This window comes from Peromyscus californicus, unplaced genomic scaffold (assembly GCF_007827085.1).
Source record: "Peromyscus californicus insignis strain IS unplaced genomic scaffold, ASM782708v3 Scaffold_3__1_contigs__length_106647218, whole genome shotgun sequence".
NCBI lineage: Eukaryota > Metazoa > Chordata > Mammalia > Rodentia > Cricetidae > Peromyscus > Peromyscus californicus.
The window spans coordinates 52,628,156-52,770,821 of NW_026294551.1; the positions used below are offsets into that span (position 1 = coordinate 52,628,156).

Below are 142,666 nucleotides of genomic sequence, written 5' to 3' on the forward strand. Positions count from 1 at the left end.
CCGTAGTGCAAATTTCCCATTGTAAACTTCTCAGCAGATCTGTGCGGGATCCCCGCTCCCTTGCGACAACCTCCTCCTGACCCCTTCTACCCTGACACTGTAGTAGAATAGCCAAGGCGCCCTGGGTGGAAACTCTTCTTGTGTTTAGGTCTCAGGAATAGCCCTGTCTGGGGCAGGAGCAGCGGCGGCTCAGCAGTTAAGATCAACCTTGCAGAGAACCAGAGTTCATTCCCTAGCACTCACAGGTGATAGCTCACAACCACCTTATAACCCAGGCCCTAGGGATTCTGATGTTCTCTGCTAGCTCGGTGGGAGTAAACTCATACACAGACACAAACATATACACATACATTTAAAAAGATAGAATTTTATGTTTTAAGTAGCTCAATCTCAAACAATAGGCCCTTCTCTCAAGACGGTGACTGGCCACGGAGAAGACAGTATCACACACACCACCACCACCACCACCACCACCATTTGGTTTAAGGTTTACAGTAATTGCAGGCATCTCCTTCAGCCAGGACTGCCACTCACCATGCTGCTGGCTTACCTTCTGGCTGTGGCCTTGGCTTCCCCTTCCTGCTGGGGGTTGGAACAGTGGGACTGGGTCCTAGTTTTCTGTTTCTTGGTGACTTCCAGCTGTCCTGTCACCTCTTTCTTTTTTTTTTTTTTCTGAGACAGGGTTTCTCTGTGTAGCTTTGCACCTTTCCTGGAACTCACTTGGTAGCCCAGGCTGGCCTCGAACTCACAGAGATCCGCCTGCCTCTGCCTCCCGAGTGCTGGGATTACAGGCGTGCGCCACCACCGCCCGGCTCAAGTCTCTGACTGCAGGACTGAAAGGAGATCCACAGGGGATCGTGAGACCACGTGCTGTGGAATGTTGAACCGTAATTTTGTTTATAGACTCTGGGACAACCATGGGAGCCCAGCATGCAAAGAGCTAATCCTCTGCAGACTGAGGGCGGAACTAATGGACTCACGGGAGAACGCTGCTGGTCCCTCAGACCTGCCACTGGGTGGCCATACGACTAAAGCAAAGGATGAGGAAGCCCAAGGCCAGGGTTTATCAGGATTTTCCCTAAGTGACAGACACCCTATCGGTTGTCCTGGCACACAGATTTCTCATACAACACACAGACTCAACTCTACAGTGTTGCAGGGAAAATTCTTTGAACTGTGTCTTGAAATGTTTGGGTTTTGCTCCGATGTCTATAGCTTTGACTGTTTTTCCTGCACAGACCGCATCTACATGCGGCACATGCTGAAGCTCTTTTGCAAGTCTCATGTACATTGTGTTCACTTTTTCTTACTTTGGGTTTTTTGTTTTGTTTTGCTTTGCTTTGGAGTGTAGATGTGTATATGGTATACATCCATGGTTATATTCATGTTCATATGTTTGTGGGTGTGCGTGCATGTGTACAGGCATGTGGAGGTGTGGAGTAGCATCCGATGTCTTCCTGGATCACTGTCCATTTTATTTACCGAGGCAAGGTCTCTTGCTGAGTCTGGAGCTCACCAATTCAGCTCATCTAGCTCTCCAGCTGGCCTTGGGGATCCCGCCTTTGCCTCCTGGGTGCTGAGATTCTAGGTGGGCCACTATGCCCAACAGCTTTTATGGGCGTACTGGTGATCTGAACGCTAGTCCTGACCCTCGCAAGGCGAGTGCTTTCCCCACGAAGCCGTTTCCCTTGCCGTTCATCCTTTCACAGTGTTGTCCATGGTGTGTATCCTTCACACTTCTTCCAATTCCACTTCAATCTTTCCAGTGTCCGTGACTTTTCCCCATTTCTATCTGAAATTTAGTTCACACGTCATCTGCCTGTGTCCCACAACCTCCTTCATGAGCTCTTAGGTTTCTACTTTGATTTTTTTCCTTCATCAGATAATCCCCTAATTAGTTTTTAAAATTCATACCAAATGTTTAATCACAATTTTAAGTTGCTCCATGACAAGTATGTGTCCTGGCAAACATGCTTCCTCCATTGACAACATCTCCTGCTGTTTGTCACAGCTGCTTTTTCTTTCGAGTATCTTGTCAGCCTAAGTTACTCAGGCTTATCACCAAATGGGGAGATATTCCTGGGCCAACTATTGGCACACTTGCTATCCTGGCATCCTCAAACCAAAGCTTCCCTGTGGAAGGCCAGCTCCCACCTTTTCCAGGGTTCCTATGAGGAGGAGGAAAGAGGGATAAGAAAATATTAGATAGAAAGATAGCAAAGAGGAGAAAGACAGTAACGCAGGATAGCTTCAGGAGGACCTGGATCAAAACCCAACGGCTCCTTCTTCCTCTTCAAAAGGGCTTTTTATAACAATGCCAAGGGGCAGGACAAAAGACCTCCCCTTGCTAGATCAAAGCACACTGTACAGCCAAGAGCAGACCCTTCCAAACACCTGGTAACCATGCCCATGGTCAAACCATCCCTTTATGCAGCCCTCGTCAGCGCCTGTCTGTACAGACCTCCAGGTCTTCTATGGTTGGTATTGAGATTAAAGGCGTGTGTCTCCATGCTGGCTGTATCCTTGAACACACAGAGATCTGCCTAGCTCTGCCTCCCAAGAGCTGGGATTAAAGGCATGCGCCACCAACGCCCTGCTCTGCTATGGCTTGCTATTAGCTCTGACCCCCAGGCAACTTTATTTATTAACATACAAATAAAATCACATTTCAGTACAAATAAAATATCACCATATTTCCCCTTTTCTATTTTAGTAAAAAGGAAAAAGGTTATAACTAACATAAGAAAAACTGTATACAATAGTACAATAACTATATACAATATATACAAGTAATAAATACCTAAACAATGTCTAGTCCATTTGTATTTGACAAATTCAGAGAAAATAATTCCATTATCTATCCTATTTTGATAAGTCCAAAATGTATCTGATTTACTTTCTATCCTAATTAATCTTCAACTATAACTAACTAATCTTCAACTCCCTCAGAGACCCAAGAAGGAAATAATATTACCTAATAAAAAAACACAAACAGGAAGTGCATGCAAGCAGCTTCCAAAAAAATGTGAGTTGACAGAAACAGCCAGCTGCCTGGACAGTCACCTGAGGTTTCTCTGCAATGTTGGGGCATCATCTTCAGCCTATAGGCTTAGTGTATCTGACAGACTCATTTGTGAAGTAGGATGTACACAAGGTCAACAGTTCGACCTCACATTTGGTGAGAGCAGTCTATGTACCAGAAACACCTGAATTCCACTAGTGTCATGTCATGAGTCAGGATTTTAAATTCTGGAAATTGTTGATGGTTTTTGAATTCAGCTGTCCATTCTTCTTGGCTATGTGTGTGTGTGACTTCATCTTAGCATCCCGTTCTTCTCCGTATCCTTCTATTAAATGCCAGTCTACAATTGAGAGGCGTGAGCTTAGTTACTCTTCAAGAATAACTGTTTTAGCTGCTGTTCCATTGCACATCAGCAGCCATCGGCCCACTGCCTGTTCAGCTGCCTTTGAAGAAAAGGGCACTGTACCTTTTCTGGATTGCAAAGGCCACTTCAGGGATGGTGCCATATTGACCTGACCTCAGAAGATGCCTTTTGATAAAGCCATAACCACACTTGTTTTGGCAAGAATCAGTAGTCCTTTGTTTCGTGTCCTGTCTGTCCATTTTGTCAGCAGTTGATTCGAGGATACTTTGTTGTCCAGTGGCTAACTTTTGCCACAATGAAAGTTAACTCCATATGCAGTTTCTTCAATGCCCATATTTTCTCTGAAGTAGATTGGTACTGCCAGGAGCCCACATGTCTCATAGTCATAACAAAAAGAAAAATTTTCTAAGTTATTAAAACATTTTAAATGCCATATTCTGTAGATCTCTGAAGGGTTTGAAGATGACCTATCTAAAATACATCTGCTCAATCTTTTTTTTTTTTTGGTTTTTTTTGAGACAGGGTTTCTCTGTGTAACTTTGTGCCTTTCCTGGAACTCGCTTTGGAGACCAGGCTGGCCTCGAACTCACAGCGATCCGCCTGCCTCTGCCTCCCGAGTGCTGGGATTAAAGGCGTGCGCCACCACCGCCCAGCCCATCTGCTCAATCTTGAAAACATACCTAATATGACTACAAGTTCTATTATAATGTCTAACTACTAACTTTCATTTCTTTATATCCTAATAGTTGGTAATAATAACATTCAAGGATCAGAAAATTGCATTACATTGTTAAATGAACGGTATAAGTACAATTAGAAACATACATATAGCATTTTCTAACAATATCAATTTCAATATATATAATTTGTATATAATATAAAACAATCCAATCCAATGTGAAGTATTTAAAACTAGTAATTATCTTTTTCGTTTTCTTTCTTTCTTTTTTTTTTTTTTTGAACAAGAACCTTAAATCTAATCTCCTTTGCGTAGCCCTTTTCCTAACCCTTGACAACAACTTGTAACCAACAAATACTCCAGAAGGAAGGGGCATTCTGTTGCCATTGTTCCTTGAAGAAACATTGTTTCTAGGAATGACCTGTTTACAGCTGTGAGTCACCATATGGGTGCTGGAATCGAACCTGGGTCCTCTGGACAAGCAACCAGTGCTCTTAACCACTAAGCCATCTCTCTAGCCCCTGTGACTTATCTCTGATGCTGTAGAAGTTGAATCACACTATTTGTCTCACTTTTGAACTTCTTGAAGAAAAAGAATTTCTTCTTTTCTTTATCTCTTAAAAACTTAAACTGGGTTTTTAGCCACATTTTCTGTTAAGACTGATTCTCATTTTGTGTCAGAAATGACCATTCTTCCAATCCCAGGTTTTAAATGTGTGCCTTTCATTTTTCCACAAAGCAGGTATTGTTTACACATTATTTTTTTTTTTTTTTTTTTGGTTTTTCGAGACAGGGTTTCTCTGTGTAGCTTTGCGCCTTTCCTGGAACTCACTTGGTAGTCCAGGCTGGCCTCGAACTCACAGAGATCCGCCTGGCTCTGCCTCCCGAGTGCTGGGATTAAAGGCGTGCGCCACCACCGCCCGGCTACACATTATTATTAACATAGAGGATATGATGGAATAGAACATTTTTTTCCCATGAAAAACTCAAGGTATAGGTCAGTGGGAAATATTTTTGATCAAAGAATATTATATTTTCTTCCCCCACACATCCCACTTTGTATTAGAAAATGGCATTGTGATCCATTTCACTACAAGTCAAATATTATGAAACAGTTACAGAAAAAAAAACATAGCAAAAATAACTCAGACACAAAATCAAGATTATATAAACCAGGGTGGGGTGGGGTGCTTTTTGTTTTCAGAAGTCTCTGCTCGGGTGCCCATAGCACGGAAGAAGAGAATCAAAACAAGTAACAGAGATGCTCTGGTAACTAATTCCAAAGCAGTGGAGAAGGGGGCAAAATGGCGGTAAAAATGGTGATGTCGGAGAGAACGGGTGTTGGCAGCGTTACCAGTCTGCTCTGAGCAAAACACTTTCTCTGTGTGTTGGGGTCCACAGAGGTTTCCTGGTGAGATCTGAGCTTGCTTTACACAGCAGGGCTATATAAGGGGATGGACTGACCACGTGTGTAGTTAACCAGGCGTTTGGAAGGGTCTGCACTTGGCTGTGCCATGTGGTATGTTTTGATCTAGCAAGGGGGAGGTCTTTTGCTCCACCCCTTGCCATTCCTTTAAAAGCCCTTTAGCAGAGCGAGAAGGGGCTGGTGGGTTTTGACCAAGGCCCTCCCAAGGCTATCCTGTGTTTCTGTCTGTCTCTCTCCCCTCTACATTTCTATCTAAATATTTCTCACTTTTTCCTACTCAAGTGTACCCTGGGGGTGGGGGAGTGTGGGAGCAGGTCTCCCACATCTGTGAAGTAAATTCTGAGCAAATCTGAACTCTAGAACATTCCTCAAACTGAAAGAAAATATCCAGACAAACTCAATCCCTATCTCTTGTTCCACAAACCAGCTTGGTTCTGACATCAGAAGCTGCCACAGCAACTCTTCCACATCTCTCATAAACACCATCCTTAGCTTGTACTGAGACAGAAGGGCCGTGTTGGGGGGATGCCTTGGTGAAAGGCATGGTGGAATTGTCTCTTAGCTCTCTTTGGAGAACAGTAGTAACCCCTTTAGTCTTTTGACACACCTTCCACAAGCGGGCACAGATGGACCCATCTCTGTCCCAGAATTGGTGATCCGTGGGTCAGTACTGTTGGTGACTGCATTTATATCGTCTGCCTTGGGTCACTGAGTTAACTTGGTTGGGGCACTTAATGCCCCCAGTTCCCAAGGGAGCTGGTGGGAAAAGCTCAGCGGGGGCGAGTCTGAGTGGAGACACCAAGGGTGGGCACATCATCCCAGAACAAGATGGATGGACACTTGGAGGTACGGAGGGGATATATCCTTGGTGGGGATCTTTGAGGAAGGAGCGCTAAGAAGGAGATGTGGAATGAACCTGGAAGGGGGCCAAGAGGTCAGCGTGATGGTATAAATGTTGTGGTGAGAGCCCTCCATTCCTGGCATTCCCGGTAGTCTCAGGAGTGGAGAGACCTCAGAAGTGATCCAGATGGCCACGAAGGGGGGGCAAGCGGTAGTCCAGGAGAAGCTTTGGGAGGCTGGCATGGGAGGTGTTTCTGTCTGAGGAGGAGGAGGAAGCTGTGGGCACCTGCTGCTGCAAAGGCACAGATGTGCTGTCAGAACCAGCAGCCTCTTCATCCCCTGTGACCACTTTCCTGCTCAGAACCGTCATCTTCATTGGGATCCTCTGAAAAGCCTTCCTCTTCCTCGGCAGTGTTCTGGCCTGACGTTCAAAGCATCGAGGCTTGGCGTCATCTTGGTGTTCTTTTTCTTCCTTGATTCTCCAGGCACATCTGTGAACTATGTGATCAAGCTGGACCTTTTCTCTCCAGGGTCGTCTCACTCACCATCACCACACAGATTCATTCCTTTGCTTTCTCTAACTGGTGTGGCACTGTGACTGTCATCACTACTGTCATTGTGTTTATCTTGTTTTCAATGTGTGTGTGTGTGTCTTAGTTACTGTTGTATTTCTGTGAAGAGACACCATGACCGAGGCAGCTTGTAGAAAGAAGCGTTTAACTGGGGGCTGGCTTACAGTTGCAGAGGGTTAGTCCATGATCATCATGGCGGGGAGCATGGCGCTGAGAGCTTACATCCTGATCCGAAGGCAGGAGGCAGAGAGAGAGAGTGAGACTGGGATTTGGATTTGGATTTTTTTCTTTTTTAGGTTTTTTAAGACATGGTCTTTCTGTGTAGCCCTGGCTGTCCTGGAACTCCCTCTGTAGATTAGGCTGGCCTCAAACTCGCAGAGATTAGGATTCGGACTTTTATACTTCAAAGCCCACTCCTAGTGACACACCTCCTCCAACAAGGCCACACCTCCAAATCCTTCCCAAACAGTTCCACCAACTGGGGACCAAGCATTTAAACATATGGGCCTATGAAAGCCATTCTCATTCAAACCATTACGGAAACCGAGGACCAAAATAAACCCTCCGCCTTTTAAGCTATTCCTGCAGGTATTTTGTTACTGACTAAGGGTGTAGGGGGTTGTCTCTATTCTTTCTCAAACTTTCATGAGTTAAAAACACTTATTCTAACTCATTTCTATGACTACATGCAGCTCCTCCTGAGAACTGCTTTATACCAGTCTACAGTTTCAGTTTGCCGGGCTTTCATTGTTCATACCTAGACTACTGGGGTTTTCTTTTTTATTTCCTCTTAAGCCCAAAATTATTTAGAGAGGTGGTAGAATAATATATATTATGGCAGGTTTCTTAAGGATGAACTTCCATGATCATTTCTGTTTTATCACAGTCAGAGTGTTTTCCTTTTTGTTATTAGCTGAAGTCTTACTTATGGGCAAATACTTTGCCCCATTTGATTAATAATTTCATAAGTATCAGTAGAACCTGGTTGGTTTGCCTTCAGTCCTATCTTTAGGCATTGATTTTGTTACTATTAGTGTTTCTCATCTTTAACAGAAAGAACACAGCTGGATGTGTCAAGTACCTGGTCTCAAAGGATACTCAGATACACAGCTGTGGTCTCCTAATTTTCAACAAAGTTGTCAAAATCATACTAGAAAAAAATCCAGCCTATTTAATAAATGGTGCTGGAAAGATTGGATGGCCACCTTTAGAAGAACAAAGTTATATCTGTACCTCTCACCATGTGCAAGAGTCAATTCAAAGTGGATCAAATTTAAATTAAAATCACAAACAAGGAAATTGCCACAGGAACACAGAGAGAGCACTTCAGGATGCAGGTATAAGCAAATGATTTCCAAACAAGATTCCAAAAGTACAGGAACCAACACCAAGAATTAATAAATGGGGCTGCATAGAACTTAAAATGTTTCTGCATAGCAAAGGAAACTTTTTAGGTAGTAGAGCAAACAGCCAGGCACAGAATGAGAGAAAACCTTAGCCAGTTAGACTTCAGACAGGGCTTAATATTTAGAATAGAACTTTATCTGTTTAATCACAAAATTGAATACTAAAACAAAATAAAATTGCCAATCAATGACAGAGCTAATGAAATGAAAAAAAAAGAAGAAGAAACATAAATAACAAACGGATATTTTTAAATGTTCAGTGTCCTTAGCCATCAGGGAAAGGCAAATTAAAACTACTTTGAGGTTCCATCAGAAGAGTTATTTTCAAGAAAAGAGGTGGCTGGGCATAGTAATACTTTTAATCCCAGAACTTGGGAGGCAGGGGTAGACAGATCTCTGTGAGTTCAAAGCCAGTCTGGCCTACAGAGTGAGTTCCCATGCTACATAGTGAGATCCTGTTTCACAAAAGAAAGAAAAAAAGAAAGGAAGGAAGGAAGGGAGGGAGGGAAGGAGGGAGGGAAGGAGGGAGGGAGGGAGGGAGGGAGGGAGGAAGGGAGGGAGGAAGGGAGGAAGGGAGGGAGGAAGGGAGGAAGGGAGGAAGGAAGGCTTGCAGAGGCCAGAAAAGCGAGTTCGATCTCCTAGAGTTACAGATGGTTGTGAGCTGCCCTGTGGATGCTGGGAATTGAATCTGGGTCCTCTGGAAGAGCAGTAAGTGTTCTGAACTTCTGGGTCAGCTCTCCAACCTCAAGTATTTTTTCTTTTTTTTTTTTTTTTTGTTTTTTTCGAGACAGGGTTTCTCTGTGTAGCTTTGCGCCTTTCCTGGAACTCACTTGATAGTCCAGGCTGGCCTCGAACTCACAGAGATCCGCCTGGCTCTGCCTCCCGAGTGCTGGGATTAAAGGCGTGCACCACCACCGCCCGGCTCAAGTATTTTTTCTTAATTATTACATCTGATACAAATTTTAGAAAAGTAATAGAATGCTAAATCAACATGCAAAAACTAAGTCTTTCCACATGCCAATAGCAGACACACAGAGAAAAAAATCAGAGGAAAATCTATTAATATCTTCAAAAGAAAAAAAATAGGGGCTGGAGAGATGGCTCAGCTCTTAAGAGCACTGGCTGCTCCTGCAGAGGACCAGATTTTGATTTCCAGCACCCACCCGCAACTCATAACTGCTTATAACTCCAATCCTGGGATTCAAAGATGCCATCTTCTGGCCTCTAATGACACTGAATGCACATGATGCATAGACATATATGCAGGCAATGTCCTCCCCCCAGTAATACAATAGCCCATTAGATAACCCCAGGAACTGACACGGGATTACGTGGGGTTAGAAAGCTTCCATAGGAGCTGAAGAGGTAGGAGCAATTAAGAGTGTGAAGTGTAGAAAGCGGTGGGGGAGGGAACAGGAGGAGAGGAGAGAGAGGAAACTGTGGTTGGTATGTAAAATAAATAAAAAAAAAATTTAAGAAAAAAAAGTGTGAAGTGTTCTTTAGAGGACCTGAGTTCATATCCCAGCACCCACAAAAGACAGTTCCATCTCCTAGTGATCCACCCTCTTCTGGCCTTCACGGCCACCAGCACTCACATGCACATACATGATTTAGGAATTTTAAGAATGCATGAAATTAGCCAGGCATGGTGGCACACATCTTTAATCCCAGCATTCAGGAGGCAGAGGCAGGCAGATATTTGTGAGTTCAAGACCCGCTTGGTCTACACAGTGAGTTCCTGGTCATCCAGGGCTACACAGAGGGACCCTGTCTCAAAACAACACAAAATGCCATGAAACCAGAAGTCTGGGAAAATGGGGTTGCAACTATGAATTCTTAACTGTGCCTACAGACCCTTTAGAGATACAGAGAGCTCTTGAGATCCTCAATGAGAATATGATGTGTGTGTGTGTGTGTGTGTGTGTGTGTGTGTGTGTGTGTGTGCGCGTGTGGAGGTCAGAGGACAACCTGCATGAGTCAGTTCTCTCTTTTCACCATGTGGGTACCTGGGTTCATATTCAGGTTGCCAGGTTGGGAGCAGGTGCCTTTACCAGCGGAGCCCTCTCGCCAGCCCAGAACACAGATCTTAAAAGGTGCATTCTTCACCTTCTTCCAGTGACTTGGACACAAAACTGAGATGATTTACAAAGATTCCTCATTTTAGTTTTGAGACAGTGTCTCACTGTGTAGCCCTAGCTGACCTGGAAATTATTGTGGAGTCTAGACTAGTGATGATCCTCCTGCCTCTGCCTCCCACGGGCCAAAATTACAGCCCTGAGACACCATATCAGCTTCATAGTTTTCTTAACAATGTGGTTATAGTCCCGGCACAGTTACTGAACGTGGAGCTCTTGGGAACTCACTCAACCAGAACTTTGATTAATTGTTTTCTATAAGTCTTTTAGGGATACTAGGTTACCCACTCACATTTTGAATTTGCTTTTATTCAGTCAAATGCTAGATTGTGGTCTATATAGTTTTTCATATTGTTATCCAATTTTGATATAAATAAGACAACACAAAAGTCAACGAAAAGTAATTAATTTTTGTTACATTCAAAAGTTTATTATAATAAGCTGCACAATGCACAAAATATCACAGATTTCAATAACCTCATTCTTCCAAACACCACACTACCCATCTCAAACACAATCCTTTCTCCTTGCCTTAAAATTCTCAATAAAAAATCTCCCAGAATGTCGAGACTGGTGTGGGAGACCTGCTCCCACTTTTTCTCCCAGGGTACTCTTGAGGAGGAAGAAGTGAGAAATATTTAGATAGAAATATAGAGGGAGAGGGAAACAGATAGAAACACAGGATAGCCTCGGGAGGGCCTGGATCAAAACCCACCGGCCCCTTCTCTCTCTGCTAAAGGGCTTTTAAAGGAACGCCAAGGGGTGGAGCAAAAGATCTCCCCTCAGCACAGCCAAGTGCAGACCATCTCAAACACCTGGTGACCATGCACATGGGAAGCCATCTCCTAATGCAGTCCAGCTGTGTAAAGCAAGCTCCGCTCTCACTAGAAAACCTTTGTGGGCTCCCACAGCCTGGATAGGAGGATTCCAAATTCCAGGCTTTAGCAGCTAAAAGCACTGAAGAAATAAGTTAAGTGGAGCGGGCTCCTAGCTATCCTTGGCCAGCTTTGTCTCACAGACCCAAGGGAAGGGCCTCTGGCAGACGTTATCATTCCAGTGGCCATCAGTGGTGATGTGGGCACAGTCCTCACCGCCTCCAAGTCCATGTCCATACCAGTTATCTGGCTGCAGTGCGTCCCAGTACCTGTGAACAGACACAGATATGAGTCTCCAGAAACCAGACTCTGAACCACGTCCCCAGACTCTGCCACCTACCCCAGGACCAAAACCTCGGGAGAAGAGGTGATCCCAGGCAAAGGCCACTAGGTGAGGGCAAATATGCAAGACACACTCACGTAAAGCCTTTCTTAAAGTCAGTTCCATCCACCCATTGCCAGGGCCCATTTTGGTCCGTTAGGCCTATCCAGGTGACCATCTTGGCTAATCGATTCTGTAGAAAATTCTGAAGAAGAGGGTGTGTTAACCTCTCCCTTAGACCGGAGAGCCTCCCCCAAAGAGCCCACCAAGACATCACCTGCTCCTCCAGGGAGTTGACCACCACCAGGTGGGCATCCTGCAGCTGGCAGTACTTGTCAGCCTCAGGCCATGACTTCGCAGACTGAGAGAACCAGTAGCAGCTGCCTTCATGCTCTATCCAGCGAAGGGGGCAGCAGGCCGTTTCGGAGTCTATGAAAAGAAAGGGGAGGATGGAGAAGAGAGGCGCTACCTACTGTCCATCTCCCCGTAACTGGAGCAAACTACACCATCATCGTCCTCACCGTTGTTCTTGAGGCTGGCCAGCTCGCAGGACAGGGTCCTCAGGTCCTTGCCCAGCTGTTGGACGCTCTCCGTTATCTCAGACAGACCTGGGACACACAGATGGAAGTGAGAACGGTGCTCTCCTGCAACATCTGCTTGGTGAGTTCCTGGTGCTCAGATGGCCTGCACGGGGCCCAGTCTAGGAACTCCACACACTGCACACACTCACACCTCCTCCCAGGGTGCAGGAAACCCAGGTCTAACCTGTTTTGAATGCCTGTTCCTTTTTCACCATCGTGCTCTCCAGAGAAGAAACATTCTGTCTCAAGCCTCGGCCTGGAAGACGACGGTTCAGCACCAGGAACCCGCTTTCGCCCACACCCTCTGCACACTCTCAGAGACCAGGGCCTCTCACCTGCCAGCAGTTCCTGCCTGTGGTCATCCACCTCCACTTTCAGAGAGCTGATCATCTCTTGCAGGCTGTCACCTGCAGAACAAGGACTGGAGCTCAGGACTCTGTCCTCTGCACCCAGCCCACTCCTGCCCAGAACCCGGTCCCAGCCCAGCTCACCCCTGGAGGTCAGGGCCTGGAGCTCAGCCTTCGTGTTGGAGGTGATGTTGTCTAGACTGGCCCTCAGGGTGCCTAGGTCCCTCCTTAACTGGGAATCTGATGAGAGGGACAGAATGATCAGAACCAAAGTCGCTCAGTCCCCTCTGGGCCAGCACTAAGCTGGGCACTCTGCACACAGAGTAGCACTCTGGGTCACAGAGCCCAGTGGGGCAGGCACCGCTGTTACCCAGTATTACACATGAGTAAACTGAGGCTTAGGAGGTGAGGTAATGTGACTGTGTAACCCAAGCACAATAGTGAGTGACACGGCCAGCAGCCATCCCCATCACGGTCCTCCATGTCCCCACAGTGTCCCCACCATTGTTCCCATCTACTATCCACTCAGGTCGCTGTCCATTATGCTTCTCTGGCTATTAACCTTGTTGTCCCCACGGCCCTCACTGCTGTCCTAAGTGCCCTCTGTGCCCATCACTGCCTCCATTCACCCTGCCCCCCACACAGCCCTGAGACCCCTCACTGCTGTCCTAAGTGCCCTCTGTGCCCATCACTGCCTCCATTCAGCCCCCCACACAGCCCTGAGACTCCTCTCCTCCCTGCCAGCCTGAGGGCACCCACTTTGGGATCCAATCACGGAGATGACCACCAACAGCAGGAAGCCGAGACCCAGGGAGAAGAGGAGGAGGCCGGTCCAAGAGAAGATATTCCACAGGAAGGACTTGGGGGGAGCCACTGAAAGAGAAGAGGGTGTCAAGACTCAGCGGGTCCAGATTGTGAGAGAGAAAGAGAGAGAGAGAGAGAGAGAGAGAGAGAGAGAGAGAGAGAGAGAGAGAGAGAGAGAGAGAAAGGGAGGGAAAGGGTTTCTGGGGTGAGGGAGCCAGTGAAGGCTTGTCACTGGAAGTGTGGGGACATAGCTCTAGAATAATGGGGCTCCGAGTAGCCAGGCATTTGGTACCTCCAAAGCATGGGAAATTTGCAGTTTCTTGGACCTTTCACAGCCCTGAGGACATGTTTAACACCCACCAGGAACTCACGTGCACATAAGCAAAAGGAAGCAAGCATAAGGCTAAGGTCTTGTGAGCTGGGGGATACCGATGGGGCAGCCAGGTCCCTAACAGGTTCACACATGTCTGCATGACCCAATAAACGAGTTCCCCTCCCAACCCAGCTACCTGCATTGCTAAGTCCTGGCTCCACCAGAGTGAGGCCACACAACACTGCCTAAGGTGAATATATACACACAGACTATGACAACGGGAATCCTAGTGGACACGTGAAGAGGACCTGTTAGGAAAGTGTGTCTGCTTTTCTCTCACCTTTTCCAATCTCTGGGCTCTTCTCCTCGATCCCCGAGTTGTGGAAGTTTTCATAGGTAATGGTCATGCTTGGACAAACGCTAGGCTCTGGGGCTGTCTGAAGCTGGGAGACCAGGATCCGGCCTGATCCAGAGCTGGGACCAAGGAGGAAGCCGGAAGCAGTGTAGAGCTGAGAAAGACCAGGGCTGAGATCAAATATGTCGTGTGTTAGAATGAAAAGGGCCCGGGGGAGGGCTGGAGAGATGGTTCGGTAGTTAAGAGCACTTGTTTCTTTCCAGAGGACCCAGGTTCAGTTCCCAGCATCCACATGGCTCACAACCATCCATAACTCTAATTCCAAGAGATCCGATACCCTCTTCTGGTCTCTGTGGCCAACAGGCACATACATGGTACATATATGTACATGCAGGCAAAACTCTCACATACGTTAAATAAATAAATGGAAATTGAAAAATTAAAAAAGGCCTGGCCATGCTTTTGCATTAGAAATGGGGTCAGTATTGGGCTCAGTTGAGTTCGGAATTTGGAGGTCATGTCGAAAGCTAAACTTCCTGCTATTACGAGGTCTAACGGGGCCATCTTGAGAGTGTGCCCCTTCCTGGGATGGGCACCTGCACTCTGACTGAGGCACAGGAGGAACTGGCCCAAGCTCGCAGCGAAACCGGGAACAGAATAGGGTTGAATTTGGTTTTCGATCGGGGCTGATTCAAATGTTCAAACTGGATCTAGGACTGGAACTGAGGGTCGGGTGGGGCTGGGGTTAGGGACGACGACTGGGCTGCTGTTGAGCCACAGCTGGGGCCACAGCTGGGTCTTTGTCTCACTTGATATTGTGGCTTCCACAATCCAATCTAGAATCCAGTAAAGGGAAATTAGGTCCCACACTACCTCTCGTATCTCTTCCCACTTAGTGCCACCAATGCCCAAAGTCCCCCTGGTCTCCCTGGCCACCCAGCCCAGTTACCTGTATCTGGAGACCGTGACTCTCGGCTGCCCTGTGCAGCAATGACCAGAGGTGGGAAGTCAGTCTGAGTGGGGAACTATATCCCTGAGGGCTGATGTGGGAGGGGCCAAATCAGAAGTCACTATGACAGAGTCTTGCTGCTTCCCCCCCCCCCCCCCAAAACACAGTGGTTTATATTTTGGGATATCAATTTCAACTTTTAACAGTAAATACTACTGAGTGGATTGTAATTGGTGCACGTGCAGAGGTGGTGTGGGGTGGGGGTGGGTTTGGGGCTAGCTTTGCACTTATTCTCAAGGGTGTGCCTTCCCCCATTCCTCTTTCTGGGAGCCCTCATGACTTCCTCATTTCTAGAGTGTTGGGGTGGGGGGTTGACCAGAAAGAACAGTCTGTTGTTTTCTCTTATGCCTTACATCTTCATTCATTTCCTGCCTATGTATTTCCAAGAATTGTTGGTGTCTCCATCATTCACCCTCAAGCCCAGAACAGCCCACTCCCTCATCTTGCTCATTCCTATCACGAGTCCACAGCATCTGCCTCGTACCCATTAGCTGGCGAGGGCTCCTTGGCTCTCTTCAGACAAAACCATCACGGGTTGGCAAGTGGCAGACCTAGGCCCCGGGATGCTGCAAGTTCTTTGGCTGAGCTAACACCTTCAGAGGCTCATGTTTCCAGGCTCCAGAGGCCAGACTTAGGGCTTGGGGTGCTCAAATTGGAGGAGACTGTTGCGCTGGGATCCCATCGCTGATGGCCTGGCTCCCGGCAGCTGGTGTAATCCTGACCTCTTAGAAGCAACTACTGACGGCAGCCCAGAGTGCTGGCTAGTGTCACATCTCTCGAGCCTCTTGGCACTTAGGGTTTAGGAGCTCCAGGTAACTCATCCAGTGGCTGCAGCTTGCAGTCCCTGTCTCTGTCATTCCACAGCCTTTCCTATAACACACTGTCCCTTTGTCATCCACACTTCTGCCTCCTGCCACCCTTGTCCCTGGCCACTCTTGGGAATCATTTCCTTGTTCTCTTGCTCCTGCTGTTCACTGTCTCCTCCTCATGGTGCCAGTTCAGAGCCTGCTTTACCTTCAGTGAAAAGCCAAAGAAATCAAAGCAAAGGACGTTTGGCTGAAAGCTTTAGTTGGGCCTACATTAGCAACACCGGGAGCAGCCCTTCAGGGATTCCCTTCACTAACTGGAAGAGTGAGCCGAATCGCCTGCTTCTTTAGCCAGAAAGGGGGTGTAGCAGGGCGCTTCTTCCAGTCATGACATAGGTCCTTCATGCAGACCATGGGCTGTGTTTGCACCAACCTTGCGCCATTTTCTAAGCCATCAGAAGAAGCATTCTCCCTCTGACCACGGTGAAATGGCTGCTGGGGTTCATTGAGGCTTAAGAAGGCAGAAGTGCGGCCTAAGCTGTTTGAGTTCTACCTGCCTCTGAGAGCTGACATTGACCAGCAGCTGTGGTGACAGTGCAGCTTCCTCAAGAAATCTGTGCAGTGCTCAAAGCGGCCAGACCGGCATGCTCGGCCTATGGCCCCCTACTCAAGGTAGCCTGGGTACCAGAGAGAGGCCTAACACCTGTCACTGTCACTTAAGAAGCTAAATTGCCATCCCTGTCAATACCATACCTTGCTGAAAGTGAGAAACAATTACGTCAATCACCCACAAGCAAGTGTTAATATAACACTTCCCTTATTAACAATTCAATTCCTATAAGTAACGTGAGTGGCATTTGGGTGATGGATTTTTGTGGCTTAGAACACTTTGTGACTTATCCTAAGTCAAAAGGCTCGTGTGGGAAACGGACAGAAGTCAACCCCAATGTTGCTGCCACCCTGGCCTGGCTCTCTGAACATGCTCTGTCTTCAGAACATGTTTCCAATTCTGTGAGCCCCGCCAGTGCTACAAGAGACTGTCTTCAATCTGTGCACACATCCTTTTTAAATGCAGGGTAAGTGAGACTATGTTTTGGATCTTGTTCGTTAAATTAAAAAATAGATCAGAGATTTCCCTCTGTATCAGCTCATCAAGGATATTTTAGTCTGCTGTGTCTTATTTAATCATGTGTACAATCATTTAAACATTTTCTTTGTTGTTGTTGTTATTATTGTTTTGTTTTGTTTTCTAAGACAGGGTTTCTATGTGTAACAGCCCTGGCTGTCCTGGATCTCGCTCTGTAGACCAGGCTGAACTCAAACTCACAGAGATCCACCTGCCTCTGCCTCTGCCTCCTAAGTGGCAGGATTAAAGGCTTACGCCACCTTGCCTGGCTCCGTTTTCTTATGGTTAAACATGTGGGTTGTTTCCGGTTTGTTTCTGCTCTTGCTTTTGTTAGTGTTCTGATCAGCATGTTGTTAGTCAAAGATAAACACCATACTTTGGCTCTGTAGTGTCCTGAGGGGGCCCCCGTATTAGAGGCTGGGTCCCCAGCTCGATACTACAGGGAGACAGACAGTGGAGTGTCTAAGAGGGAAGGCCTAGCAAGATGTCTTCTGGACTTGGAGGGCTGGAGGATGGGGTGAGTGGGGAACAGGGTCAGGCCCTCTAAGGGGAATTATAGGAACTCACCCCTTTCCCTTTCACTTCCTGGTCATTAGGTGAGGCATTTTGTCAGCCATACAATCTCGTCATGATAACCTGACTCACCACAGGCCAAAGTCAGTCAAGATCCGAACCCTCTAGAAGTGTAAGTTAAAACACAGTAAGATATGAGCTAAAGTAAGTCCTTTCTCCTTATGAGGTCTCTTTGCCCAGGTATTTGCTTTAGCTCACTAAAGCTGACCAGCGTAGGCTGGCTTTTAGAAGCTAACATCGAAACCGGATCTAGGTTAGGAGCTGTTTCTAATCAAGCGTACCTGAAGGGGTGGAGGGAAGAAAGCTGAGGGAGACCTGACAGTTATAGCCACCCATTCAGAGAGCTCAAGTGGTCCATGCGATATTTCCCCACAAACTGTTCAGCATTAGGCTCACAGGGTAGGTGGGGGTGGGGGTGGGGGGTGTTCTAGAAATAACATTGCCTCTTCTCCAGCGTTCGCTCCTGCTCATGCGGCCACCCCTTTAACTTGGTGGTTTTCCTGACTCAACTCTACAAAATTGGCATTTATTCTCAGGTGTGGCCCTGATGTCTGGTTCCTTAGCTCAGCAGACAGATATGATGAAACACAGAGAAATCTCCCAGTCTTTGCCGAGGAACTCTCCGAGTGTGTGGGGCATGCTGTGGGTACACGAGCGTGGGAAATCCCTGCCGCAGCCTCACATTCTGCTTATGCAGAGCCTCAAGCTTAGACAGCGGTGACAGACAGTCAGGTTCTTGGCATGTAGATAACTGAGGACATGTTCATGGTCTTCTAAAGCCCCCAAATACATTGCAGTTTCCTAACCACCTATCAAAATTGTAATAATCCACATGGGAAAGATACAGACAACCACGCTGATTAAGCCAGTTAAAAGTATATGAGTCCTAAATCAGCCATCAACCAAGAGAAGGCTCATGTCTCAGAGTCTCTTGGTGCCCAGACTCAGGGGTACAGTGTTTTTAAAGGCAAAAAAATCACAAAAATCTCATGTGAAAGAATAACCTTGAAATGTTCATGCCTGGCAAAGTATAGTAATTATTTCAGACACGACAATTATTACCTTTTTCAGTTATTTTAGTTTCCATGAATTATTTTGGTTAATACATGGAGACCATGGTCAAGGCCATGGAAATGTCAAATGTGTTGGCAAAACAGATGTGAGTAGTAGAGAGCTGAGAACTTTCTAAGCAGACAAAGAACGGAAGTAGCACGAGATGGCGCTTCCCTAGTCGCCCCCATTTCTTTTAGTCACTCTTAAATCTTTAGTTTTTATGAAGGGTCAGGTACTGGGTAACAATCAATTAATTAAGCAGAGTCCAATCATTAGACCTTAGAAGAGAAGGACAAGAGGACCCATGGGGCTAGTGAGTAAGGTGGGCAGCCATGGAATCCAATTAAACCAGCTATAAAACGAGCAATTGTTGGCCTTTTTTATTTATTATTTATAAGAGTCAACTGCTATTTGGATGTATAATCAGGTATAACTTATTAAAGAAATTAGATCAGTTTTTGTAAACCTATCATTTAGATACAGCAGAGCCAATAAAATTTTGTGTTAGTGTCCAGTCCTGGGGAACCATCAACATTAGCCCTGTAGGAAGCATTATGGCTAAAATTACCATGAGTCCAAAGGGAGACAGGGGACAATCCCTGTCTCCAATGTCCACAGTTGAGTTTCTTAAGCTTTGCCGTGTGAAGGTCCACAGGCTTTGGGTTTCTAACAGGAGCCAGGGTGGAGAGCTGGTCTCCGCTCATCTCAGAAAGATGACCTGGAGAGGCTTGTCTAGGTGAACTTTCATGGTCCATGTTTCTTCTCCTCAGGCGGTGTTGTTTTTTCCTCAGGCGTGGAGGAGTCACAGGATGGCACCTGTAACTCAGTGTTTAAATGAGTGTCCATATTTGAGCTTGCCATGTCGACTGACAGAGTCTCTGGCTTGCATTATTTAAAACTCTCTTGAGGACTTTTTACAGAATCAAGTCATTACCTCTCAGCCCTGGAATTAGCCTTTGCTAAGAGAGAAGAATTGAAAGCCGTGGTAGAAGGCGTGGTCAATTGAACTAGCATGTAGGTCCCACACCAGTCAGGAGGCAGGCTTAGGTACAAGGTTTCCCTGTTTACAGCATCCTCACATGTCAGTTTGGGAGACAGTGACTGAAGAGTAATTGCTCTTTGCCTCTGTTGTTTGAGACATTTAGGATTCGGACTCTAAGATCCTCTGCCTGGGTAAGAGAATCCCCATCACGTGAGACATGAGGAGAAATTCATCTTCCCTGTAAACAAGGAAGAAGTCTTCCTGATTTGACCCACACGGGTGGAACTGGTCAGGCCTACCCAGCCGGAGGCAGGAGCACAGGAAATCAGGCAAGTCTTATTTCCCTGCATCCTTATCCTGTCATGAGGCCAGCATACAGTTTACTCTGATGGCATCTCAGTGAGTTCTGGAGTCATACCAAATGAAGATGATTGCTCTAAGTAGGGGCTTCTCAACAGGCCAAACGGTGAAACTTCTGCTTATCCAAGAAAAACTTCTGAGATTTGATTTAAAAACAGCGAGTTTTATAGTGTTTTTAACTTCTCTTTCCAAAGTCCAAGGAACCTTTGAAACAAACCTTATACCTTAGCAGGGGAGAGTAGAGGAGGTTCCAGAGAGACATGGAGAGAGACTGTTCCTTTCAAGAAAAGGGGCTATAATAACACCAGATACAGCAGAGGGCTGGGTGAGTTTCAGGTCCATTAGTCCAGAGAGATCTCTACTCTTACAGAAGGAGAGAGGTCTGTACCACGAGGAAGCAGGCTTGAGGAATATGTTACCTCTGCCACATGGCAGTATTCCTATAGACTCTGGAGAGGGGAGTCGGGCTGGGTAGCGTGTGATCGAAGTCAAGCTACCTTGGACCCATGCAGGAGGTTGGATTTTTTTCATGCCCTGCCCACAGTCTTCTGCCTAGGTGTGCTGATAGCCAATGGAAAAGAAGCAGAGAGATGACCACTGAAGAAAAGAAAAGGTTTGGAGTTAAGTCACTCAACTTAAGAGTGGTAGCCTTCTCTTGTGGAAGGATCCCAATGTCCTCCTAGTCCCAGCAGGCCCTGGAGTATGACAGCTAAATGTTGGCTGTCCTCCTGGGTCTCCTACTGTCCTCACCCTTGAACCTCCAGTCTTGGTTGCTGAACATAGAGAAGATCAGGTCCACCAGCTGGAGCTCATAGGTACGCTTGCTCCTACACACCCTATGGATAAGGGCCAGTCTCCAGTTCTTCACCAATTACCAAGTTTCAGGGGAAATGCAATTTAACCACGGAGCAGTCTTGTTTGATCAGAAAGCTGTATTTAAAATAACTTAGGGACATTTTATTTCCTATGAAGTTGAGAACTTCTGAGAAATGTCAGAACTGTTGATGATGGAAGATTCAGAATAGTCGTGGCTAATAGTTTCACAACTAGGTCTGAAGAAAAGCCTTGCCAATTAAGAGCACTGCATATGTGTGAGCTCTCTCTCTCTCTCTCTCTCTCTCTCTCTCTCTCTCTCTCTCTCTCTCACACACACACACACACACACACACACACACAGAAAGACATATACACATACATAAATAATAAATCTTTAAAAGATTTCACAATTAAGCTGTTTTCACAGAACAGGACTTTGGAATGAGTTATGCTGAGACCAGCAGTCCTTTAATGCATTAAAATCCCTAAGGGGCTGGAGAGATGGCTCAGCAGTTAAGAGTATTTGCTGCTGCTCTTGCCCAGGACCTGAGTATAGGGACCAGGACCTCCAGGACCAAGTTCTCAGCACAAAGGAGATTTATTTGCCCCAGAGAGACAAAGGGTAGGAGACAGAGGAAGAGGGAGAAGGGGAAGGGAACAAGGAAAGGGGGAGGGGTATTTGTCCCAGTGGGACAAAGGACCCCCTCTGGATAGAGGGGAGACAGTCGTGGCTCACAGGAAATGGAAGTTTATTAAGGTAAAGGGAGAAATCTCGTGTTAAGGATGAGGTGTTTAATTTTAATTGGGCATGTTAATTATATGAGCCAAAGGGGCTTCTGACTGCTGGACTTCAATACTTTGAAAGCTGGACCTCAGTAGTCAGCCTCAGGAGGAGGAAGTGGCCAAGTAAGGGACTAGACCTTGGTGGCTTTAGGAATGTGATCAAACAGTCTTTAGGAAGGCAGAGGGAATGGGGGAGAAGGGCAAGGCCTGCCAGAGCCGTGTCCACCATGCTCAGGCTGGCTAGAGTCCCTTCGCAGGGTTTGATTCCCAGAACCCACATCAGATGGCTCACAGTCACCTGCTTCAGGGGAATCTGATGCCCTCTTCTGGCCTCTACAGGCACCTACATGGGCGCTGTGCACATACAGACAAGCAGGCACATGCACATATATTCTTTTTAGCTTGTAAGTAATTTTCTCTCTAATTTTTCCAACTTAATTATATCTATCATTTCCTTTCAACAAAATTTACTTTTCAATGGCCTTCTACACTTCATTTGAACCTTATGATTTCTGGCCTTTTTTAGTCAAGGAACAAAACCCTTACTTTTCCAAATCTTTTCAGATTCTGTTGTTGTTTTGAGACAGGGTCTCACTGGCCTGGGACTCAATATGTCCACCAGGCTGGCCTTGCTCACAGAGATCCGCCTGCCTCTGCTTCCCAAGTGCTGGGATTAAAGGCGTGCACCGCCATGCCTGGCCCTTTCGGATTTTCAACACTCTCTCTCTTTTTCACCTTCAAAAAGAAAGCCCCGCACCCTTAACCTTGTTCCCGGCTCTTCCCACCTGCTTCCTCCTTCCCGATTTTTTTCCTTCCTTTAAAATGTGAAAGTCTTTACAAAATCCTTCCTCTTTTCCACAAAATGCTTTTTGCTTCTTCCGAGTCCTTCACCAAGCTTTAGTCTCCTTCCTCTGCCGTTTCAAATTTATAATTACACACACTAATTAAAGTTTTAACGCCTTTGACAGACTCAGATACATCGGGAGGCTTACAGTGTTTCCATTTAGCTTAAGCTTTTACCAAAAATAGATACAGCGACTCAGGAAAGGATACATACTAACAATTCTAATTGACCAACAAATTCAAGTCATTGCAGCTGTCAAAATTGCCTTAGGCACACGAGCCATGATGCATCTGGGCTGACTCAATAGTCTTAATTTTATGTGCATGCTCACATAAAGTGTAGCTGACCAGAACAGAATCTCGTAGTGGACTTTACCTGTCTACCTTGTAGTCATACATATTACGGGAAGTGAGGAGTAACACTAGGAATCTTGTCAGAAGACTTACCAGCCAGAGAGAAAACTGAAACAGAATGATTCAAAAACGATCCGGGCAGCTGCGCCCCCAACGCTCCCACTGCCACTGCCCATAGAGAACTTTGTTCTCATTTGTTTTGTTTTTTTTAGGGGTGTGTGTGTGTGTGTATACACTTGTGTGCATGCATATGTGTTAGCATTCAGACCCGCCCCTTGGGGACCCGCCCAGCGTCCTGACAGCGTCATTTCCGTTATGGTAGCGCGCACCTCCTCTCTTCCTTTCTTTCCCTTTCTCTTTCTCTTCTTCTTCTCTCAGGCCTGCCCGCTTCCCCTCTCTTCCCTTCTCCCTTTCCCCGCCCCACATAAAACTTTTCACGTGAGCTCTATCACATGGTGTGAGTGACCTTCCTCCGTGCCCCTGGGCCCAATCCGCTGAGGCCGCTGTGCCATTTTTAAAATACAGCAGCGTGCATGAAGAGATCAGAAGACAACTTGCAGGAATCTGTTCTCTCCTTCTACCCTGTGAACCCCGGCCTTGAACTCAGGTCATCAGGCTTGGATACAAGTGTCTCTCAGTCAAGCCCAAGGACGCTCATTCACTGTTGGTGAGATTGCAAACTACTGCAGCCACTCTGGAGATCAGGGTAGAGAATTTTCACAAAGCTGAACCGTCCTTGGCCTATGCCCAAAGGACGGGACATCCTGTTTCACAGATTCTCGCTCAGCCATGCTCACTGCCGCTCTGTTCACAACAGCCTAACTGTCCTTCAGCTGAAGAATGGATAGTGAGATGGTGGTGCATGTACACTATGAAATACTATTCAGCTGTAAAGAAAAATGAAACATCAACTTTGCATATAAACCTACGGACCTAGAAAATTTTTGTATTGAGTGAGGAGCCCAGACCCGTAAAGACAAATGTCCCATGTTCTCTCTTATTTATGAATCTTCAGACATGAATATATAACCTGGAATAACCACAGAAGCCAGGAAAGGATAAAGGGCCCCCCATGGTAGCTCTAGAGAGGGAGATAGTAGTCTTCAGGTGCTGTGAAGGGAAAAATGGGAAAAATCAGGGTTGAGAGTTAGTCAGAAAGGAGTGAGAGGGAATACAGAGAGGGAGGGGAGGGGGAGAGATAACGCTGAGGATGGAAACATAAACTTTATGTTTACTTAATATATATACACATATATAAGCAGTTACAATTATACACATATGCTTAACACACACTATATGATGTGTGTGTGTGTATGTGTATATGTATATCTATGTTCTGAGTGAAGTTACACTATTTGGGGTGACAATGCCGCCCCCAAGAGGCAGAGACTGTCTAACAAAAACCCCAGTTCCAGGTCTGAGAAATCCCCCTCTGAGTTATTGATGAAGAATCCAAGAAGCTCCCAAATAATCCAGGCTATTGCTACCGCCCTTGGTTGCCTCCCTAAACTTGGAGGGCAGACCCTATTGCTTCAGACACAGGAGGAAGTGACCTGGAAGCCTCCTCCCTGAGGACTAGCTCCCACAGTATCTGAAGGTACTCTGTGAGCTGCCAAGGGAGACAAGCACACAAGTCACAGCCAGCTATAAAGTCTCTGAATGAATTACTAACATGGCAAGATATTCCCAGGAGTGTAATATCTTGGGAGTAACCAACCTAAGGCCCACTCCGTAGGAGAGAATTCATGCCTGATGCTATAAATCCAGCCCATTACTCACTGCCAGTGAGGTCCTGGACCCTAGAAGAGAACTTCCTATTAACCACTTTCCTAATCTAGTATAATTAATTCCTAACTTCACTCTGAATACCTATCCTTATCCCCACAGATAAGTGTCGCTCTCACTCACCTCAAAGAAGCTTCTTTTTGCACAGACAGAGACCATTACAGAAATTCACAATTTTTCAAAATGTTATGGGGAGCCCACCAGAGATGACTACCCACATTTTATAGTCAACTGAAAGTTTGAAAGTCTTGCCGTGGTGGCGCACGCCTTTAATCCCAGCACTCGGGAGGCAGAGGCATGTGGATCTCTGTGAGTTCGAGGCCAGCCTGTGCTACCAAGTGAGTCCCAGGAAAGGCGCAAAGCTACACAGAGAAACCCTGTCTCGAAAAACCAAAAAAAAAAGAAAAAAGAAAAAAAAAAGAAAGTCTTTATTCCAGCCACCTGGGACTACACTGAGGCATTTGGGTACTCAAGTATATCACTGAGTGTCCAGAACACAGGGTTTTTGAAGGCAGAACCCATGTTCTGGTCTCTGACTCGGTAGCTGCTGCAGGACAGAGGTGGGGGCAGAGACAGGGTTTCATGGCAGCAAGCAGTTTGACAGAAGCTAAGATAAGCAGTTAGCTCAAGGGGAGGTTTGTACAAGCAAGCAGTTTAGCAGAAGCTAAGGTAAGTTAACTAGGGCATCTTGATCTTGGGTTCCCAGCATAAAATTGGGTAATTTTCCACTGGATTCTCCATCAAGGAGATCAAATTCTAGTTAACCCTGAAATGGCCTCAGCAAGAATACAAGATGGAGGAACCTCCACTCTGTCTTGCCCTGTCATAAAAATACAGGAACAACTGACCGTGGAGTGTCAAACTCCAGTTCATATGTCTACAACATGACCCCACACCTAAGGCTCAGAGAACATCACAGAAGAAGGAGACAAAAAGATTGTATGAGCCGGAGGAACAGGATGTCTGCTGCAAGGTAGTGTCACCTATATGTGACACAAGGAAGCTGCACCCACGAAATCTCAACAATATCGTCACCTAAACAGGACTGTCAACACCAACTGACATGCCAACATGTTTGTGGGAAAGCGCACCAAGCTCTATTCCTAGATGAAAAGCCACTGCAATTAGTGGATGCTGGGGGGGGGGGGGACATCAGTCTTTGACAGGGACCAGCCCCTTGATAGGTTATCCAATCCCAAGCTGCCAGTCCTAAACAAATACACATATGGGCAGTACTGTCGACACCACAGGATATCTTTTTATAGAGATGTGTGTGTGTATGTACACATATGTATATGTACATATATACAAAGCAATGATTAAAGAAGAAGAGATCATGAATTTGAGAGGGAGGTGGGGGGCATTGGAAGAGTTAGGGGGGAAAGGAAAGGGAAGAAATGATATATGCAATTCTCAAAATATTTAATGATAAAAGATTACAGTAATCTATTTTCTTAAAAGACATATAATATATAACAGCTAGTATTAAATGATTGTTTTCCATCTTGATATTTCCTTTAACACTGGGCCACATTTTCTTGATAAATGAGTGCTCACTTTTTGTTAGGTCAGGGTGGTGCATGTAAGCATACAATATATTCTGACACACACAGAAAAACAGACTTGAAGATGGATGGTTGGTAGTGTGTGCCTTCGATTCCAACACTTGGAAGACAGAGGCAGAAGGGTCTCTGGGAGTTTGAAGCCAGCCTAAACTACAGAGTGAGTTCCAGGGCAGCCAGAGAAACCATGTGGGTTGAGGGGAGAAAAACAGACATGAGACAAAGGTGTTTTGCTGGTGGCCATGTCAGAGGAGCAGCAGGTATCAACTGAAGTTGGTTCTGCTGGTGCTGCCATGGGGGGACCAGCCTTCAGCAGCTCAGGGACTGAGGGGTATCCATGGAGTCAGCGAACTAATCACTCAACTTGACTTTTCTGTTTGAAGGAGTAAAACTTAATTCTCTGGGACTGATGAAAAAGGGAAACACACACACACACACACACACACACACACACACACCCCTTTAGGATCTCTCTATCATCTTCTCTCTCATTTCTTTATTTCTTTTCTTCTATCCAGATGTATTCCTTCTGTCTCTCTTGATGTCTTCATTCTAACTAACTTTATTTTTCCCTTATTGCATATATATCCCAGCAAAATCTTTCAAGCAAAATATAAATTATGTGGTTACATTCTATTTTTGAGTGAATGATTACAATGAATATAAGTAAAAAACAGCAAGTTTTCCACATCCCTTACGTGATCAAACATTTTATGTATTACCAGTGAAAAACAAGTTGTCCCAAGAACCCATATACCCAAGCAACTTCTCACAGATGAACAGAGTGGAAGCAAGCAAGGTATTTTCTCAGCCAGTTCTTTTGCTGGCAGGCTGCGCTTTGCAGTTACAAAGAAAGGAACAATCATTTTATTATTTACCTCGAAAGGTAATCTTATAAGAAATCTTAAAAGAACCACAAATCTAAACTTTTATATATGAAAAACAATCAGTTTTCTCTACTTTAACTCCTCAGGGTGAATACCCATTCGTCAACAGTGTTTTATATCAGGAAGCCGAGGGCAGAAATGGGTAAAAGGAATCAATCATCACCCTTGATCACCAGCTCATCCTAGCAAGAAAGGTACATGAGCCAGCAGTAGCCAGGCTGCCATTGTTCCTGCTCTCTGATCTCAACAGGTCCCTCATTCAGTTATTAAAAGTATGCCTTTAAATTGTTTTCAAAGTTTTTTTTTTTACCTCAAAGCCATTAACAAAATCATCTTAACCTAACCTCAAGTTATTTTTTAAAGTTTGTTTCAGCTATGATGCACCAAAACTCATGAACACATCTCTCAATATTAAAAGGAGGGCTGGAGAGATGGCTCAGAGGTTAAGGGCACTGGCTGGTCCTCCAAGGGTCCTGTGTTCAATTCCCAGCAACCACATGGTGGCTCACAACCATCTGCAATGAGATCTGATGCCCTCTTCTGGCCTGCAGGGATATGTGCAGGCAGAACACTGTATACAAAATAAATAAATAAATCTTTAAAAAATATATTAAAAGCACTTGAGCTAACGTAGCTTCTGGGACACAATTGTTTTTCTTAATCATTAACCTAAGCCACAGTCATACAGCTCCTCAAGAGAAACTATCTGTGTAATATTTCCTTGTCCTTATTTTCTAGCCTCTGCAGCCCCTGCTTTATCAGAGCAACACCATATTTTGGTTTTACCTATATTAGTTTTCCCACTGGGCTAACTTCTACCATAATCCCTTACTTTATTTATTAAAGACCTGCAATCATCAAAATCCTATTTAAACTAACACTATTATTGTATAAAATCATTGCTTCAGTTAAACAGTACTAGGAGGAAATCATATTAATAATAATAATCCACAGGTAAAAATGCCCAGTAGAATGGGATATTTCCATGAAACAATCACATTGCATGAAAGGCACTGGGGATCTCCCCACACCCATTCACACCGTGATGGGTGAATCTCGTAGTATATTACCCATGAGAACTGAAATATCACAATAACCCTCCACACCAAGAACTACCCTAGACCACACTGAAGTAAACATCTCCTGCCGCCTCATCAGTCCAAAGGCTAATCATCCCCATTAGAAAGCTACCTAGACTTGGACTTGCCCATTCAGCAAAAATTAAAATTCAGAGATCAATACATTCTTAAACTTATTACATGCTGTCTACAAACTTCAATATAAGTCAAGTAAACGTATCAGAAAGTTGGGTGGGCAAACACCAGTAAAAAGAGCCAACGTGGCTATAATAATATCAAAGTATAATTCAGAGTAAATTCAGTTAAGCAAAAGATGGACAATACAGAACAATAAAAATGACCGATTTAGGGCCAGAGAGATGGCTTGGCAGGTAAAAGAACTTGGTGAGCAAGCCTGGCAGCCTGAGTTCTATCCACAGAAGCCACGGTGGAAGGACAGACTTCTAAAAGTTGTCCTCTGACCTCCACACACACACACACATGCACGTTCACATGCACACACATGCACATTATGTACATGCTAATAACAATAATCATTAAATTTAAAATGGTTAATTTAATAAGACAAAACAATCCTTAATGTGGATATTGTGTATACACCTAACAGCAGACCTTCAATACACATGATGCAAAAACCATCAGAACCTAAACCCTTTTAGTGAAAATTTCAACACGTCTTCTAGAGTAATAGATAGACTATGCAGACAATATGTCAGCGAACATAGAGGAATTGACAAGCTCGAGCTGACTGGCGTTGTGAAACAGCCCATTCTACAGCAGCAGAGTGCACACTATTTTCAAGTCTAGATGCAGCTTCGTCAAATCTATATGCCGGCACAGACCAAAACCAAACTTTAAGAAGATGAAACAGACTATAACTGCATTCAGTACGTGCGATGGCTGATCTTGGTTGTCAACCTGACTACATCAGCTGAAACTCAGGCAGTTGGGCATGTCTGTAATGATTGGGTCATTTGGGTTGGGAAGACCCACCCTGAGTCTAGGGCACACCTTCCGGTGTGTAGCCCACATTGAAAGTCATGAACGAAGGGCGATTTTGCTTTTTGCCTGCTTGCCATCACTCTCACTGGTAAGCTCATCTCCGCTGGTGCCGAGCCATTCCTCCACTGGTTTCAGAACCCACCACTTCTTTGGGATTCTGACTGAGACGGAAGACCGACAGCTCTCTAGGATTCCTCCAGGACTCCAGCACTGGATTGAGACTGCTGAGCTCACTAGCCTTGTGTGAACAACTGGATTCTTGGTCTTTCTGGGAGTGGACAGACACTGTTCGACTAACCACGCTAATAAACCCTCTTTTAACATATAGATATTATTTTGTCAGTTCCGTTCCTCTAGAGAACCCTGACTGACACTGTATGGCTTCAGATAACAATGGAATTAAGCTTGAAATCAAGAATAAATGAAATTATACATCTTTTAAAAATCTACAGGCCAAAGAGTCTCAAGAGGAGTGAGAAACTCTTCTACAATGAACTAAGTGAAGGAGTAACACAGCAAAGCTTCTAATATAGGAGTTCTTAGAAAGGGATTCCATTGTTTATAACAAAAAGAAGGGCGTGGGGGCTGGAGAGATGGCTCAGTGGTTAGGAGCGCTGGCTGCTCTTCGGAAGGATGCAGATTCAGTTCCCAGCACCTGCATGGCAGCTTGCTACCATCTGTAACTCCAGTACCAGGGAATCCGCTGTCCTCTTCTGACCTCTGCGGGCATTGAATGAATGTGGTGCCCAGGCACACATGCAGGTAAAACACCCACACACATAAAAACAAAATAAACCTTTAAAAAGTAAATAAATAGAAGTAAAAGAAGTTAACTTGGCTTTAACTACTTTTGTCTGCGTTCTACTACTGTACCAAACGCAAACCCACTTGAGAAGAGGAACGGCTTGTTTTGTCTCCCTGTCACGAAGGTTTCAGTCATGGTTGGTTTTCCTGGTACTTTGGAGCCTATGGTAAGTCGGCAGAAGTATGTGGTAACAGAAGTCCTAGCCTCATAGACAGAAGAAAAAGGGGGAGGACAAGGTTAGGGTCCTCTGTCCGTGTCAAGGAATTGCCTCCAGTGGCTGCAACTTTCCAGGAGACTCCATATCTTAGGTTCAGCCAGCTCCCAGTAACACTACATGCTGGAGACTAAGCCTCTAATGTATTTCCTTCATGTGTTCATCTGTTGGTGGACACCTAAGCTGACGGTATAACTTGGCTGTTGTGAACAGAATCACTGCACTGTGGTACTCTGTACATGTCGACATAGATTCCTTTCAGTATATACCCTGTAGTGCACACCTGCATGTGCACATGGTGTGTCTCAGCTTAGTTGTTTAGAAACCCCATCTGTGGTTTCAGTAGTGACTGAACTAAATCCATTCCCACCAGCAGCAAACAAGGTGTTGCTCCTCATCCTCACAAGCGTTTGCTGTTTGTTTTCTTGACAGCCTTTCTGACTGGGGCGAGTTGGAATCTCAATGCAGCTTCCCTCGGTGTTTCCCTGGTGACTAAGGATGTCAAACAATTTTCTACACATTTATTGGCCATCTGTACTTACTATTTGGGAAACTGTCTGATTTGCCTGCCTGTGTACTGGTTGGGTTGTTTTCCTTTTAATGTTTATTTTTGAGTTCTCTATGTATGTGGGATATTCATCTCCAGGAAGATGAGTCACTGACAACTGATCCCACATTCTGGAGCCCATTTTTCCTTTGATAATAGTTTCCTTTGCTGCACAGAATCCTTTCAATTTCATGAATCCCATTTATCAATTCTTTTTTTTTTAATTTATTTATTTATTATGTATACAGAAGAGGGTGCCAGATCTCATTACAAATGATTGTGAGCCACCATGTGGTTGCTGGGAATTGAACTCAGGACCTCTGGAAGAGCAGTTGGTGCTCTTAACCTCTAAGCCATCTTTCCAGCCCCATTTATCAATTCTTGTTATTATTTCTTGGGCTGTTAGAGTCCTTTTCAGAAAGTTCTTGCCTACCTTGAAGTGTTTCCCTCTAGTACTTACATAGGTTCAGGTCTTATATTAAAGCCTTTGATCTGCTTTGAATAGATTTTTGTACAGATAGAAAAATGGGAGTCTGGTTTTGTTCTCCTACCGATGCCCAGCTTTCTCAACACCGTGTGTTAAGGAAGATCTCTTTCCTTGGGTACCGTAGTAGTTAATCTTGTGGACTTGATGACAACTGGAAACAGCTAAGAGACACACCTCTGAGCGGATCTGTGAGGGAATTTCCAGAAAAAAATTAAGAGAGACGACCCTTCCTTAGAGTGAGTGGCACTTTCCAGCAGGTTGCCCAGATGACGCCTGAGGAAAAAGGAATGATGCCTGCCTTCATTTAAAAAAAAATTGTTTAATTTATTCTTTGACAATTTCAAACATGTATACAATGTGTTTTGATCATATTCAGTCTCTATCTTAGTTTGCTTTCTGCTGTTGTGATAAAGACCATAACCAAAAGCAACTCCACAGTCCATCCTTGAGGGAAATCAGGGCAGGAACTCAAGGCAGGAACCTGAGGGCAGGAAGCATAGGAGGTACTCCTATGGAGGAGTACTGCTCACTGGCCTGCTGCCCATGGTTTGCTCCACCTGTTTGCTTTGCTGCTGCTGCTGCTGCTGCTGCTCCTCCTCCTCCTCCTCCTCCTCCTCCTCCTCCTCCTCCTCCTCCCCCCTTCTTCTTCAATGTTTTTGAGACAGTGACAATCTATTTAGCTCTAGAACTCACTGTGTAGACCAGGCTGGCCTTAAACTCACAGAGACCCTCCTGTCTCTACCTCCAGAATGCTGGTATTAAAGGCGTGTGCCACCATGCCCAGATCAGCCTTCCTTCTTATACAACCCAGGACCACCTGCCCAGGGGTGGCACCAGCCACAGTATGCTGGGTCCTCCCATGTCAATTATTAATCAAGAAAAACGTCTCCACAGACTTGGCCAATCTAACAGAGACATTTTTCTCAGTTGAGATACTGTCTTCCTGGATGATTCTAGCTTGTATCAAGTTGACAAAAAAAAAAAAAAAAAAAAAGCAAAACAAAACAAATGAAATAAAACTAACCCCCTGCCCCAGTGTCCCCCCCCCCATCTCTTTCCCACTGGATACATTCTTCTTCCTCACACCCCTTCCTACTTTCATGATTTTTCTTTTATATTTATTCTTTGAAAATTTATGCTTGTATACAATGTATTTTGATCATAACTATCCCAATATTTTTTTTATACCCCACTGAATTTAACTAGGTTTGCTTGATGTACATGGAGGTAAAGTTATTTACTGGCTCATGGAATGCTCACTGTCAACTACACCCCTGAAGAATGACTCTCCCTCCCCAGCAGCCATCAATCACCAATGGCCCTCAGCTAGGGGTGGAGCCTCATAAGCCCTTCCCCTATCTATGGTGGAGTGCTAACAGGCTCAATCTTGTTCTGTGAGTTTGTGAGTAAAATGGCCATCTCATGCCCAGAAGACAGCATTTTAGAGCACTCTCCCCATCCCCCACTTCTTACATCCTTCCTATTACCTCTTCCATGTTTCCTGAGCCTGTGGGAGGAAACATTATATAGCTGTCCCATTTAGAGCTGGGCACTTAACAATCACTTTTTCTCAGTGCTTTGACAAGCCAAGAGTCTTGTATTACTTGCTGTATTAATTAATGACTGTCCACTCCAAAAAAAAAAAAAAAGGAGCATCTCTGACTGTGGTTATAAACATGAATATTTAGGAGGCAGTTGGACAATATGTCCATTTCACAAAACAGCAGTATCAGCTTTCCTCCTGAGCCCATACCTTCTCTAACAATGGGCTTTTGACCAGGTTTACAATATCAGGCACGAATTCTCTCCTGTGGAGCAGACCTGGAATCCAATAAGAAAGTGACTGGTGCCGGGCGGTGGTGGCGCACGCCTTTAATCCCAGCACTCGGGAGGCAGAGCCAGGTGGATCTCTGTGAGTTCGAGGCCAGCCTGGTCTACAGCGCAAGATCCAGGAAAGGCGCAAAGCTACACAGAGAAACCCTGTTTCGAAAAACCAAAAAAAAAAAAAAAAAAAAAAAAGAAAGTGACTGGTTACTTCCATAACCATCATGCCACTATCACACCTTAGGCACCTCTCATACACCATTACCAGTAGAAGGTTAGTATTGTAGCATGCGGAGCTCAATGCTAGGTAATAGTATTGGGTTTTTTTTTCTCCCTCAGTGGCCTGCATAGCACCTTCCAGCACTATAAAAGCTAACTGACAGGGAAGAAGTTTCCAAATCAGTTTCAGCTTCATTTCTCTATGTCCTGAAACCAAAGTGAGTTGTCTTCAGAAAAAGGATCTCACTATCTAGTGGCAGTGGGCAACCAAGACCAATAGCAATACACTGAATAGTTTGGGGCAGGGTGCTCTGGAGAATTCCTGACCAACAACTCATAGGAAGGCATCCCATGACTGGCCCCAAGATTTTCTTTTGCTTTGTTTTGATTTGATTATGCCATGTCTTCTGAGAATAGCACTGTACCCATTTAGGTATCTTTACTCACTCTTTTGTTTGCTATTATATTACTTAACTAGTTTACGAAGTGGTAGGTTTCCATAAGATTTTTTCATACACCCTTAATTTTGGTTAATCCCCTTTATTCCCATTTCTCTCTCTCTCTCTCTCTCTCTCTCTCTCTCTCTCTCTCTCTCTCTGTGTGTGTGTGTGTGTGTGTGTGTGTGTGTGTGTGTGTGTGCCTACAGAGTCAAAAGAGGGCATTGGATTCCTCAGAGATAGAGTTACAGACAGTTGAGTCACTCAGTGTGGTTACTGGGAACCAAGCTCAGGTCCTCTGAATGTGTAGCCCACTTAAATATTTTTTAAAATATTTCATATGATGTGTGTTTTGTCTGTGTGTATGTGTTTGTAGCATGTGGGTGCCTGGTGCCCACAGAGGGCAAGAGAAGGTGTTAAATTCTCCTGGGACTGGGGCTGCAGATGGTTGTGAGTCACCATGTGGATACTGGGAATTGAACCTGAATCTTCCAGAAGAGCGACAAGCACTCCTAACCACCGATCCAACTCTCCAACCCACTTAAATATTTTTTTAAAACTTTAGATTAATGTATTTTATATGTATGGGTGTTTGCCTGTGTGTATGTCCATGCACCAAATGTATGCTTGGTGCCCATGGAGGTCAAAGAGGGCACTGGATCACGGAACTAGAGCTACAGATGGCTGTGGCCCACCACGTAGGTGCCAGGAACCAAACCTGGCTCCTCTGTAAGAGCAGTGGCATTTTTAACCACTGACCGTCTCTCCAGCTGCCCCACCTGAACTCAACACAGTATTGCCCCCCTCTGCTATCACGTATTCTATTATTCTCCTACCCTCCAAGGCACCTTCCCCTCAGCCCCTCTCATGGGTCCTTCCTAGCCTCCTAACCTCTACAGAGACTCCAAATAAACACACAAACCTAAAAACATGAAGCTAGGATCCACATATGAGAGAGAGAACATCTAGAGCTTGTCTTTCTGGGCCTTGGTTACATCCCTCAGTATATTTTCTAGTTCCATCTATTTTTCTGAAAATTTTATTTTTCTGTCTTTTTTAGTTGGTAGATATTTTATAACTCCTTCCAATCCATTACTTGTTATAAACCTAATGAGTTGTTTATATCCCCTTGTTTTAATTTTGGTAGAGCATGTGTGCCTAGAAATGTATCTATTTCTTCTATACTTCCCAATTTATTGGAATATAGCTCTTCAAGGTACGGCCTGATGATCTTCTTTATTTCATTAGTATCTATTGTAGTGTCTTACCTTTGCCATCTGCTTTTTTCAGTTTGGGTCTTCTCCTTTTCTTAAGCTCTGTGTGTGTGTCTGTGTGTGTGTGTGTGTGTGTGTGTGTGTGTGTGTGTGTGTATTTGCTTATGTGTGCTGGTGTGCTGGTGTGCTGGTGTGCTGGTGTGCTGGTGTGCTGGTGTGCTGGTGTGCTGGTGTGCTGGTGCCTACAGAGTCAGAATAGGACACTGAATTCTTTAGAGCTGTACTTACAGACAGCTGGGAACCACACTCGGGTCCTCTGAATAAGTAGCATGCGCTCTAACCACTGAGCTATCTCTCTAGCCCCTCCCACTTTCTTTTGGTCAGTGTAGCTAAAATTTGTCAATTTTCTCTTGTATTTTATGTTAATTTTTATTAAGAACTTTTTGTTTTGTTTTGTTTTGTTTTTCGAGACAGGGTTTCTCTGTGTAGTTTTGCGCCTTTCCTGGAACTCGCTTTGGAAACCAGGCTGGCCTTGAACTCACAGAGATCCGCCTGGCTCTGCCTCCCAAGTGCTGGGACTAAAGGCGTGCGCCACCACTGCCCAGCAAGAACTTTTAAATTAAAATATAATTATATCACTCCTCCCTTTCCTTACCCCCTCGTCCCATGTGCCCCCCTCCCTCTCAAATTGTTGGCCTCCTTTTCTTTAGTTAATACTATTACATACTTATGTACATAAAATATACCTTCGGAGTCCATTTAGTGTGGCTTGGGTATACATGACCAGTTGGTATTGGATAACCAACTAGGGGCTGATCCCTGAGAGAGGGCTAATCTTCCCTCTCTCAGTAGTCTTCAGTTGCCTGTGGTTCTCTGTCTAGGGGTGGGGCCCATGAGATCTCCTTCTTCTGAGTTAGCACATTTACTGACACTGTCATTGCCCAGGTCTTGTTTAGGCAGCCTTATTGTCGAGGTGTCATGGATGCAGCTTCCCTGTCGTGTATAGGAGACACAATCTCACAGCACTCACAGACTTCCTCATCCTTCGGTTCTTACAATCTTCCCACCCCCTCATCCAAAATATTCCCTAAGCCTTAGGTCTAGGAGTGGTGCTGTAGATGCTTCTGTTAGGGCTGGGCTCTCCGTGATCCACTGGTCTCTGTACTGTGTCCAGTTGTGGTTTTCTGCCATGGTTTCCCTTTGCTATTGCTGTGGCCTTTGGTTGCTTCTCAGAAGTCAACACTATGTACTTTGGACACAAGACCCAGAAGATTTTAGCTGAATCTAGCCTGAAAGCCTCCTTCCTGTGGTTCAGCTTTTATGACACCAGAAAGTATTATGTAAATTGCCAAAGGAGAGACACAGTCAGTGACCCTATCCATCTGTGATGCCTACAAACTGTAACAATGATCAGTGTGGCAAGATATCCCTAAAGGTGTAACAGTGGCACTCATATCGTATTAGTAACCAACGCTGTCTAATTGGACTTAAGGTCCACTCAGTAGGAGGGAAATCGTGCCTAGTACGAGAAACCTAACCAACTACCCAGGATTAGTGAGGATATGGATCTTAGAAGAGAAGCTGCTGCCGCCACTTTACCAGACCAGCATACTTCCTAACTGTCCTTATACCCACAGATAAATGTCTCTGTCACTCATCATCATCAAAGAATCTTCTCTCTGCAGCAAATGGAAACCACTGCAAAAAACTACAACTTGTCCGTTTTCTTTGCCTTTTCAAAGAATCAACTCTATTTCATTAATTCTTTGTATATTTTTTCATTTTATTTATTTCTTCTCTGACCTTTTTTTCTATCTACTGATTTTGAGTTTGGCTTGATTTTGGTTTTCTAGGATCTTGAGACACATCATTAATTTATTTATTGGGATCTTCCTATTTAACTTAGGCATTTATAGCTATACACTTAGAACTGCTTTCATTGCATCCCATAGGTTCTAGTATACGTTTGACATCATTCATTTCTAAGAGTTTTGAAATTTTACTCCTGGTTTCTTCAATGGCCCATTCTTCACTCAACAGTGTGTTGTTCAACCTCCATGAGTTTATATATATATTTTTTGTATTTTCTTTTGATATAGATTTCTAGTTTTAATCCATTGTGATTATATATAAGAAATGAAATTATTTTAATATTTTTGTAATTGCTAAGACTTGCTTTGTGTCCCAAAAAATGTGATCTGGTTTTTTGAGGGTATTTCATGGGCTGTTAGGAAGAATATGTATTCTGTAGCCTTTGGGTAGAATATTTTATAGACGGCTGTTAAGTCCATTTGATCTATAATGTCATACAACTCTGATGTAGGTATGTATGTATTTATTTGTTGCCTGTATGACCTGTCAGAATTGGTCTTAAAGTATTATTGTGTTGAGATCAGTCTGTACCATTACATCCAGCAGTGTCTGTTTTGTGAAAATGCATAGACCCATACTCAGTACATACATCTTCAGAGTTGTTCTGTGCTCATAATGGAGTGTTGTAGTCGGAAGGTTTCTCCGGTCCTGCCTGGCCCCAAAATGGTCCCTCCTGGCCACAGTCCCACAGCTGTTTATAAAATAACTACTCAGAGGCTTATATTAATTACTAATAATGGCCTATGGCAGGCTTTTTGCTAGCTAGCTCTTATAACTTAACCCATTTCTATTTATCTATAAGTTGCCATGTGGCTTATCGGTATTTTCACATCTTGCTTCTCCTGGCAGCAGCTGACAGATCTCCCCTCTCCTCTTCCTCTCTCTCCAGTTAGACTAACCTTATTCTGCCTCACCATTGGCCAGCTTTATTTATCAACCAATCAGAGCAACATATATTCACAACATACAGAAAGACATCCCACAGCACTTCCCCTTTTCTGTCTAATCAAAAAGGAAGGTTTTAATTTTAACATAGTAAAATTACATATAACAAAATAGTTATCAAACAAGAATTACAGTTATAATATCTAGTTTATTTATATTTGGCAAAGTTAAAGAAAATATTCTATCTATCCTGTATTTGCGAGTCTAAAGTTTTATATCTAATTTATCTTTTATCATAACCAAGGAAAATTATAATTATAACTCTCTGGTCTTCAACTCCATCAAAGACCCCAGAAGGATATAATATTACCTAAGTAAACAGGAAGAGCATTGTAAGCAACTTCCAAAAATCTAGAATGGCAGAGACAGCTGGCTGCCTGGACAGTCACCCAAAGTTCCTCTACAATGTTGGGGCATCTGTCTTCAGCCCAGAGGCCTAGAGTCTCTCAGTCATTTTTCCCTGTGTCCTGTAGAATATCTGGCAGTCTCCTCTGTGAAACAGGAAACTGAAGGACCATTTCGCCTTGTTTTGGCAAATTTAGTGGTCATTTTCCCATGGGTCCTACATGTCCAGTTTATACAACACATTATCAGCAGTCCAGGCAAGAGCAGTTTCTTGCCCAAATGTCTATTTTTGCCAAGAAGAAGATAAACTTCATATAGAGTGTCTTCAATGCCCATCTTCCTCTTGGAAGTAAATCAGTGCTGCCAGGAGCAGTCATGTCTTACTGTCCATAAAGTCTAAGTTTTTAAAACATTTTCAATGACATATTTTGTAAGTCTTTGAAGTGTTTGAAGATTACCTACCTAATTGAAATATACCTTTATACACCTAAAAAACTGAAATAACATGATTATAAGTTTGATCATCCTAGATGACTATTAAGCTATATTTCTTGATTATATATTATAATTTCAAATGACCTGCATAGACATAATACCTTTAAAAAAGTAGAAATATACATACAGTATAACAAAATTAACTTTAAATTTCTATCAATAAACTAAAATTCATAGCAATGTAAAACATTTTAAACAAGTTGTTGCTCTTTAAAAGTAATTCAGTAATCTACCTTTTCATCCTATCATATCTATAGCCTACATTTCTATATCATACCCCCCTTGCTTCTTTTAGAAAGAGATTGACTATGGCCAATAACAATTTGCAACCAACAATCTAAACAAAGACAAACATCCAAAATCTAATTTTTGGGAATTCGGGCATAGTGTTCTAGGCTACTTCATGTTGATTGAGGGTGCTGGTAGTCTTATGGGAACATAAAGAAAATTTTAGGATTATGGTCAAGTCCTGACTGGAGTAGTCTGTGATGCTGTATTCTCTGAGCCAGTTGTCTGGATGTTGGATCATCTGGAGACGTCTCAGGGGGTCTTGGCTGATCAAACCATGTTAGCTTAGAAGTAATCCATAGGTTCTCATCTTCTGTGAAAACAAAAGCAGAACCTCTTTTCCAAAGCAACATATCCTTAGACATAAATTTTGAAGTCAAGATACCTTTATATATATATATATATATATATATATATATATATATATATACCTTTATATATATACCTTTATATATATATACCTTTATATATATATATACCTTTATATATATATATAAAACAACACATATTCATAGCATACAGAAAGACATCCCACAGCAGAGTGTTCCCATTATCAATATATATATTGGTTTAATTTGGCAGCCTTTACAACCAAATATCTTTCTGTAGTTAAAAATCCCAAAGATAATATAATCCAGACTCTCTGTGTGATTTCCATCTTTATGTGGCTCATTTTTTATATTACTTTTAACGTTGGCCAAGCAGCTTTATTTATCAACCAATCAGAACAACACATATTCATAGCATACAGAAAGACATCCCACAGCAGAGTGTTCCCATTATCAATATGAAGGGATCTTCTTTCTTTCTTTCTTCTGTGTTTTGAAACAGGGCCTCACTGTGTAGCCCTGGCTGGCCTGGAATTCACCTTGTAGACCAGGTTGACTTTGAACTCATAGGAATCCTCCTGCCTCTGCCTCCTGAGTGCTAGGATTATAGGCATTGTGGGGTCCTGCCCCATCAAGAACTTAGGTCTCTTGAGAAGGGATGACCTGGAACCTAGGAAAGGTAAGTGGGCTGCTCTCCCCAACCCCCCCATCCACCCCCCCAACCGGCCATTCCCCAGCCTCCCTTTCTCCCAGAAGACAATCAGACACAGTGGGGAGCCAAGTCAAGCAAGGACTCATTTATTTAAAAACAACAAGCTCTTTTAAAGCATAAAGAGAACAAGGCTGGGGTTGGGGATAGATGTCCCGTTGGGTCAGTCAGCTTAAGGGTTACCCAATCATGCGCCTAGTCTCCTCCAGTATTTACAGTGTTTTCCACGAGGGAATCATGCACTGACATCATCTTTCTTGACCTGAAGCTCCAATCATATCTTTTTGTGTTCTATCTTCTATGCTTTCCCTCAGGGCCACCTTTACTAGCACCTGGTTCCATACCCCCTCCCCAAATCTGGCCAAAGGTCATTCAGTTCTCATGTTGCCACCACCACCCACCCAAGGCTTCCTAATGCTAGCCAGCTCACCACCAGTTCCTAACCACCAACGACCAGACAACTCAGAGAACATATATTTCTCGTTTTTGACTCTAAAAAAATAACTTGACAGTGACAGGCTGTACACTGTACACAGTGTCAGGGTTCCAATAACCCCACCATTCCAAACACAACACTATACTCCTCAGATACCATCCTTTAGCCCCTCTTAAAATCCTAGAAAAAAAAATGCCCCCACGATGTTGGAGAGACCAAGACAAGGAGATTACCACTACCAGACATCAGAGGCTTATGGCACTAAAGATATAGGTTGGGGGAGGGGACTCTTAGCTGCCTTTGCCCAGTTCTGTTTCACAAATCCAGCGGTACAGCCTCTGGCAGACATCATCATTCCAACGGCCATCATCGTCAGAGAAGTGGGCACAATCCTCACCTCCTCCCAGCCCGTGTCCATGCCAGTTATCTGGCTGCAGTGGCTTCCAGTTCCTGAAAACAAATGGTCTGAGCTCCAGGAGATCAGGCCCTTTGCCATGATACCAGAAGCTCCCCCCCCCCAAATCCCCAGGGTCACCCACTAAAAAGATAGGACAGTCCCAGGTAGAGGGAGCAAGCTGTAGGCAACACTTACTTGAATCCATTGTCATAGTTAGTCCCATCCACCCATCTCCAGGGTCCATTTTGGTCCGTTAGGCCCATCCAGGCGTGCACAGGGCCCTTGTGGTCATGGATAAATTTCTGAGGAGGAAAATAAAAGGGGGGATGACTTCTCCTTCTAACAGACAACCCCCAGGGGCGCCCATCGAGGCCACACCTGCTCCTCCGGGGAGTTGACCACCACCAGGTGGGAATTCTGCAGTTCACAGTGCTTGTCAGCCTCAGGCCATGACTTCCCAGACTGAGAGAACCAGTAGCAGCTGCCTTCATGCTCTATCCAGTGAAGGGGGCAGCAGGCCATTTTGGAGCCTAAGAGGCACCAGAGAGGGTCCAAAGGCTGAGGAGGGGCACAGTGTAACATCAGCTATAAACTACAGAGACCTACACCCATCATCGTCCTCACCGTTGTTCTTGAGGCTGGCCAGCTCGCAGGACAGGGTCTTCAGGTCCTTGCCCAGCTGTTGGACACTCTCTGTTATCTCAGACAGACCTGGGACACACAGATGGAAGTGAGAACGGTGCTCTCCTGCAACATCTGCTTGGTGAGTTCCTGGTGCTCAGATGGCCTGCGCGGGGCCCAGTCTAGGAACTCCACCCACTGCACACACTCACACCTCCTCCCAGGGTGCAGGAAACCCAGGTCTAACCTGTTTTGAATGCCTGTTCCTTCTTCTCCACCATGCTCTCCAGAGAAGAAACATTCTGTCTCAAGCCTCGGCCTGGAAGACGACGGTTCAGCACCAGGAACCCGCTTTCGCCCACACCCTCTGCATACTCTCAGAGACCAGGGCCTCTCACCTGCCAGCAGTTCCTGCCTGTGGTCATCCACCTCCACTTTCAGAGAGCTGATCCTCTCTTGCAGGCTGTCACCTGCAGAACAAGGACTGGAGCTCAGGACTCTGTCCTCTGCACCCAGCCCACTCCTGCCCAGAACCCGGTCCCAGCCCAGCTCACCCCTGGAGGTCAGGGCCTGGAGCTCAGCCTTCGTGTTGGAGGTGATGTTGTCTAGACTGGCCCTCAGGGTGCCTAGGTCCCTCCTTAACTGGGAATCTGATGAGAGGGACAGAATGATCAGAACCAAAGTCGCTCAGTCCCCTCTGGGCCAGCACTAAGCTGGGCACTCTGCACACAGAGTAGCACTCTGGGTCACAGAGCCCAGTGGAGCAGGCACCACTGTTACCCAGTATTACACATGAGTAAACTGAGGCTTAGGAGGTGAGGTAGTGTGACTGTGTAACCCAAGCACAATAGTGAGTGACACGGCCAGCAGCCATCCCCATCACGGTCCTCCATGTCCCCACAGTGTCCCCACCATTGTTCCCATCTACTATCCACGCAGGTCACTGTCCATTACACTTCTCTGGCTGTTAACCTTGTTATCGCCACAGCCCTCACTGCTGTCCTAAGTGCCCTCTATGCCCATCACTGCCTCCATTCACCCTGCCCCCCACACTGTCCTGTGACCCCTCACTGCTGTCCTAAGTGCCCTCTGTGCCCATCACTGCCTCCATTCAGCCCCCCACACAGCCCTGAGACCCCTCACTGCTGTCCTAAGTGCCCTCTGTGCCCATCACTGCCTCCATTCAGCCCCCCACACAGCCCTGAGACTCCTCTCCCCTCTGCCAGCCTGAGGGCACCCACTTTGGGATCCAATCACGGAGATGACCACCAACAGCAGGAAGCCAAGACCCAGGGAGAAGAGGAGGAGGCCGGTCCAAGAGAAGATATTCCTCAGGAAGGACTTGGGGGGAGCCGCTGAAAGAGAAGAAGGTGTCAGGTTAAATGGTCTAGAGCAGCTGCTCTCAACTTGTGGGTCACAACCCCTTTGGGGGTCAAACGACCCTTTCACAGGGGTCCCATATCAGATATCCTGCATATCAGATATCTCCATAATGACTCATAACAGTAGCAAAATTCCAGTTATGAAGTAGCAATGAAATAATTTTATGGTTGGGGGGTCATCACCGTGACATGAAGAACTGTATTAAAAGGTCACAGCATTAGGAAGATTGAGAATCACTGCTCTAGAGTGTGACAGATATAGGAGGTGTGGGCTCCAGGGGCCTTATTTAGGGGTGATTGTTTGGTCCCGGTAATGCTGTAAGAGGGAAAGGCTAAGAAGGATTGGGGTGGGGGTACTCCAGCCTCTCACCTCTCATGACCCAACAGAAGTCTCCCCTACTGTCCGGGCTCAGGTGCACAAGTGTGGGAATGCACAGACGTTAAACACACACAGACAGGGCTCTGTGAGGCCTTACCTCCAAGTTGGAGTAATACAAGGAGACAGAGGTAGCTGGGGACAGCCAGGCCATTATCAGGCCCTTAGCTTTTGCATGACTGTGTGAGCCAAGGGTGAGCTTCTCCCAACCCAACTACCCACCGCCATCCCCTTGGGTACCCACAGTGCACAGCCATGATCCCCTCCCACAAAGCACAAGAAGCCAGAAAACTCCAGGTCACTCTTCCTGTCCCCGTCTCTCCGAGGACCTTGTATGTGCAATGTAACGGCCTTCGGAGTGGGACTGAGCTCACTGGGGCATGGTGAGAAACGACAGCAGAAACTCTGATAGACATACTCAGAGCGCACTCAGGAGACTCGGTTCCTCCTTTCCTCTTACCTGTTCCAGTCTCCTGGGTTTTCTCCTCATTCCCCAAGTTCTGGAAGTTTTCATACGTCATTGTCTTGTTTGGACAAACGCACACTTCTGGGGCTCTCAGGACTGAAATGGAGAGACCAGGGTTCAATTTGGGGTGCAAATGGTTCTAAGAATGAGGCAAGAATTGGGGTGGAGCCGAGGACAAGGCTGGGGCTGCAGTGAGGTATTGCAGTGGAGAATGAGCCTAGGTTGCCACGAGGGTGGAGGTAGGCATGAGTTTGCAGCTGAGTCGAGACATGACGTCAGCATCGCATCAGCCTTTGAGAAGCAGTGGAGCCTGGCGCTGAATTTGGAGGTAGAATTGGAGCTAAGGACGTACAACTCTGTGCTGCCTGTCTTGTGCAGCATCAGACAGAGTGAGAAAGCATTTGAAAGACAACAATGTGCTGGTGGTTTTTGTTTGTTTGATCATTGTTTTTTGGTTTGTTTGTTTGCTTGTTTCTGAAACAGGGTTTCTCTGTGTATCCCTGACTGTCCTGGAACTCACTCTATAAACCAGGCTGGCTCCAACTCAGAGATCCACTTGCCTCTGCCTCCTGAGTACTGGGATTAAAGGGTGTACCACCACTGCCCGGTAACATACTGTTTCTTTAGGGCCAAAGGATGCCTTTCCTGACAGATTCTGAACACACAAATGCCCTCAAACACTCTAACTTCCAAAGGTCATGTGTAGAAAGTCTTTCTTCTCCGTTTACTTTGAGAAACCTGATATACTCTCTCTCTCTCTCTCTCTCTCTCTCATTCATTCATTCATTTTATATCCTGGTGGAAGTTTCCCCTCCCTCCTCTCCTCCCAGTCCCTCCTCCCATTCTCTCTCTGTTTCCAAACCCCAATCCACTCCTCCTCCGTTTCTGTTCAGGAAAAGGCAGGTCTCCCATGGGTATCAACAAAACATGACATATCAAGTTGCAGTAAGACTAAACACCTCCCCATGTGTTAAGGCTGGGCAGGTTGACCCAGTGTGGGGAGTAGGGTCTCCAAAGCCAGTAAATGAGTCGGAGACAGCCCCTGTCCCCTCTATTAGGAATCCTGCAAGAGGACCAAGCTACACAACTGTAACATATATGCAGAGTGCCTAGGTCTGTCCCTGCAGGCTCCCTGGTTGTCGGTTCAGTCTCTGTGACCCCTATGAGCCCAGGTTAATTGATTGTGTGAGTTTTCTTGTGATGTCCTTGACCCTTCTGGCTCCTACACTCCTTTCTCCCCCTCTTCTTCGGGACTCTCCAAACTCTGCCTAATGTCTGACTGTGGGTCTGCATCTGTTTCCATCTGATGACAATTGGGCTAGGCACCAATCTGGTCACAGGAGATTGCCAGTTCAGGCGGCATATCCACTATTGCTAGGAGTCTTAGCTGGGGTCATTCCTGGGAGATTCCCTTTCACCGGGTTTTTACCTGACCCAGAAATGCGCCCCCCGCATCTCCAGTGGCCTCTTTCAGTACTCTCTCCCTCTGTGGTCTCCCCCGTTCCTACCACCAGAACCTGATCGCTCATGTTCCCATCCCCACTCACCCTCAGTCCACTCACAAACTCTCTTCTATTTCCCCTTCCCAGGGAGATCCCAGCATCCCCCCTTGAACCCTCCTTGTTACCTAGTCCCTCTGGGTTTGGGGATTGTAGCCTGCTTATCCTTTACTTACAGCTAATATCCACTTATGAGCGAGTACATACTATGTTTGTCTTTCTGGGTCTGGGTTACCTCACTCAGGATGATTTTTTTCTAGTTCCATCCATCTGCCTTCAAATTTTCTGGCATCCTTGTTTTTAACAGCTGAGTAATACTCCATTGTGTAAATGAACCACATTTTCTTTATTTATTCCTCAGTTGAGGAACATCTAGTTTGTTTCCAGGTTCTGGTTATTACAAATAAAGCTACTATAAACGTAGTTGAGCACATGTCCTTGTAGTATGATTGAACATCCTTTTGTATATTCCCAAGAGCAGCATAGCTAGGTCTTGTGGTAGGTTGATTCTCAGTTTTCTGAGGAACCGCCATACTGACTTCCAAAGTGGCTGTACAAGTTTGCACTCCCACCAGTAATGGAGGAGTGTTCCCCTTACTCCACATCCTCTCCAGCATTAATCATTCTAATAGATGTAAGATAGAATCTCAGAGTCATTTTGATTTGCATTTCCCTGATGGCTAAGGATGTTGAACATCTCCTTAAGTGTTCTTGGCCGTTTGAGATTCTTTGGTTGTGAATTCTCTGTTTAGATCTGTACCCCATTTTTTAAATTGGATGATTTAGTTTGTTGATGTCTAGTTTCTTGAATTCTTTATATATTTTGGAAATCAGCCCTCTGTTGGATGTGGGGTTGGTGAAGATCTTTTCCCATTCTGTAGGCTGCCATTTTGCCCTATTGACAGTGTTCTTTGCCTTACAGAAGCTTTCTCTCTTGAAAGGTTTCATACCACAGTTTCACTCTGAAGGATTTAAGGATACTACAGTCCAAAGAAAACTGATTTTATCTAGCCCATCACTTAAAAATCATAGGAAATCAGGAAGGGGGTTGCTATTGTTTATCATGCATTTACTGTTTGTGCATATATAAGCACACATGTAGCATGGTACACACATGGAAGCCAGAGAATAATTAATAGGAGTTGGTTCTCTCCTTCCACATTGTGGGTTCCAGGAACTGAACTCAAGTCAAGCTTGGCAGCAAGCTCCTTTACCCATAAGCCATCTTACTAGCCCAACAACTTGTTTTTGTTCTTTCAATAATACCTATCAATATCTCAATAATCAATTTGACCATTTGGAATACACTGTCTTCAGAACCTTTCTTAGCATTTTCATGGCCACCTATGAATAATTCTAATTTTTTTTTATGTGTAGAAAGAAATGTGTACAAAGAGCAAATTTTCATGATGGTTTATGATTCAAAGATATAAAATATAAATAACTTAGAACTTAGCACTCCAAAGGAAAATTTTAGCAAAGTCATACTGTTCTTTGAAGAACTTGTTCTTGTATCTCATGTTGAGACACTCCCATTAGTGCCCAGTCAGCAGCCTAGAAGGAATCGAGCCTAAGCTTGCAATAAAACTGGAAGTAAAACAGAGCTGAGTCTGGGTGATTGGGCAGGACTTGCGTGAAGAGTCAAATTGGATCTGGGGTTGAAACAAGTTAGAGTTGAGGTAGGAGCTGGGGTTGGGACTGGGGTAAGGGCCTATGAGTGCACTCAATCAGTCAAGTGATTGCCGTGCACGCGGGCGAACCTAAGTTCAACCTCCGGAACCCAGGGGGAAAGCTGGGCAAAGGCTGGAGAGATGGCATGTAGCATTCTTGCAGGTGACCTGAGTTTGACTCCTCAGCTCCCACACTGGGCAGCTCACAACGGCCCCTGACTCCAGCTCCAGGGAGGTTCAGTTCCTCTGGCCTCAGAGGGGACCTGCACTCACATGCACACACTCACATACCGAGACACACATATACATAGAACTCAAGTAATAAGTACAGTTTAGAAAAGGAAGAAAGAGAAGTCTAGGCACGGTGTCATGCTAGGCACGGCCTCCTGTTTGCAATCCCAGTGCTGGGGACGCAGAGACAGCTGGGTCCCTGAAGCTTGCTGCCAGGTCAGCCCAGCCTAGTCAGCAAGTCCCAGGTCAGTCAGAGACCCTGTCTCAAAAAACAAACAAACAACAACCACAAAAACCCCAATGTGGGACTGGGGACACGGCTCGGAGGATAAAGTGCTTGTTGTACAAGTGTGGGGACCCGAGTTCGGATCCCTAGCACCAGGTAAAGGCTGGTTGTAGTGACACACTTTTGTGACCCCAGAGCTTGTGGGAGTGCAGCAGACACAGATCATAAGAACTCACTGGCAGAGGGACTAGCACAAACAACCAGCTTCAGATTCAGTGAGAGAACATGTCTTAAAATAGGCATGCACCTGTACACACAGTGCACACACACACACACACACACACACACACACACACACACACACACACACAAACAGTATAAATAGCTCCTGAAGAATTCCAGCTATGGTTGTTCTTTGGCCTCCACACACCTGTGCATACATGTATACATACTCCTACACACACATGAGCAAGTGTATTTCAGGTTGGAACTGTAGTTTCAGTCTAGAATATCTCCAAAGTCTGTTAAGCAAAGGTTAGGGCTGAGGCTAGAGTTAGGGTGAAAATCAGGTGGGAAGGGGCCAAGGATGGGCCTGAATTTGAGTCTTCGTCTGACTAGGAATTGTGGGTTCAAACTAGGATCCAGTGAAGGGGGGCAGTCCCAAGTCTCACACAAGCCCTTCCTATGCCTGCACACTTCCTTCCACCCAAGGTCTAGAGTCCGTCCCTCCTTGTATCCCTAACACATTCCCTGTCCCACTGGTCGCCCTGGCGACCCCAGCCCGGTTACCTGTGTGAAGTCTGGAGATGGTGACTCTCGGCTTCCCTGGGCAGCAGTGACCAGGGGTGGGAAGTCGGTCAGAATGGAGAACTATATCCCAGAGGGTTGATGTGGGAGGGGCCAAGCAGAAGTTACAGACGTGTCAGAGCTCATCTAGTCCTTTGTGTCTGAAAGTCCAATGGTCTGTTTGGGGAACACCCAATTTTTCTCAACTTGTAACAGTGAACATTGAATTGGAACTTGAGTGTTTGTTTGTGGAGATTGTGGAAGTGAGGTAAAAGACAAGCTTCAGCAACATCTTCCAGGGTATGCCTTCCTCTGTTTCTCTCTCTTGAAGCTCCTACGGCTTCCTCATTTTTCACTAAGGGAAGAGGGATTACAACCAGGGACAGTCTATTTTTCTTCTCCTAGGTCTCTCATCTTCATTTGCTTCCTGCCCATGCCCAGGACACCATGAATTTTGGTGTCTGTCACTGAACTCCACGGGAGTTCATTCACTATTCACTCCGCAGAGTCAAAACCCGATCTGACTCCCTGGCACCTGAGGACCCCAGGACCACGCTCCATCTCTCCACCCCTCACTCCACTCAGAAGGATGGAGAGGGCAAGAAACCATGTCCTGACCAGAGTGGAGAAGAGAAGTAAAGAGAGAGAGCATCTTGTATTATTAAGCATCAATTCTGGGTGAGGGTGGGGGGGTTAGAATAGGCCACTGATTCCCACTAGCTCAGGAGGCAGTGTGGATGATGGAAGGAAACAGCCCTAAGTCAAACTCCATGGCATCCAACACCAGCCTGGCTCTCTGTCTGCTCAGCCTTCCCACCAGACATCCATTTCCTCACGGGAGCCTTGTCAGCGCGTGGATCTTCGGAACACGTGCCCTGTTTGGATTTCAATCAGGAACCTGAGTGTCGAAAAGCAAAAACCTTTCCAGTTTGTTTTCTTTTCGTCCATTTGACCCTCACTTGCTTTTGCTGAACTGGTACGTGTCAGGATCATCTGTGCACATCCAGTCATAAAACACGCTCCGTTCACCTGCGTCTCATTTTGTGTGTTCGTTTTTGATTTGTCTGTTTGTGTTTGTGCCTTTCCATCGTGGTTTTGTTTTACTTATTCTGTGATATTTTGACTAGTCTCTGTTTCCACTTAGAGCTATAGCTTGGATCTAGACAAAGGTCCCCAGGCAGCTGTTATTGTGAGGTGACCAACCCCTTTAGAGGCAACTGAGTGGGAAGCCTTTTTGTCACCAAGCCGTGCTCTGGAAGGAGGTTGTGGGATCCCAGCCCTTTCCTCTTTCTCTTTTGCTTCCTAGCCAGGAGTTGAGTGGTTTTGCTCCCACACACTCCTGATGTGATGTACAGTCTTGTCGTGGGCACAATGCCATGGAATCAACCATAGCTGAAATCACAGAAAATGTGACTCCAAATAAGGCTGTCCTTTCCACAAGCTGATTGTCTTGGGTAGTTTTTATAGGACGGAATGCCAACAGATTTTGCAAGCTAATGCTGAAACTGAATTGGGGTACAGGGGATAGGCTCCTTAGTAGGAACCCACCCTTAGAAAAGGATGGGGACGAAGACCAGAGGGAGCGCCAACATGATATCAACCAGCCTGAGTGCTACAAGTGTGAACTATGGAGGTGCATGATTTTGATGGTTCCAATCCAGGAAATGATGGAGGTTATACCCAATCTGTAGATCACACTCAAGGAATACAGTCAATTTTCACAGTATTAATTCTGTCAATTTATGTACATGAGAGTACTTAGAAAATTCTTGTCTTCTTCAGTTTTTGTAAAGGGCACAACAAGGTCTTTATGCTCACAGATAAACACTAGAGAAACCAGGAATGTTAAACACCCAGACTTTCTGGGCGGTGATGGCGGCGTTGCTCGCCTTTAATCCCAGCACTCAGGAGGCAGAGGCAGGTGAATCTCTGTGAGTTTGAGGCCACCCTGGCCTACAAAGTGAGTTCCAGGACAGCCAGGACTGTTTCACAGAGAAACCCTGTCTGAAAACAAAACAAAACTACCCAGACTTGCCTTTCAACTTGTTTTCTCCCCGAAGGCCAGAGTGGATGTAGTAAATAGCCTGGTGATCTGTGCTGTCTGTAGAGCTGGGCCTTACTGGGCCTTACTCGAATCCCCCGGACTATTACGTTTGTCCCAGACTTTCTCTCTGGACCTTTGTCTTCAGTATTGTTTCTCAGTCAATAGAACCCATCCCTAGGGGAGATGTCACATGCACTTTGTAGCTTGGTGACCTCTATGATATCTGTATGACCTAGACCATACCTAATCCTCCCCTAGGTCCTTAAGCTTTAGAGCCAGTCTTTATGGAAGAGGTCACATGTACTTTGCAAGAGTTTCAATGTGTCACACCTTAAGCTTTATTGTTCACATGGGATTGAGATCACTGTTACCAAAAAACCCTTTTCCAAAATTTTACTGTACTTAAATACGTCTCAAATAAACTGCCCAGTGTCAGTCTCGAGAAGTTTGAACCAATACTAGCTAACTCATGTTGAAGCTTCTTGCCTCATATGGATCGTTTCTCTGCTGGTGGTGGCGCTTGCAGGGACCTCCACAAGGTTTGTAGTAGAGGTCTTTCACCTCAGATTAGATGTCCTCCTAGGGTCGTGTATGAACAATTGTGAATGGATGGTTCTCGGTTCTCCTGACTTCTATCTAGGCATGTTCACAGTCAGTATACAAAAACACCGTTTTCAGATGCTGGCTTGGGATCCACAACTCTGCTGGGCATAATTATTAGATCTAAGAGTTTCATGATGGAACTTTCAGGGTCTTTTAAGTACAGGATCATATTGTTTGAAAACAGGGATAAGTTGACTTCCTCTTTTACTGTTTCTACCTCTTATGTTTACTTCTATCACTTACTGTCCCAGCTGAAGTTCAAGTACTATATTGATTATGAGTGGAGAAAGGGGTTATTTAGAGGAAATACTCTCAGGTTTTTCCCCATTTAGTAGAATGTTGACTATAGGTTTATGTTAAGTATGTTCCCTCTATTCCTAGGCACTTTGTGACCTTACCATGAAAGGATGTTACGTCAGGTCTAAAGGAAACTCAAATTCCCCAGACCCCAAAAGGCAGTCCAAATATCCAAAAATGAGTGCAATCTGAACTATAGGAGGATTTCTGGTGGTTAGCTAAAAGCCAGAGTTCCTCAGGAACTTGTGAAACTGACTCCCTTCTACCGAAAGGAGTCATCTCCTTTATCTCTGATAGAAGGGACCAACAGCTGCCTGTGGTGCCTATTAGCATATTAAAGCTCATGCTGGCCCCCAGGCCCCCTCAGTACCACAGGTACCTGTTACACATTTCAAAGTCCATCCTAGCATCCCCGTCCTTCTCACCTCCTCCCCTACCCCAAACTCCCTCCAGCTCACAGACTTCCCTCCCCACAGCTACTCATTCTCCTTATAACCCTGCTATTCCAGCTATTCTCTCTCGCTCTCTCTCTCTCTCTGTCTCTGTCTCTCTCTCCCTCTCCCTCTCCCTCTCCCTCTCCCTCTCTCTCTCTCCCTCTCTGCTCCTGTTTCTCTCATTGTGTTTTCTCTATTCTCTATCCTTGCTCTTCTCCCCTCTCTCAAAGATAGCCCTGGCCATGTCCAGTCTGCTAGCCATGTTTAGTCTACTTCTTTCTCTCTCTGCTCTGGACTCTTCCAGATGCTTTGGGCTATTCTCACTCTTATGTAATTCTCTACAATAAAAACCTTCGCCTTAGCCATACCATGGGGTAGTCATGTCATCAGTTTATACATGTTGAAGTTATCAAAGGCCTTTTCTGCATCTGTTGAGGGAATCACATGACTCTGGTCTTTGAGTCTATCTATGTGTTGTCTTGTGTTTATTGATTTGCATATGTTGACCCATCCTTGTATTCTTGGAATGAAACCAATATAATCATGATGTACAATGTACAATGAGCAAACATTTAATATCAGATTAGGTTTTTCCAATATCTCATTGAGAATTTTTGTGTCTATTTTCATCAAGAATATTGTTTTACAATTTTTTGTTGTTGTTGTTTTCTGTTCTGGAGAACACTAGGTTTTCAGTGTGTCTGCATCCAGCCCTTCCCTCTCCCCATCTATAACTGCCTTATGCAGCCATCTTTCACCTAGGACCATGACTGGGTGTCTCCAAGCTCCCTGATTTATGATTATTCCTTGTTTTCAGACCCACGGAGTAGCTCAGTCTCAAGTAATATGCCTCCTTCCAATACAGTGTAGAGCCCTGCAAGGAATGGAGCATGCTAAAACAGACTTCTCCAGTGCTGACTTGTCAGACAAAAGTCATGTGTCCTTCTCTCAGCCATCCCAGTGGTTATCCAACACCAAGTGGTCAGCCCTGGAATCATATACATACAACTAACATCATACAGACTGGGCAGGCTGTATTTCTATGTTTAGGAATACACACACACACATACACACACACACAATTAAAGAAATAGAGGTCATGAATTTGAGAAAGAATTGGGGGAGGTACATGGAAAAAGTTGGAGAGAGGAAAAGGAAGGGGGAAAATGATGTAATTCTGTTTTAATTTCATTTTTTCTTTTTTTTATTTATTCTTTTCTCAAACAATACATCCCAACTGCAGCCTCCCCTCCTCCCAGTTCCTCCCTCATCTCCCCTTTCCCCCAAATCCACAGCTCCTCTGTTTCCCTTCAGAAGAGAGCAGACCTCCCAGGGATATCAACCAAATATGGCATAAAAAAAAACCTTTGTAATAATCCCAATTTTTGCAAAAGTCACTTATCTCAAATCTCCCAACTGGATCTTGGGCCTGTGAGAACCATGCATTTGTCCTTTGGCTATGGTGACTGCCAACTTCTCTTTACATCAGGGCCACCTAGCTTACCTTGTAGAGAACTCTTCAGGCCTCCCTCCTCCTGCAGGGAGCCAGGTAGATTGTTTTCCAATTTTTGCTGCTTAGTCTTGCTATTTCTCCGGGCCCTTCAGCTCTTCTGTGATGTCTTCTGGGATGTGTGTGCATTTCTTCCTTTCTGTCTTCAGTGTAGAATCCACCCTGTTGCCCTGACTTCCTCAGAGCTGATGTTACATGGAGGCTGCTTCTAATCTGCTGTCTTGGCACACCTCCCTCTGACATTTTGTTTTGTTTTATTTTGTTTTGCTTGGTTTGGGGTTTTTTGAGACAGGGTTTCTCTGTGTAGCCCTCGCTGTCCCTGGAACTCATTCTGTAGATCAGGCTGGCCTTGAACTCATAGAGATCCACCTGCCTCTGCCTCCTGAGTGCTGGGATTAAAGGCATGTGCCACCAAGCTCAGCCTCTCTGACTTTTTAATGAGATCATTTACAGGCATCACTTTCCCTCTTGGAACTGCTTTCATTGTATCCCGTGGGTCCTAGTATATTGTATTTTCATTTTTAGTTGATTCTAAGAATTTTTAAATTTCCTTCCTGATTTCCATGAGTGCACATTTTCTGTAGTTCCTCTTGATGATGATTTCTAGTTTCATCCCATTTCAATCAGAATACAAGAAGTTATTTCAAATTCCTTATACGTAATAAGACTTGCTTTATGCCCTAAAACATGATCTACTCTAGAGAACATGCATGGGCCTCTGAGAAGACTCTGCATTCTGCAGCTGAATGTTCTGTAGATGTCTGTCAACCCTTTGAGCTGTGGTGATATATTGTGTACCCTAATAAAATTTGCCTGAAGATCAGAGAGACAAAAGAACAAGCCACTGCCACGCCTCATCTCGCCAACTCCACGAATCCTCTCACTGAACGCCTCTGAGTCCTCAGACGAAAGCTCTCCAGCCAAAAAGCCTTTAGTTCCTGCACTCGGGAGGCAGAGCCAGGCGGATCTCTGTGAGTTCGAGGCCAGCCTGGATTACCAAGTGAGTTCCAGGAAAGGCGCAAAGCTACACAGAGAAACCCTGTCTCGAAAAGCAAAACAAAACAAAACAAAACAAAAAAAACAAAAAAATATATATGTGTGTGTGTGTGTGTGTGTGTGTGTGTGTGTGTATTGGTTTAACTTAGCAATCTTTACAATCAAATGTCTTTCAGCAGTTAAAAATCCCAAAGACAATATAATCTAGACTCTCTGTGTAATTTCCATCTTTACATGGCTTATTTTTTTTATATTATTTTATTCTCCTTTTTAAGGACTTTATTTTATTATTTTAAAACTATGTATTTCTTTTTTTGCCAGGTGGTGGTGGCGGCGCACGCCTTTAATCCCAGCACTCGGGAGGCAGAGCCAGGCAGATCTCTGTGAGTTCAAGGCCAGCCTGGACTACCAAGTGAGTTCCAGGAAAGGCGCAAAGCTACACAGAGAAACCCTGTCTCGAAAAACAAACAAAAAAAAAAAAAAAGAAAAAAGAAAAGAAAACTATGTATTTCTTTTTTATGATTGTCTATACCTTCTGACTATTGTTTTAAACTGCAGCATGGCTAGGACCAAAGTGGCAGCCCCAGCTACTGGCTCCACCCACCCCAACCCGCTCAGCTTTTCAATGGTGGAGTAACATTTACCACCAGCTCTGGGAAGCAGTATTAAATAGCATGGAGTTGTATTAAAGAGCCCTCAGCTGTGCTCTCAAGCCTGCAGGCAGAGGCAGTGGCTGGGAGAAGCCTCTCTGTACCTCAGCCTGTGGGAGAGACTGCGGGAGCCCGCCACACCACTTAGCTCATGGCAGCTGGCAGCCAGCTCCATCTTGTAGGCGGCTGTCGGGAGACATGTCTCTGTGCTGCTGCTGGCGTGAGACTGCAAGACCAGGAAGCCCAGTGAAGCTCTGTTTCTGTGTGTTAAGAATCCTTTTAAAGATTTATCAGGTCTATGTGGATCGATGCTCGATGGTGGGCGCCAATATATTGGTTATAACCTTCTTTTATTATTTTAGACAATAAAGGGGAAATGTGGTGATATATTGTGTACCCTAATAAAATTGCCTGAAGACCAGACAACAGAAGAAGCCACTAGATTAAACATAGAGGCCAGGCAGTGGTGGCACACACCTTTAATCCTAACACTTGGGAGGCAGAAATCCATCTGGATCTCTGTGAGTTCAAAGCCACCCTGGACTACATGAGATTGACTCAGTCTAGGAGAGAAACAGCCAGGCAGTGGTGGCACACACCTTTAATCCCAGTACTTGGGAGTCACACACCTTTAATCCCAGCACTTGAGATCTCACATTTTTAATCCCAGTATTTGGGAAGCACACAGGCCATTAATCCTAGCACAAGGGAGGAAGTGGTGGCTGGGCAGAGGAAGGTATATAAGGCGTAAGGAGACAGAAACTAAAGGCTTTTTGACTGGAGAGCTTTTGGATGAGGACTCAGAAGCATTCAGTCAGAGGATTCATGGAGTTGGTGAGGTGAGACAAGGCAATGGCTTGTTCCTTTGTCTCTCTGATCTTCAGGCAAATTTTATTAGGATACAACAAAATATCACCACATTGAGCTATGGTGTTGTTTAACTGTAATGGTTGTTGTTGCTTTGTTCAGGTGATTGTCTTGGTTAAAGTTGAGTGTTGACACCACCCCCTGTTACTGTGCTGAGGTTGTCCTGTGACGTAAAGTCCAGTAGTATTTGTTTTGTGAAATCAAGTAGGCTAATGTTTGGTGCAGGTGTGTTTAGAATTGCTATATACTCTTGGCGGATTGTTCCCTTAATCAATATGAAGTGGTCTGCTCTTCTGGCTAATTTTGAAGTCTGTTTTTGTCAGATGTGAGTGTAGCTACTCCTGCTCAGTTTTGAGTTCTATTTGCTTAGAGGATTTTTGTTCTTCCATTCTTTCGCTCGAAGTCTTTATGAGATTTATTTCTTTACAGACAGCTCCTGTTGTGTCATGATTTCTGTATGTGCATGTGTGGGTGTGAGTGTTCAGTGGGGGTGGTGCATGTGTGCACACGTGTAGGTCAAAGAAACCATCAGGGTTTCATTGCTCAGGAGTCAACTACTTCGCTCTTTGAGACACGGTTTCTCACTGAGACCTGGAGCTAATTGGTTAAGCTAGAATGGTTGTCCAGGGAGACCAAGGGGTCCTCCTGTCTCCAGTTCCCCAGAGCTAGGGTCATAAGCGTTCCTCACCATGCCCAGCTTTTTTTTTACATGGATGCTGGGGATTGGACTTACGCCCTTATGAAACGGGCCCCTGAGAATGACTGTGGGGGTGTCTTAATTCTATTAAGTGAAGTGGGAGGAACTGCCCAGTGTGGGTGGCACCATTCCCCACGCCTTCAGTAAGTAGGAAAGGGAACTGAGGCACAGCAGACCTTCCATTCAATGTGACCTCCTGCTGCCTCGACTTCCCCACCTTACAGACTGCACTCTGACGTGTAAGCCAAACAAACCCTTCCTGCCTTAAGTTGCTTCTGTCAGGATGTTTTACCACAGCAGCAGGAGAGGAAACTAAGGTAATCTACTTGTCTTCAAGTCCTCATATTCCATCTTCCTCTTGAAGCTTTCCACTGGGTAGAGTAACGGCTGTCTTAGTCAGGGTTTCTACTGCTTGATGAAACGCCATGACCAAAAGCAAGTTGGGGAGGAAAGGGTTTATTTGGCTTACACTTCCATATCACTGTTCATCACTGAAGGAAGTCAGGACAGGAACTCACACAGGGCAGGAACCTGGAAACAGGAGCTGATGCAGAGGCCATGAAGGGGTGCTGCTTACTGTCTTGTTCCCCTGGCCTGCTCAGTCTGCTTTCTTATAGAACCCAAGACCACCAGCCCAGGGATGGCACCATCCACAATGGGCCGGGCCCATGCCAACAATCACTAAGAAAATGCCTTTCAGGCTTGCCTACAGCCTGATCTCACTGAGCATCTTCTAAATTGGGGTTCCCTCCTCTCCGATGACTTTAACTTGTGTCAAGTTGACATAAAACTATCCAGCACAGGGCATGCTGAGTTGTTTCACTTCCACAAATTCTTTTATTTTAGTATTTCTGTCTTTTTATTTAATTCCTCTTTTGTATCCTGTTTTATTTTCCTTATCTCACTCAGCTACTTATTTGTAGGAACTTTGAATTTGGTTTACTCACATCTTCAATTTCACTGAACAGTCTTTTTTTTTTTTTTTTTTTTTTTTTTTGGTTTTTCAAGACAAGGTTTCTCTGTAGCTTTGCGCCTTTCCTAGAACTCACTTCGTAGCCCAGGCTGGCCTCGAACTCACAGAGATCCACCTGCCTCTGCCTCCCGAGTGCTGGGATTAAAGGCGTGCACCACAACTGCCCAGCTCACTGAACATTCTTATAATCATTTTTTTAATAGTTTGCTTGGTATGCCCTGAACTTCAGCCCCAACTGAACACTCCAACTGCAGAATGGGGAGCTTTAGGGGAGCCGTGAAGTGTCAGTTTTTCTTTTACATTTCTTGTGTTTCTGCCCTGGGACTGGGTCTTTAATTGGGCTTTTAAGTCTCCAGTATGCTTTCAGCTGGAGTGTTTACAATGTTCCAGTGGCAGAAGGATGGCTGTGGGCAGGTGTAGTCTACACACACACACACACACACACACACACACACACACACACACTGTGCTGGGGGTCTGTGTGGACAGGTGTAGTCTACACACACACACACACACACACACACACACACACACTGTGCTGGGGGTCTATGTGGACAGGTGTAGTCTACACACACACACACACACACACACACACACACACACACTATGCTGGAGGTCTATGTGGACAGGTGTTGTACACACACACACACACACACACTGTGCTGGGGGTCTATGTGGACAGGTGTTGTACACACACACACACACACACACTGTGCTGGGGGTCTATGTGGACAGGTGTAGTCTACACACACACACACTGTGCTGGGGGTCTATGTGGACAGGTGTAGTCTACACACACACACACACACACACACACACACACACACACTGTGTTGGGAGTCTAGGTGAACAGGTGTTGTCCCCACACCCCCCCACACACACCCCACCCCCTCCACACACACACTATGCTGGAGCTCTATGTGGACAGGTGTACACACACACACACACACTGTGCTGGGGGTCTATGTGGACAGGTGTACACACACACACACACACACACACACACTGTGCTGGGGGTCTATGTGGACAGGTGTAGTCTACACACACACACACACACACACACACAAACACTGTGTTGGGAGTTTAGGTGAACAGGTGTTGTCCCCATCCCACCCCACCCCACCCACCCCACCCACACACACACACACACTATGCTGGAGGTCTATGTGAACAGGTGTACACACACACACACACACTGTGCTGGAGGTCTATGTGAACAGGTGTACACACACACACACACACTGTGCTGGGGGTCTATGTGGACAGGTGTAGTCTACACACACACACACACACACACTGTGCTGAGGGTCTAACTCAGAGGCTGAACTCCTGGCAATGTGCCTCTGGAGACACCAGGCCCAACCCCCAACACGACTCCACGGCAGAAGACCAGCTGCAGAAACGACCATAACTGAAGAGAAGCCCCGTATGAAAATGCAGTAGTGGTGGACTGAACGGCACGACTCAGTGATGGCAGGGGATAAAGGGGAGGCTAAACCACCGTTCGGACCAGAAGCGTATCAGACTGAGGGTAGCAATGAAAAAATAAATAAATAAGAGGAGGCAGACCCGTGACGGTGTTAGAGCAATGGGGAATAATGAGTTAAAAGTAGCGAGGAAAGAGAGGGGTACAGCAGACCCAACTCAGGGTGAGTGAGGAAAAAAGGAGAAAAACACAGATAAGACACTGGAGATAAAGAAGAATTGTAGTTGGAGAAAGACAGTAAAGGGGGAGAACAGAAAGAGAAAAACGGTGATTTAACCGAAGAGCTAAAGAGAGCTGAAGAGGAGGGTGGGGGGGAGAGGATCAAAATTAAATATTCAACGCTGCAATCCCAGCACCCTGAGGCTGGGGCAAAGAGCCCATGAGCCCTAGGCCAGAGCTTGTCTCAAAAAGGAGGACCTAATTCACGAAATTAAATAGGAACTGCATAAAAGAGAACAGGAAACTGTTTAAGAGAACCAAGCAGAAGTTTACACATAAATAGTTATCCTTATTTTGCTGGAGGAGTGCATAGGCCAGCTCTCGGTGTCTAAAACTTGACCCTCGACCCCGCCCTGGTCCTCATGGGTGCAGCAGGAGCTTTGCCACTCAGGACTGTCTTGGGGTCTTTTCAGAATGATTTCCCACCACTGTGCTCGTCAAAGGCGGGAAGGAAAGGATTTTCCTAGCGTCTATGTTAGGAAGCTCCCGGACACACACACATACACACACACACACAGACACACACACACGCTTTGGTGAGCAATAAATCTGCTAAGTGATGAGTCCACTCTTGATTGTGTTTCCTGAGTTCTTGATCTGGTTTCCACCCCTACCTCCTCTGTGCACCTCTGTCCCTGCTCTGTCCCTGTCTGTACCAAATAGCGCCCCCTCTCCCTCTCTCTCCCCCTCTCCACCACACACACCGCACTCTTCTCCAGAAAGTCTCGGCTGCTGGAAGTGCAGCCTGCCTTTGCTGAGGTGGCAGCCTCTGAGGTTGCCATCACAGGCACTCAGAGCTCAGCCGCCTGCTGCTGAAGCGGACTCTCACTGCTGAGCTTTCTAAACGTTCTTCTTTTCTTTTCTTTTGTTGTTTGTTTGTTGCCTTTGCCCCTGGAATTCCCACCCCTCAGTCACCCACTTGGTAGGACAGCTACTCTCCAACTCCTCCCAGTTTATTCTCCCAAGGTTCTAGCAGTTGGTGCAAGGGCCTCACCTACCACCTTCCAAAACGCCAGAGTGACCTGGGTGGTGGTGGCGCACACCTTTAATCCCAGCACTCGGGAGGCAGAGCCAGGCGGATCTCTGTGAGTTCGAGGCCAGCCTGGTCTCCAAAGAGAGTTCCAGGACAGGCGCAAAGCTACACAGAGAAACCCCGTCTCAGAAAAAAAAAAAAAAAAAAAAACCCCGCCGGAGTGTGATTTTCATATGCTGTGGAGAACAAGGCTCCATCACTAGACAGTGCAGTTTAAAGTAGCCTTTCCGTTCCCGTCCTTCATTACAAGCACTAGGGACGTTGGGCAGGAGGATTGAAAGTTCAAGGCCATCCTGGATTACATGATAAAATCCTGCCTCGAAATAATAATAATAATGTTCCAAGAAAATCTTTACTGGGATGATGAAATCAAAATAAAATTTGTGGGAGGCAAGGGAGTAAGTCCTGGGGAATGCAGAAGGAACTGCGTTCCAGGCAGAAAGTAAAACAAGAGGGGAAGGCCCTGAGGTAGGATAATGTCTTCTGTGTACAAGGTCATCCATCCACTTGCAGATAGTTCATGAAAAAAGAGCTCCAGAGGAAATAGATCGGTGAGCCTCCGGGAAATCTGAAGTGCCAGTTCTTGAGGGGCGTCATCCCTCCGAGTCACATGGAGATTTTGAAGAAGTTAGAACAGAAGGATGACTTACCGTGACTTCCATGTGACTCAGTGGTTGTCAGTGCCGCGTGCTGAGCCTCCAGAGAAGAAACAAGCAAGGAGCCTCTGGAAACGTGCAGGAGGGAGATGATGGCGGGTGTGCATAGAGGTGGTGAACGGTGTTCTGCGTCTGGATTCACTATAAGTGTAACTGCACCCAGTTTTGCTGATAAACTATGTGGGGATTCCAGAGAACAATTCTTTTTCTAGTCCCTCAAATAAATGAGCTTTGAACTTTCCCCTAAACTTCTGACTCTATGAAAAGCAATTCTACCTCAGACTTCTGTAATGCTGATGCTTAAAAGCCATGTTAGGACTCTTTATAAATGTAGAAATCATGTGGGGGGGGGGGGAGGCTGAATTTTGCCAGGGGGAACATTCTGAATTCAACTTTTTCATGTACAAGGTGGTACTGGCACTTTTTTACTGGAATACTCATTTCTCCACTGAGTAAACTGTTGGCCTTTCTTAGACATTTTCTAGAACTCATCAGAGAAGTCATGTGGACATTTTCCTTCGTGGAAGTTGTGGTGGCTGAACAAGAATGTCCCCCACAGGCTCATGTATTTGAATGCTTAGTCATCAGGGAGTGGAACTATTTGAGAAGGATGAGGAGGTGTGGACTTGAAGAAGGATGAAGAAGTGTGTCACTGGGGGTGGGCTTTGAGTTTTCAAAAGCCCACACCAGCCCAGTCTCTCTCTCTCTCTCTCTCTCTCTCTCTCTCTCTCTCTCTCTCTCTCTCTCTCTCTCTGTTTCTCTCTGTCTGTCTCTCTGTCTGTCTCTCTGTCTGTCTCTCTCTCTATCTCTGTCTCTCTGTCTCTGTCTCTGTCTCTGTCTCTCTCTCTCTCTCTCTCTCTCTCTCTCTCTCTCTGCCTACAGATCCGGATGTAGCTCTCAACTACTGTTCCAGCACCTGCCTGCATGCCTCCATGTTCTCTGCCACGATAATGGACTAAGCCTTTGACACCGTAAGCAAGCAGTTAAATGCTTTCTTGGATAAGAGTTGTTTTAGTCATTGTGTCTCTTCACAGCAGTAGAAATATGACTAAGACAGAAGGTTTTCAATTATGAATTCATTTTAAGTTCATTTACATCATATTTTGGGAGTTTCACTGTTTCAGTCAGGCTGGTCTCCAGCTCACAGTCCTGCCGTGGTTTGGACTGCCAGGCCACTTTGCCCACTCACACATCCCATTTTGTGTTTTTTTCGTGAGGCTGAAAACAGAAGCAAAGCCTTATATGTACTGGGCAAGTGCTCTACCCCAGCGCTACATGTTGAGCCCATTTCCTTTTTAGTTAGTTTTGGTAATCTCTATCTTTGAGGTATAGAAAAATCTGGGAGGAGATGGGGAGGAGAAAGAATATGATCAAAATATATTGTATAAAAACTTAATAAAAATTTAAAAAGCAAATGTGTCTGCTTTGGCAAATGTTCATATTATGCTTTCACTGTATATAGGATCAATAGTCCTGTCCTCTCTTTGGTTATTATCCTTGAAATTCAATCTTCATATTATCTCTTCATCAATCTATCAATTCTACAGATCTTTTCAACAACTGTTGAAGCAGGGCGTGATGACACACCTGCAATCTCAGCACTTACAAGCTGAGGCAGGAGGATCATTGTGAGTTTGATGCCAGCCTGGGCTGTATAACAAGTTCTCCATCATCCTGAACCACAAAGAGAAATTTTCTTACTTTCCGTTATTTTTAATGTTACAAATATCTGTGCTTCATCCTGTTCTTCACTTTCCAACTTTACAAACTGCTTATCTCCTTCCTTTCAAGTCTTTGATTTTTGGTATTTCTATTTTGATTACAGTGGGTATCCTCCATCTGTGGATTTTACAGCTGGGATTCGACCAACAACTCTTTGAAAATGTTAGGGGAAAAATTTGCATCAACACTGAATGTGCCAATCATTTTCATATCATTCCCTAAAATTAAGATAACAGCTAGCCGGGCGGTGGTGGCGCATGCCTTTAATCCCAACACTCGGGAGGCAGAGCCAGGCGGATCTCTGTGAGTTCGAGGCCAGCCTGGGCTACCAAGTGAGTCCCAGGAAAGGCACAAAGCTACACAGAGAAACCCTGTCTCAAAAATCCAAAAAAAAAAAAGATAACAGCTATGTACAGTGTATTAGTCAGGGTCTCTAGAGTCACAGAACTTATGGAATGTGTGCATATGTGTGTGTATGTATGTGTGTGTGTATATACATATATTTGGGGATTTATTGGAATGACTTACAGTCTGCAGTCCAACAATGGCTAGCTGTGAATGGAAAGTCCAAGAATCTAGTAGTTGCTCTGTCGCACGAGGCTGGGTCTGTATATGCTGGAATCCTGAAGAAGTAAGCTTCAATGCAGTGAAGGAATGGATGTGCCGACTAGGTGAGGGCAAGCAGGCGAAAAGTGAATGAACCTTCCTTCTCCCATTGTCCTTCCAGCAAAAGGGGTGGCCCAGATTAAAGGTGTGCCTTCCTCCTCAAGAGCTGGATTAAAGGCTTGTGTCATCCTGCTTTAAGACCCGGATCAGAGGCATGTTGTCTTCTTGCCTCAAGATCAGATCACAGGCGTTCCCTCTGAATCTGGATTGCAGTTCATTCCAGATACAGTCAAGTTGACAACCAAGAATAGCCATCACATACAAGTTCTCACTTTATAATAGGTACTAAAGTAATTAGAGTAGTGGCTTTAGGTAAATCAGAAGGTTTTTACTGTCATAGAATTTTTCAATTATGTGTACTTAGGGGTGGGCAGTATGTGTATGTGAGTACAGGTACCTGAGGAGGCCAGAGGCAATGGGCCCCCTGGAGCTAGAATTTTCCCTGAGGCCTGCCCTGAGGAAATTCCTCCCAGAGTCCTGGGGAAGATTATGTCTGGCAGGGGGATATCTGAGAGAAAAGAATCTACGTATACCATGTTTTTGTCCGTTATCCATGACAGAATTCTATCTATACAGGCCCGGTTCTGCCCTGAGTCTCAGTTCCTCTCTGTACCTACTTTTCCTGTCCCCTCACTGCCTGGTAATAACTAAGTCCTTATGCTTTTGGTCTCAACTTTGTCCTCTGTTCCTCTGTCTTCCATCTCTCCTTCCTCTTCCTCTCCTGATCTGATTCACCTACAATCTACAAGAAGCCTTTCCTTGCTCCTCACTCCTCAGGCTGAGCTGTTCTGTCTTGTCATCTGCAGAAACTCTCCTTGTTCTCTTCTCCTCAGGCCACACAGCTCTGCCTCAGCCGGAAACCTGCCTCACTCTTCACTCCACCTGGATATGCAAAGACCTCCTTTGTTCTGAGTCAGTTGCTCTGGAATACCACTTTCCTGTCGGGGGAAGGGAGGTCTGAGCTTCATCTGCACAAGAAGCAAAGCTATGCACCTACAGCCTGCTTGTCTCCTAGGCCCTGTGGGGGGGTGTTAGTTACCTAGTGGCTCAGCGTCTGAGAAGCTTATGCTGTTTGCCAATACGGTCTAGTAGTATATGGGCTCACAAGAATTTCATAGCAGAAGACAGCTGAAGTATTAAAAACAGAATAACACCAAATATTCCTTGATAAATGGCTTTCCTCTAGAAAAATGCCTTGAAATTTCTAGGTACAGCTTTAATATACAGCTGAATCTCTATAATATACTCTTGTGGCCCGCAAGAGTTGTGAGCTGCCTGATATGGACGCTGGGAACTGAACTCAGGTCCTCATGCCCTTCACCTCTGAGCCTTCTCTCCAACTCCAGGATTTCATTCCCAACAGCCAGCGTCCATGCCTCTTCACCAGAGAACTGACCATCCTCCTGCCTCATCTGGGCACACAGAGAGCAGAAGTTACCTTAGAATTTATGTTCTTGCTAACCACAGCTGCTAACCAAAAGCTAGTGGGTGTGGTGCCAAGATGAAATACTCCAACTGCCTTCTTCCTACCAGGGAGAACTCGGGCACGTGACCTGTGCTGTCTTCATTGAGCCCTGTCCGGTTGAGACGAAGTTACAGGATCACCCCTCTCATCAGCACCTGAGGTTTGGTTTGAAATTGCTTACTTACAACCCTCTGTAATGAATCATTTTCCTCAGAATCCTCATCTTACAGTCAGCACCCACTGACCTTTCTTGACCTCCGTCCGTTCCTTATTCTGCCTCCCCGGACTCCTGACTTCCACTCCACAGAACACATTGTAATGAATCACGTTCAAGGATCCTTCCTCATCTCCAGTCTGTTCCAAAGAGCAGGGGCTACAGATACGTTCCTCCACCCTCCATCTCCTCCTTTTCTTCTTGCCAATCCTCAAGAGCAAAGGAGACATGACTTCAAGGACATGGCTGGTGCTCTTCACAGTAAGCATCCAGCACCAGACCTTCAGGAGGCTTGGTGGGAGTTCCTCAGAGCCCATGGGCTCCTCTGCCCCACGCCAGTGCTGTGTGACAGTGATGGTCCCTGAATCACTTGGCTCCTGCTCTGATTGCAACCATTTCTAACAGTCTTCCTAGATGTCAATCATTGGGGATCTGGCTTCCAGCCTCACAAGTTCTTATTCTCTGACATCCTTGTCCTGCAAGGCCAGCCGAATGCAGCCTGATCAACCAAAGAGAGAGGCAGGAGTTTGCCCAGGCATTTGCTTTCAGAGTTTCAACAACAAAAAACCTCAAAGGCATAGCCACAGCCTCCTCTAAAACCTATCTTAAGAGACAGGGCTGGTGGCATGTGCCTGTAACCTCAGCACTGGAGAGGCTGAGGCATGAATATTGTTGCAAGTTCAAAGCCATCCTAGGCCACATAGTGAGGCCCTGTCTCAAAACAAAACAACATTTCTTGATGTGTTAATATCTGCAACTTGGCTCCCATTGAGCCTTCTGGGGAGAGGTTTGTCCTACTTCATGCAGACAGCCCTCTCTGCACAGATGTGCCCTCGGGACCCCATCGTCTAACTAGGGAAGGTGTGAAGAAGCATTCCCCTTTCCTGGGGGGCGGGAGGCGGGCGGTGATTCTCCCACTATGTATAAGAATTCTCTAGAAATCGCCGGGCGGTGGTGGCGCACGCCTTTAATCCCAGCACTCGGGAGGCAGAGCCAGGCGGATCTCTGTGAGTTCGAGGCCAGCCTGGGCTACCAAGTGAGTTCCAGGAGAGGCGCAAAGCTACACAGAGAAACCCTGTCTCGAAAAACCAAAAAAAAAAAAAAAAAAAAAAGAATTCTCTAGAAATCATCTCCATTAGTAGGTGCTTGTTTTTGTCTCTTCCTAGGACACCCCCTCCCCATGCTTCCGGCTCCCCAGGCTTTGGAACACGTGGGTACTTTGCTGAGGAGATCTAACCAAATTTCTATGAAAACAGGAAAAGCGTTTCACCTCCTGTTTTGTGTGACTATATCACTTTTCTCTGTTCCTTAAACGGGCTTGTCAAGATTTTACTAACAATGCTGTATTCTTTTGGGGAAATGGGTTCTGTTACAAGAATGACAAGTCATGAGATTGGAGAAAATATTTGCAGGCTACAAACCATACAAGAGATCAGTGTCTAGAAGAGATAAAGATTCTGGGCTGGAAATGGCTCAGTGGTTAGGAGTGTTTCTATGCAAGCTCGAGAACCTAAGTTGGAATCTCAAGCCTCCATGTTACAGGAATGGCTGTGTGCCTGCCACCTCCAGAATTTGGGGGCAGACAGGCAAAGAAATCTCCAGAGCTCCCTGGCCATACAAACTAAACAACAGCAAGCTTCAGGTTCAGTGGGAAAGCCCATCTCAAGGTGCCAAGCGGAGAGTAATAGAGAGACACTGGATTTCTTCTCCAGTGTGACCTGGACACTCATGTGCATGCACCACAAATGTATCCCAATGCACACACCCACACATACACATATTACACACACACATATACATATTATATACACACACGTATTACACACACACACACACACACACACACACACACACCAATTTTTTTAAAAATTCTGAAAACTCAACAATAAAAAAAAGGGAAAAAACCCTAGAAGTGGGTCTAGGAAACATTTTGCTGAATAGGATTTGCTAGTAGAAAAGAAGCTGATGTGGCCAGTGAGGTGCCTCAGCTGGTGGAAGTTCTGCCTGCCAAGCCTGCCACAGGCACCTCCGCACACATGAGTAAATAGATGACAAAATTAAGCTGCACAGCGGGCTGGAGAGATGGCTCAGCGGTTAAGAGCACTGGCCGCTCCCCCAGAGGCCCTGAGTTCAATTCCCAGCAACCACGTGGTGGCTCACAACCATCCATAATGAGATCTGGTGCCCTCTTCTGACATAAAGGTGTACATGCAGATAGAGCACTCAGACACAAAATAAATAAGCCCTTTTCTTTAAAGCTGCACAGCATTAGCCATCAGAGAAATGCAAATTAAAATATAGCAATATTCCACTACACATGTTTCAGAACAGTTAAAATTTAAAAAAATAAATAATGTAACAAACCAAATGCAGCTGAGACGCAGTCCCACACCGGGTAGTGTGTGCATGGTTGTAGAGAACGTCAAAGGGTTTGCTAACTTCTCCTCTAAACAAACATGTTATAACTATGTGGCTGAGCAACTGCACTCGTAAAGTGCGATGACATGCAAGGCTTTGTCCTTGACCTGACCTGGACAATTAGGACTTGAAGAAAGGACAAACACACAGACACATGTATAGAAAACCTGGCATCGGGTGGGCTGTGCGTGCTGACGGAGACACACCAGCAAGACCCAGAAAGCCAGCGGTTACTTTATACACCTGAATTGAGGAGGCAGGTTTATTGGCTACAGCTGAACAAGGCAGCCTGCTTCCACTCATCTCAGTAGGTGGTGTCTGTAGGGAGTAGTCTCAGGCTGTAAACATCCAGGAGGAAGCTGCAGTCCATACTTCCTGCACACACTGTTAACCACCCCACCAGGACCAGCAGAAGGCTTTGCCATTCCCCTGGGTCTGAGGCATTAGGGTCCTTAGCATGGCCGTGCTCATGACAACAATACACATTTACTCAAGACTTCATCTACTCCCCACAACAATGGGGTATTTATCACAAAGAAATGAAAATTTGTGTTCGCACAGAACCTTGTCCAAGAATATTCATGACAGAGACGATGAGACAACCCAGCAGGTAAGGGCGCTTGCTGCCAAGCCTGATGACATGAGTTCAAACCCCAGAACCCACATGGTGAGGGAGAAACGTGACTGCAGCAAGTCTCCAGATGACCTCCACACATGCACCATGGCACTCAGGTGGCGCCCAACGTGGTGGCAAGAGTTTCCACCTAAAACCTGAGAAAAAAGATTCTAAAATGGAGCTAAAAACAGTTCCTAGTTGTCTCTTTCAAGTTAGCGGCAGCCTGCCGGTTTGAGCTACTGGCGGGTTCCTAGCGTGCGTGCATGCTCGACCTGCAGTATGGTGGGAATGAGGTCTCTGCAAGTGGCACATTAAGCTGTGTGGTGGATTTAGCCTTTGCTAGTACAAAACAAAACAAAAAAAAGAGGTTTCTGGGCTACACGCTGCTTTGATAGAAGCATAGACCCACTATTTCTGAGAGTTGATGGCTCCCAGAGCTGGCGGAAAACGTATCACCGCCATGTTGGGAAGCTGAAGTGGGCGGAGCCAGCAGCGCCAGCGCTGTTTCAGGCTTAGAAGGCTGCAGTTTAAAGCAATAGGCTCAAGCTAATATAAAAAAATAAGCCACGTAAAGATGGCTACCACACAGAGAATCTGGATTATGTTCTCTTTGATATTTGTAACTGAAGAAAAACATTTGATTACAAAAGCTGTTGAGTTATGCCAAAATGTATATTTTAAAGGTACCTTGACTTCAAAATTTGGATGTAAGGATACGTTGCTCTGGAAAGGAGGCTCTGCTTTTGTTCCCACAGAAAGCCAGAGGCTATGGATTTGTTCCAGATTAAGATACATCAGGTTTGACCAGCCAAGACCACCTGAAAGGTCTCCGATGACACCATGGCCCAGATGATCCAACATCCAGAACCGTTTCAAGGCAACTGGCTCAGACGATACACCCTCATGGACTACTCCATAATCCTAAAATGTTCTTTGTGTCCCCATAAGATACAGCGCCCCCCTCCAGCAGGAAGTAGTAAGAGAAGCTACGCCCAAATTCCCAAATATACCAAGCTGACTTTGGAGATGTGTAAAAGTTAAAACCTTCCTTTTTTAAGAAAAGAAAAGGGGAAGTGCTGTGGGATGGTCTGTATGTCAAATGTGTTGCTGATTGGTCAATAAATAAATCACTGATTGGCCAGTGGCCAGACAGGAAGTACAGGCGGGACTAACAGAGAGGAGAATTGAGAGAACAGGAAGCTGGGTGGGAAAGACACTGCCAGCCGCCACCAGGACAAGGAAGATGTAAAGTACCAGTAAGCCACAAGCCATGTGGCAAGGTATAGATTAATAGAAATGGATTAATTTAAGCTGCAAGAACAGTTAGCAAGAAGCCTGCCACGGCCATACAGTTTGTAACCAATATAAGTCTCTATGTTTACTTGGTTGGGTCTGAATGGCTGTGGGACTGGCGGGTGAGAGAGATTTGTCCTGACTGTGGGCCAGGCAGGAAAACTCTAGCTATACTCAGGTGCCTATGCATACACACACCAAGTAAACATAACTTTTTAAACTTTCGAAAAATGGTTTTTATGTGTACGAGTGTTCTGCCTGTATGTGTCCATGCACCATGTGCATGCAGTGCCTCTGGAGGCCAGGAGAGGGCGTCAGAGCCTCCAGAACTCGCGGTGCAGAGGGTTGTGAGTGATGTGGTTGCTGGAAATCAAACCCAGGTCCTCTGCAAGAACAGCCAGTGCTCTTAACCACTGAGCCATCACTCCAGCTCCAAAAAAATTTTTAAAAAAAGTTCATAACAGATTTATTTGCAGCAGCCAATATTTTGCCAAAATGCAAAAAACAAGCCCAATATCCTTTAATGAGAAAATGTTTAAATACAGGGAGTTATGTTGGGGGAAACTAAGTCAGTCCAAAAGGATTTTGTACATTCTCATATAATATGTAGCCTGCTGGAAGTTACAAAATTAGAGAAATTAACAACAGATTTGTAACTATCATCACAGGAACTGGGGAGGGATGTAGAGCTGGCAGATGTGATACAAAAGCCAACAGGAAGGATCCTGGGGGCCACAGACATGTTCTACGTTGTGACTGTGTCAATGTCGATGCCCTAGTCATGGTGTGTTAGGAAATGCAATAAAGATCAGGTGGGATCTTGGTCTACCTTCCTACAAGTGTATGTGAATTTCTAAGTTTAAATGGTCTACTTCTTGCTTTGGTTTGTTTGTTTGTTTATGTCTCTCTGTGGAGCCCTGGCTGGCCTCAAACTCATAGAGATCTACCTTCCTCTGCTGCCCAAGTGCTGGGATTAAAAGCATGTGCCCCCACACCCATTTTAAAACATCTACTTCTTAAAGTGAGTTGTAATTTTATCCATTCTACTTATTTTGAGACTATTCTACTATTCTAACACATTTTTTCTAATTTTTTATTAAAAAAGTTTTGTTCCTTATCAATCTCATCCAAGTATATAATGCTTTCTGGTTGCGCGCGCTCTCACACACACACACACACACACACACACACACACACACACACTTATTTCCCTCCCATCCTTCCTTCCTTCCAGACCCCCTTCTTCCTTACAGCTCTATTTTTAATGTTTACTAATTTTTGTTTTGTTTAGTGCCCCACAGAGTTTAACTGGGGCTGTCTGTGTGGCCCTAAATTCGGCACCAGCCATCAGGAGCCTAGCGGGCTCAGCAGCGGGTGTAGAGCCACATGCTACGCCTGCCCATCTCACAGTCTGCTTGTTGACAACACATTGGCAGTGAGTTAGACAGATCCCCGCTCCCACCAGAGCTGCCTGTGAGGAGGACATGACTTGTGTGGGCCCAGGGCCAGGAGATGCAGCTCCTGTGAATTCATGACCGCCATGACTGTGTCTTGCTTGGAAGACATCCCCCTTCACAGCTCTTCTCTGTATCTGTGGCTCTTAACATTTTTCTGCCCTCTAAGCCTTAAGGGGTCGTGGGAATGTCTTGCTTAGTACTGATCGCTCAACTGTCCTTTATTCTCAGCATCGCGTGTGGCTTCTCTGTCTAAGGTGGAGAGTAGCCCTCGTTTGGGAGCACTAACACAGATATTTCAGAGGTGGCTTTGTGGTGTATCGGTTCAGCTCAACAGCAACCTTAAATTCCCTACTAGGACCCAAGACTTCTACAGTCACGGGGCTTGGACTGGATTCAGAGTAGGAAGTCTGGGTTAAACTCTATCCCTTTGAATTTGCCCCTGCTACAGTTCCATTTTACAATTGGTTTTCTAATTTCTAAGTTGGATACTTGTATTTTTCAGTCTTCAGTTTTCACTTCTTAAAAACCTTGAGGGTGTGCATTTTCCTCTGAGGCTAGTGTCAGTCTATAGACAATTTCCTGTTGGATCGTGTAATATGAGAAAGCATTTATTCGTTTACAAATAGCTAATCCCCTTTTCTTATTTCTTTTTTTTTTTTTTTTTGGTTTTTCGAGACAGGGTTTCTCTGCGTAGCTTTACACCTTTTCCTGGAACTCACTCTGTAGACAAGGCTGGCCTTGAACTTACAGAGATCCGCCTGGCTCTGCCTCCCAAGTGCTGGGATTAAAGGCATGTGCCACCACCGCCCGGTCCCTTTTCTTATTTCTATGGACAATTTTAATATACTTGCATTGTAACAGGAGAATGTAACCTTAAAATCCTTCCCTCTGGCAATTAGTAAGATTTTGCTGGACTGGAAATGTGGCTCAGTGGTTAAGAGCATTTTCTACTTTTGTAGAGAACAGAGTTCAGTTCCCAACACCCGTATCAGGCACCTCCCAACTGCCAGTAACTCCAGCTCCAAGGGATATAACACCCTCTTCTGGCCTCTGCTAATATCTACATTCTCATAAACAAAACTTACACACACACACATACACACATATACACACACAAATAAGAACTAAATATATTTTTTAAAGAATTTGTTTTGCTTCCTTCCAATAGCATATGCAAATGACTTTGTTGATGATAATGCTACAAGACATTGGCTCCCACAGACTGTTCATCTTTTAGGAAAATTTGTGTGTGAATGTGTGTGTGTGTGTGTGTGTGTGTGTGTGTGTGTGTGTGTGTGTTGGTTTTTTGTTTTGTTTTGTTTTGTTTGTTTGTTTGTTTGTTTGTTTTGAGACAATCTCACTTTATAGTCCAGACCTGACCAAAACTCACTATGTAGCCCAAGGTGGTCTTGAACTCAAGCAATCTTTCTACGTCAGCATCCCAAGAGAGGGGATTACTGGCCTGAGGCACCATTCCCAGCTGATGAAAGCAGTTTTACCTGGTCAAGTGTCCTGTTGCTAACCTCGGAATATGCTTGTGCTTACGTTCTCATAAAACTCCTAAGGGAGAGGATGGAGAGTTGGCTCAGTGGTTAAATGAACTGGTTGCTCTTCCAGTTGACTGGGGTTTGGGTCCCAGCACCCACGTGGTACCTAACAATGTTCTGTAACTCCAGTTCTAGGGGATCTGGCGCCCTCTCTTGTTGTCCTCAGGCATTGCATACATGTTGTGTACATGCCAGCTAAACACCCACCCACATAAAAAATTAAAACTCCAACGAATGGGAAACTGTATGTGTGTGGCAGGATATTTGATCACACTGTGAACCCCAAGATTGTATTATTTACTGGAAAAGCCTGTTTCTAATTGTGGTATGGCTCAACCCTAGCCACATACCTTTAATCCAAGAGCTTTCTGCTTGAGTATTGTAAATAGGATTAAATAAAGTCAACCATAGGTTAAGAGTGGAGCAAGCAACCAGTTGACAGGAAAAAACAGAGTAAGAAGGAGTTGGGAAGACGGATAGAGAGACGCACAGGAAGCAGAAGGGAGGGCCACTCAGTTTGAGGAGTCTTGTTTGAGATGGCATAGGAAATGGCTCTCTTTCTGGGATGTTGGTGGAGGAGGAAGGCCAGCTAGGTGCTTTCTCTGCCTCTCTGAGCTAGCAGGTTTTCACCCCAGCATCTGGCTCCCGAGTCTTTATTGGTGAAATTGAACAATTGAAAATCCATGCATGGATTATAGTTTTCCTTTTACTCTTCTGCTTTTTTAAATCCTACATTAGCAGTTCTTTGTTACAATGGATAAGCCAATACTGATACACTATAACTGACTGACTCCATAATTTATGTTAGATTTTACTCTTTCTATTGTGGGTGTTGACAAATATATATGGACACAAAGTCACTACCTCCATAGTTTTGCCTCTTGGAATGGCATACAATTAGCATTATGGTTATAAAATATTTCCTGGAGGAATGTGTGACTATTTCCCTAGAAACTGAAGAATTCTCACCTGTAGGGAGAAGGGAGTCTCATAAGACTCAGGAAGTCTGCGTGACTTTCACAACTCACTAGGCCACTTCTCCAAGGTAATAAGATTGGCAACAACAGCTGGAGGAGAGAAGGCAGAACTCTCTGAAAGGTGTGTGGGGAGCCCAGGGATGCGGCTTGTGTGGGTCACCATTCATGCTGGGGTGGAGATTTTGGTGACTTAGGTGCCTATGAGTCAACCATGCCCTGCAAGGAACCCCTGTAAACCCGACGGTTCCCTAAACTAGACTTGTGTGGAATGCCTCCTTTGGTCTGTCATCAGTGGCCTGTCTAGGATCGATAGACACGTGCTCACTTCTCCCCAAGGTAAGTCTCGTAATACCCCCACAGACATATGCTAAACATGGTCTCTAACAAGTGGCACTGTTCCGGGAGGTTCCTGGGAAACTGTCAGAGGTAGGGCCTAGCTGGAGGAAAAGGTCACTGGGGTGTAGCCTCAGGCCATATTTTATCTCAGTGCCTGCCTCTCTGCCACATGTTCCTGCCACCATGGTCCCACCTTACCGTGTTCCCAGAGTCAGTGAAGCCAAGGACTATGGTCTGAAATAGTTCCTTTCTTTCCTTCCGGCTTTCTCTTGGGTATTGTGTCAAGGCAAAAAGAGCCAATTGATAAAGAAAATCAGTACCAAAGAAGTGGGGTTGCTACAGCAGCTATGTGCAATGTGCCTCTTAAGCGTTTGGAGCCGGTTTGCAGAAGGAATTTGAAAGCTTTTGGAGAATGTAGGCTGGGAAAAGCTTAGGCTGCAAAACATAATGGGCGATCCTGGGGTCAGAGCTTAGAGTGCGGTAGGAACACAGATTGCTTAGGTAGCAATGAGGACTCTGTTGAGAACTGGACTAGAGGCCACATGGGCTGCAAATGGCAAGGTCACAGGAATGGGACTTTCCATGCTGGTGACCAGAGATGGCTATGTAAATCAAAGTTTCCTGGTTCCCAGTATCTTGTTCAAATTTGATGCAAACTGTGTTAATTAAGGGGAGAGTCGTTGGAAATTCGTAGCCAAGCATTGGAAACTCTTGACTCATCAGAAGTTTCCAACATTAGAGATAAAGACACACAAAGATGCCAACTCTGTTCCTATTGCAGTAAATAATTAAAGCAGAGAACATTCACACGTTAGGTTTCTCTACAGCTGCTACATTCGATGAAGTAAAATCCTTTCAGGTAGTGGCATCTATTAGAAGAATGATCACAGACGCCGCAAAGAGTGTGTTGGGGTGCTATTTGAGTCTATGTAGAATCGCGTGAGTAATAGGAAGCACCCCAACAGCACACCCTGGAAGTGGTGAGTTCTGGGTGGAAGTGGAGGGGAAAGAGGAACCTTAGGGTGTGTGTGTGTGTGTGTGTGTGTGTGTGTGTGTGTGTGTGTGTGTGTATGTGTGTGTGCCTTCCTTCCCCTGGGACTTGGATTAGAGTGAAGGCATTCCCTGCCAACTCAGCTTGGGGAGCCCTTGAGGTCAGAGAACACTCCTCTTCCAGGAGTCTCTGAGGTTCTTGCAGCAGATCCAACCATCCAGATGGCAGCCAGCGAGGTTCCTCCCTCACTCTGAACACCAGTGTATCACGGATGGTCATCGGGGACTCACACCTTGCTTCCTCCAGACCCTCCCGGCTCCCTTTCTTTTGCCTCAGTTCCAAATAACCAGATCACATGACTTTCAAGTATCATTTCTTTCTTTTTTTTTTCCTACTCCATTCCAAGGGCTGAAATTTATAACAGTTGCAGTGAGTGTGGAGAGCTGGAATCTCAGCCTTCCCAAAGTGTGAGACAATAAAGCCGCCCCCTTTCTGTTTCCCCATAACTCCTCCTCATGCTGGGGACTCTGCTTCTCTTCCTTGTTTCAATATCCCCAGTGAAGAAGTTGGGGTGATGTGGGGGGGGGCGACAAGGAAGACATGGTAGAGCAGGCTCCTAGTGGGTGATATTGCGCCCCTTTTCACACGCCCAGCGGTTCACCTGTCGACAGAAGTTGTCATTCCAGCGGCCATCGGAGAACATTTCGACACAATCTTCACTTCCGCCCTCTTCATGACCCTGCCAGTTATCTGGCTGGGTGGAGGCCCAATTCCTAAGAAGGTAAGCCAAAGAAAACTCAGGGTCCAACCTCCCTACAACCCTGCCTCCCACCCCAAAAAAGCACAGCCTTGGAAGGGTTCAAGGGTTGAAGATGTACAAGCTTGGAAATGGGGGTGTTGAGGAGGAGAAGGTTGAGGAAATAGGCCCCTGTGGGACCTGTAGGTGAAAGGCCAGGTGGTCATCCCTGGAGCAGACAGTAGGAGAGAGATGCACGCGGGAGGGAGGTACTGACTTGTAGTTGTCTCTATATTCGGTTCCGTCCACCCATTTCCAGGAGCCGCCCCTGTCAGTGAGACCTATCCAGGTGTGAAACGGGCCCGTGTGCTTCACAACGAATTTCTAGAAAACAAATGTGAGAGCAGATTGCTTCATCCCTCATCCATGAGAGCATCCTTGTGACCCCACCCCACCCTAGCCTGACCTGCCCCATGCTGAAGCCTCAGCTCCCAACAGCTACCCTGGCTTTTCCCTCTGTGAGCACAGCTAGTGCTAAGTGAACCTTTGCTGGGCTTGACTTTGGACCAAGTGCTTTGCAAGAATCATCTCATTTGAGCCTTAGTAGCTCTCCGAGTTGGTTGCCATAGAGACTCTCACTTTGAGAGGTACATTTTAGAACCCAGAAAGCCAATCCAGTATCTAGCTTGTGACAACATCCTGTTCCCAGCCTGGGCCCACTTCCCACTCCATTCCTAGCACCACTGCTGTGGCAACACGACCTTCCCATCTTGTGCACAGAATCTTGGTGGTCCTGCCCTTGCTGCCCCACAAGCCCCAGAACCCATGAAACACCCTGTTCCATTCTTCTCCTCATTGGCCCCTAGCTCTCTTGCAGGGATGTGGATGTCATTTCCTGAGGTTTGCTGGCTCCAGCACTTCCAAGCTTGGCCTCACTTTCCAGAACTGCATTTGGACCTGACTACATGGGGCCTGACAGTCTCTACTGAAAGTAGGAAGATGTCCGGGTAAAAGGCAGCCGGCTCAGTCAGGAAACTGTCGGGGCTTCAGTGCAAAGGTCCCCGCACTTACAGATGGCTCCTGAGGACTAAAACCTTTCCAAGGTTTTACAAATGTGGCTGTTCCCTCCCAGGAATCTAAATCCCATCTTTTTGGATGGTTACAAGGGAACATATGGTCACCTGGTTTTATAAAATAAGCAGAATCAGTTTGACCAGCATACACTCTAATAATCTCATTTGATAGCATGTGAAGAGTCCCCACCTGCATTTGGAGAAAAACTGCCCGATTCCACTCACTCTCCCCAGAGACCAAGGTTGCTCATCCAAGAGCAGACAGGAGCACCCATAAAGTCTAGAATTCTACATGTGTGTCCAGTTCGTGAAGAAGCAACCACCCAGGCTGGTAAGGCTGCTCCACAGATTTAGAAGTGTCAACAGGGATGGAGTGAAGGGACCTGGAGACGGGATATTCTGGTTGTTGCTACCTGATGCTGTAGCCATCTTCCCATCACAAAGAAACTGAATAACTAAGACAAATGTCCACGATCAAAACCCCCAAGCTCAATGCTCAGAGGAGTCAAATAGTGCTAGATGACCAAAAAATAATAATAATAATAATAGTCCAGATTATTGTCTGCTCTTCCCTACATGAACACAGAAGGAACGGCACCCCTTCACAACAGTGACAGGAGGGAAGTCATCATGGAACTCATGCCCCACCCCAAAGAGAAACCTGAGTGTTTACATGACAACCAGCTATGGCCTGTGTACCAACAGTTGAGCACAAAAGTCATTTGTCCCAAAAACCATTGATTGGGTCATTTTTTGAGGACAACGTACTTACTTTGAAAGTAAGAGGCATGGGGTTGACATTTGTTACCCAAGACTGAGAACCACTAATTTAAAACACAGAGACCCCAAAAATGGTTGGAACTGAAATGATGGACAGAGACTTAAAAAAAAAAAAAAAAAGCAAGGACCACACCCTGTATGTCAGCCAAAGATGAGTTCAAGGCCGGAAGGGTTAAGTGGGATGTTCAGAATGATGGTAGCACAGTCCACCACGAAGCTGTAGTCATGAACTCATGAGCCAAATCTGAGGCTGAGTTACATAAAATTGATGTTTTCATATGTCAAAATTAACTAAATACTAGCAACTTCAACCTAATCAGTAAAGCAAAATATGTTTGAAATTACCATGAAAATCACTTCCATAGCCTGACAGACAGCAAATACTCAATAAATACATTCTGACTTCTGTATCAAATGGTTTAATTTCTTTAGCATCATAACACTTCCAAATCCAAACAGAACGAAGCCCCCATAGACCGTTTAGTATTAAGGCGGCAGGCAGTAGTTGAAAACACTGGACAAAGAGGCCACGTGGGTCTCAATCCTGACTCCACGATGAGTTGCTGGCTCTGTGCACATCACTTGACCTCTCTCTTCCCGGGCGTCCTGAACTCCAAGTGGGAACGATAAGGGTGCCCCCCCAATGGGGTGGTGAGGATTAAAGAAATGAACTCATGAACATGTCCAAATTGCAGTGAGCACTGCAGTCAATGCTATCATTACCCTCCTTGTGCAAAACTGTTGCCCCCACCCTACCAGACGGGTCCCCTCCGTGAACTCCGGTGTTCAGGTTACTGTCTGGGGACAGACAGAGTGGGAAAGGAAGACACGAGGCAGCGCTGGTCAGTGAGGACCTAGACCCACGGCAGGAGAGCAGTTGAAGTCTTCCCATTGTGTTCCTTTGGCCACACCCCACACCCCACACAGCAAGAAGGGACTCTCAAACCCTCCATTGGATTGACTTCCAAATCTTCTAGGCTGGCATTCTGTCCTAGGACTGTCTCTGTAACACCTGGTCACCTGGCCCCTGGCCCCTGCCTCTCCTGGCCCCCGACCCCTGCCTCACCTGGCCCCTGGCCCCTGCCTCTCCTGGCCCCTGGCCCCTGCCTCTCCTGGCCCCTGCCTCTCCTGGCCCCTGGCCCCTGCCTCTCCTGGCTCCTGCCTCTCCTGGCCCCTGCCTCTCCTGGCCCCTGCCTCTCCTGGCCCCTGCCTCTCCTGGCTCCTGCCTCTCCTGCCTCTCCTGGCCCCTGGCTCCTGCCTCTCCTGCCTCTCCTGGCTCCTGCCTCTCCTGGCCCCTGCCTCTCCTGGCCCCCGGCTCCTGCCTCTCCTGGCCCCTGCCTCTCCTGGCCCCCGGCTCCTGCCTCTCCTGGCCCCAGGCTCCTGCCTCTCCTGGCCCCTGGCTCCTGCCTCTCCTGGCCCCCGACCCCTGCTTCTCCTGGTCCCTGACCCCTGCCTCACCTGGCCCCTGGCCCCTGCCTCTCCTGGCCCCTGGCCCCTGCCTCTCCTGGCCCCCGGCTCCTGCCTCTCCTGGCCCCTGGCTCCTGCCTCTCCTGGCCCCCGGCTCCTGCCTCTCCTGGCCCCTGGCTCTCCTGGCTCCTGCCTCTCCTGGCCCCTGGCTCTCCTGGCTCCTGCCTCTCCTGGCCCCCGACCCCTGCCTCTCCTGGCCCCTGGCCCCTGGCTCTCCTGGCTCCTGCCTCTCCTGGCCCCCGACCCCTGCCTCTCCTGGCCCCTGGCCCCTGGCTCTCCTGGCTCCTGCCTCTCCTGGCCCCCGACCCCTGCCTCTCCTGGCCCCTGGCCCCGGGCCCCTGCCTCTCCCCGCCCCTGCCTCTCCTGGCCCCTGGCTCCCACTTCTTAGGACCAGTTACTGTTCCACCCTGAGCCGCCCAGAGCCCTATCACACTCTTCTGTGTTCTTCCTTAGGTGAAATAAGAACTGCATGCAGGAAGAAAACTGCTCTACCTCCCTCCGCAGCCAGGAGTCCTTCGGGGAGGGTTGAGGCTTCCATCCATCCTGGGATCTAGGTTAGCTTGATCTAGTGAAGGTCTTGTGCCTGAAACTACTGCACGACTACTGCACATGAGCACACGTGAATACTGCGTGTTCACGTGTGCAATGGCCGTGTTCACGTGTGCAGTGACCCTGTCACGTCCAGAAACACACTGTTTCCCACCAGTCCTCCACAGCCTCTGACTTTCAGCCCGTGATTGGACACTCACGTTCCAGCGGACGGCCCTATACCTACTCACATACTAGAAACACCAGCTGGACTCATTGGGTTTTAAAAAAGAAGAACTCCGGGCAGTGGTGGTGCATGCCTTTAATCCCAGCACTTGGGAGGCCGAGGCAGGCGGATCTCTGTGAGTTCAAGGCCAGCCTGGGCTACAGAGGGAGTTCCAGGACAGGCTCCAAAGCTACGCAGAGAAACCCTGTCTCAAAAAACTAAAAAAAGAAGAAGGAGAAGGAGGAGAGGAAGAAGAGGAGGAGGAAGGAGGAGGAGGAGAAGGTGTGAAATTGGGAGGACATATGATATGTGATACAGTGGTTCTGGTAGAATTTGGAAGGAAGGTCAAAGAGGGAGTAGATTAAATCGGAACACATTGTATAAAAGTAAGAATTTCATACTTTTATACAATGTGTTCCGGCCTATGCAGGATCGCTTGGCTCGGCCTGGGAGGAGGGGACTGGACCTACTTGGACTGAGTCTACCAGGTTGACCTCAGTCTGTGGGGAAGGCTTTGCCCTGGAGGAGGTGGGAATGGGGGGTGGGCTGGGGGGAAGGTGAGGGGGGCCGGAGGGGGGAGAACAAGGGAATCCGTGGCTGATATGTAGAACTGAATTGTATTGCAAAAGAAAAAAAAAAAAGAAAAGAAAAGAAAGTATGAAATTCTAAAAGGATAATGAAAGAAGAAGAAGAAAGCAAACAAATTAAGTAAATAAATAAGAAATACAAGGGCCAGCGAGATGACTCAACAGATGAACATAAGCCTGATGACCTAAGTTCAATCTCCAGAACTCACATAAAGGAAGAAGGAGAAGACCAGTTCCACAAAGTCATCTTCTGACCTCCATGTGCATGCCATGGCACACACACTCAGTAATAATAATAATAATAATAATAATAATAATAATAATAATAATAATAATAAAGTAAATAGTAATAGGTAACTAACAGAAGCTTCACCAGGCTGCTTGGTCAAACCTGTCTTCAAGTTTGCTCACCTGCTCCTCCCAGGAGTTGATGACCAGCAGGTGTGCACTCTCTAGCTGGCAGTACTCAGCAGCCTCAGCCCAGGTCAGTCCATCCTTTGAAAACCAGTAGCAGCTGCCCCCATGCTCCACCCAGTTAACAGGGCAGCATTCTGTGCCTGAGGGGACAGAAGGGCAGAGGGAAATGAGATCCAGCTGGAGGAAACAGACACTAGAATCAGAGCCGTCCCTGTCCCCCGCCCCCATCCCCGTCTCTACCATTGCTCTGGAAGAAGGCCAGCTGACAGCTCAGGGTTCGAAAATCCAGCGGGAAGTGCTTCAGGTGCAGGAGCAAGGTGGAGTGATCTAAGGGACAAACACATGGACAGAGATGCAGCGGACATGCGGCTCCACACCTGCCAAGACCAGGCACAGAACTCCAGCTACTGTCTGGGGAAACACACAGATGCATACTACACCACACATCACCATCACCCAGAAGTGGGGGCTGTGGAAACACACAGATACATACCACACCACACATCACCATCACCCAGAAGTGGGGGCTGTGGAAACACACAGATACATACCACACTACACATCACCATGACCAGAAGTGGGGGCTGTGGAAACACACAGATACATACCACACTACACATCACCATGACCAGAAGTGGAGGTTGGAGAAACACCCAGATACACACACTACACATCACCATGACCCAGAAGTGGGGGTTGGAGAAACACACAGATACATACCACACTACACATCACCATGACCCAGAAGTGGGGGCTGTGGAAACACACAGATACATACCACACTACACATCACCATGACCCAGAAGTGGGGGTTGGAGAAACACACAGATACATACCACACTACACATCACCATGACCCAGAAGTGGGGGCTGTGGAAACACACAGATACATACCACACTACACATCACCATGACCCAGAAGTGGGGGTTGGAGAAACACACAGATACATACCACACTACACATCACCATGACCCAGAAGTGGGGGCTGTGGAAACACCCAGATACATACCACACTACACATCACCATGACCCAGAAGTGGGGCTTGGGGGTGACCTCTGACCTGCTCTCAGGTCCTGCTGCTTTTTCTCCAGTGTGGCTCCCCAGGATGTCAATTTGTCATCTCTGCTACCTCCTGAGAGAAGGAATGGTAAATGGCTTCCCCGTCAGTCTGCCTCCCAAATGCTTTTCCAGACGCACACTCCTGGGTACCCAGAAGGTTCTGTTACATTTCCCCACATGCTGCTTATCTATGCCTAGACTCCCAGCCTCACCCAAGTGAGGCCGCTGTGCTGCTTAAATTCTTTCACTGGCTCCCCACGTTTTCAGGCCAAGCCCGACTCAGTCCACACAGCTTGCCGTGTGACCTGGTCCCTCCATCTCTCTGACCCATCACCGCTGTCCATCAGTCACCACCTCCGGCCACACTGAAAGTGTACTCGGTCCTAAAATGTAGAGTGGTCTTCTTTACCTTTGACCATCATGGCTTCTTGTTTCTATCTGGCACTAACCACCATCATATCACCTCATGCCCAGATTCACCCTCCAAGCCCCTTCAGTCATGAACCACGTCTCCAGAAGCCTTGCCAGTTCCCCTGGCTGGATTGTCTCCCTGGTTTTTATCCCCACAGGCCATGAACACACTCCGACTGCAGACCCAGCACCATGCCCAGCAAGTCTGGATGGATAAACATACGTGGATAAAGCGTTCCTATGGATAAAGTCCCAGTCATCTTGCCCAACTCACCGTGGGAATCCAGAGCCCTGAACTCCATCAGGGTGCTGGAGGAGAAGTTGCTGAAATTTTCTTTCAGGGTCCGAAACTCCTCTTGCAGCCGCATGCCTTGTCAGGGGACATTTGGGACCAGTTAGGTGTGGGGCTGTGTCACAGTGTCATATCACTGTCCTTGTGACTGACCCCATATAACCCATCACTACTACCATCAATGATCCAGTCGTTTCCACACCATTGATTTCCGTCTGCACCCGGACCCTGCTGCCCCAAGCTGCCTCCACCTCTTCTCCTTTTCCTCCCCCCATCTGTGCCCCGCCACTCCCCAGAGCACTTCTCTATCCTGGCCTCATCCCTGCCAGCCATGACCTCACTTTGCGATGAAATCACACAGACGACCACCAGCAGCAGGACATTGAAGGCCAGGGCAAGCAGACTGAGGTAGAGCCTGAAGCTGAGGCACTGTGGAAAGGGCGGGGAAGGAGGCTGCCCTGTGAGAGGAGAGAGAGTGTGTGTCAGAAAACAATTCCAGAGGACGAGAGACAGAGAACAAGACTCAGAAGGAAACATGGGGCACGTGAGTCTGAGGAGGCACAGCCTGGGTAAGGGAAAAAATCAGGTGGGGGCTGAGGGAATTGGATGGATTTTGATTCTACACACACACACACACACACACACACACACACACACACACACACAGTTACACACATGCATCCACATGAACACGTTCAAGCACTCACTTGCACATGCTACAAGATGAACCAGCTGTATACACAGGTGAGATCTTACACCTGGGGACTGGAGACACAGAGAAGACAGAGGTGCAGAACTGGCCTTTCCTAGACACCCTAAAAAAGGAGGTCTACCAATGGTTTTTTCTTCCTGCCCATGAGTCAAAGAGACCTACAGATCACCTCTGTCCTTCCATGGCCCCTGTCCCTTCAGACTGGAGTGTTGACAGGCTAGATCATGTGCTCTTCTTAGACAATGCCCACATCCGTCACACAAGCCCAATACTGGAACAATGCCTTCCTTCACAATTCCACTGGGATTCTCCAGCCCAACTCATCCCGCCATAAAGTATGCCCCAAAAGCCACTTTCCAGGTCCATCCACTTTACCCATCTCCCCGCAACTCCCACCACCCCTGTTCTCATCCCCAAATGTCACTGGCAGAGCTGTCCCTTTGTCCTTCCATCATCTCTCAGTGGCCTCTCCTGCGCCTTTATCCATCTGCCCCACACTCACACCTACTTCTTTTTACTCTAACAAGCACACAGACTCGAAGACTTGTGCACACATCCATACACTTTGCCACACAGTTATTTGCAACCTCACGCACCTGTATCTTCACCTGCATGAACTGGCTTGCCTCTCCAGAGCCAGAGGCGTGACTCCTCTCACCCCTCCCCTTGCTTTTGTACCATCTACCTGTACCCAGACTCCTCTGCATCAGCCTGTGGCTCTGTAGCCTTCTCTGTGTCCATGTCACCATGCCAAAGCAAGCTCACATCCAGGGGATCATCTCAGTCAGGAGCCAGGAATCCTCCTGAGGTCATTTCCCACTGCTATACTGAGTCAGACGTTTGCAGCCATACTTAGGGCCCCAATTTAACCTAGAGTTCTCCCCAACCCCAAACCCCTAAGCACAGCCTCCCCTGCTTCTCACCGCCCCTGACACCCTTCTGAAACCTGCATCCCTCTCTGCTGTGATTGGAATGTGCCCCCAACATTATCCCCACTGCAGCGGTGTTGGGAGGTAGGGCCTAGTGGAAGGTGGGTAGGTCTTGAGAACTCTGCCGTCCTGAGTGGATTGTTGACATCATTGCAAGAGAGCAGCCTTATTAAGAGCTAACGGGGACAATTGGGGTCCAGCCCCCTCGATAGTCCTCTCCCAGGGTCCAGGAAAAATCCACAACCAGCTGATAATCTAATCTTGGACGATATTAAATGAATCTATGTACACGAAACTCTTTTGGCCATATACTTTATTCTTCTCAGTCAGTTCTCTCTCTGCACGGCTTCTATTTTGCTCTTACTTAGCTCCTTTCTTGCCTATTTCTCTCTACATTTAATGCTGTTCCCCCATCTTAATCCCTTCCTCTATTTCTGCCTCATCTTGGTTCTCATCCATCTTGTTCTTCCCGATCTTAGCTCCTCTTCCTCCTTAGTTCCTCTCTCTAATCTTCTAAGTTCTCTCTCATTCTTTCCTTCTCCTTACTTCTTCCCATCTTGTTCTTACCCACCTAGTTCTTCCCCGTCTGGCTCTTCCTTGTCTTCCATTTCATTCCTCTAGTCCTCTCCTCTAGCCCCGTCAATCTAGTTCTCCTGTATCCAGTTCTCCTCTACCTAGTTCTGCTCTATCTAGTTCTCCTGAATCTAGTTCTGCTCTATCTAGTTCTGCTCTATCTAGTTCTCCTCTATCTAGTTCTCCTCTATCTAGTTCTGCTCTATCTAGTTCTCCTCTATCTAGTTCTGCTCTATCTAGTTCTCCTCTATCTAGTTCTCCTGTATCTAGTTCTCCTCTATCTAGTTCTCCTCTATCTAGTTCTCCTCTATCTAGTTCTGCTCTATCTAGTTCTCCTCTATCTAGTTCTGCTCTATCTAGTTCTCCTCTATCTAGTTCTCCTCTATCTAGTTCTGCTCTATCTAGTTCTCCTCTATCTAGTTCTGCTCTATCTAGTTCTCCTCTATCTAGTTCTCCTCTATCTAGTTCTCCTGTATCTAGTTCTCCTCTATCTAGTTCTCCTCTATCTAGTTCTCCTCTATCTAGTTCTGCTCTATCTAGTTCTGCTCTATCTAGTTCTGCTCTATCTAGTTCTCCTCTATCTAGTTCTCCTCTATCTAGTTCTGCTCTATCTAGTTCTCCTCTATCTAGTTCTCCTCTATCTAGTTCTGCTCTATCTAGTTCTCCTCTATCTAGTTCTCCCGTATCTAGTTCTCCTCTATCTAGTTCTGCTCTATCTAGTTCTGCTCTATCTAGTTCTCCTCTATCTAGTTCTCCTCTATCTAGTTCTGCTCTATCTAGTTCTCCTCTATCTAGTTCTGCTCTATCTAGTTCTGCTCTATCTAGTTCTCCTCTATCTAGTTCTGCTCTATCTAGTTCTCCTCTATCTAGTTCTCCTCTATCTAGTTCTCCTCTATCTAGTTCTGCTCTATCTAGTTCTGCTCTATCTAGTTCTGCTCTATCTAGTTCTCCTCTATCTAGTTCTGCTCTATCTAGTTCTCCTCTATCTAGTTCTCCTCTATCTAGTTCTCCTCTATGTAGTTCTGCTCTATCTAGTTCTCCTGTATCTAGTTCTCCTGTATCTAGTTCTCCTCTATCTAGTTCTCCTCTATCTAGTTCTCCTCTATCTAGTTCTCCCGTATCTAGTTCTCCTGTATCTAGTTCTCCTCTATCTAGTTCTGCTCTACCTAGTTCTGCTCTATCTAGTTCTCCTGAATCTAGTTCTGCTCTATCTAGTTCTCCTCTATCTAGTTCTCCTCTATCTAGTTCTGCTCTATCTAGTTCTCCTCTATCTAGTTCTGCTCTATCTAGTTCTCCTCTATCTAGTTCTCCTGTATCTAGTTCTGCTCTATCTAGTTCTGCTCTATCTAGTTCTCCTCTATCTAGTTCTCCTCTATCTAGTTCTCCTCTATCTAGTTCTGCTCTATCTAGTTCTCCTCTATCTAGTTCTCCTGTATCTAGTTCTCCTCTATCTAGTTCTCCTGTATCTAGTTCTCCTCTATCTAGTTCTCCTCTATCTAGTTCTCCTCTATCTAGTTCTCCTGTATCTAGTTCTCCTCTATCTAGTTCTCCTCTATCTAGTTCTCCTCTATCTAGTTCTCCTCTATCTAGTTCTCCTCTATCTAGTTCTTCTCTATCTAGTTCTCCTCTATCTAGTTCTCCTCTATCTAGTTCTCCTGTATCTAGTTCTCCCGTATCTAGTTCTGGTCTATCTAGTTCTGCTCTATCTAGTTCTCCTCTATCTAGTTCTGCTCTATCTAGTTCTCCTCTATCTAGTTCTCCTCTATCTAGTTCTGCTCTATCTAGTTCTCCTCTATCTAGTTCTCCTGTATCTAGTTCTCCTCTATCTAGTTCTCCTCTATCTAGTTCTCCTCTATCTAGTTCTGCTCTATCTAGTTCTCCTCTATCTAGTTCTGCTCTATCTAGTTCTCCTGTATCTAGTTCTTCTCTATCTAGTTCTCCTGTATCTAGTTCTCCTCTATCTAGTTCTCCTCTATCTAGTTCTCCTCTATCTAGTTCTCCTGTATCTAGTTCTCCTCTATCTAGTTCTGCTCTATCTAGTTCTGCTCTATCTAGTTCTCCTCTATCTAGTTCTCCTCTATCTAGTTCTCCCGTATCTAGTTCTGGTCTATCTAGTTCTCCTCTATCTAGTTCTCCTCTATCTAGTTCTGCTCTATCTAGTTCTCCTCTATCTAGTTCTCCTCTATCTAGTTCTGCTCTATCTAGTTCTCCTCTATCTAGTTCTCCTCTATCTAGTTCTCCTCTATCTAGTTCTCCTCTATCTAGTTCTGCTCTATCTAGTTCTCCTGTATCTAGTTCTCTCTATCTAGTTCTCCTCTATCTAGTTCTGCTCTATCTAGTTCTCCTCTATCTAGTTCTGCTCTATCTAGTTCTGCTCTATCTAGTTCTCCTCTATCTAGTTCTCCTGTATCTAGTTCTCCTCTATCTAGTTCTCCTGTATCTAGTTCTCCTCTATCTAGTTCTGCTCTATCTAGTTCTCCTCTATCTAGTTCTCCTCTATCTAGTTCTCCTCTATCTAGTTCTCCTCTCTCTAGTTCTCCTCTATCTAGTTCTCCTGTATCTAGTTCTCCTCTATCTAGTTCTGCTCTATCTAGTTCTCCTCTATCTAGTTCTGCTCTATCTAGTTCTGCTCTATCTAGTTCTCCTCTATCTAGTTCTCCTCTATCTAGTTCTCCTCTATCTAGTTCTCTCTATCTAGTTCTCTCTATCTAGTTCTCCTCTATCTAGTTCTGCTCTATCTAGTTCTCCTCTATCTAGTTCTCCTCTATCTAGTTCTCCTCTATCTAGTTCTCCTCTATCTAGTTCTGCTCTATCTAGTTCTCCTCTATCTAGTTCTCTCTATCTAGTTCTCCTCTATCTAGTTCTGCTCTATCTAGTTCTCCTCTATCTAGTTCTGCTCTATCTAGTTCTGCTCTATCTAGTTCTCCTCTATCTAGTTCTCCTCTATCTAGTTCTCCTCTATCTAGTTCTCTCTATCTAGTTCTCTCTATCTAGTTCTCCTCTATCTAGTTCTGCTCTATCTAGTTCTCCTCTATCTAGTTCTCCTCTATCTAGTTCTCCTCTATCTAGTTCTCCTCTATCTAGTTCTGCTCTATCTAGTTCTCCTCTATCTAGTTCTCCTGTATCTAGTTCTCCTGTATCTAGTTCTGCTCTATCTAGTTCTCCTGTATCTAGTTCTCCTCTATCTAGTTCTCCTCTATCTAGTTCTCCTCTATCTAGTTCTGCTCTATCTAGTTCTCCTCTATCTAGTTCTCCTCTATCTAGTTCTCCTGTATCTAGTTCTCCTCTATCTAGTTCTGCTCTATCTAGTTCTCCTCTATCTAGTTCTCCTCTATCTAGTTCTGCTCTATCTAGTTCTCCTCTATCTAGTTCTCCTCTATCTAGTTCTCCTGTATCTAGTTCTGCTCTATCTAGTTCTCCTCTATCTAGTTCTCCTGTATCTAGTTCTCCTCTATCTAGTTCTCCTCTATCTAGTTCTCCTCTATCTAGTTCTCCTGTATCTAGTTCTGCTCTATCTAGTTCTCCTCTATCTAGTTCTCCTCTATCTAGTTCTCCTCTATCTAGTTCTCCTGTATCTAGTTCTCCTCTATCTAGTTCTCCTGTATCTAGTTCTGCTCTATCTAGTTCTGCTCTATCTAGTTCTCCTCTATCCAGTTCTCCTCTATCTAGTTCTCCCGTATCTAGTTCTGGTCTATCTAGTTCTCCTCTATCTAGTTCTCCTCTATCTAGTTCTCCTCTATCTAGTTCTGCTCTATCTAGTTCTGCTCTATCTAGTTCTCCTCTATCTAGTTCTCCTCTATCTAGTTCTGCTCTATCTAGTTCTCCTCTATCTAGTTCTCCTCTATCTAGTTCTCCTGTATCTAGTTCTCCTCTATCTAGTTCTCCTCTATCTAGTTCTCCTCTATCTAGTTCTGCTCTATCTAGTTCTGCTCTATCTAGTTCTCCTCTATCTAGTTCTCCTCTATCTAGTTCTCCTGTATTTAGTTCTCCTCTATCTAGTTCTCCTCTATCTAGTTCTGCTCTATCTAGTTCTCCTGTATCTAGTTCTCCTCTATCTAGTTCTGCTCTATCTAGTTCTGCTCTATCTAGTTCTCCTGTATCTAGTTCTCCTCTATCTAGTTCTCCTGTATCTAGTTCTCCTCTATCTAGTTCTCCTCTATCTAGTTCTGCTCTATCTAGTTCTCCTCTATCTAGTTCTCCTCTATCTAGTTCTGCTCTATCTAGTTCTGCTCTATCTAGTTCTCCTCTATCTAGTTCTCCTCTATCTAGTTCTCCTCTATCTAGTTCTCCTCTATCTAGTTCTGCTCTATCTAGTTCTCCTCTATCTAGTTCTCCTCTATCTAGTTCTGCTCTATCTAGTTCTCCTCTATCTAGTTCTCCTGTATCTAGTTCTCCTCTATCTAGTTCTGCTCTATCTAGTTCTCCTCTATCTAGTTCTCCTGTATCTAGTTCTCCTCTATCTAGTTCTCCTCTATCTAGTTCTGCTCTATCTAGTTCTCCTCTATCTAGTTCTGCTCTATCTAGTTCTCCTCTATCTAGTTCTCCTGTATCTAGTTCTCCTCTATCTAGGTCTGCTCTATCTAGTTCTCCTCTATCTAGTTCTCCTGTATCTAGTTCTCCTCTATCTAGTTCTCCTCTATCTAGTTCTGCTCTATCTAGTTCTCCTCTATCTAGTTCTGCTCTATCTAGTTCTGCTCTATCTAGTTCTCCTCTATCTAGTTCTCCTCTATCTAGTTCTCCTCTATCTAGTTCTCCTCTATCTAGTTCTCCTCTATCTAGTTCTCCTCTATCTAGTTCTCTCTATCTAGTTCTCTCTATCTAGTTCTCCTCTATCTAGTTCTCCTCTATCTAGTTCTCCTCTATCTAGTTCTCCTCTATCTAGTTCTCCTGTATCTAGTTCTGCTCTATCTAGTTCTCCTCTATCTAGTTCTCCTGTATCTAGTTCTCCTGTATCTAGTTCTCTCTATCTAGTTCTGCTCTATCTAGTTCTGCTCTATCTAGTTCTCCTCTATCTAGTTCTCCTCTATCTAGTTCTGCTCTGTCTAGTTCTCCTCTATCTAGTTCTCCTCTATCTAGTTCTCCTCTATCTAGTTCTCCTCTATCTAGTTCTGCTCTATCTAGTTCTGCTCTATCTAGTTCTCCTCTATCTAGTTCTCCCGTATCTAGTTCTGGTCTATCTAGTTCTCCTCTATCTAGTTCTCCTGTATCTAGTTCTCCTCTATCTAGTTCTCTCTATCTAGTTCTCCTCTATCTAGTTCTCCTCTATCTAGTTCTCCCGTATCTAGTTCTGGTCTATCTAATTCTCCTCTATCTAGTTCTCCTGTATCTAGTTCTCCTCTATCTAGTTCTGCTCTATCTAGTTCTCCTCTATCTAGTTCTCTCTATCTAGTTCTCCTGTATCTAGTTCTCCTCTATCTAGTTCTCCTGTATCTAGTTCTCTCTATCTAGTTCTCCTCTATCTAGTTCTCCTCTATCTAGTTCTCCCGTATCTAGTTCTGGTCTATCTAGTTCTCCTCTATCTAGTTCTCCTGTATCTAGTTCTCCTCTATCTAGTTCTCCTCTATCTAGTTCTCCTCTATCTAGTTCTCCTCTATCTAGTTCTGCTCTATCTAGTTCTCCTCTATCTAGTTCTGCTCTATCTAGTTCTCCTCTATCTAGTTCTGCTCTATCTAGTTCTGCTCTATCTAGTTCTCCTCTATCTAGTTCTCCTCTATCTAGTTCTCCTCTATCTAGTTCTCCTCTATCTAGTTCTCCTGTATCTAGTTCTCCTGTATCTAGTTCTCCTCTATCTAGTTCTCCTGTATCTAGTTCTGCTCTATCTAGTTCTGCTCTATCTAGTTCTCCTCTATCTAGTTCTCCTCTATCTAGTTCTCCTCTATCTAGTTCTCCTCTATCTAGTTCTCCTCTATCTAGTTCTCCTGTATCTAGTTCTCCTCTATCTAGTTCTGCTCTATCTAGTTCTGCTCTATCTAGTTCTCCTCTATCTAGTTCTCCTCTATCTAGTTCTCCTCTATCTAGTTCTCCTCTATCTAGTTCCCCTGTATCTAGTTCTCCTCTATCTAGTTCTGCTCTATCTAGTTCTCCTCTATCTAGTTCTCCTCTATCTAGTTCTGCTCTATCTAGTTCTCCTCTATCTAGTTCTCCTCTATCTAGTTCTCCTGTATCTAGTTCTCCTCTATCTAGTTCTCCTCTATCTAGTTCTCCTCTATCTAGTTCTGCTCTATCTAGTTCTGCTCTATCTAGTTCTGCTCTATCTAGTTCTCCTCTATCTAGTTCTCCTCTATCTAGTTCTCCTCTATCTAGTTCTGCTCTATCTAGTTCTCCTCTATCTAGTTCTGCTCTATCTAGTTCTCCTCTATCTAGTTCTGCTCTATCTAGTTCTCCTCTATCTAGTTCTCCTGTATCTAGTTCTCCTGTATCTAGTTCTCCTCTATCTAGTTCTCCTCTATCTAGTTCTCCCGTATCTAGTTCTGGTCTATCTAGTTCTGCTCTATCTAGTTCTCCTGTATCTAGTTCTGCTCTATCTAGTTCTCCTCTATCTAGTTCTCCTCTATCTAGTTCTCCTGTATCTAGTTCTCCTGTATCTAGTTCTCCTCTATCTAGTTCTCCTCTATCTAGTTCTCCCGTATCTAGTTCTGGTCTATCTAGTTCTGCTCTATCTAGTTCTCCTCTATCTAGTTCTGCTCTATCTAGTTCTCCTCTATCTAGTTCTGCTCTATCTAGTTCTGCTCTATCTAGTTCTCCTCTATCTAGTTCTCCTCTATCTAGTTCTGCTCTATCTAGTTCTCCTCTATCTAGTTCTCCTCTATCTAGTTCTGCTCTATCTAGTTCTCCTCTATCTAGTTCTGCTCTATCTAGTTCTGCTCTATCTAGTTCTCCTCTATCTAGTTCTGCTCTATCTAGTTCTGCTCTATCTAGTTCTCCTCTATCTAGTTCTCCTCTATCTAGTTCTCCTGTATCTAGTTCTTCTCTATCTAGTTCTCCTCTATCTAGTTCTCCTCTATCTAGTTCTTCCCCATCTCAGTCTGTTCCTCTCCAGCTCTTACCCATCTAGGTCTTCCATTCTCTTTTTTCTTCTCCATCCCTCCTCTGAAAATAAAACTGCCTTTTATGCCTTTGGCCTTATCTCTCCAAGCTATCTCTGCTCCCCGCCATTTCTGGCAGGGCAGGGGAAGTATTCTTGGTCGCTAGGCAACTTGGCTGGGCCACTTCCGTCACAGCTAGATGTACCTGTAAATTGGAACTCTTTTGTTCTGAGTTAATTGTTAAGGGTAGATCTAAAACTAGAGATAAGACTTTGGAAAGGAGAAAGTTAAGCTTAATTAGCACATCTACCAGGCCTTCTCAAACCGATAGTCTGGATGCTTAAGTCTGTTCTTAGAGAGTCCAGAGGTATCTCTGATAAGATACTTTCATCTGTCTGGGGATGGTCCTGGCTAGATGCTGCTAATGACGATAATTACAGAAAGGCCTGAATTAGGCATCCTGGCTGCATTACTGCACAGAAGGTTATCTAAATATTCCATTAGTAGAGGGGAAATTGTGCCTAATAAATGATGGAAAAGCTACAACAGCACATGAGAAATTCATAGCAGGAAACGGCTAATAATCAAAAGCCAATATCACAAGGCTCCTTGAGCCCTGGCTTGACCTCTGGAAGGCCCTTGGCTTCTTCCAGGTATAGCTTTGCCGCAGCCAGCTGAAATCCTACTACATATTATTGCGGCTTGCAGCAAAAAGCTTCCCTCTTTGCTGTCCCTTTCACCCTCCCCATGCCCTCCCACTTTGGGGTGACACATGAGGAAACCCTACCAGACACAGCCCTCAGTCCCGGGCTTCCCAGACTCAAGAAACATGAGCCAACACATACCTGTTCATTCTAAGTTTCTTAGTCTTGTGCATTCTGTTTTAGCAGCACAAGACAGGCTGGGAAATGCTCCATCTAGAAACACTTTCTGACCAGTCTTCCCAGATGGAAATCCACATCTAAAGCCCTACTGCCTCTGCTAGAACAGTCATGCAGGAAACCCTTGTCCTGATTCCCAACTGACCTGTGACTTAACAAGTCCCAAGCCAGTCAACCCAGAGTAAGCCAGCCGAGTCACCAACTAGGTCTGACATCGTGACAGGCCATTCCATCTCTTAGTGTCCCCTTTTTTTCATGTATAAAATAACAGTGACAAGTGTAGCCTCCTGATGTAGTGGTTCTGGGAATTATATGAGTTAAAACATAAAGCTCTGTGTAGGCAAGTTTGAAATGCTCTACTCAAGATGGAATGGAAGCTGCCAGATTTAACATTCTTTTAGAAAAAGTCAATTAAAACACACACACACACACACACACACACACATATATATATATATATATATATATACATACATGCATACACATATACATATACATATATATGTGTGTATGCATGTATGTATGAAACAACAGTTTTCAAGACACTGGACATCAGGCCATGAAGGGCACTGGTCCCTGAAAGACGGGGAATGAACGAGATGAGTCCTCCTGTTGCTCAGCTCACTGCTCACACCTAGAGGAACTTTCCAGGTCACTGGGCAGCGGGGAGAAATCGGGACAGAATCTAGCAGACTCCCCATGCTGAGGAAACAGCTTGAAGGACCCAGGGGTCAGACAGGTCCTAAGCCACTTACCTGCACCGCAGAAAGCTGAAGAATACTTAGAGGAATACAAAAGCATCCAGCACCCAGCAAGACAGAAGTCACAACGCTCCAAATCCCACCACAGGTTACAAGACATAATGAAATAGGAAAACAGTCCAAATGAAGGAGATGGATAAGTCGACAACTCAGACACACGGTGTCTCAGTGATATGACACTTGCCTATGTGCCTAAGGCCCTGGGTTGAACTACCAGCATCAAAAATCAATAATCAGAAAGTGCATCTATCAAAATGAGATCCCAAGACCATTTGAAATGGACTCAGAAAAGACACCAATGTTAGAACAGACAGGACACTGATGCCCATGCTGTGACTGGACCACACAGGTGTAAAACACCAGAGATCTGAAAGATAGTTAAGAGTCCAAGTTGGCTGGGCATGGTAGTGCACACCTGGGATCCCAGCACTCAGGAGGTTAAAACAGGGGGACTTCTGGGAGTTCAAGGCTAGCTCAGGCTACACAGTGAGTTCCAAGTCAGCCTGGGCTACAAAGTGAGACAACACAAGTTCCAAGTTTCTTCTGAGATGAAAAACTAAAGTGTCTGAAACACATTGGGTAATGAGCCTAGGGTAAGATCTCTCTTGCCCTAAACCTTTTTCCAACCACGGGGAGCCTGTGTTCAAAATGTGCAAGAGGGGGATTCAGGCAGGAAACAAGTGGGGTCTCCTGGGATCTCTCTGTGCACCCCAACTCATGCCCCACCCCAGCTCTGGATTCTGCACGCCTCCTAGGCACATACATTGCACACGGGCAGTCTGGAGGAAGGACTCATCTCTAGGTCCCAGCGTTCTCTCGCTTCTAGGCACACACCCTTTCCTTGGGACCCTGCAGTCAGAGGTGTCAGCAGCTCACATCTAGAGGGACACTGCACTGGCTAGTTCTATGTCAACTTGACACAAGTTAGAGTCAGCAGACAGGAGGAAGCCTCTACTGAGAAACTGACTCCATAACATTGCGCTGTAGGGAGGCCTGTAAGGCATTTTGATTAGTGGGTGATGTGGGAGGGCCCAGCCCATTGTGGGTGGTGTCACCCCTGGGCTGGTGGTCCTGGGTTCTATAAGAAAGCAGGCTGAGCAAGCCATGGGGAACAAGTCAGGAAGCAGCTCTCCTCCATGGCCTCTGCACCGGCTCCTGCCTCCAGGTTCCTGCCCTGCTTGAGTTCCTGTCCGGACTTCCTTCAATGATGAACAGTAATGTGAAAGCATAAGCCGAATAAACCCTTTCCTCTCCAAGTTGCTTTTGGTCACTGTGTTTCATCACAGCAATAGAAACCCTAACTAGGACAGACGTACACCCTGCTCACTGAGTGAATGTGAGTGAGACAGAGGAGCTGGCAGCTGAGACACGGATCCAAGTGAGGCCCCCAGACACTGAACACTTGCCTTTCCAGAATGGATTTTCTGTCCTAGGATTCTGCCCATGGGTGCCTAGTTCCTCATCGCCGCTGAGCTGATGGTCATTTTCCTCGGAGTCCAGCTGCTGGATATCTTGAAAGTCCTTCTCCATGGTGGGCCCTGAGGGCTGGAGCTGAGTTGAGGTTTTTCTTGGAGCTGGAACTTGGGTTTACGCTAAGAAGCCAATCTCCTGTGGAGGGACTGATGGGACCTGAATAGGTCAAGGTGAGTGGTTTTGAGGTTGGAGATTAGCTTGGATAAAGGCTTGAAATACTGCAGGGTCCCATCTCTTCCCAGGAGACTGTCTGGCTCTTTGCACAGCCAGGAGCCTTCCTAACATACTCTTATGGACCAAATTACACAGCATGTTCCCATTCCTCCCGCAGTGTCCCTGAACCATGTTCTTTTTTAGCCCTAGACATCCCCAGTCCCACCTGCCTCCCCCCACCTCAGTTACCTGTTAAAGGTCTAGAGAGCTGTCTCTGGCTTCCAAAGACAGCCCACGCACAAGGAGAAAGAGGGGTTAAACCTGGGAGAACTGGACAGGTGGTGCCAGATGAGAGAGGAGGAGGTGGGTCTAGATGAGAGCCGAGTCCCTGTGTCTGAGTGTCTAAGTCCATCTAACCTGTCATCTCCTGCCCCCTGGGACTTTGGACAGTAAATAGAAATAGAAACACAGTTGGAAACGTGGACAGTGAGCAGTGGGGGTGGAAGACATGTTTCTGTTCTCACAAGCAGAGAAAGGAGAAGGGACGTCCCCTTGTACACACACATACACCACTCCGCCCCTCATTGCACAATGTAGGAAGGGGAGCCAGGTGTGGAGGGGCCAGGATACAGTTTGCTGTTTCCTCTCCATCCCTCCCCTGTTTCACTTCCTGCCTCTTCATTTTCCAGAACTGTTGATGTCTCCAAATATCTTGGATCAGAGTGACCTACAGATCAGTTCCCTGTTCTTGCCCAATCTGAGCCTGTGACTCTGGCGCCAGCCACAGCCACAGCTTCCTATGCACTCAGCACCGGGCTCCCCACTCCGGCCTGACTCACTCATACTCCTTTTTTTTCCCTCCCCAAATCCTTCCAGATCCTCTTCTCCCACCTACCCAACTTTATGTTCCCCCTTCTCTCTCTAAAAAAAATTAAATAAAATAAAAAGTCAAAGCAAAAGACCAATATGACAAAACAAAAAAAAAACACCGTGAAGTTCATTTTGTGTTGGCCAAATACTCCTGGGCCTGGTGAAGTGTGGTTGATATACCCAATGACACGCCATTGGAGAAAACAGATTTTTCCCTTCGCAATTGGGTATCAATTGCAAATAGCTTCTTGGTTAGGAGCGAGACCCAGTGTCCACCTCCCCCTTTTAGTGGGGAGAAGTTTGATGAAGACATCCCACTTAGGACTGAGTCCTCCAAAGATCCTCACTCTGCACATTGCTCAGTTGTGGGTCTTGACTCTGGAGTAGGTAAGTTCCTCAAAATATGGGGAGTCGTGACCCTGGCACCACTCCGAGTCCAGGAACACAAACATCTCTCCACATGCCCTGCTAGACTCACACGGTGTCTCTAAAGGCTGGGGAGGTGACTCAGGGGGTAAGGCGCTTGCTTTGTAAGCGTGACGACTTGAGTTCGAATCCCCAGCACCCACGTAGGAAGCCAGGCATGGCAACACACACCTACGATGCCAAGACATCAGGGAACAGAAAATGACAGGCAGATCCACGAGGCCAGCATCGCCAAAACAACAAACTCCAGGTTCAAAGACGCGGTCTCAAAGAATAAGGTAGAGAGTAATAGAGGAAGACACTGAAAATCCACCTCTGGCCTCCACACACACACCGGCACAGGCGAGCACACACCACACACACATAAACAGTATCTATAGGTGATTTTTCATTTAACCCTCACAACACAACACCCTGTGAGGTCAATACATTTGTCACTGGAAGAAAGGGGATCAGGTGACTTTGGTCCAGGTGGCTGATACTGTAGTTTGGATCTAAAATGTCCACCCCAAACTCATGTGTTAAAGGCTCGGTCCCCAGACTATAACACTATTGGAATATGAGGAAATTGTGAGAGAGGGGCCTGCTGAGAGGGATTTCCGTGTTGGAAGGTATGCCTTCACAAGGAGGCTGAAATCTCAGTTCTCTCTCTGCTCCCCCTTTCCAGTCAGGAGCCAAGCAGCCTCGCTGCGCCTGCGCATTCTGTCATAATGTGCTGCCTCCCCATGGGGCCAATCAACAGAGCAAATTTATCACGATTGAAACCTCTAAAACCACGAGCCAAAATAAATCAATTGATTCATCTCAAATAGTTGTAGTACTGGATCCGTTTTGACAACTATTCAAAAGCCAGTACTCGGGACACGAGAGCTGGAGGAAAGGAAGTCATTTTTATTCAAAGGCTGGTATTCTGGATGATGGGAAGAGCTACTGTCTATGAGAACCATCTTAGAGAACCCAGGTCCATGATATGGCTTTTAGGGGTAGGAATTACAGTGTGGGAGAGGGCAGCAGACAGGAGGAATGCATTCGGAGTCATGGATCTAGGTTCTACAGCCGTCTTTGTTACTGGGGAGGGATTTTTTTCTTTCTCTTTTGCTGGAATATCTTTATGAAAACCATCAGTCTTAATCTCCCAGGCCAGCTCCTACAATACTTTACAAAAGATGGAGAGGTGACTCAGTGTTTCAGCACACTGGCTGCTCCTCCAGAGGTTCGATTCCCCAGCACGCACACGGTGACTCACAACTGTCTGTAGCTCCAGTTCCAGGGGATCTGACATGCCAACCAGGATAGAGATAGGGAAGCCCTGAGCGCCCACCAGACAACCAGCCTAGGCAAAATGGTGAGGGGCAAGCAGTGAGTGAGAGAGGAAGACACCTGGCGTCCTCCTCTGGCCCCTGCATGTGTGCGCATGGTCACACACATCTAAACGCACACGTGCACATGTGCCCATACACGCATACAAATAACTTTTTTTAATTTCAAATAAAAATTTAACAAAATCACTGTAAATGTCATCAAAACAAGAAACAGTGAATAATCCTTTCTGTACACAACTATCACCCCAGACATCAGAAACTTGCTTTGACACTGAGTTCCACATGCCAAGGGCCCAGGGCCCAGGACAAACCAGAATTTTCTACTCATACCAGTAACACCCAGCAGGGCCACTCCAAACTCCATTATTGTCAAACAAGTAGGCCAAACAGGCCATCTGCAGCTTCACCAGAGTCAGACTGAAACGCCAAGGCGGAGGGGACTCCCGCCACGGCCACATGCGATCCACCCTCTCCCTGTCGCCATACGGCTTGTCTCCGTTTAACATATCATGTTTAACATATCATGTTTAACATATCATGTTTAACATATCATGTTTAACATATCATGTTTAACGTATCATGTTTGTTTAACATATCATCATGCCTTGTATCATCTAGGTGTGGAATGAGACACCATTTGAGCAGAAGCGGTCTCTTCACGTGTAAACAGCAGCAGCAGCCAGGGCCACACCTGCACACGGGCAGGTGTGCTGCATGGAAAAACAATGTGTCATTTCCACTCTCTTTACACGTTTTCCAACGTAAATTGTGTGAGCGTGTCCTCAAAGAACCGTTTGATTCACTACTCAATTTCCATGCCCAGAACCGTACTCAAAAAGAAAGAAAAGAGGAAGGAAGGAAGGAAGGAAGGAAGGAAGGAAGGAAGGAAGGAAGGAAGGAAGGAAGGAAGGGAGAGAAAAAAGAGGGGGCTGGAGAGATAGCTCATGGCTAAGAGCACTGGATGCTCCTCCAGAGGACCTGAGTTCAATTCCCAGCACCCATATCGTGGCTCACAACCATCTGTAACTCCAGTTCCAGGGGATCCAATGTCCTCTTCTGGCTTCCACAGGCCCAGGCATACATGTGGTACCCAGACGTACATGTAGTCAAAACATCCATACACATAAAATAAACAATGATTTTTGTATGAAGAGGAAGTGGGGACAGACTGTATAAAACATGGTTCCCTTTTGGAAAGCAGGTGGAGCCTTAGAGGTAAACGGAAGGGTGAACTTTGAACCTCAGAAAAGTTACTCAAGATGCCTGATCTTTTGTTTCTTTAACTGAAATCGGACACGTAGTACCTGCCTTCTTCTGTCTTAGGAGAACTAAGGAGGTTGATGGAAGGGAACAGTTTAGTGCGGAGCCTTTACCCAAAGCCCTGGCCATAGAAAGCACTTCAGTAAACTCCATCCATCTCTCACCTCTCCCAGATGCTACAGAGAAAACCCCACCCCCCAGCTCCAGCTGCTTGATCCATGTCACTCCTCTGGAAGGACAGGAAGCAGAACCTCGCCACACCAGCGCCCAGAGGCGGGCTGAGCCTCCAGCAGTGCATCCTGGGAAATGGGAGCGGAAGTGTGAGCTTCTCCTGGGGGATTTGGAGACTCCAGCAGTTTGGGGAACGTAAAGAGCAGGAAGTGAAAGGAGATGTGGGCTAGAAGGGGTTCTGATCCCTCCAAGAGAGCTCCACACACCCACTTCTAAGTCACAAGAATGAGGAACTCGGAAAAGCCACCCGGAAAGGACAAGAGGAAGCCTGCCTGCCACTCAGGCCCATCCCTTAAGGCAACCCCAGGCCCAACGACCAGCTCCATCCCAGGGTGATCCCAGAACCACTGGCCCGGCACCTCTTCAACCCTAGCCCCTGCCTACCACCAACCTAATCCACGGCCAGTTCCAACAAGGTGAAAGAGCGGAGTATTGAAGACAGTAAGAACCCTCACATCATGAGGGGTCCCAGTTCTCTCTGCTGCCTTTGTATCCAATTCTTTTGTTTGTTTGTTTATGTGGGTGGGTTCTTTTGTTTTTGTTTTTGTTTTGAGTCAAGATTTCTCCATACAGCCTTGGCTGGCCTGGAGCTCACTCTATAGACCAGGCTGGCCTCAAACTCAGAGATCCGCCTGCCTCTGCCCCCTGAGTGCTGGGATTAAAGGCATGTGCCACCCCACTGGCAATATTTTGTTTCTACATCTAATCTCTGTCTTTCTCTATACCTCTGCCAGAGCCTATGCCTCCGAGAGTCTTTCCTCCATTGCTCCCTTTCTGCTTCTCTCAGGCTCATTCACCCTTATCTCACAGTGTTGTTAAGCATCAATTTGGAGGTAGATTCTGAGGACCATTTAGTATCCTGAGGGGAAAACAGAGGCACGAGTCATAGAAATATATATCAAAACCTCAGGCTGGCCACAAGGCAGGAGAAATTGTGCCCAGGGAGGAGAGTTCCACAGCCACCAATCTGTCCATAGCCATACTGTTACCAGAATTTAAAGTTCGTAGTTTGTCATTTTAGGAGGCAGAAATTAGTGGGAGGCGACAGATTCATCAAGGCAGCAACAGGAAACCCCTGCGCTAGGTTCTCCAGAGCACCGTTCCCTTCTCAGGGCGAGGGAGATGGCCGAGGTGGGGACATGCTTGCCTTGCAAGCACGAGGTGGGAGTTGGAGCTCCAGAACTACAGAAGAAAGAAAAAAGTGCTGGGCATGGTGGTGCTCACTTGTCATCCCATGTGGAAAGACACGCCAGGCGGGTCCCTGGGGCTCACTAGGCCAGTCACCTAGCCTAATTGCCAAGAGCCAGGCCAGTGAGAGACCCAGGAGAAATGTGGACGACACCTGAAGAGTGAAACCTGACCAAGAGCACGCCTCAAAAAAAGGTTTCCTGTGGCATCCACGTGCACTTCATGTGCACACACACAAACATACACAACATGTGTGCTCTCACATGCACTCTCACACACTCTCTACACACACATGCACACACTCACTCTTTCACACACTCATACACACACACATGCTATCACATACACAGGCTTTCACATACATGCACACACTTTCATACACACACACTCACACACTCTCTCACATACACATGCACACACGCTCTCACACATACACACACACACACACACACACACACACACACACACACACACATCCTTCTCTTCTTCTAAAGTAGATCCAGACCCAGGTCCTCAACCTTCTGAGACCAGCAGCTGCATTTGTTTTCAGACAAACATTTCATTGTGCCAGGATTTGGTGGCACACACCTGTAATCTCAACCACCAATAAACACAAGCAGGAGAATCAAGAGTTCATTTCAGGCCAGGCTGGGCTACATAGCAAGAACATGACTAAAAAGAAAAGGAAAGGAAAGAAAAATAAAACCATGTTTTTTCTGCAAATCAGTGCAGAGGAGCTGAGGTGAGGAGGCATGGCAGAAGTCTCTCAAGAATCTAGACTAGCAGGTGAAAGGAGCAGGTCATTAAAACACTGGAGAAAGGTCGGGAGGTCAGGGAGATCAGTGGGTAAAAGCACTTGCTCTGCAAGCATGATGCCGGAGTTCAAATCCCCACACCCAGGTGAAAAGACAGGCACTGGAGCCCGTGCCTGCAAGCCCAGCAATGGCAAGTGGCCACAGGTGGATGCCAAGAGCTCTGCGGCAGCCTGGCCAGACAGCGGGCGCCCGGCTCTAAGGTGGGAAACAAGAGAGAAGATGCTTGGTGTCCTGCTCTAGCCTCTTACACAGCCAGAGACCCGTGCGTGTGTGAATGTGTGTGCAGAGATTCCCCCTGCTCTGCTACAGTCCCATTGTCCATCTTGGTTCCATTTCCATAAGCTGCAGGCCTCCTGGTCTCATCTGTCTGGCCATTTCAAGCTAAGTGTGGGCAAAGAGGAGGATTTGGGAATGAAAGGTCTTGACATGATGAGACAACCTTTCTGTGCCCCTCTGAGGAGAGGGTCATCAGAGGCATGTGGTTATTGATTCTGAAGACCTATTTGCATAGTTTCATGCACACTGTATAATACTATTTAACCCTAGGTAAGTTTCTATTGTTATCATCAATTATCATCATCATCAATCATCATCATTGTCATCAATCACCATCATCATCAATCATCATCATCAATTATCATCATCATCATCAATCATCACCATCACTATCATCAATCATCACCATCATCATCATCATCATTGTCATCATTATCACCATCATCATCAATCATCATCATAATCAATTATCACCATCATCATCAATCATCACCATCATCATCATTGTCATCATTATCTTCATCATCAGTCATCACCACCATCATCATCATCATCAGGGTGCTGGTACGGAATCTAAAACTCCTCTGAGGGTAGCTCTAATCACAGTGTATAACTGAGAAGACACACATAACACCTCAGAGGATGACTAGATGATTCTGGAACACTTGATTTTTTGTTTCTCATCAGGAATGTGCCTCCAACAACCTATGAGTGAAGACAGCTTGGATAGGGAGCACATTAACCTATTACCACAGCCGTGTCCTGAATGCTGTTTGCTAGGTCCTAGGTTTCAAAAGCCTATGTCAATCCCAATTAGTGCCTTCCCTCTCTCTCTTTGCCTCTAGCTCCTTCCCTTCATTCGTAGATCCCTCTCTGCCTTATGGTTGTTGTCTCAGGAGGATCTGCAGAGAAGTTGCAAGTGTCCTCCTCAGGCAGGGCTGCCTCTCCTCTGAACACATGAGTCCTTCATGTAATGGTTCGCTGCACGACTCTGCAAAGCAAAAGTAAAATGGTACAACATACGGGCCTTTCCAGTTTTCAGCCCCCTGTTTGTCAGGCCATTGAGTTTTCCAGGTTTTTCTCAGCACCGTGTCTCCAGGATGAGAGAGGTAGAGTGGCTTGTCCACCAGACATGCAAACCTTGTGCGAGCAAATTGGTGCAAAAGTGCTGGTGTGGGTCAGCTGCTGCCTGTGCTGCTCGGTTCTGGCTCAGCTTTGATTGTATTCGATTGTAATAGGGGAGGCACCGTGTTAGTGTTAGCTGATCGTGTTAGTGTTGGCTGATTGTGTTACCATGGTGAAATGCCTGACAAAAGCAACTGAAGGCTCACAGTGGGAGGGTGCAGTCCATCACAATGGGGACATCTTCACAGTGTGAGGGTGCAGTCCATCATAGTGGGGACATCTTCACAGTGTGAGGATATCTTCACAGTGGGAGGGTGCAGTCCATCACAGTGGGGACATCTTCACAGTGTGAGGACGTCTTCACAGTGTGAGGGTACAGTCCATCACAATGGTGACATCTTCACAGTGTGAAGGTGCAGTCCATCACAATGGGATGTCTTCACAGTGGGAGGGTGCAGCCCATCACAATGGGATGTCTTCACAGTGGGAGGGTGCAGTCCATCACAATGGGATGTCTTCACAGTGGGAGGGTGCAGTCCATCATAGTGGGGACGTCTTCACAGTGTGAGGATGTCTTCACAGTGAGAGGGTGCAGTCCATCATAATGGGGACATCTTCACAGTGTGAGGATGTCTTCACAGTGGGAGGGTGCAGTCCATCATAGTGGGGACGTCTTCACAGTGTGAGGATGTCTTCACAGTGGGAGGGTGCAGTCCATCATAATGGGGACATCTTCACAGTGTGAGGATGTCTTCACAGTGGGAGGGTGCAGTCCATCATAATGGGGACATCTTCACAGTGTGAGGATGTCTTCACAGTGTGAGGATGTCTTCACAGTGGGAGGGTGCAGTCCATCATAATGGGGACGTCTTCACAGTGTGAGGATGTCTTCACAGTGTGAAGGTGCAGTCCATCACAGTGGGGACATCTTCACAGTGTGAGAGTGCAGTCCATCATAGTGGGGACATCTTCACAGTGGGAGGATGTCTTCACAGTGGGAGGGTGCAGTCCATCATAATGGGGACATCTTCACAGTGTGAGGATGTCTTCACAGTGTGAGGATGTCTTCACAGTGAGAGGATGTCTTCACAGTGGGAGGGTACAGTCCATCATAATGGGGACATCTTCACAGTGTGAGGATGTCTTCACAGTGGGAGGGTGCAGTCCATCACAGTGGGGACATCTTCACAGTGTGAGGGTGCAGTCCATCATAGTGGGGACGTCTTCACAGTGGGAGGGTGCAGTCCATCACAGTGGGGACATCTTCACAGTGTGAGGACGTCTTCACAGTGGGAGGGTACAGTCCATCATAATGGGGACATCTTCACAGTGTGAGGGTGCAGTCCATCACAGTGGGGACATCTTCACAGTGGGAGGGTGCAGTCCCGTCATAATGGGGACGTCTTCACAGCGTGAGGATGTCTTCACAGTTGGAGGGTGCAGTCCATCACAGTGGGGATGTCGGCAGTAAGAGCATGAAGCAGCTGCTCCCATTGCATCCACAGCCAGGAAACAGAACAGTGAGTGTGCTCGTCATCATGCTTCCTACTTTTTATACCACAGCCCCTGAGATGCTTCTGTCACATTCCACGTGGGTCTTTCCACCTCGATTAACTTAATCTAGACATCCCTCACTGACAGGCCCAGAGATTTGTTTCCAGGGTGATTTTGACTCCCATCAAATTGGCAGTCAAGATTACGAAGAGTCTCCCAAACATTTTATTATTAATTTTTTTTTTTAGACCAGGCTGGCCTCAATCTCACAGATATCTGCCTGCCTCTGCCTCTGCCTCCCAAGTTCTAGGATTAAAGGTGTGCGCACGAGCTCCAGACATTATTCAAAGCAACTTAAAAGTACTGCATGTTGCCACTGAAATGGAGAGTGGAGTAATAGGTAACATTGTATCTCACTTTAAACAACTCTTGACAAAGTTTATCTAGGGACTTTATGTTATTTTGTTTTTCCAGAATTGAAGAGTGAACCTAGGGCAGTGTTTCTCAATCTGTGGGTCACTCCTTTGGGGTGGAACACCCTTTCACAGGGGTCACCCAAGACTGTCAGAAAACACAGATATTTACATTACAATTCATAACAATAGCAAAATTACAGTTATGAAATATCAACAAAATAATTTTATAGTTGGGGGTCACCACCACCCGAGGAACTATATTAAAGGGTCGCAGCATTAGGAAGGTTGAGAATCAGTGTACTAGGTCCTTGTGCATACTAGTTAACACTCATGCACTGAGCTATAGCCCCTGACCACCATAGCCTTGGTAGACAGGGTGAGGATTTTGTATGCACATGTCCATAAACACACAAACACACAGAAGCCAGAGGAAGCCAGAGGGGAATGGTCCTGTGTCGGCCAGGTAGGCTGTATGTGGTCAAGTCTCATAACCTCTCAAGGTAGGGCCACCCACCACCTGGGACATTTCACTTTCAAACCAGAAGCATATGGTTTCAAACCAGCATAACAACCAGCTGCTTATTGAATGGCACATTCCAGGGAACAGAGAGAGCAGTCGGGCCAGAAGTCAAAATGAGCTATAACTTACCCTAAGACCCATCCCCAACTAAGACTTACTTCCTCCCACTAGACCCCAACTCCTAAATGTTCCAACTGCCTTCCAGAGCAGCAGTGCCAGCTGGGGGCCAAGTGTTCATACACTCGAGCCTGTGGGGACATTTCCCGTTCAAACCTCCACAAGCATCAAAGCCCCCAGCAGGCTGCTTCTCCCAGCACCTTATTTGGCATGTTTGGCCGCTCTGATTTCCTTTAGCCCCATGGAAGTCGATCCCCCCACTTCCTGGCAGTGTATAATAACTAGCTGTTTAGCGGGTAAAGCAATGGCCTCCAGCAGGGCCAGAGTTTCCACTGCCCTTGCAGGTTTGATGGGTTTATTTCCTGAAGTTAGTGACCTTCTTTCTTTCCAACAGCTCCATGTACAGCATTAGGAAAAGACACCGCATTCAGGCACTGTCGTAAAGACATATCTGAAGCCGTATCAGTGTTTACCTGCTTGCCTTATGGCCCTAAGCCCTTAGAGAGTGCAATCATTTCAGCCGTTTGCGCAGGGTTGCTAGGCACGAGGGTTTGGGCATCTATTGCTTGCTTCGGCACTACCCCGACATGTTCATCTCAGCAGCACCTTTCTTTTATGTGGCTGCTCCCAGCCCTGTCCTGTCAGTAGCAGATCTGGTGAATCCAGCTGGCTATGATAGACAGCAGCAGGAATTTCTCAACTGTGCCATTCCCAATCAGAGGCAGTGTCCGCTGTTGGGAGCAAAATGTCTGACTTTAGGACTAAAGGCAGTCTGCAAAACGATGTTTAGATTGTCCAGCAGAATGGTCTGTCACTGTCCGTCGGTCTCACCACCATCCTTCAAGCATCAGAATAAACTGTCCACAAGTAAACACTCTCGTAAGACAGCACAAGTAGCTGCAGCCGCTGGAAGTCAGGGGAGCCCTTCTCTAGACTCTGTCGGTGGTGTTAAGAGATAAGCTGTGGGTTGTGAGCACTCGACAGCCATATCACGGGGACCCCCAAACCTATGCCTTGCTTTTCAAGGACAATTGGAAGGGCTTTCAAAAGCAATGTAACCCCAAGGCTGGTACCACTCTTAACAATGCCCAATGTTCATTGGTCCTAACCTCTGGGGGAGAGAGTAGTGTCAGTCACACTCAAGATAGTTCCTTCCCCTCAGTTAACCAAGTTTAGAAAGTCTCTCACAGACGTGCCTCAAGGTTTGCCTCAGAATCTAGATTCTGCCTAGTTGACAGCGGATATTAACCATCGGATCTTGTTCAAAAACAATCTACCTCTAAGCTTAAAAGATTATATTAAAATGCTTTGATACACTTTTTTGTTGGCTTTTTAAAAGATTTAGTTGGTGTTGAATTAGATGTATGTGTGTGGGTATGTTCCAGGTGCTCTTAGAAGAGGGAATTGGTTCCCCTGGTGCTGGAGTTATAATTGTGAGCTGCCTGACATGTGGGTTCTCAGAACAAAACCCGGGTCCTCCAGAAGAGCAGTACATGCTCTAACCACTCAACTATCTCTCCAGCTCCAGCGTACTTGTTTTTATATGAAGAAATTATCTTTTAAGGCTGGGAATATGGCTCAATGGTAAGGCACTTGCCTGAGTGTATGAGGCCCTAGGTTAGTTCGATTTCCCAACACTGCAAAATAAATAAATAAATAAACAAACAAAACACTCTGAATTCTTCTTTTTTATTATTATTATTATTATTTTGTGTGTATGGGAGTTCTGCCTACATGTATGTCTGTGTACCACATGCATGCCCAGCACCTAAGGAAGCCAAAAGAGGGTCTTGGATCCCCCTGGAAATGAAGCTATAGTTGTGAGCCACCATGGGGGTGCTGAGAAATTGAACCCAGGTCCTCTGGAAGAGCAGTCAGTACCCTTAATCACTGAGCCATGTCTGCAGCCATGGTTTATAATTGTGTCTTAAATATATTTTTGATTGAAATAGAATTGTACCACTTTCCCTCCTCCCTTTCCTCCCTCCACTCCCCTCCACCTACCCTCCCTCCCCTCCCTCTAGCCCTCCCATGTGCCTCCCCTACTTTCAAGTTGAGAGCCTCTTTTTCTTTATTATCCTTATAGACCTATATGTGAATGCACAAATACGTAAATACAACCTGCTGAGTCCATTTTTGTTGGTCATGTACATATGGTTTCAAGGTTGACCCCTCTGAACTGGACCAACGATAAAGAGGCTCATCCCAAAGAGAGGCTAATTCTCTTTCTCCCAACAGTTGTTCATTTCCTGTAGTTTGTCTAGGGGTGGGACCCCGGGAAAATGTCCCCTTCTGTGTTAACATGCCCATTGATATTATTGCTCTTGTTTATGCAGCCGCTTCTAGGAGAGACTGCCTCACAGCATTCTGGCCCTTAAAATCTTTTGCCCCCTTTTTTACAATGTTCCTTGAAGCATCACAGCAGGAGCTGTGATGGAGATGTCCCCTGGGGCTGGGCTTCCCACGACCTATTGTTCTATGGTCTCCATTTGCTATAAAGAGAAACTTCTTACTTTTTTTTTTGTTTGTTTTCATTTTTTCAAGACAGGGTTTCTCTGTGTAAACCCGGCTGTCCTGGAATGCACTATGTAGACCAGGCTGGCCTTGAACTCTCAGAGATCGGCCTGCCTCTGCCTCCCAAATGCTGAGATTTAAGGCAAGTGCCACCACACCCAGCTGAAGAGAAGCTTCTTTGCTGAGCAGTGAGAGAGCTACAAGATAAGATTTAGGATGAAGCAAGAAGTTAAGCTGGCCTAGCAGAGTGGCAGCGGTACACACTCCTCTAAGCTCCGTGACCTCACCAGCCCTGGGACGCTGGCTAGGTTTCCAGTACAAGGCATGATTTCGCTCCTGTTGAGTGGGTGTTAAGTCCAATTAGACAGCTGTGAGCTGCCACCGACATTGAAATGCCATTTGTAGCATCTTTATGAGTGTCTTATCATGCCGGTAATTGTCATGGTTCATAGGTTTTGCAGCTGGGTGGGAAGGACCATTTAACCACTTCCCTCTCTTGGCAGGTTGCACAGTATTTTCTGGAACCATGGAAGCTAGACCACAAGAAAGAGACTTACAGGTCAGACCCAGCTCCAATCATCTGAGTCACATGTCCTAAATATGTGGTGTCTTCAGCAATAGGACCCCTGCCCTCAACCCCTGGGAGGCACTGATTTGTCATCTAAATTGAGAAGTTTTTCCCAGAAAATGAAGTGTAGTCCTTGAACTTCAGTCAGCAAGGCACTTCAACTAGACCCTGGAGGCGACCGACTCCTACACCTTCCACGTCCCCTTCATTGTCCTTGCTGAACTTTCCTCCCATGTTTCTGGGGTTTTATCCATGTTGCTGATTTTCTCATCCTCTTGGCTGTTTTCTCTCTGCTGCTGGCTTTCCTCCCTGAGCCTGGATTCAATCCACCTGCTCGCAGCTTCTCGTAGGTCACTGACCGTTTCCATGAGAAAACTTCTGGAATCCTCACACAGCATCTTATCTGTTCAGTGTCTGTGGGTTCAGAAGTTGAGGAGTCATGGTCTTTCCAGGAGCCATGTTGCCTGGTGTTTTTCATGTTTCTTGCACTTCTGTGTTTTGAGGTCTATGTCTATTGGTTTGGGTATCTCAGTTGCATTAGGGAGGATCTTGGGCACCCAGCTCTCTGAAGGCTCAGCCCCTAGTCCATTCAACAAAAAACGGAAGAAACTGCTATAGCAGCAGCAAATTAGAAAAGAATTAATATCAACCACCGCTCTCTAATACGTCACAGTGGTCATAGGGCAGAAAATGGCCAATGTGCTTACAAATTGAAAATCACTCAGGTCTTCAAAGTGAGTTCCAGGACAACCCTTTCTCAATGTGGGGGATGGGGGGGGGGTGTTGGGAGGAGGGAAGAAAAAGAAAATCACTTGGATAGGCATGGGAACAGTAAGTGAATGAGATCAAGGAAAGAGACAGAAAAGTGGGCGAAAAGGGGGAGATGCAAGATTAAATAAATACAAGAGGAGGGAAAGTGGGGAGCAGAGGATAATATTATAGAGGAAAAGAGAAAAGAGAAAGAGATTAGGAAAAAGAAAGAAATAGCAAAAAGTTCAAAAACAAAAAAATCAGACAAATGTAACAAGGGGAATAAAAATATGAAAACACAGGGATAGTTTTCAATAAGGTAGGGGCTAGAGAGATGACTCAGTGGTTAAGAGCACTGGCTGCTCCTCCAGAGGTCCCAGGTTCCACTCCCAGAACCCATGTGGTGGCTCCCAACCATTTGTAATTCCAGTTCTGGGATCCGATACCCTCCTCTGATCTTCGTGAGCACCGGACACGCATGTGGTGCACAGACATTTATGCAGGCAAAACACTCACACATAAGATAAAATTAATAATTTAATAAAATAATAAAAGCCAAGAAAAGTAAAGTCAAAATGCTACTAAAAGGGACAGAGGGAAACCCAGGACCAGAAGGTGGGGAAGAAACCAAGAAAAGAAAAATATTGGCCCCAAATGGAAAAAAAAACAACCCATGTATAATAACACTAAAAAACTGCATGAAGAAGAATAACAAATGAAACATTCAAACTGCAAATACAGTAAAAAGTCGTGCTAGACATGTGTGTAGGGGCAAAGAGAATCATGCTGGGAAGTTGGGAGGAGATGGGATTGATGAAGTGTAACAGCAGTTTCTGAGTCACCAGAAGTCCAAGAGTGCATGTGTGGGGTCATCTGACTTGTGAACGCTTGTCCTTCTGATGGTTTATGCTGCTGTTGAGTCTACTGGATAAAGTGTCTGATGTCTCCTAGGCCTCTGCTCACAGTAGCGGTGTCCTCTGTGTATCGGGTTGTATATGGTGGTCTCTGCTGGCCACACTTGGCTTCACATTCTGTGAGCTAGGCAAATTCTCTCACTCTCACAAGATTCCCCACACCCTACTCCCGAAATGTTTCATTCGGGGACGCGATCTCCCACGTATGTTCGGTGTGAGAAGCTGCCAGGGCACTGAGATCGGTGTAGCCAGAGGACTTGGCACGCTTTCAAGCCCTCCTGAGTTCTAATCACTCTACTGGGGGCAGGGGAGGGTGGGGACCTCAGAGTTCTTGGGCTCTACATCAGTGAAGGGCTGATAGGTGACTCCTAAATTCACTCTACCTGCTGCCTCAGCCTGAGATCTGTCAAACTACCCCCCCCCCAGGGCAGTGCCATATTTCTTTATGTACTGCCCTGGCCGAGCCAGCCCCCTGACTCCTGGGCTCTTCAGCTTGCTGGTGACCAGCCATCTTGCTCCCTACAGCTGCCTCTCTGGGCCTTCCCTTACCCAGGGGCTATGGCAAGCCAAACAGAAGATCCTGGACCTGTCACTGTCTCCCGAGTTCAGGCTTCCAAGGTAGCTCAGTTTTTAACAGCAGATTCCCTCTCAAAATAGCAACTAGTCATGGCTCTCCAAGTCATAGATATGACAAACTTCAAATTTGTTCACTCCAGGGACTTGTCTGCAAAAGGGGTCACTGTCTTCCACAACCTGCATCGGACATGCAAGAGATCTGTGGAATTAACTGCCTGGCTTTCAACACACACACACACACACACACACACACACACACACACACACACACACACACACACACACCTCTGCCAGGGCACTAACTGCACACCTGAGGCTGTGTTCGCTTATTTCTTTGGTAGCCATCTTTTTTTCTGCTCTCCTCTGGCATCGGTTCACACCCCCTGTGGATTTCCAAGGCGTCTCCTATTTTTCTGTCTTTGAGATAAAGTCTGCATTTTTTTATTGTTTTGTCCTGTCTCAGGCTCACGCAGAGGCAGCCTCCTGTCTGTCATCTTGCTGGGAAGCTTTTGTTATTGTTTTGTTGTGTAGTTCGGATCTCACACAACCCAGGCCGACCTAGAATTTATGTAACGGGATGATGACTTTGAACTCCTGGTACTCCTGCCCCCGCCTAGTAAGTTCTGAGATTGCAGGCATGAACCATTACTCCCAGCCAGATGATAAGTTGTGTGTGTGTGTGTGTGTGTGTGTGTGTGTGTGTGTGTGTGTGTGTGTGTGTGGTGTGTGTGTGTGTGTGTGGTGTGTGTGTGTGTGTGTGTGTGTGTGTGTGTGTGGTGTGTGGTGTGTGTGTGTGTGTGTGTGTGTGTGTGTGTGTGTGTGTGTGTGGTCCCTCTCATTTGCCAACATTCAGGACAGCAGCGCCACCGTGTGGTATGGCTGCAGGCTCCACTTTCAGGAGCCCTGAAGTAACATTTTTCAATACTTCTTAATGCCCCTTTCCTAAACACTCAAGTGAAGTATTAAACAGCTGGTTCTGACAGCTTTTTTTATTCCATAATTCCACTCCCGTGGTAAGCTGTCCACGTTTCCCCTACTCCTTTCCTTACTTACCTGGACCTTAACCGGTCACTCAGCGCTAATAACTGCTTGCCATTACCTAAAGGTCAAAGAGGCTTGGCCTCAGGAAGTAACAGTTTTCTCGACCAGTCCCAGATCTGCGGAGTTGGTGTTCCGGGGTCAGGACGACTGTGTCCTAGGTTCAGTGGTCAAGGACCTTCTTGGGTTTTATTTATACTGTTACCCGTCTCTAACAGATCTCCGCGTCCTTTCTCGCTGTAAGTGGGAACTGCGGGGTTGGAGGGCACAAGAGCACCTACCCAGAGCGTGACTCCACCCTCTCCGGGGTGGGGTCTCCCCACCCAGAACAAAAGCCCACTCCCCAGGCCCCGCGGCCAAGCACCGAGCGGGTGGTGGAGGTCGCCTGCAATGGTTCTCCTTAGTGTCCACCCCACGATTATCTCCAGACAGGTCGCTTAACCAACTAACTTCCTCTGTGGATCCTCCAAACTTAAGTCTGCTGAGAGCATCTCTTCACTATTAGGAGTTTAAGCCTCTTCCACGTTTTTTGACACTGAGAGGAACTGGCCTTGCGGTGCTCTGATTGGCGTAAGAGGGGACAGAGAACCTGCAGCTGAGACCACGAGGTGGGGTCTTGTCGCTGGGGCTCAAGAAAGATCCCTGCACCGGAATCATTCTTTCATCCTGCTCCTTGCCGGTCCACAAAGCCCAGGAAAGTGCAGTGAAGGTTCGTCTGCATCTGCAGCCTCCTGGCTGTGGGGGTCTGGGAGGCTGTAGGAACCCGCTGACCCCGTGTCAGCTCTGCCGTCCCTGGGCTCCGGCGCTTTTCCTACCCATCCGCCTCCGCCTCCGGGGATCTCCTCCACCGAGGCTGCCTATGACCCCTCCTGGCAACAGCTTTTGTTCTTGACTTTTAAAGATAAAACATGGTGCTGGGTTACAGGAAGTCAAGTTTGTTTTCTTACGGCGCCAAACGGACGTTTAATAACTTCCCTAAGTGATCTGGCAAAAGATCCTTGTTCTGGTAGAGGCTGGTCTAAGACTGTCCTCCCTCACGGGCCAGTGTACAGAGATGATGACTGGAAACACTTGTCTAAATAAGCAAATAACTTCAACAACGAAAGAAAAATCCCGGCTGGGGGGTTGGGGGGGTGAGCTGGAGAGATGGCTCAGCAGCTAAGAGTGATGCCTGTTCTTCCAGAGGACCTGGGTTCAATTCCTAGCATCCACATGGCAGCTCACAGTTGTCTGTAACTCCAGTCCTGAGGCTTCTAACACCCTCTCACAGACATACAGGCAAAACACCAATGAACACAAAATGAAAATTTTTTTTTTTTAAATCCCAGCCTGGTAGTAGTGACACAGGCCTTTAATCCCAGCACTTGGGAGGCAGAAGCAGGTGGCTCTCCATGAAATCAAGGCCAGTCAGGGGTACAGAACAGCCAGGACTACACAGAGAAACCGTGTTTTGAGAAACAAACAAAACACAAAAGGAAATAGATCTAAAAAAAAAAAAACCTAATTCCTCTTCCTTTAGTTGTGTGTATTTGTTTGTTTGTGAAAACCAGTGTAGCCTCAGGCTGGTCCAGAACGCCTCAGGCCTTCCTCAGCCCCCAGTGCTGGAAAGACAGGCATGTGTCACGGTGACCAGCCCCATCTTTTGGAGATGTAATGTCATGAGAATGTACCCAGGGCTAGAGCGATGGCTCAGCAGTTAGGAATACTTGGTACTCTTCTGAAGGAGCAGACTGCAGTTCCTAGCTCCCATGAGTTTCCAACCACCTGTGAGTCCGGCCCGAGGGAATCCTCTTCTGGCTTGGAAGGCTCTTCACTCATGTGCACACACACACACACACACACACACACACACACACATTTTTTTTTTAAAGAACTCCCTAAAGTTAAGTTGTCCAAGGGAAATACGTCATGACTGAAACAGTAACACTCATCTTAGTCGTAAAATGAGTGGTTTCAATGACAAACACTTATTTCTCACGGTTCTGGAAGATGAGAAGTTCAAAATTAAAGTGCTCAGAGACCCAGTATCTGGTGAAGGAGCTCTTTCTGGTTTGCAAACATCACCTTCTTGCTGGCAGCCACATCACTTCAAATTATGGCCAGAAAGAGTGTATGTATATGTTCTTATAGTTTCTCAAAGGGCCTAATGTAGGCGGACTTTTCTTTCCTGGCCACTAGTCCCAAGTAACCACACAGAGGCTTGCTTATATTAATTACAAATGCTCAGCCAATAGCTCAGGCTTGTTACTAGCTAACTCTTACATTTAAATTAACACGTATTTCTTTTTTTTTTTTTTTTTTTTTGGTTTTTCGAGACAGGGTTTCTCTGTGTAGCTTTGTGCCTTTTCCTGGAACTCACTTGGTAGCCCAGGCTGGCCTCGAACTCACAGAGATCCGCCTGGCTCTGCCTCCCGAGTGCTGGGATTAAAGGTGTGTGCCACCACCGCCTGGCAACACGTATTTCTTATCTATGCTTTGCCATGTGGCTTGGTACCCTTTCTCAGTACAACATGCCCATCTTGCTTCTCTCTGAGTCTGCCCAGCGACTCTCCAGCTCCGCCCTTTTTCCTCCCAGCATTCTCAGCTTGGCTCTCCCCCCTAACCTTTCCTGTTCAGCTATTGGCCAGTCAGCTTCTTTGTTAAACCAATCACTGTGACATGTAGTCACGCAGTATAAAGGAGTATTCCACATTCTAATCCCATCATGGGAGCCATACCCCCATGACTTCATCTTAATTTTATCATCTCCCAAAGACACCACCACTGATGGCGTGATATTGAAGGGAGAGCATCAGCATAGAATTTTATGGGGCATATTCAGTCTGTAGGATTCTGGGTAGTGCTAAAATCTGCACTGGTTCATGAACAGGCCAGGCTGAATGTGCTCCCTGCCCAAGTAGATACTTGAAAATGCACTGGGGAGCCTTAGATGAACAGGGGCATGAGCTCTGCCTCAGGAGCCCAAGGCGTTCATGGCATGACATGGCTGTCCAAAGGCACTAATGAGGGACTACAGGACACTCTAAGCAAGCCATTATTGATCAAAACATCTAAAATTCACAGTGTATACATGTATCTCGATATTGTGAGAGCCAAAGTTACATTTTAAGTCTTAATTACTATGCCTTAAAGATCTATGAAACAAGCCGGGCGGTGGTGGCGCACGCCTTTAATCCCAGCACTCGGGAGGCAGAGCCAGGCGGATCTCTGTGAGTTCGAGGCCAGCCTGGGCTACCAAGTGAGTTCCAGGACAGGCGCAAAGCTACACAGAGAAACCCTGTCTCGAAAAACCAAAAAAAAAAAAAAAAAAAGATCTATGAAACAAAAATGCCTCTGATCTGCAAGTCACTTGCCTAAGGACAGATAGTTCCTGAAATGCTGGAGGTTGTCGTTTATGGGAGATAAAAAGTCACATGTTTTCACTCCCCTGAACAAGTTTGTTTGACCCATCTGTACCAGATGTGCTTGATCACATGTGTGCGGGAGGTACCTAGGCGGGAAATATGTCAGGATGTACCCTTGCCCCCGATTGAACCTGATGGAAAATGCAATAGATTATGGGTTTTCCTTCTTAAGCCCCTGTAAACTGTGATTCTGGGCCATTTCCCAGGAACCTGGGTATGGTCTTGGCCAGAGCCCATCCACCTGGCCAGTATTTAATTAAAGCTTGCTTCTAATCTGGCTTTAAACTGTGGTAGTGGTCTTATTATCAGTTGGTTGGATAAACAATATCACATAGTATCCCACAAACCTGTACATCTTTTATGGTAATTTAAAAAGAAAAAATCTTTTAAGTGTTGAAGTTCCCACAGTCCAGGCATCTGGTGGTTGGTGGAAACAGAGCTGAACGGGGAGTGAAGGGTAGATATCCATTCTTTTTCTCATTAAGCCTGAGAAACTTCAGAGACAGCAAAACAGCATGCCAGGGCAGCTGCAGGCCAAATAGGGCCTGTTTGCTCTAGAAAATGGAGCCACTGTCAGCCTCATTAGATGGTCCAGATCCTGGGCATCTGGAGGCAGCTCTGACCTTTTTAAACTGTAAATCTCCACGGTTCTCCCAAACACTGGGGCCATGAACTTCCTACTAATCTGAGTTAATAATCACTAAAACAATAACTTTGGATATCAAAAAGAAACATACACTCAATTATACTCCAAGCTGGTGAGGCCAATCATGTGGGCAACAGAAAAACATGTCTCACTTCTCCTCCCAGATGCCATCATCAGAGCACAGGGAAAGAAACACTTCCAATGTGGTCCCTACTATAGTACGGGATGAATAACCTTGTTCAAGTCAATCTCCTTAAGATTCAGTTTGTTCATCCATAAAATCAGAGTCATCTAGTCTACTCAATAAAGTCATGGTAAGAATTAAAACAGTGTATATCAAACACTGGGTACATAACAGACCTTCAGTAAATGCGTTTCCTCTTTTCTTTTCTTTGAGACAGGGTTTCTCTGTGTAGTTTTGGTGCCTGTCTTGGACTCACTCTGTAGACCAGGCTGGCGGCGAACTCACAGAGATCCTCCTGGCTCTGCCTTCCGAGTGCTGGGATTAAAGGTGTGCACCACCGCTGTCCGGCCTCCTCTTTTCTTTAAAACAGACATCACCATGTTGTATTTCAGAGTCTCAGTAAAACCCAACATAGGCACAGGGTGTCTTCAGTGAGACTCCTCCGTTTGATCCCTGGGTCTCCCCATACTTGCACACCCTCCGAATAGAATCATGCTTCCCTCCAGTCTTGGCCAAGAGACTGCAGGGTGGCAGTGCCAGAGGCAGATTCCCTCTAGATCATGTCCTTTTCTTCCCTGGCCTTGAACCTACCAACCTGGACACCATGCCTCATCACTTCTGCCCAGTCTTGCCTGTGTGATGGCAGCTGTCTTGGCAACCAACCCGGATGCTTGACTGTTCTGGCTCCATCGCTGGGGCTTCTCACCAACACCACGGTATCTGTGACAGGCGGGGCCTCTGGTTCCTCTGCCGAGGACCCTATGTATACCCCACTGTTTCTGGTTCTATCCTTGGGTCCTCTCTGGAGCCCTAATCTTTACTATCCAGGTACTCTTCGCCACTGCTAAAATGTCTAGTAGTCTTGAGCCAGGCATGGTGGTACATGCCTTAATCCCAGCACTTGGGAGACAGAGGCAGGTGGATCGCTGTGAGTTTGAAGCCAGCCTGGTCTACATATCAAGTTCCAGACCAGCCAGAACTACATAGTGAGACTGTCTCAAAAACATAAGAAACAAACTGTCCAGTCTTTTGAAATGTCTTGGTTAGGTCTGGAGTGAAGGCTTGGTGGTTGGGAGTGCTTGATCTTGCCGATGACCCAGGTTCAGTTTCCAGCACCCCACAACCACCTGAAACTCCAGTTCCTGGGGATCTGATGCCCTCTTCTGACCTCCAAGGGCACCGGGCATGCTTATGGTGCATACACATACATTCAGACAAAAATAACACTCACACACATAAAACAAAATAATCTAAAAAAAAAAATTAATATCTTGGTTTTCTTTAGACAATGACTTTTCCTGTAATACAGCTAAATTAACCTGAGGCCAGATTTTATAGGTGGTGGCACCTACCTATAACTCTAGCTCTTGGTAGGCAGAGGCAGGAGGATCACATGTTCAACTCCAGACTGAACCACATAGCTGGAAGGATCATCATCAACACAAGACCCCCCAAGACTGAGTTCTCAGCACTCAGGAGATTTATTTGCCCCAGAGGGACAGAGGGCAGGGAGAAGGGACAAAGACAGGAGACAGAGGAAGAGAGAGAAGGGCAGGGGTATTTGTCCTGGAGGGACAAAGGACTGTCTCTGGCTAGAGAGGAGACAGATGTGGCCCATAGGCAAATGACAATTTATAAAGGGAAAAAGGGAAGCCCCATGCTGGGATGAGTTGGTTTGTTTGGATTGGGCATGTTAATTAGGGTAGCCAAAAGGGGGCTTTTGATTGCAGACTTTATTCAATACTCTGACAGCTGGACTTTGGTGGTCTGCCTCAGGAGGAGGAAGTGGCCAACTAAGGGACTAGACCTTGCTGGCTGGCTTTAGGATTATAATCTATGGTTTAGCAGAGGGAATGGGGGAAGGGCAAGGCCTGCCAGAGCCATGTTTGCCATGCTCAGGCCTGCTAGAGCCCTTCAATAGCCTTAATTGTTGGAATTCCTGGCCACTCCCCGAGCTACATGACTGTGCATGCGCTGGCAAGAGGCTTCGGGGCCTTACATCCTACGTAATCCGTGCGCTTCGTGGTCCCTTAATCTATGCACATGTCTGGCGTAGCTACGTAAGCCCATACGTGCATGTGAGGGGGGAATCCATAAAAAGCGGGTCACAGGTCCTTCCCCTCTCCCTCTTTGCACGACCATTTCCATAGGCCTAAGCACGCCTGCCTGTTCCTTCTCTTAATAAACTCTTATAGTGGGTTTCATTGTGCCTCATGGCTTTCCTCACACGGTAAACAGCGCTGCTTAATGAATGACATGGCGCCTCATAATAACAAACATTAGCTACAAATGAAGACGCAGGTCCCAAAAATAAACAAGAACAAAATCACAGTCTATTTTGGGAACCGGGGTACATTTGAGGATTTGGTTTGAAGCTTAGTTCCTTTGTGACAGGCTCTAGAGCAGTTGAGGCTGGCCTTGAACAGACAGCTGAGAATAACTAAACTCATCTTCAACATCTCTCCTTCCCAGTGCGTGCGTGTGTGTGTGTGTGTGTGTGTGTGTGTGTGTGTGTGTGTGTGTGTTCGCATACGTGTGTGTCGAGGCCAAAGGCCAAGGTTAGGCATCTTCCTCTACGGGTCTCTGCCTTATTTTCTCTCTCGCCTAACCCGGACCTCAGCAGCTCAGCAGGACGAGACTCCAGGGATCACACATCTCCGCCTCCCAGAGCTGACGTCACAAGCCTGTGCTGCCGCTCCTGGCTTTCTACATGCCTGCCAGGGACACGAAGTCAGGTCCCCAGGCTTGCCTGGCAGGAGTTTTACCAACTCCTTAGCCCCATGTTTTGTTTTTAAGAAACTTTATGCTTCAGAACAGTTTTTAGGTTTAAATCAAAATTGAGACGCTATGAGGTTCCGTATCTCCCCCACTCCACCAAGCACATAGCCTCCCTGGTGACTTGTCTATAAACGCCTCTCTAAGTGATCCTCTACTATAGAGTTTATGAGGATTTGTTGTTCTTTTAATTAACTTTTTAAGTTAACACACAAAACTGTGTGTTTCACCATGATGTCTTCCTCCATACGTTGTACTTGGTTCTTATCTGTTCCCTGGTCCTCTTGTCCCGGCCCCCACTCCACCTGATTTGCTGTCTCCCCCATCCCAGAACTTACATTTATATCATCATCATTTGCTTTTTGTGATGTTTTAAAAAAGTATTATTTATTCACAGGCTAGAGAGATGGCTCAGTGGTTAAGAGCACATACTATTATTACAGAGGACCAGAGTTCAATTCCCATCACCCACATCAGGCAGCACACAATTGCCTGTAACTCCAACTCCAGGAGATATATACCTTTCTGGCCTCTTATGTGCACACGCACACACACAGAGTAATAATTAAATTTAACATAAACACATATATTCACTATTTTAGTGAGTGTTTTGCCTGCATGCATGTCTGTGCACCACATCCATGCCTGGTGCCCTCTGAGTTCAGAAGAGTCTGAACTGGAGTCAGAGCTGTATACAGATGGTTGTGAGCTGCCATGTAGGTGCTGGCAATTGAACCTGGGTCTCTGTAGGAGCAACAAGTGCTCTTTCTTAACTGCTGAACCCACCACAATCTGTTTTTATATATTTCTCATACTTCTCAAACCCAGAAAGTGCCGTTAATGGAGAGTTCATTTGTTCCTAAAATAAATTTATTTTTATTTCACCAGTGAGAGTATAATGCTATGTTTTTTTCAGGTCATTAAATGTTTGCAATAAAAATACAATTAACCAGTGTACCTGAGGGATTTGTTTGCTTAAGGATTTAGTGCCTCCCTTGAACAACATACTTTATTGTTCAACGGGAAACGACCTTTAGCTGAAGGACACGGATATTTTATTATGTTTCTAACTAGTATCCAAGAAAAACTAATCAGGTTGTTAGATCAAAGTGTTCTGTAAATGGAGTTTTAAAGAATTCTCTGTGTGAGCTGTTTTCTTTTCTTTCACAAGAGCAGGAAGTGCAAGCCTGCCATGAAGACAACTGGGGACAGAATAGTTGCCCTTGGCAATGAAGTCTTCCATCCTGGGCATGGCAGATGGATCTCGAAGACCGTAAGGACCTACAAAATCCAATCAAAGTAAAGCTGCCTGCTCCTCTGCCCTAGAAACCTGCTTACAGAAACAAAACACTAAACGCTTGTTTGAGAGGAAGGCTTTGCTTGCTCTCTGAATGATGGAATGCAGACTCCATGGTGACTGGAGGGATGGAATCCATCCAGAAGGAAGCATTTCCAGCACAGAGCAACCTAAAAACTGCAGAGAATCATTAGTGGGAGTGGAACTAAGTCACTTTAGGAATTTTTTTTTTCTGAGACATAGTCTCACTGTGTAGCCCTGGCTGGCCTAGAACTGGCAATGTAGACCAGGCTAGACTCACAGGGTTTCTCCTGCCTCAGCCTCCCTAATGCTAGAATCAAAGACTCATGGCACCACACCTGACTTAAAATAATATATTTTTTAAAACAACCTTTTAAAAGTTCCTTCAAAATGGTCAGGCAGTTGGCTCGTTGCCGCCGCTCGTTCTACATGGGAGTTGAAATGGAAAGAAAGGACCTTCTTTGTTGTGCTAGCCTTCTTGGCCAAGTCTACAGTCTTGCAAAAGAGGAATTTAATTAATCTGATGGGAATTCTGAAATAAGAATCTTATAGATGATAGGCGTGTCCCTTTAAGACTCTGGTCATACAAGGCCAGATGCCACAACCTGAAATCAAGCCAGGCTTCCCTGCCGCTTGAATTATAGTCCTGAGCAGTACCTGGCTCCTCTGAGCTCCTTTACTGTGTGGGCTAGCCCAGACTAAATCATGAGGTGTAGAGCTGCTCACTAACACCCCCAAAACTTCTAAAAGTCAAAGATCCCTTTCGCTTGGGGAATATCCTCTGAAGGCTCTCTTCTCTGGACTTCATCCTGTCGTCCTGTCCTGATGGCGTCCCCCCTTACCTCAAGCTGTCCCTTCTAATGATGCGCCTCCCAAGGTTTTATGGGCAGCCTCTCTCTCCTCCCTTAAGGTCCTGTCACACTCTTTCTGATGCCCTCCCCTCTTTCCGACATTCTCCCTCTTCATGGCCCCATCCTGACTCTCATGGTCTTGAGGACCCTTCTCCTTTTTTTTTTTTTTAAGTTTTATTTATTTTTTATTTGCTTATTGGTTTGTCTGTCTGTTTGTTGAGACCAAGTCTCACTATGTACCTCTAGCTGTCCTAGAACTCATTACAGAGACCAGGCTGGCCTTGAACTTGCAGAGATCCTCCTGCCTCTGCCTCCTGAGTGCTGGGATTAAAGGTGCGCGACACCTCTGCCCAACTCATCTTTACGGACTTGACAAAGAGTTTTGATGGAGTCACATATGATCTGTATTTGGCTCATTTTTTTGTTCCTCAAGGAGATTTATATATGCTTTGCTGTGCAGGTGCGTTGAGTCAATTATCACCAAAATCATCTTCACCAAGTTGTGCTGTGCTTAAATGTGCCTAAAATAAACCACTTGGAGTCAAACTCTACAAGTTTGAACCAACACCAGCTACTGAGTTGTGTTGAACGGAACTGCCTTCTCTTTTTGGCAGGGAGTGGGGGTTATTAATTTATTTATTTATTTCACATCTGGACCGCAGCCTCCCCCCTCCTCTGACCCCCTCCACCCTCTGACCCCCTCAACCCACCGGTCCTCTGTAATTGCTCAGAAAGGGAAAGGCCTCCCGTGCGCTTCAGCAGAGCATGGGGCATATCAAGTTGCTGTAAGCACCTCCCCCTGTATTCAGGCTGGACTAGGTAATCCAGCATGAGGAATGGGTTCCCAAGAGCCAGTTAAAGCACCAGGAACAGGCCCTGCTCCCATTGCCAGGAGTCCCACATACAGGCCAAGCTACACAACTGTCACATGTGTTCAGAGGGCCTAGGTCAGTCCCATGCAGGCTCCTTGTTTGGTGGTTCAGACTCTGTGAGTTCCCATGAGCCAGGCTAGTGGTTTCTGTGGGTTTCCTACTATGTTCCTGACCCGTCTGTTTCCTACAATCCCTCCTCCCTCTCAGCAGGCCTCTCCAAGCTCAGCCCAATGTTTGGCCATGGGTCTCTGAGTCTGCCTCCATCAGTCACTGGATGAAGGCTCTCTGACTCAGGGTAGTCACCAGTCCTATCACAGGGGATGGCCAGTCAGGCTATACATCCACTGCTGCCAGGAGTCTTAGCTTGGGCCATCCTTGTAGGCTCCTGGAAGTTTCCCTCGCATTGGGCTTCTACCCAACTCCACAAAGGCCCCCTTCCCAGTCATCTCTCTCAGCACTGTCCCCTCCCCCAACCCCCACCCAGCTAGATCCCTCACGTTCCCATGCCCACCGACCCCCAGTCCAACCAGGAGATTTCTATTTCCCCTTGCCAGGGAGATCCATGAGTCCTGCCTTGGGCCCTCCTTGTGACCTAGTCCCTCTGGGTCTGTGGATTGTAGCATGGTCATCCACTTAAGATAATAGCCACTTAAGAGTACTGGTGCAGAATATTTGTCCACTGTGAAGATGTGTCTTTGCCAAGGTGCCTTCTGATTGGTTTAAAAAAGAGCTGAATGGTCAACAGCTAGAGAGAGGAAGAGGAGGAATCTAAGCGTGGGGATTTAGCCCGCAGACTCGGTGTAAGTCGGATTGCTGTGAAAGGTGAAAGCCGTGTGCACAACATAGATTAATAAAAACAGTTTAAGTTATAAGAGCTAGTTGGGGAAAAGCCTGAGCTACGACCAAGCTTTCGTAATTAATAAATAAGTCTCTGTGCTGTATTTGGGGACTGGTGCTCCAAAGACAGTCCAACAAGAAAGCTTACTACAGAGTACATACCATGTTTGTTTTTCTGGGTCTGGGTTACCTCCCTCAGGATGATTTTTTCCAGTTCCATCCATTTGCCCACAAATTTCCTGATGTCGCTGTTTTTAACAGCTGAGTAATACTCCTTTGTGTAAATGTACCACATTTTCTTTATTCATTCTCCAAATGACAAGCATCTAGGTTGTTTCTAGGTTCTGGCTGTTACCAATAAAGCTGCTATGAACTGCCTTCTTACTTCCTGTGGCTCATCACTCTGAAGGCTGTGGAGGTCACAGAGACACCACCCTCCCCACAAACGCATATATTGTCACTTTTTACATTCATTAACCAATCCCCCACTCCCAAATACAGGTGATTATTCTCTTGCTGACTCTTATAATGCTGGCATTTGTCCTCTTAGCCTTTGAATAAGGAGGTGACATTCTGCACCTCAGGAAGGCCAGTCCTGATGTCTCCAGTCACAAACACCCAGAGTGGGCAGGAAGAGCTATGTACCTAGCCCACGGTGCCCATCCTCCTCCTGAGAGTTATGGAGCTGACGTCACACACACGTCCAGCTGAGCCTCTCAGCATCTGTGGTAAATCCTCCCACTGTGGAGCTCAGCCGAGATCTCCTGTTGTCTTCCTGGGCCACATTCAGACACTCTGGCATAACCCACAGCGGAGTGTCTCTGACTGCGACACTTCCCCTTGGTCTGACCAAAGCCAAGTGTCTGTGTGCATGTTCTCAGCAGGTTGCCCTTGACAACAACACTTCTGCCCCTTGACCGATGCCCGTTTTGAGTCATTTGATAAGACAGACAGGCCTGATGAAGAGCCGCCAGTCACCCATCTGGTGCAGGTTCATGGCACTGAATTTCCTGGAGGATTTGACACCCAAGTTCACACCTTAGTCACCACAACTCTGCCTGCCTGTCATGTTTCTGTCAGCATGAGCTCCCAGAAGTCCCGTTTACTGTCATAGAGCTTTTTATTCCTTTCTCTCTCTCTCTCTCTCTCTCTGTCTCTCTCTCTCTCTCTCTCTCTCTCTCTCTCTCTCTGTGTGTGTGTGTGTGTGTGTGTGTGTGTGTGTGTGTGTGTGTGTGCAGGTGCATGTAGAGGCCAGATGTGTCAGATGCCCTCTGGGGCTGGAGTTACAGGCAGTTGTGAACCGCTTGGCATGGTTGCTGGGAATTGAACTCTAGTGGCCCTCTCCTCAGCTGCGCCCATCCCTTGGCTTCTGTTTTGATTTCCCGCCCTGGGTTTAATCACACCCACGAGCCATCTCTCCAGCCCTACCACCGTACTTTATGTAGCGTGCTCCCCAGCAGACAACTAATTTTACAGTAAAACAAGGGTAGCATTTGGGCTCAAATGCATGGAATTCACTGATCTTGTGTAGCCTTCACCCAGAAGCAGCTTGGCAGTCACTATTGGAACAGCCAGTCAACTGTGCCTGGTGGGGAGACAGCCCCCGTGAGGGGCTGCTGCTGGCCTATGGATGCTCTACACACTGTTGCCTACAGAGCCAGAATTTTCAGGCCCAGAAATCAAAGGATTCCCCCTGATTAAATTCAATAAACTCACCTGTGTTTGACTTCTGTTCTAGTCACTTTAGAACCCATAAACCCAATGGTCGAAATGCTTATGCCAGGAAACCTAACTGGTCCAATCCAGAGGCAAGCTCACTAAAACGCCTGTGTCCGGGCAAAGAAACCACAAGGGAACTTGCGATTCCTGGACCTTGCCGATCTGAACAAAAGCCACGTTCAAACAGGGACCTGGGCCTTCTGCCAAAATGTCTAACATGGTCAGTTGTTGTGGGTTGGAGGTGTCTCCAGAGGGCACCTGTTTTGTATTTCAAGAGGCAAAAAAGTTAGCTACAGCGTCCACGCAGAGGTTTGTGTCTTTGGACTCCCTTGGTGGGTGGTGGTGGTTATTCGGTGGTTATTTGATTGATTGGTTGTAGCTTTCCTTCTTCTGTTGACAAACCACACCGATCACAGCAAAGATGATGAGTGTGGGCACAAGAAGGTGTGAAGAAAGTTATAAAGCTCTCGAAGCAACTGAAGAGACAAAAGCAAACCGAGGGGGTAGTATTGCTTCTGAGGAGAGTGGGAGAGCGTTTCAGTGGCGGGTGATTCTTTTTCTTCCAAGACAGAGTTTCTCTGTGTAACAGCCCTGTCTGTCCTGGAACTCGCTCTGTAGACCAGGCTGGCCTTGAACTCACAGAGATCTGCCTGCCTCTGCTTCCTCAGGGCTGGGATTAGAGGCGTACGCCACCACTGCCTGGCTTGTGTTTGCTTTCTTTGTCTCCATCTCTCTTCAGCACTTGGGCTGGGCTGCCATGGAGTAGGGGCGGGAGTTAGGGTCCAGTTGGGTTTTCCCCAAACAGCAGAGTCTGTCCTCCATCCCAGGCATTGCCAATCTCTTCTCCTCAACCTTCCCTCACCCAGCGACAAATGTAAGGACATCTGCTGTCACATTAACTAACAACAAGGCCCTGGTATGCCCTCAGTGACATGAGGAACCAGGAGACCTTCTGCCTCCCCATGATTCCTCAGGTTCTCAAGAACTTCTGAGAACATTGTAGAGGGCTCATTATGGATGATGGTTGGACCCTCAAAGTTGGTCCCAAACCTCTGATTTGAAAAAGAAATCACAACCCCTCAATGCCTTGTTATTCTGGGATGGGAGGAAAAGTCAAAGCGCCTTCAGGTATGAAATATTTTGGTATCTGGGAGTCGGCTCTCTTTTCAGTTGGTGCTATATTACAGAAAGAAAGCTATTTATACCTGTTATTATGTTCCTGTCAAAAATGGCAGCATAAGCACTATAATTGAAAATTCTGAATATAGAATGACATGTGCTCAGGGAATGGGTGTACAGAAGGTATTATATTCAGCCGGAAGAGCTTTAGGGCACTAGCTGACATGGACACACCACTGAAGGGTCGGAATGAGCTAATCACTCAGGGGCACTACATCAGTGCCCGCAGGATGTCCACCATGCAGGATACACAGTCAGTGTCTGTTCTGAAGGGTTTCTCTACTGTAAAACCAATGAATTTGGGTGAGGACAGAAAGAGATCTCAGGTCCTCCAGGAAAGGGCCAGAGTGCCTCTGTACCTGTGGTTTGGTTTGGTTTTGTTTTGTTTTGTTTTTAGTCTAGTTAGTAAGAATTATAACCTTCAAACTAGAATGCCTGAAAACTATCATCCCAGGGCTTGGAATTGGGAAAGACAATTTATTACAATTAAGTTACTGGCCAAGTGTGGTGAATGCCTGTAATCTCAGCTCTGGGGAGGTTGAGGCAGGAGGATTATAAATTCAAAGCCTGCCTGGGCTACATAATGAAATTTTGTGATGGGGGTGGTAAATTATTACCATTATCAAGGTAAAAATAAAAGTGAGGAGGGGACCTGGAGAGCTGGCTCAGCAGTTAAGCGGCCATGCTTACGGAGGACTAAGACTTGATTCCCAGCACTCACATGGCAGCCCACAACTGTCTGTAACTCCAGTTCAAGTGGATCTGATGCCCTCTTCTGGTCTCTGCAAGCACTGCTTACATGTAGTGCACAGACATACATGCAGGCAAAGCACCCATATAAAAATGCATAATAAATAAATAAATCTAAAGACAGATTCGGAAAAAAAAATCTCTAAATGGTTCACGGTGTGTTTAAAAATATATGTAGGCTTGGGAGAAAAAAGAGAAAGTATAGACAGTCATAAAAAATAAATATATAGTTTTAATGCCGGGTGGTGGTGGTGCACGCCTTTAATGCCAGCACTGGAGAGGCAGAGCCAGGTGGATCTCTGTGAGTTCAAGGCCAGCCTGGTCTACAGAGTGAGTTCCACGATAGGCTCCAAAGCTACACAGAGAAACCCTGTCTCAAAAAAAAAATCAAATATATACATATATATATAGTTTTTTTTTTTGTTTTTTTTTTGGTTTTTTGAGACAGGGTTTCTCTGTGTAGCTTTGCGCCTTTCCTGGAACTCACTTGGTAGTCCAGGCTGGCCTCGAACTCACAGAGATCCGCCTGCCTCTGCCTCCCGAGTGCTGGGATTAAAGGCGTGCGCCACCACCGCCCGGCTTATATATATAGTTTTAAAATAATAAAGTAAAATCCTTAAAAGGGGAGTAAAGTAATATAAAAAATTTTAATAAGCCACATAAAGATGGAAAATACACAAAAAGTCTGGATACTGCATGTTATTGTGTTATCTTTAATTTTTTCTGATAATGAACAAATGATAACTACTGAGAGACATTTGATTATGAAAGCTGTTAGATTAAACCAACCTATACATTTTAAAAATACCTTGACTTCAAAATTTAAGTCAAAAAATATGTCACTTGGGGAAAGAGGTTCTGCTTTTATTTCCACAGGAAATAAGAGGTTCTGGATTCATTCTGGGTTAAGAAAAATCAGGTGTGATCCAGGAAGACCCCCTGAAAAAATCTCCAATGGGAATGGATGGCCCAGATGATCCAACATTTCAGAGTGCTTTGTTGCAGTTTCCTCTGAGTTCTGCATCCAGAACAACTTCAAGCCTGCTGACTGAGATGATCTAGCCTCACAGAATACTCTAGTAAGGACTTGACCATAATCCTAAATTTTCTCAGCATCCTCCAAAGATTGCCAGTTCCCCCAATCAACAGGAAATAGTCTAGAGAACTATACCCACATTCCCAAAACCAAATTATGAATGTTTGTCATCATTCAGGGTGGTTGGTTATAAGTTGTTATGGATAATAGTCAGGAAAAAAGCTGAACAAGTAAGATTAGATTCAAGGATCTCATTCCAAAAAGAGGGGATATAGAAATGATAGAATAAAAGGTAGATTGTTGAATCTACTTTTTAAAGAAGCAACTACTAGTTTTAAATATTCTACATTGATATGGATTTTTTTTTGTATATTGATACAAATTTAAGGTTACTTTGGTTAGAACATGCTGTACATATGTTTCTACTCTTGTTCAAGGTATTGTACCTATACAGCTCATTTAACAATGCAATATAAATTTCTAGTTCTTGAAAGTTATTATTATAAACTATTTAGGACAATAAAGAAACGCAGGTTAGTAATTAGTCACCTATTACAATCAAACTTGTAGTCATGTTAGGTATGTTTTCAAGGTCAAACAGAGATATTTTAGATAGACAGGTTGTCTTCAAACACTTCAGAGATCTATAGAATATGGCGTTTAAGTTGTTTTAACAACATAAGGTTCTTTTTTCATGACAGTGAGACACGTCTGCTCCTGGCAGCACCAATCTACTTCAGAGAAGATGTTGGGCATAGAAGAAACTACATATGGAGTTTGTTTTCTTTATGGCAAAAGCTAGCCACTGGGCAAGAAAGTGCCCTTACCTCGACTGATGACAGTATGCTGTCCAAATGGACAAGCAGGACAGAAAAGAAAGTGAGTGCAGAACTTTGCCAAGGCAAGGTGGGACAGTCCTTCAAAAATCCTGCTTCACAGATGAGTCTGTCAGATATTCTAGGCCTGTAGGCTGATGATGGATGCCCCAGCGTTGCAGAGGAATCTTGGGTGACTGTCCAGGCAGCCAGCTCTTTCTATCATTTCTTACTTTTGGAAGTTGTTTGCTCTACACTTCCTGTTTACTGGGTCTTTGATGAAGTAGAAGACTAGATAATTGTAATTATAGTTTTCCTTTTTAATGAATTCAGAAAAGACACTCACAAAAGAGGTGTTTACTTTAGTATATAAGGTTGAGAGACGTAAAAAGATAGTTTTGGGTTGGTAATGCAAGTTAAGATAGAAAGTAAATTAGGTACAACACTTTGAACTCACCAAAATAAGATAAGCATTTTCTCTAATTTTGCCAAATGCAAATGGTTAGCTAGTGTTACTGTAATTCTTATTTAATATCTGTTTTTGTTGTATATAGTCTTACTATGTTAAAGTTAAAACTTTCCTTTTTAATTAGACAAAAAGAGGGAAATGCTGTGGAATAATCCTCTAGTACACTATAAAGATTTGTCATGAAAATTGGTTTAATAAAACACTGATTGGGGCCGGGTGTTGGTGGCGCACGCCTTTTTTTTTTTTTTTTAAGATTTATTTATTTATTATGTATACAGTGTTCTGTCTGCATGCATGTCTACAGGAAGAGGGCACCAGATCTCATTACAGATGGTTGTGAGCCACCACGTGGTTGCTGGGAATTGAACTCAGGACATCCAGAAGAACAGCCAGTGCTCTTAACCTCTGAGCCATCTCTCCAGCCCTATGGTGGCGCACGCCTTTAATCCCAACACACGGGAGGCAGAGCCAGGCGGATCTCTGTGAGTTCAAGGCCAGCCTGGGCTACCAAGTGAGTTCCAGGAAAAGGCGCAAAGCTACACAGAGAAACCCTGTCTCGAAAAACCAAAAAAAAAAAAAAAAAAAAACACTGATTGGCCAGTAGCCAGGCAGGAAGTATAGGTGGGGTGACCAAACTAAGAATGCTGAGAAGAGGAAGGGCGGAGGCAGGAGTTGCCAGCCAGACACAGAGGAAGCAAGATGAGAATGTCATACTGAGAAAAGGTACCAAGCTATGTGGCTAAACAGAGATAAGAATTATGGGTTAATTTAAGTGTAAGAGCTAGTTAGTAAAAAGCCCAAGCTACCAGCTAAGCATTTATAAGTGATATTAAGCCTTGGAGTCAATTGCAGCTGTTGGGTATATGGGAGTTGCTGGTGGGACAGAAACTTCCACCTACATAAATCCTTAAAGAAAAAGTGATGAGATCAGTGTATTGGATCAAATGTCTCATAGCAGTTTGCCTGTCTCTTGGTCTCTGATGTGAAGCTCTTGGTTATCCACTGGATTTATCTGGGGCCCTGGATGTAATCAATACTTAACACTTGTTTGTTCTCCCTCACTTCCAACCCCTACACATTTCAGCACCTACACATTTCTTGCCCTTCTTCCCACAGTTGCTGTGGCAACCAAGACAAGACCCTTGGCTCCGGTTTATTACTACACTATCAGGTGACCCAACCAGACCCTTCTTAGTCATTTGTGAGGACAGAGGGAGAGAGAGAAAGAGAGAGAGAGAGAGAGAGACAGAGACAGAGACAGAGACAGAGACAGAGACAGAGACAGAGGAGAGATGATAGCTAACTATATAAAGCTATATAGAGTTAGGGGTGGTATAAGGATGTAACATGAAGAGCAAAGAAGCTAAGCCACCACAAGACTTTGAGAAGGAGGCAGACGACCTGCAAGGGCAGAGTGAATACACGGAGAACCCGCAGGAAACCAGCAGAGCGCCAGGCCCTGTTTGGACGGAAGGCCAGCCCGCACCCTTGCCTGGAGGCCCCACGGATGATCCACCATCTTCTCCCTTCTTCACTCAGGCTGGTTGTCCCTGAATTCTTTTCACCTCCAGCACAGCCCGGTGAGCTCCCTGGCTCCAGCTCTGAAGCGTGTCCTGCATCCTTGACTCATCTCCTGTTCCTGTGCCCGTGCCAAGTGCATTTTAATTACACCACTTGACAATAGATGTTAAGTTCTGGGATGATAAGTTTCCTTAGCTGTTCTTTTTAAAACTTTCCTGCCATCTAGTTCAAACGTGTTTATTCTTCTAGATAAATTTAGACTTATTTTGTCAATTTTTTTTAAAAAAGGCAAAAACATGGCTCATGGATTTTTTTTTTTTTTTTTTTTTTTTTGGTTTTTTGAGACAGGGTTTCTCTGTGTAGCTTTGCGCCTGTCCTGGAACTCACTTCGTAGACCAGGCTGGCCTCGAACTCACAGAGATCCGCCTGGCTCTGCCTCCCAAGTGCTGGGATTAAAGGCGTGCGCCACCACCGCCCGGCTTATTTGTTTTATTTTTAACATGTGAAAGTGTGTATGTCTGTGTGAGTGTATGTCATGTGTGTGGGGGTGTCTTCAGAGACCAGAGGTGTCAGATCCCCCGGAGCTGGAGTTACAGGCTGTTATGGTTGCCGGGAATCCAATTTGAGACCTCCGGAAGAGCAATATACTTTCTTAACTGATTAGCCTTCTCTCTAACCCTTTTAAATATTTTAAACATGATTCACATACAGCAGCTATTACTTCAAATTTGCGTCATATACTCAAGACAATTTCCTTCTCGAAAGGTCTGACTGGGCAACGTCTCTAGCACAGGCCCGCACGCAGCTACATCAGGGAGGCAGGGGGACGGGGGTGGTAGCCTTCGGGCTGCTTGTGAACATGGGAAAGAATTCCCTCAAACAGAAGTGACAGATGTTTACTACAGTCTCTTTTCACACTTCTCTGTTGAGTTTTTCTCTCGTGATTTTGTAGTTCTTTATAGTCTGGATATTAATTACTCGTTAGAAGTGTTGCAACTATTTCATCCAAGTCTGTTGCTTGTTTCTAATTTTAGTTGTCAGATTTGCCAATCTTTTCTGTAGAGGAAAAATATTACTTTTCTACATTGCATTTGTAAAAAGAACACATATATATTACTTCATTTATATAGACATGTATATGTATACTTATGTATATATACATATATGTGTATGCATATATACATACATATATGCGTGTGTGTGTGTGTGTGTATATATATATATCATTTCTTATATTTTGGTGCTATTTATGGGCAAACATTTTGCCCAGTTTTGTTAATAATTCCATGTCTACAAGGTGTCTATACTGATCTGCCCTCACTCCGTCCTTGGTTGTTGAATATACTAACACTAGTGCTCTGTCCTCCTGTGTTTGTGACCCTGAGTTGTGTATTCACCACACTTGTGCCAGTGTATTTCATTCCAGGTCTCTGGCCCACAATGCGGGGGGCAGGGGGGGTAGTGTCTGTGGCTCTCCACGGGTCCTGCCAGAATCATTCTATTTCCCATCTGAGACCCAAGGACAGAAAAACTTCCTCAGGCTGGCACACCTGGACATAGCAAAGCCACGCTGCTAACCAGGCAGCAGTCCAAAGCCATCCTGTTTTCCCAGCACCACTGCCGGCCTGAGGCCTTCCCAAAGCTAGCCAACCCACCCCTGGTTCCTAATCCCCAATGACCAGACAGCTCAGGGATAGTTAAGTACACTTCTCTTCTTTTCACTCTAAAAAAAAAGTTGATAGTAGTAAGCTGCATGGTGCACAAAGCGTCATAGCGTTCCGGTAACCCCACCTCATCAGGCATCATGTCACATTCCTCAAACACCGTTCTTTAGCCTGCCCTTAAAATCCTAGACGAAAATTCCCGAGGAGGTGGAGACCCCTAGGTAGGATCTCCCAATTCCAAACCTCAGCAGCTCGAGGCACTAAAGAAATAAATTAAGGGGAGGGAGGCTCCTAACGGGTCTTGTCCAACTCTGTCTCGCAGACCCAGCGGTAGGGTCTCCTGCAGACGTCATCATTCCAGGGGCCATCAGTGGTGATGTGGGCACAGTCCTCGCCTCCTCCAAGCCCATGCCCATACCAGTTATCTGGCTGCTCTGGTTTCCAGTTCCTACAGACAAAAGACTGCTGTGAGTCCCAGGAAATCAGACTCTCAGTCACATTCCCGGAAGATCTCTAGCCTTGGGAACACCGGCTGGGAAAGCTGGGTGCCCCCCACCCGCAAGGCATACACTCACTTGAAGCTTGCCTCGTAGTTGGTCCCATCCACCCATCTCCAGGGCCCATTCTGGTCAGTTAGGCCAATCCAAGTGTTTATAGGTCCCATGTGGCGCTGGACAAATCTCTGAGGAAAGAAACAGAGCTGGTGACCTCTTCCTTCCACCGTCCAGCGTCCCAGAAGAACGCACCTGTGGCCTCACCTGCTCGTCCCAGGAGGTCACCACCACCAGGTGGGCATTCTCGAGCTGGCAATACTTGTCAGCCTCGATCCAGGACCTCGAAGAGCTGGAGAACCAGTAGCAGCTGCCTTCAAACTCCACCCAGTTGATGGGGCAACAGGTCCTTTCAGAGCCTGAGGTGGGGGGTGAAGGGCTGAGGTGCTACCGAGGGTGGGGGTGGTCAAGAAAGTGGGGCTGGTCGCCCCGCCCCTCGCCGCCGCCCCGCCCCTCGCCGCCGCCCCGCCCCCGCCCCCGCCCCCACCGCCGCCCCGCCCCTCGCCGTCGCCCCGCCGTCGCCGTTGCCCCGCCCCTCGCTGTCGCCCCGCCCCCGCCCTTCACCGTCGCCCCGCCCCCGCCGCCGCACCGCCCCTCACCGTTGCCCCGCCCCTCGCTGTCGCCCCGCCGTCGCCGTCGCCCCGCCCCTCGCTGTCGCCCCGCCCCCGCCCCCACCGCCGCCCCGCCCCTCGCCGTCGCCCCGCCGTCGCCGTCGCCCCGCCCCTCGCTGTCGCCCCGCCCCCGCCCTTCACCGTCGCCCCGCCCCTCGCCGTCGCCCCGCCCCCGCCGCCGCACCGCCCCTCACCGTCGCCCCGCCCCTCACCGTTGCCCCGCCCCTCGCTGTCGCCCCGCCGTCGCCGTCGCCCCGCCCCTCACCGTTGCCCCGCCCCCGCCCTTCACCGTCGCCCCGCCCCTCACCGTTGCCCCGCCCCTCGCTGTCGCCCCGCCGTCGCCGTCGCCCCGCCCCTCGCCGCCGCCCCGCCCCTCACCGTCGCCCCGCCCCCGCCGCCGCACCGCCCCTCACCGTCGCCCCGCCCCCGCCGCCGCCCCGCCCCTCGCCGTCGCCCCGCCCCCACCGCCGCCCCCACCGTCGCCCCGCCCCTCACCGTCGCCCCGCCCCTCACCGTCGCCCCGCCCCTCGCTGTCGCCCCGCCCCCGCCCCCGCCGTCGCCCCCGCCGCCGCCCCGCCCCCGCCGTCGCCCCGCCCCTCACCGTTGCCCTGAAGGGCAGCCATCTGACAGCTCAGACTTCGCAGGTCAGACACCAACTGCTTCACGTGCAGCAGCAAGCTGGAGTGATCTGGGGTGGCAGAGGACAGAAGGCAGCAGAGGGAAGGGAGCGAAGAAATAGTTGGATGTGAACATTGGGGACAACCAGTCATCACAGACCCTCTGGCCAAAGCTTCGATCTTGGCTGAGAAACGGACGCCCCCCCGTCCGACCCCTCCCCTTACCCCCTCGGTTCCCCCCTCACCGCTCACCTCTCCCCCTCCTCATCCTGACCTCCCCCTCCCTCTCTCTCACCCCTCACCTCTCCCCCCTCCTCATCCTGACCTCGCCCTCCCTCTCCCTCACCCCTCACCCCTCCCCGCTCCTCATCCTGACCCCCCCTCCCTCTCCCTCACCCCTCACCCCTCCCCGCTCCTCATCCTGACCCCCCCTCCCTCTCCCTCACCTCTCCCCCTCCTCATCCTGACCCCCCCCTCCCTCTCTCTCACCCCTCACCTCTCCCCCCTCCTCATCCTGACCTCGCCCTCCCTCTCTCTCACCCCTCACCTCTCCCCCCTCCTCATCCTGACCTCCCCCTCCCTCTCTCTCACCGCTCACCTCTCCCCCTCCTCATCCTGACCCCCCCTCCCTCTCCCTCACCCCTCACCCCTCCCCGCTCCTCATCCTGACCCCCCCTCCCTCTCCCTCACCTCTCCCCCTCCTCATCCTGACCCCCCCTCCCTCTCCCTCACCTCTCCCCGCTCCTCATCCTGACCCCCCCTCCCTCTCCCTCACCCCTCACCTCTCCCCCTCCTCATCCTGACCCCCCCTCCCTCTCCCTCACCCCTCACCTCTCCCCCTCCTCATCCTGACCCCCCCTCCCTCTCTCTCACCCCTCACCTCTCCCCCCTCCTCATCCTGACCTCGCCCTCCCTCTCTCTCACCCCTCACCTCTCCCCCCTCCTCATCCTGACCTCCCCCTCCCTCTCCCTCACCGCTCACCTCTCCCCCTCCTCATCCTGACCTCCCCCTCCCTCTCCCTCACCGCTCACCTCTCCCCCTCCTCATCCTGACCCCCCCTCCCTCTCCCTCACCGCTCACCTCTCCCCCTCCTCATCCTGACCTCCCCCTCCCTCTCTCTCACCCCTCACCTCTCCCCCTCCTCATCCTGACCTCCCCCTCCCTCTCCCTCACCCCTCACCCCTCCCCCCTCCTCATCCTGACCTCCCCCTCCCTCTCTCTCACCCCTCACCTCTCCCCCTCCTCATCCTGACCTCCCCCTCCCTCTCCCTCACCCCTCACCCCTCCCCGCTCCTCATCCTGACCTCGCCCTCCCTCTCTCTCACCCCTCACCTCTCCCCCCTCCTCATCCTGACCCCCCCTCCCTCTCCCTCACCCCTCACCTCTCCCCCTCCTCATCCTGACCCCCCCTCCCTCTCCCTCACCCCTCACCTCTCCCCCTCCTCATCCTGACCTCCCCCTCCCTCTCCCTCACCCCTCACCTCTCCCCCCTCCTCATCCTGACCCCCCCTCCCTCTCCCTCACCCCTCACCTCTCCCCCTCCTCATCCTGACCCCCCCTCCCTCTCCCTCACCCCTCACCCCTCCCCGCTCCTCATCCTGACCCCCCCTCCCTCTCCCTCACCTCTCCCCCTCCTCATCCTGACCCCCCCTCCCTCTCCCTCAACTCTCCCGCTCCTCATCCTGACCCCCCCTCCCTCTCCCTCACCTCTCCCCCTCCTCATCCTGACCCCCCCTCCCTCTCCCTCACCTCTCCCGCTCCTCATCCTGACCCCCCCCTCCCTCTCCCTCACCTCTCCCGCTCCTCATCCTGACCCCCCCTCCCTCTCCCTCCCCCCTCACCCCCACACACCTTCACTCAGATCCTGCTGCTGTTTCTCCAGCTGTGACTCCAGTAGCCTCATCTTTCTTCCCACACTACCCCCTAGAGAAGAAACTCTCTCAGTGTCCGGACAGTCGGGCCACCCCTCAGCCCCGCCCCAGGCCCCAGACCTGGGCCCCCTCACCCTGGGTGCTCAGGGCCTTGACCTGGTCCTCAGTGCTCACAGTGAAGTTGCTGAGATTCTGCCTTAGAGACAGCAGATCGCCCCGCAGTTGCGAGTCTAGGCAAGAGAGGACGTGGGCATGGAAAAGTGAGTTGTCTGTGTCCACCCACCCCTGCGTCCACCGCTCCCCCGCACACACCCGAAGCTGCCCCCTCTCTCTGCCCAGCCCTGGCCACCCACTTTGGGATGCGATCACACAGACAACCACCAGCAGCAGGAGGCTGAGGCCCACGGACACCAGGAGGAGGCGGGATCCAGGGCAGAGGCGGTGCAAGAGCGACCGGGTGGGAGGCGGCCCTGCAGGAGAAGGAGTCAGGAGTTCACCGGCCCAGGCCAACCCCGCGCAGATCCCGGGGTCCCAGGAGGAGCGCAGGCTGAGCTCTCCAACAAACTAAGAGAAACCACACACATGAAGAAATGTGGGCCGTGGGCAACCCTGTAGGACCGAAGCAACCTAAGATGGGGAAGAAACGGGGTTATCTCAGAAGTGCAAACCTTTGACCCGCCCGAGCGTTTGCGGGGGCCCTGAACCTCTGCTGCCACCTCGTGGCATGATCCTGTCATTACAGACAAGGAACTACCTAGTCTGCGCCTCGGCACCTGGGGAGTCGCTGCTCCACCAAAGTGCGGGGGAAGGTGGGTTTCTTCCTCTCCACGTGGATCCTGTGCCTCTTGGGCTGCAGGGAGAGAAGGCGGATCTCTCTCGGTTGGCGAGAAAATGACACTTAGTCCTGTCAGTTGGAGTGTGGCGCCTTCTCCCTTTCTTCCTCCCCAGTACTCCTCGCACGCTGCCCACCCGGGACACCCCAAGAGCTCTGACCTTGTTCTGCTTACACAACAGTCCCTGTTCAGAGGACAAAGACGCGGGGAGATGGGTTTGTTTTAGATGCAGGATGCTTCATCTTCCATCAGAGCGGAGACTCTGCACGCTCTCTCCAAGGGTCCTCAACCTAGCCCCTGGGATCAAGCTGATCCTGGTCACCCCCCACCACTGCCACATACACACTGTCAAAACTGAAGAGAACAAGGGACCTAACTTCAGAAGAGGCTGACAACAAATTCATTCCCCAGCCTTCAGTAGGCCCAACGTCTTGGATCCACCCACTGTCTGGGGTTTTGAGAAGTGAGTGATACTTTGAGGAAGCTTGGGTAAGAAGGACTCCAACACTGTGCCCTGTACCTACCTCCCCAGCAAGAGTGACTCAGCCACTGTTTTCTGAGTGTTTGGGACAGAACTAGGAGTCACCAGGGGAAAGGAGCTGAGTCGAGGGACAGAGCCATGGATCCTTCCAGTGAGGAGCACCCCTCACCTCTCCGGAGTTGATGATGGTCGTTCTCCTCATTGTCCAGGTGCTGGAAGTCTTGATAATCCTTTGTCATGATAGCGCCGGAGCTGGGCCTAGGGGAGCCAAGTTTAGAGCTGGGGTTGGGGCGAAGAGGCCCAGAAGTCCAATCGATCCCTTCTACATCCGACTGGGTGACCTCAGAAGAACAGAACCTTTCTTCTTCCCTCCCTCTGCTCCCAAGCCTGACATCCAAAGATCTATGCCCTGGCTGGGCATGGTGGTGTATGCTCTTAATCCCGGCACTCAGGAAGCGTACGCCAGTGGATCTGAGTTCAAGGCCAGCTTGAATTAACTACATAGTTAGTTCCAGGCCAGCCAAGACTACATCCTAAGAAAAATCTATGCTCTCCGATTTACACACACACACACACACACACACAAACACACACACACACACACACACACACACACTTCTGCGTGCCCACACGTCTGTGAACTCACATGTGCAGGACCCCTCCACCCACTCTCACTTGCCTGTCATATTCCCGCCCTGCTTTACTTACTGAAGGTCCCTCAACTCCACACAGAGCCCAGGCTAAGGAGGGGGCTGAAGGCTGAAGAATCAGGTGGACGACCTGGGCAATGGGAGAGGAAGGGACAGGGTCCATCCAAGGGCCCTGCGTGTCTGGCTGTCTGTGTGTCTGAGCATGCCGAACCTGGCATCACCAATGCCAGGACTTTGGACCTTAAACAGAGGTGGAAATAGATTTGGAACTGGGGAGGTGTTTGGGTAGGAGGAAGGCATGGGTGACCTCTACGCTATTTCTGAGAGAAGGGGAGTCTACACACACACACACACACACACACACACACACACACACACACACACACACACACGTTCACGTTCACGTTATGCCCCACTTCAATACTCTTTACATTTTTGTGGGGGAGACAGGCCTAAAAAAGCCAGGGTGCCTCTGCTGTTCCCTCTCAGGGCCCTCCCCCTTTCAGTTCTGAATTTCCCAGAATTGTCCGTATCTCCAAATATCCCTAACCAGGATCAGAGGTACCAACTGATCCCTGACTCTTGCCCAATCCTGCCCTGTGACCTTGGCATTATAGTTGCAAGCTGTGGATTCTTAAGGGCTCAGCTCCAGGGTCCCCAGCCCTAGCCTGACCCGCTCACTCTCCTGTGGTCCTCCAAGCAGCGTGGAGGGGCCACGAGGAGCAGTTCTCCTCTGGGATTGGAGCCCAGAAATCCATGATTCTGCCACAGGACTTCAACCTTTCTCGTCCCCAGAGAACAACCCATTCTGCAGGCAAGAAAGCTGAGGCCCTGAAAGGCAAGAGCTTGCCTTCCTGCCATACTGCATCAAAGAGCGCAGACTAAAAACATGAGCAGCCCTGTACACTGCCTCCAGAACTTTACCCAGAACAGGGTTTCCGGCTGGTCCACACACGAGGTCCCCAAGTCCCCAGAGATGCTTAAACGTGGCCCCTCACGGTCCTGAGGGCTTCAGAGGTGCCTGCCAGAACTCAACCTCTAGCTTGGAAAGTGAGCAACATTGAAAATATCCACAGGCCCCATGTTAGAGAGAACTGGACTCCGACCGCGGCCGTCTAGATCCTATGAGCTATTCAGGAAAGCATCGCTTACATAAACGCAACTGCTCTGTGTGTCCTTGTTTGTCTGTGTCCTAAAAATCCTCATGTTTACATAGACTAGGCTTTGCTGCCAGGGATTTTGGTGAAAATTGGGCCATTAATTTAACACTCTCTGATTTTGCCACTTCTGATCTAGTTTACTCTGGCAAACAAGCAGACACGGATCCAGTCTGAACAGTAGTTACACTCACAGAGGTAGCAACCGGCAGGGAGCAAGGTGGGCTGTAGAGGTGAGGGAGAGGGGTGTAGGGGTGAAGATGCACCTAGTGTCTTGGTGTCTGGATGTGGTGACACCTTAGCATTGGCTTGTAAAACTGCAAATGCTGTAAACTTGGGATTTTTGCATCTTTCTATTTGCAGGTTGTGCTGGAAGAAGGCATTTTGAAATCTGTACCCTACAGCCATGCCCTAAGAGAGTAGTATTGGACTAGTGTTGAGTGTATGTGTGTGTGTGCGTGGGCTTGTGCACACATATGCATGTGCATGTGTAAATAAGTGTAGGTGTGGATTGTGGATGCGTGTGGATGTGCGGATTGTGGATGTATGGATGTGTGTGGATTGTGGATGTGTGGATTTGGATGTGTGTGAATGTGTAGATGTGTGTGGATTGTGGATGTATATGGATGTGTGGATATATGTGGATGTGTGGATGTATGGATATGTGGGTGTGTGTTGCTGTGTGGATGTGTATGGATGTGTGTGGATGTGTGTATGTATGGATGTGTGGGTGTGTGAGTGTGTGGGTGTGTGGAAGTGTATGTTTACCTTTTCATCCCTTTCCAATAGATTTCTATTTAGATAAATACATTTCGTAATGTATGTGTAATAGACCTGTACCACTGGATATGTGTATTTGTTACCTATTATAAAGTAATTACCCCTCAGCCTAGCAACTTTAACAATAAACACAGGTAGTCTCATTGCAAAGATCAAAGTGCAGCTTAGCCCATTGGTTCTGGCTCAGGGTCTCTCCTGAGGATATACCACGACCTCACTCAGTGGTCGTGTTCTCTGGAAGACGGGACTAGGACTGGGAAGTCAACTGACAGCGTGACTCACTCAGATGACAGGCAAATTCTGCTAACTGCTGCTTACAGTCCCGGGCTCCTCACCCGTAGGCCTCTCCACAAGGCTGCTTGAACGTCCTCATGACGTAACTGCTGGCCTCGCCTCACAGCAACAGCCCACCATTTCCACACTGTCCTACCAATCTCTCGGGGCAGCTCTCCTCACTGTGGAAAAGAACTAACAGTGTCAGTCCCAGGGGACGAGAATTCCTGGGACCATCTTGAAGGAGTGAACACATACCAGGAAGACACATGCTCAAAGATGCCCTCCTGATATCACTGTATGATCAATACATTTAAAGATGGTGTGGCTACACTACAGGACCATGAAGAGTTGGAGCTCCACTGGAGACATCACTTGGTGATAGAGAGCTTCTCTGGCATGCCCGAAGCCTTGGATTCAGTCCCCAGGACTACAGAGAAAGGAACGGGGTAAGTTCTGGCAAGACAATGGTGAAGCCAGATATCTAAAGCATGCAACAGCCTGCCTCGGAGTAGAACTTGGGTCAGAGGGACCAAGCGGCCCAAAGGCAATGAGACCAGTCAGGAGTGTGCCTCTGAAGGGTGTGTCTTGTCCTGGGACTCTTCCCCCCCATCTTAGCTCCCTGGCTGCCGTACCCCCCACCCTGCCGTGATGTTCTGCCTCACCACAGGCCCCAAGTGATGGAGTCAGTGGAGCATGGACTGAGCCCTCCGACACCCTGAGACAAAACAGGCCTTTCCTCCCTTAGGCTGTTTTCTCAGGTATCCTCTCCCAGCAGCAACAACAACAAACATCGACGGAATCCCAGAGCAGGGCAGAGCAGAGAATGCGGACCAGGGAGGCCAGCTGGGAGCTGGAGGTGACCAAGAAGAGAGAGAGAGATGAGTCTCCTTTGGGGAAAACCAGAAAGAAGGACGTATTTTCCCGGTTGGGAGAGGCATGAAGAGCTCCAAAGCTGAGAAGGAACTGGCCAAAGTGAGTGTGTGAATGCTAAGAATGAGCAAGAGGTACCGAGGGATGGAGCCCCCCTCCCCGCTCCCCACCCCCGGTCCCCCCGCAAGGAGACATGAGAGAAGCCTGAAGCCTGTTATCAGACAATTCTGGGCTCATCTGAAAGGTGGATCAATGCCCATCTCAAGGGTCTGTCCAAGTCAGAATGATGAGTCAGCAGTACACCGTTCCACATAGGCCCATACTGAGTGCTGGGCGCTGACTCTTCCTCATTCCCACTGGCAGCCCAGGATGAGTTGGGTTGTGTCTTGGCTACTTTTCTTTCTGTAAAGAGACACCACGACCAAGGCAACTTATTAAAAAAAAACAAAAGCATTTAATTGGGAGCTTGCTTACAGTTTCAGAGGGTGAGTCCATGACCACCATGACAGGGAACTGGGCGGCAGACAGGCATGGTGCTGGGGCAGTAGCTGAGAGCTTACATCTGATCCACAAACAGGAAGCAGAGAGAGCAAGACTGGTGGGCTCTTTAGACCTCAACGCCCGCCCCTGGTGACACACCTCCCCTAACAAGGTCACACCCCTTAATTCTTCCCAAAACAGTTCCAGCAACTAGGGATAAAGCATTTAAATATATGAGGGCTGAGACAGAGCTGGAGAGGTTATGGGATGGAGAGGTTATGTGATGGATTCAGGAAGCTGAAGGAAGAGAGGGACAGCCAGGGCGAGAAGATGGGCCCCTGCACCAAGTGTATGATTGGAACAGACACCTCCTGGGGGCCTCAGTACCCCAACACCACAGTTGACAGGGCCCTCCTCCTTAGAAAACAAAGAAAGCATAGTCCACCAAAGTCCAGCAGGGTCCCTCTCCATCCTGCCTTGCACCTCCCCAATTTCACTCTTTCCAAATCAGGTACACCCCAAGTTTGTAGCCTTAGAGCAATTGGGGTTCTGTGGCCCCGGTGTTTCTGTCTCTTTCTTTTCGTGGGGTGACAATTTAAGAAAAAGTTTTTGAAATATCAAATGCTATGGTTTGTATGTGATTTTCAGGTTTATCGAATAGCTGAAGGGACCCAGAGCCAATCACACTCATTGTGACTACTGTGATCCACATCCAGGGCTCAGGGCGTTTACAAGCACTGCTCCACGTCATTCCTCTTAAGGACCCCATAGGTAGGCAGTTACTGTTGCCCGCTTTACAGACAGGGAAACAGACTGAGAGGTTAAGCTGACCCAAAGTGTCAGCCACACCAAAGTAGCCTCTCCTACCAATGGGGCAACTACCTCCAGGCTTTCTACTGCCCCCTACTGCGTGTTCTCTCCGGCACCTGGAGTCCTCTTGCCCAAATAGAATCCCGCCACTGTGATAGCTTCTCTTCTTTTGTTTGTTTTGCTTCTCAACATTTATTTTTGTGTGGGTGTGTGCATGCAGAGGTCAGAGGACAACGTCTTTCCTCCCACCATGTGGGTCCCACGTAAGGATTTGAACTCGAGTTGTCAGCCTTGACAACAAGCACCTTTTCCCACTGAGCCACCTCCCCAGCCCCTCTGACAGCTTTCCGTGGCACTTGGGCTAGAAAGCATGCAAAGGCCTAGGAGCCAGATCCTGCTGACTTCTCTGCCCCCTGCTGCAAATCCTGCTGACTCCTCTGCCCCCTGCTACACCCCAGTGCCCTCCTCCATCCTCCCATCATTCAAACTTAACCCCATTACTGCTGCTCTCCTTGACACACTCCTCCGCTGTCTTTACCATCATTTATGTCTCAACACAATGTTACTCCAGAGGCCGCACACCTGAACTAGCCTGAGACAGGCGTCCATTTCCTCTTTTACCTGTTTGTACTTTTGAACAAAGTTTCTCTATGTAGCCTTCTCTGTCATGGAACTCACTCTGTAGACCAGGCTGGCCTCGAACTCAGAGATCCACCAGGCATGTTGCCACCAACCGCCCGCCGAAACAGATGTCCAACAGTCACTGTACTTACTTTAATAGCACTCATCACTTTAACTTATCTGCATCTGTTCTCATCTTTTTTTTCCATCCCCACTGATAGATCTCAAGTTCCCTGAAACCAGGGACGTTGCCGTCTCTGTATTTAGAACATAAACTGGAACCAAAAAAGATCCAACGAGGATTTGATGAAAGACATGAAGAGAGTGAGGAAAGAGAAGCCAGGATTTGCCAAGTCAGTTTGGGAGTCTTCTCTGCCTTCTGGAGCTGGGGAGATGGCTCAGGGTTTAGGAGGACTGACTGCTCTTCCAGAGGACCTGGGCTTGACTCACAGCACCCCACATGGCGGCTCACAGCCATGTGTAACTCCAGTTCCGGGACCTGACACCGTCTCCTGGCCTCCGAGGGCACCTGGCAGACACATAACGCACAGACACACACACAGACAAAACACTCACACATAAAATTTTTATTTTTTAAATGTATTTTACTGAGTTTATGAATGGTTTGCCTGCGTGCGTGTACACCACGTGTATGCCGGTTGGATCTCCTGGATGTAGGATTACAGATGTGTGTGAGCCACCATATGGGTGCTGAGAATTGAATCTGGGTCCTCTGCAAAAGCGACAAGTGTTCTTAACCTCTGAACCATCTCTCTAGCCCCACACATCCAAATATTGAATTAAAACATTTTCGATCTGGTGCCAAGAATGATGGTGTGCACCTTCAACCGCAGCACACAGGAGGCAGAAGCAGCAGCAGAGGTGTACTGGGAGGAGATTAATAAGGCCACATGGGCCGGGCAGCGATGGTGCACACCTTCAATCCCAGCACTCGGGAGGCAGAAGCAGGTGGATCTCTGAGTTCAAGACCAGCCTGGTCTACACAATGGGTTCCAGGAAAGCCAGAGAGCTACATAATAGAAAGACCCTATCTCAAAAACATGTTTTTAGTTTGCCTCAAGGGGCCAGAGGGGCCGAGGACATAGTTCAGTAGTACAGTGTTTGCCCAGCCTGTGGCCCTGGGCTTGAACCCCAATGCGAGGTGGGGGGACAGCAGGAAAGCATTCTCAGTAGACTTAGAATAAGACACCCCACACTGCTAACCACACTCCCTCAGATGTGTGGGAGGAAGAGGAAACAGTTTTAACTGTGTGAACTGCTAGATGTATTTGTCAGGTACACAGATCACTCACATCATTAAAAAATAATGCAAGACAGGCATGATGATGGATGCCTCTAACCCCATCACTTGGAGGGCGCAGGCAGAGGAGTCAGGAGTTCAAGGCCATCCTTGCCTGCAGTTTGAGGCCAGGTTGGGAACCTGAGACCCCTGCCTCTCGAAAT

The 142,666-nt window shown here is 46.8% G+C and overlaps 4 protein-coding genes across 6 annotated transcripts in view; all 4 read right to left on the reverse strand.

Annotated features, from left to right (window-relative positions):
- Window positions 1-10,926: 10,926 nt before the first annotated feature.
- LOC128121773 (C-type lectin domain family 10 member A-like) lies at window positions 10,927-15,011 on the reverse strand. The gene is made up of 10 exons (XM_052756759.1): window positions 14,991-15,011; window positions 14,027-14,211; window positions 13,329-13,442; window positions 12,714-12,809; window positions 12,558-12,629; window positions 12,407-12,478; window positions 12,163-12,249; window positions 11,919-12,070; window positions 11,740-11,846; window positions 10,927-11,588 (listed from the first exon to the last, which is right to left on the reverse strand). Exons 2-10 carry the CDS (start codon window positions 14,091-14,093, stop codon window positions 11,432-11,434), a joined length of 924 nt encoding a protein of 307 aa, XP_052612719.1. The 5' UTR covers window positions 14,094-14,211; window positions 14,991-15,011; the 3' UTR covers window positions 10,927-11,431.
- A 24,853-nt stretch (window positions 15,012-39,864) lies between these two features.
- Window positions 39,865-47,965, reverse strand: LOC128121774 (C-type lectin domain family 10 member A-like). Its single transcript, XM_052756760.1, has 10 exons — window positions 47,885-47,965; window positions 43,464-43,565; window positions 42,487-42,600; window positions 41,800-41,895; window positions 41,644-41,715; window positions 41,493-41,564; window positions 41,249-41,335; window positions 41,003-41,154; window positions 40,820-40,926; window positions 39,865-40,677 (listed from the first exon to the last, which is right to left on the reverse strand). The coding sequence occupies exons 2-10, from the start codon at window positions 43,522-43,524 to the stop codon at window positions 40,518-40,520; spliced, it is 921 nt and encodes a 306-aa protein (XP_052612720.1). The 5' UTR covers window positions 43,525-43,565; window positions 47,885-47,965; the 3' UTR covers window positions 39,865-40,517.
- A 26,553-nt stretch (window positions 47,966-74,518) lies between these two features.
- Asgr2 (asialoglycoprotein receptor 2) lies at window positions 74,519-94,093 on the reverse strand. Its single transcript, XM_052758515.1, has 8 exons — window positions 93,914-94,093; window positions 81,953-82,084; window positions 81,609-81,704; window positions 80,925-80,996; window positions 80,103-80,189; window positions 79,857-80,002; window positions 75,062-75,168; window positions 74,519-74,821 (listed from the first exon to the last, which is right to left on the reverse strand). The coding sequence occupies exons 1-8, from the start codon at window positions 94,035-94,037 to the stop codon at window positions 74,665-74,667; spliced, it is 921 nt and encodes a 306-aa protein (XP_052614475.1). The 5' UTR covers window positions 94,038-94,093; the 3' UTR covers window positions 74,519-74,664.
- A 36,528-nt stretch (window positions 94,094-130,621) lies between these two features.
- LOC128122078 (asialoglycoprotein receptor 1) overlaps window positions 130,622-142,666 on the reverse strand; it is a 14,668-nt gene continuing 2,623 nt past the window's right edge. The window contains exons 1-9 of one of the 3 annotated variants that reach the window (XM_052757348.1): window positions 136,267-142,666; window positions 135,728-135,816; window positions 134,598-134,714; window positions 134,379-134,474; window positions 134,225-134,296; window positions 132,357-132,443; window positions 131,352-131,503; window positions 131,169-131,275; window positions 130,622-131,041 (exon numbers count right to left, since the gene is read on the reverse strand). The exon at window positions 136,267-142,666 is cut by the window's right edge and continues 2,623 nt beyond it. In XM_052757348.1, coding sequence (XP_052613308.1) covers window positions 130,885-131,041; window positions 131,169-131,275; window positions 131,352-131,503; window positions 132,357-132,443; window positions 134,225-134,296; window positions 134,379-134,474; window positions 134,598-134,714; window positions 135,728-135,797 — 858 coding nt within the window. In that variant the 5' untranslated portion in view covers window positions 135,798-135,816; window positions 136,267-142,666 and the 3' untranslated portion in view covers window positions 130,622-130,884. The other 2 variants (XM_052757347.1, XM_052757346.1) reach the window with 2 other exon arrangements.

Bases quoted from the DNA above. Each gene is read 5' to 3' on its own strand.
- LOC128121773 (XM_052756759.1), bottom strand. From the start codon at position 14,093: ATGACCATTACCTATGAAAACTTCCACAACTCGGGGATCGAGGAGAAG. The intron at 12,479-12,557 runs GTGAGAGGCCCT...GTCGTCTTCCAG, and splicing joins CAGGCAGGAACTGCTGGCAG to GCCGAGGCTTGAGACAGAAT. The intron at 12,071-12,162 runs GTGAGGACGATG...TTCTTTTCATAG, and splicing joins GGCCAGCCTCAAGAACAACG to ACTCCGAAACGGCCTGCTGC.
- LOC128121774 (XM_052756760.1), bottom strand. From the start codon at position 43,524: ATGACGTATGAAAACTTCCAGAACTTGGGGAATGAGGAGAAAACCCAG. The intron at 41,565-41,643 runs GTGAGAGGCCCT...GTCGTCTTCCAG, and splicing joins CAGGCAGGAACTGCTGGCAG to GCCGAGGCTTGAGACAGAAT. The intron at 40,678-40,819 runs GTAAGTGTTGCC...ATTTGTTTTCAG, and splicing joins AACTATGACAATGGATTCAA to GAACTGGAAGCCACTGCAGC.
- Asgr2 (XM_052758515.1), bottom strand. From the start codon at position 94,037: ATGGAGAAGGACTTTCAAGATATCCAGCAGCTGGACTCCGAGGAAAAT. The intron at 80,003-80,102 runs GTAGAGACGGGG...CTGTCCCCTCAG, and splicing joins GGCCTTCTTCCAGAGCAATG to GCACAGAATGCTGCCCTGTT. The intron at 74,822-75,061 runs GTCAGTACCTCC...TTACCTTCTTAG, and splicing joins GAATATAGAGACAACTACAA to GAATTGGGCCTCCACCCAGC.